Source organism: Electrona antarctica (assembly GCF_951216825.1).
Source record: "Electrona antarctica genome assembly, chromosome: 6".
Lineage (NCBI taxonomy): Eukaryota > Metazoa > Chordata > Actinopteri > Myctophiformes > Myctophidae > Electrona > Electrona antarctica.
The window spans coordinates 56,906,938-57,013,721 of NC_136811.1; the positions used below are offsets into that span (position 1 = coordinate 56,906,938).

At 46.7% G+C, this 106,784-nt stretch overlaps 4 protein-coding genes across 5 annotated transcripts; 1 reads left to right on the forward strand and 3 right to left on the reverse strand.

The window, feature by feature from the left end:
* Window positions 1–16,848: 16,848 nt before the first annotated feature.
* Window positions 16,849–23,883, forward strand: prss1 (serine protease 1; the record flags this gene model as incomplete). Its single annotated transcript, XM_079502586.1, is given in 6 exon segments — window positions 16,849–16,888; window positions 19,088–19,170; window positions 19,172–19,251; window positions 19,630–19,883; window positions 20,561–20,697; window positions 23,652–23,883. Coding segments are annotated over 6 exon segments (744 nt in total). The 3' UTR covers window positions 23,802–23,883.
* A 5,000-nt stretch (window positions 23,884–28,883) lies between these two features.
* LOC306925185 (uncharacterized protein) lies at window positions 28,884–45,604 on the reverse strand (the record flags this gene model as incomplete). The annotated part of the gene is made up of 4 exons (XM_079503875.1): window positions 45,426–45,604; window positions 38,313–38,714; window positions 35,891–36,191; window positions 28,884–34,747 (listed from the first exon to the last, which is right to left on the reverse strand). Exons 1-4 carry the CDS (start codon window positions 45,453–45,455, stop codon window positions 28,884–28,886), a joined length of 6,597 nt encoding a protein of 2,198 aa, XP_079360001.1. The 5' UTR covers window positions 45,456–45,604.
* A 6,946-nt stretch (window positions 45,605–52,550) lies between these two features.
* Window positions 52,551–66,499, reverse strand: LOC306924184 (uncharacterized protein). The gene is made up of 4 exons (XM_079502585.1): window positions 66,159–66,499; window positions 61,378–61,522; window positions 60,098–60,517; window positions 52,551–56,965 (listed from the first exon to the last, which is right to left on the reverse strand). Exons 2-4 carry the CDS (start codon window positions 61,447–61,449, stop codon window positions 55,127–55,129), a joined length of 2,331 nt encoding a protein of 776 aa, XP_079358711.1. The 5' UTR covers window positions 61,450–61,522; window positions 66,159–66,499; the 3' UTR covers window positions 52,551–55,126.
* Window positions 66,500–74,775: 8,276 nt separating this feature from the next.
* LOC306924182 (uncharacterized protein) lies at window positions 74,776–96,907 on the reverse strand. Of its 2 annotated transcripts, XM_079502582.1 has the most exons (6): window positions 96,706–96,907; window positions 93,080–93,127; window positions 85,010–85,129; window positions 81,221–84,403; window positions 80,990–81,181; window positions 74,776–77,595 (listed from the first exon to the last, which is right to left on the reverse strand). In XM_079502582.1, exons 4-6 carry the CDS (start codon window positions 84,344–84,346, stop codon window positions 76,819–76,821), a joined length of 4,095 nt encoding a protein of 1,364 aa, XP_079358708.1. In that variant the 5' UTR covers window positions 84,347–84,403; window positions 85,010–85,129; window positions 93,080–93,127; window positions 96,706–96,907; the 3' UTR covers window positions 74,776–76,818. The 2 variants fall into 2 exon arrangements, with proteins under 2 accessions (XP_079358708.1, XP_079358707.1); XM_079502581.1 differs by having other exon boundaries at window positions 80,990–84,403.
* Between the last annotated feature and the right edge of the window lie 9,877 nt (window positions 96,908–106,784).

Sequence of the window (106,784 nt, forward strand, 5' to 3'; positions counted from 1 at the left end):
TTGTCTTCTCTATAGCATACTGGCATCACATATTGTCTTCTCTATAGCAGACTGGCATCACATATTGTCTCTATAGCAGACTGGCATCACATATTGTCTCTATAGCAGACTGGCATCACATATTGTCTCTATAGCAGACTGGCATCACATAGTGTCTCTATAGCAGACTGGCATCACATATTGTCTCTATAGCAGACTGGCATCACATAGTGTCTCTATAGCAGACTGGCATGACATATTGTCTCTATAGCAGACTGGCATCACATAGTGTCTCTATAGCAGACTGGCATCACATATTGTCTCTATAGCAGACTGGCATCACATATTGTCTCTATAGCAGACTGGCATCACATATTGTCTTCTCTATAGCAGACTGGCATCACATATTGTCTTCTCTATAGCAGACTGGCATCACATATTGTCTTCTCTATAGCAGACTGGCATCACATATTGTCTTCTCCATAGCAGACTGGCATCACATATTGTCTCTATAGCAGACTGGCATCACATATTGTCTTCTCTATAGCAGACTGGCATCACATATTGTCTTCTCTATAGCAGACTGGCATCACATATTGTCTTCTCTATAGCAGACTGGCATCACAACACATATTTCCAGATGGGGGACAGGGGGGGGGGGGTCCTCCCTCCACACACACTACTGCCCAAAATAATACACTATATCAATTCAAGGGGAACTTGGAATTAAAATGCTACGATAACAACAGCTCTGTCAATGAATGTGCAAAGTGTAAACAAGCCTGCACACACACACACACACACACGCACGCACGCGCGCACACACACGCGCAGCAGCTAGGTAAACAACTGTTCCCAGAACTGTCGCATCGCTGCGCATTTCTCAGCTCCCACCACTGCACCACATCCGCAATGGATGCGCATTCCGCATATATTATGATCCCTGCTGATGTAGCATGTTAGCTGAGTGGAGGCTAAGCTAAGGCACTGCAGGGTGCTCAGTGTGTGTGTGCGTGTGTGTATGCATGTATGGGTGGTGTGTGTGTGTGCGTGCGTGTGTTTCTGGGTGCGGGTCTTACCTGTAAGGACATGGGCGCGTGGGCACGCCACACACACATGAATGTAAACACAACAACAACACTAATCTACTGCTGTTGATCTGCTGTGCTGCCTGAAGACACGCGTCGCTTCTAATTGACGTCACGGGTCGGCCCGTGTTGCCAGGTTTTGCGGGAGAGACAAGCCACCTGTGGTTTTGATTGATTGATTGATTTAAATAATGTATTAACAGTTTGCAGAATTACAGTACATTTCAAACACAACTCAATACATAAAATACTGTTAACTGTGAGTGGACGACCCAATAAAGCATTACACTTGTTTACAAGAGGGTCCACCTTGTTCAATTCATCAATTCCTATGAATTGGAAATCAATAAAGCCCAAAAGAAGCGATAGCCCATCCTTGGCCAGTCATTCACCTTTGGCTATATCATGCCCCCCCCCCCCCCAGTAATTTACCCAGTCAATCATTTTGATCCACGCTACGCGCCTGGGTGAAAATGACAAAATGTGTGAATATGAAAAAGCTACACCTGTGGAAGGGTTATCATATATTACTTTACTTATATTGATCTTATAAACAATTTAATATAGGTATGGTTTTGCCCACTCAATTCATAATTAACACACAATTTTGGAGGTCTGGCTCATGAACTAAAAACTGGTTCTGAACTGAACCGGTTCATAACCGGTGGAAAAGGTGCCATCTTGTATCATGGGGTGTAGTCTTGAAAATTAAACACTGGTTGGTTTGCAACATTTCGAATGGAAATTCCTAAAAAGAAAATGGGGTCGTATTATAATACGGGGACTAGACAATAGAGGGTATGCGCGTGACATCATCATCAAACCAGGAAGTTATGCGGGAATGCCTACTGAGTGCCAAAAAACTACTTTCTGGCCTTGACAGCCCATACATCCAAATAGAAAAGTCCAATATGATTGCATTAAACGACGTTAAACGACGCTAAACTCACTTTGCCACTCACTTTGCCACTCGATTTGCCATTGACTTTATGCATGCGCATACACTCTATTATAAGACCGTCTTATAATCAGAGTCGTCTTATATTCGTTACAGGCAACTTTACAGGAAAACCAAACCCGAAGTCGCTTACAATAAGCGGACATGGCAACACTGGTCTCGGATGGGTTTATATGGTTCACCTGGCGTTCGTCCGTGATGGCGGAACTTCACCCTGTTTTACTCACTGTCTCCATTTACAACGTTATAACGTCCACATGAACGGCCATGTTTCAAATATAAAGTGCTCACCCCGGAGCTATGGATGTTACATAAGTCTTCGGGTGGGTTTATGTACCCGTATCTTCCGTATTGTTCAATAAAAGGCATTTTAATCCGATCGGTGGCAATCTTTCCTAATAGTTATTATGTAATCAGCGTGCAATACACCTCCTAACCGACAGGGTCGCGTAGTTTAAACTATATGAAAAACGATGAGAAATGGCCACCGATCTGATTACAATGATTTTTATTGAACAATAAGGAAGATACGGTATACTTCCCCATCCGAGGAGAATTGTAACATCCGTGGCTCTGGGGTGAGCACTTTATATTTGAAATCTGAAAGTGTATGTAGACGTTAACGTTGTGAATGGAGAAAGTGCGTTAAAACAGGGCAAAGTTGTGTCATGACAGTCATGTTTCAGGGCTATGGATTTTTAATGTAGGCCTAGAATATTAATTTGAAAGACATCTCTTTCCTGTCCATCTTCACTTGATGCTATCAATAAAGGAAGAAAAGCCAAAAAAAGATATGCTACTGTTTCAACGTTAAAAAAAATGTAAAAAACATACCTTGCAAATAAATAATGCTTGATTACTAGGTTACTACTCTGAAGCCGATCAGACTGCTTTGCTTGGCCCAGGGAATATGGGACATGTATTTAGATTAAAACAAATAATTAAGAAAGAAAAAAAGAAAGATTCTCAGGTCAAATATTGATATGTGATTAAAATGTTATTAATTTTCATAAAAGTAGTATCAATACTACAATGTAGAAATACTCTGTTTAATAGTATCAATACTACAATGCAGAAATATTCTGTTTAATAGTTACAAAGTCCAGATTTCAAAGTTTACTAAGTACAAAAGGATTAGCATGAAAATGTACTTAAAGTGCAAGTAGCAAAGGGGGCACGGTGGCACAGTTGGTATTGCTGTCGCCTCACAGCTAGGGGTTGGCGAAAGGGCCTTGCATGTACTTCCTGTGTCCACTAGGGTAGGTACCATAGAGTATATAGGTAGGTACCATAGGTAGGTACCCTCACAAAAAATATGCAGTAATCCTGGTCTCTAAACTACCTCCCCCTGGCCAGCCGGGGCGCCTGATGGAGGGGAAAGGAACTGGTCGGAATAACGTGTTCCTTCCATGCGCTACGTCCGGCCCGGGGAAACTCTCCCCTGTCAAGTGAAAAGAAGCAGCTTGGACTCCTCATGCATTGAAGGAAGCATGAGATCAGACCACTGCCCTACCCAGGTTGGCAGAGGAAGTGTAGCGCCCAGGATTACATTAGATAATTGACACTGGGTGAAAAAAATGGGTTGCAAAATCGTGGGATAAAAATTATATATATATTTAAAAAAAAGACAAGTAGCAAAAGCACTCATTATACAGAATGTCCCATGCATTGCATAGGTTTTCAAATCAAAAAGCTTGTAGATCTGCTATTTTTGAAAAATCGTGAAAATGTGGCACAAATCTTTGAATATATATTCTTTCAGAAGACTTTTTATTTATTTTGACGTCAGGCCTAAATGGGTTAAGTAAATGTATTCAGTTATGTAAAATAGCTCGAACCAGTGCTGATTATTTCGTTAGGACCCACTACAGTGGTGTTCGATACGAACTTAACCGGGATGTGGAAACCTCTACTTCAATGCTCTACAAGTTGCTTAGCCATTAGCCAGTTATTCTGTCTCATCTAGAAGACTCGTACCCAAGGTAATACAAGCCATTCAAGGTATATGGGTTGTAAAGCCAGATACCTTGATTCGTATATGTTGACCTGTTGGAGATACCGCGTGCGTTGCCTGGAATCTCAGGTTTAGAAGCCATGGGAGCCGCCTTTTATGCTGTGCAAGTCTAGTGTTACGAGGATGTCACCACTGTGTATATCCATCTTTGGAGTTTCTACATTAATCTGATGTCAGCGCTGGATAGCGCTGTTGTCTCCATATATGGGACTATGGGTTATCCCATATATGGAACTCTAAGTGAAAGCCTTCGCAACAAGTTACTTTCCACCACTGCCTTTAATAATGCCTATATAGGCTGGAATGGTTATCGGTTAAACATGATGTAATGCTTAAACATGATGTAATGCTTAAACATGATGTAATGGTTAAACATGATGTAATGGTTAAACATGATGTAATGCTTAAACATGATGTAATGGTTAAACATGATGTAATGCTTAAACATGATGTAATGGTTAAACATGATGTAATGCTTAAACATGATGTAATGCTTAAACATGATGTAATGCTTAAACATGATGTAATGGTTAAACATGATGTAATGCTTAAACATGATGTAATGCTTAAACATGATGTAATGGTTAAACATGATGTAATGCTTAAACATGATGTAATGGTTAAACATGATGTAATGCTTAAACATGATGTAATGGTTAAACATGATGTAATGCTTAAACATGATGTAATGGTTAAACATGATGTAATGCTTAAACATGATGTAATGCTTAAACATGATGTAATGCTTAAACATGATGTAATGGTTAAACATGATGTAATGGTTAAACATGATGTAATGCTTAAACATGATGTAATGGTTAAACATGATGTAATGCTTAAACATGATGTAATGGTTAAACATGATGTAATGCTGGGGCGGCAGTGGCTCAGGGGTAGAGTGGCTGGATGGTAACCGCAGGGTTCAAACCCTGTGGGCTCCCCCAGAGTCAGTGTTGAAATGTCCTTGAGCAAGACTCTGTGCTGGTTGGTGCCTTGCATGGTTTCCGCTGCCATCGGTGTATGTATGTATGAATGAATGTGTGTGTGAATGGGTGAATGTAATGCACAATCTCTGTAAAGCGCCTTGGAGAAAGGCGCTATATAAATGCACCATTTACCAATGCTTAAACATGATGTACAGTACTATATGATGATGTCTTCAGCTTCAGCAGTACAGTACAGCAGTATGTGTGGCAGCTGTGCATGCAAAGCAAACATACTCTAATCAACTAACCTTTTTTGCAGTGGCAGTAAGGTCTCTGGACTTAAACTCATGTAAGGTCTCTGGACTTAAACTCATGTAAGGTCTCTGGACTTAAACTCATGTAAGGTCTCTGGACTTAAACTCATGGAAGGTCTCTGGACTTAAACTCATGTAAGGTCTCTGGACTTAAACTCATGGAAGGTCTCTGGACTTAAACTCATGTAAGGTCTCTGGACTTAAACTCATGTAAGGTCTCTGGACTTAAACTCATGTAAGGTCTCTGGACTTAAACTCATGTAAGGTCTCTGGACTTAAACTCATGTAAGGTCTCTGGACTTAAACTCATGTAAGGTCTCTGGACTTAAACTCATGTAAGGTCTCTGGACTTAAACTCATGTAAGGTCTCTGGACTTAAACTCATGGAAGGTCTCTGGACTTAAACTCATGTAAGGTCTCTGGACTTAAACTCATGGAAGGTCTCTGGACTTAAACTCATGTAAGGTCTCTGGACTTAAACTCATGTAAGGTCTCTGGACTTAAACTCATGTAAGGTCTCTGGACTTAAACTCATGTAAGGTCTCTGGACTTAAACTCATGTAAGGTCTCTGGACTTAAACTCATGTAAGGTCTCTGGACTTAAACTCATGTAAGGTCTCTGGACTTAAACTCATGTAAGGTCTCTGGACTTAAACTCATGTAAGGTCTCTGGACTTAAACTCATGTAAGGTCTCTGGACTTAAACTCATGTAAGGTCTCTGGACTTAAACTCATGTAAGGTCTCTGGACTTAAACTCGTGTAAGGTCTCTGGACTTAAACTCATGGAAGGTCTCTGGACTTAAACTCATGTAAGGTCTCTGGACTTAAACTCATGGAAGGTCTCTGGACTTAAACTCGTGTAAGGTCTCTGGACTTAAACTCATGTAAGGTCTCTGGACTTAAACTCATGGAAGGTCTCTGGACTTAAACTCATGTAAGGTCTCTGGACTTAAACTCATGTAAGGTCTCTGGACTTAAACTCATGGAAGGTCTCTGGACTTAAACTCATGTAAGGTCTCTGGACTTAAACTCATGTAAGGTCTCTGGACTTAAACTCATGTAAGGTCTCTGGACTTAAACTCATGTAAGGTCTCTGGACTTAAACTCATGTAAGGTCTCTGGACTTAAACTCATGGAAGGTCTCTGGACTTAAACTCATGTAAGGTCTCTGGACTTAAACTCATGTAAGGTCTCTGGACTTAAACTCATGGAAGGTCTCTGGACTTAAACTCATGTAAGGTCTCTGGACTTAAACTCATGGAAGGTCTCTGGACTTAAACTCATGTAAGGTCTCTGGACTTAAACTCATGTAAGGTCTCTGGACTTAAACTCATGTAAGGTCTCTGGACTTAAACTCATGTAAGGTCTCTGGACTTAAACTCATGTAAGGTCTCTGGACTTAAACTCATGTAAGGTCTCTGGACTTAAACTCATGTAAGGTCTCTGGACTTAAACTCATGGAAGGTCTCTGGACTTAAACTCATGTAAGGTCTCTGGACTTAAACTCATGGAAGGTCTCTGGACTTAAACTCATGTAAGGTCTCTGGACTTAAACTCATGTAAGGTCTCTGGACTTAAACTCATGTAAGGTCTCTGGACTTAAACTCATGTAAGGTCTCTGGACTTAAACTCATGTAAGGTCTCTGGACTTAAACTCATGGAAGGTCTCTGGACTTAAACTCATGTAAGGTCTCTGGACTTAAACTCATGGAAGGTCTCTGGACTTAAACTCATGTAAGGTCTCTGGACTTAAACTCATGTAAGGTCTCTGGACTTAAACTCATGGAAGGTCTCTGGACTTAAACTCATGGAAGGTCTCTGGACTTAAACTCATGGAAGGTCTCTGGACTTAAACTCATGTAAGGTCTCTGGACTTAAACTCATGTAAGGTCTCTGGACTTAAACTCATGGAAGGTCTCTGGACTTAAACTCATGTAAGGTCTCTGGACTTAAACTCATGGAAGGTCTCTGGACTTAAACTCATGTAAGGTCTCTGGACTTAAACTCATGTAAGGTCTCTGGACTTAAACTCATGTAAGGTCTCTGGACTTAAACTCATGTAAGGTCTCTGGACTTAAACTCATGGAAGGTCTCTGGACTTAAACTCATGGAAGGTCTCTGGACTTAAACTCATGGAAGGTCTCTGGACTTAAACTCATGTAAGGTCTCTGGACTTAAACTCATGGAAGGTCTCTGGACTTAAACTCATGTAAGGTCTCTGGACTTAAACTCATGGAAGGTCTCTGGACTTAAACTCATGTAAGGTCTCTGGACTTAAACTCATGTAAGGTCTCTGGACTTAAACTCATGTAAGGTCTCTGGACTTAAACTCATGGAAGGTCTCTGGACTTAAACTCATGGAAGGTCTCTGGACTTAAACTCATGGAAGGTCTCTGGACTTAAACTCATGTAAGGTCTCTGGACTTAAACTCATGTAAGGTCTCTGGACTTAAACTCATGGAAGGTCTCTGGACTTAAACTCATGTAAGGTCTCTGGACTTAAACTCATGTAAGGTCTCTGGACTTAAACTCATGTAAGGTCTCTGGACTTAAACTCATGTAAGGTCTCTGGACTTAAACTCATGTAAGGTCTCTGGACTTAAACTCATGTAAGGTCTCTGGACTTAAACTCATGGAAGGTCTCTGGACTTAAACTCATGGAAGGTCTCTGGACTTAAACTCATGTAAGGTCTCTGGACTTAAACTCATGTAAGGTCTCTGGACTTAAACTCATGGAAGGTCTCTGGACTTAAACTCATGTAAGGTCTCTGGACTTAAACTCATGGAAGGTCTCTGGACTTAAACTCATGTAAGGTCTCTGGACTTAAACTCATGTAAGGTCTCTGGACTTAAACTCATGTAAGGTCTCTGGACTTAAACTCATGTAAGGTCTCTGGACTTAAACTCATGTAAGGTCTCTGGACTTAAACTCATGGAAGGTCTCTGGACTTAAACTCATGTAAGGTCTCTGGACTTAAACTCATGTAAGGTCTCTGGACTTAAACTCATGTAAGGTCTCTGGACTTAAACTCATGGAAGGTCTCTGGACTTAAACTCATGTAAGGTCTCTGGACTTAAACTCATGTAAGGTCTCTGGACTTAAACTCATGGAAGGTCTCTGGACTTAAACTCATGTAAGGTCTCTGGACTTAAACTCATGTAAGGTCTCTGGACTTAAACTCATGGAAGGTCTCTGGACTTAAACTCATGTAAGGTCTCTGGACTTAAACTCATGGAAGGTCTCTGGACTTAAACTCATGTAAGGTCTCTGGACTTAAACTCATGTAAGGTCTCTGGACTTAAACTCATGGAAGGTCTCTGGACTTAAACTCATGGAAGGTCTCTGGACTTAAACTCATGGAAGGTCTCTGGACTTAAACTCATGTAAGGTCTCTGGACTTAAACTCATGTAAGGTCTCTGGACTTAAACTCATGGAAGGTCTCTGGACTTAAACTCATGTAAGGTCTCTGGACTTAAACTCATGGAAGGTCTCTGGACTTAAACTCATGTAAGGTCTCTGGACTTAAACTCATGTAAGGTCTCTGGACTTAAACTCATGTAAGGTCTCTGGACTTAAACTCATGTAAGGTCTCTGGACTTAAACTCATGGAAGGTCTCTGGACTTAAACTCATGGAAGGTCTCTGGACTTAAACTCATGGAAGGTCTCTGGACTTAAACTCATGTAAGGTCTCTGGACTTAAACTCATGGAAGGTCTCTGGACTTAAACTCATGTAAGGTCTCTGGACTTAAACTCATGGAAGGTCTCTGGACTTAAACTCATGTAAGGTCTCTGGACTTAAACTCATGTAAGGTCTCTGGACTTAAACTCATGTAAGGTCTCTGGACTTAAACTCATGGAAGGTCTCTGGACTTAAACTCATGGAAGGTCTCTGGACTTAAACTCATGGAAGGTCTCTGGACTTAAACTCATGTAAGGTCTCTGGACTTAAACTCATGTAAGGTCTCTGGACTTAAACTCATGGAAGGTCTCTGGACTTAAACTCATGTAAGGTCTCTGGACTTAAACTCATGTAAGGTCTCTGGACTTAAACTCATGTAAGGTCTCTGGACTTAAACTCATGTAAGGTCTCTGGACTTAAACTCATGTAAGGTCTCTGGACTTAAACTCATGTAAGGTCTCTGGACTTAAACTCATGGAAGGTCTCTGGACTTAAACTCATGGAAGGTCTCTGGACTTAAACTCATGTAAGGTCTCTGGACTTAAACTCATGTAAGGTCTCTGGACTTAAACTCATGGAAGGTCTCTGGACTTAAACTCATGTAAGGTCTCTGGACTTAAACTCATGGAAGGTCTCTGGACTTAAACTCATGTAAGGTCTCTGGACTTAAACTCATGTAAGGTCTCTGGACTTAAACTCATGTAAGGTCTCTGGACTTAAACTCATGTAAGGTCTCTGGACTTAAACTCATGTAAGGTCTCTGGACTTAAACTCATGGAAGGTCTCTGGACTTAAACTCATGTAAGGTCTCTGGACTTAAACTCATGTAAGGTCTCTGGACTTAAACTCATGTAAGGTCTCTGGACTTAAACTCATGGAAGGTCTCTGGACTTAAACTCATGTAAGGTCTCTGGACTTAAACTCATGTAAGGTCTCTGGACTTAAACTCATGGAAGGTCTCTGGACTTAAACTCATGGAAGGTCTCTGGACTTAAACTCATGTAAGGTCTCTGGACTTAAACTCATGTAAGGTCTCTGGACTTAAACTCATGGAAGGTCTCTGGACTTAAACTCATGTAAGGTCTCTGGACTTAAACTCATGTAAGGTCTCTGGACTTAAACTCATGTAAGGTCTCTGGACTTAAACTCATGTAAGGTCTCTGGACTTAAACTCATGTAAGGTCTCTGGACTTAAACTCATGTAAGGTCTCTGGACTTAAACTCATGTAAGGTCTCTGGACTTAAACTCATGTAAGGTCTCTGGACTTAAACTCATGTAAGGTCTCTGGACTTAAACTCATGTAAGGTCTCTGGACTTAAACTCATGTAAGGTCTCTGAACTTAAACTCATGTAAGGTCTCTGGACTTAAACTCATGTAAGGTCTCTGGACTTAAACTCATGTAAGGTCTCTGGACTTAAACTCATGTAAGGTCTCTGGACTTAAACTCATGTAAGGTCTCTGGACTTAAACTCATGTAAGGTCTCTGGACTTAAACTCATGTAAGGTCTCTGGACTTAAACTCATGTAAGGTCTCTGGACTTAAACTCATGTAAGGTCTCTGGACTTAAACTCATGTAAGGTCTCTGGACTTAAACTCATGTAAGGTCTCTGGACTTAAACTCATGTAAGGTCTCTGGACTTAAACTCATGTAAGGTCTTTGAACTTAAACTCATGTAAGGTCTCTGGACTTAAACTCATGTAAGGTCTCTGGACTTAAACTCATGTAAGGTCTCTGGACTTAAACTCATGTAAGGTCTCTGGACTTAAACTCATGTAAGGTCTCTGGACTTAAACTCATGTAAGGTCTCTGGACTTAAACTCATGTAAGGTCTCTGGACTTAAACTCGTGTAAGGTCTCTGGACTTAAACTCATGTAAGGTCTCTGGACTTAAACTCGTGTAAGGTCTCTGGACTTAAACTCAGGTAAGGTCTCTGGACTTAAACTCGTGTAAGGTCTCTGGACTTAAACTCATGTATGGTCTCTGGACTTAAACTCGTGTAAGGTCTCTGGACTTAAACTCATGTAAGGTCTCTGGACTTAAACTCGTGTAAGGTCTCTGGACTTAAACTCATGTAAGGTCTCTGGACTTAAACTCATGTATGGTCTCTGGACTTAAACTCATGTAAGGTCTCTGGACTTAAACTCATGTAAGGTCTCTGGACTTAAACTCATGTAAGGTCTCTGGACTTAAACTCATGTAAGGTCTCTGGACTTAAACTCATGTAAGGTCTCTGGACTTAAACTCATGTAAGGTCTCTGGACTTAAACTCATGTAAGGTCTCTGGACTTAAACTCATGTAAGGTCTCTGGACTTAAACTCATGTAAGGTCTCTGGACTTAAACTCCCCGACCTTCCATGATGCCACTTTATGAATTATTATTCATACTTTATTATTCATATATTATTATTCATATTATTATTATTATTAGTAGTAGGCCTAGTAGTAGTAGTAGTAGTAGTAGTACTATTTTAAGATTATTGGGGGGGTGGGGGGATTGCAAGAAAGGGGGGCCTTTAACAATATTTTCTCCAGAAAGGGGAGGGAAGCTTTAACATTATTCTCTCTGACTGACTGTTCAGAACATTAAAGTTGTCAAATTTAGAAACAAATTAACCGTAATGAATGATTGATCGATGATCGACTTGCTAAGTCTAACTGCCACCATGTGACACCTTTCTAGTTTTGGTGACAAGCGTGGTGGTGACAATGGTGCATTGTAGCAGTTTAATCCACAGCATTACTGGCATCGCATTCACACACTAATATACTGTAGCACAGAGGTGCCCACACTTTTTTGACTTGAGAGCAACTTTCAAAATTACCAACGCAACAATATCTACCCACCAAAAAAAATATTATAGCCTACCATTTCTGAAAATAGTTTAAATATGTACATCACCTGGAATGGTAAATAGAACGGGAGAAATGGAATATAGGTTTTTATTTAATTTGTGATGCTATACCAATGTTTTTGTGCACAGTTAAGACTCTTGAAAACAAAATATTGCATTGTGGGTTTGAGCTGACAGGCCTTTTTGATGTCAATCAATCAAGTAACCTTAATTCAAGTGGCAGATGCCAAAAATAGTTTATTTTATATTTAAATTAAATATTCTTTAGGGGCATGTCATGTGATCTACCTGCACAGCCTTTGTGATCTACTGGTAGATCACAATCTACCTTTTGGGCACCCCTGCTGCATCTTTATCCTAAACATTGTACTGGCGTTACATTCACACACTAATATACTGTAGCATCTTTATCCTAAACATTGTACTGGCATTACATTCACACACTAATATACTGTAGCCTCTTTATCCTAAACATTGTACTGGCATTACATTCACACACTAATATACTGTAGCATCTTTATCCTAAACATTGTACTGGCATTACATTCACACACTAATATACTGTAGCATCTTTATCCTAAACATTGTACTGGCATTACATTCACACACTAATATACTGTAGCATCTTTATCCTAAACATTGTACTGGCATTACATTCACACACTAATATACTGTAGCATCTTTATCCTAAACATTGTACTGGCATTACATTCACACACTAATATACTGTAGCATCTTTATCCTAAACATTGTACTGGCATTACATTCACACACTAATATACTGTAGCATCTTTATCCTAAACATTGTACTGGCGTTACATTCACACACTAATATACTGTAGCATCTTTATCCTAAACATTGTACTGGCATTACATTCACACACTAATATACTGTAGCATCTTTATCCTAAACATTGTACTGGCATTACATTCACACACTAATATACTGTAGCATCTTTATCCTAAACATTGTACTGGCATTACATTCACACACTAATATACTGTAGCATCTTTATCCTAAACATTGTACTGGCGTTACATTCACACACTAATATACTGTAGCATCTTTATCCTAAACATTGTACTGGCATTACATTCACACACTAATATACTGTAGAGCATCTTTATCCTAAACATTGTACTGGCATTACATTCACACACTAATATACTGTAGCATCTTTATCCTAAACATTGTACTGGCATTACATTCACACACTAATATACTGTAGCATCTTTATCCTAAACATTGTACTGGCATTACATTCACACACTAATATACTGTAGCATCTTTATCCTAAACATTGTACTGGCATTACATTCACACACTAATATACTGTAGCATCTTTATCCTAAACATTGTACTGGCATTACATTCACACACTAATATACTGTAGCATCTTTATCCTAAACATTGTACTGGCATTACATTCACACACTAATATACTGTAGCATCTTTATCCTAAACATTGTACTGCATTACATTCACACACTAATATACTGTAGCATCTTTATCCTAAACATTGTACTGGCATTACATTCACACACTAATATACTGTAGCATCTTTATCCTAAACATTGTACTGGCATTACATTCACACACTAATATACTGTAGAGCATCTTTATCCTAAACATTGTACTGCATTACATTCACACACTAATATACTGTAGAGCATCTTTATCCTAAACATTGTACTGGCATTACATTCACACACTAATATACTGTAGAGCATCTTTATCCTAAACATTGTACTGGCATTACATTCACACACTAATATACTGTAGCATCTTTATCCTAAACATTGTACTGCATTACATTCACACACTAATATACTGTAGAGCATCTTTATCCTAAACATTGTACTGCATTACATTCACACACTAATATACTGTAGAGCATCTTTATCCTAAACATTGTACTGGCATTACATTCACACACTACTATACTGTAGAGCATCTTTATCCTAAACATTGTACTGGCATTACATTCACACACTAATATACTGTAGCATCTTTATCCTAAACATTGTACTGGCATTACATTCACACACTAATATACTGTAGCATCTTTATCCTAAACATTGTACTGGCATTACATTCACACACTAATATACTGTAGAGCATCTTTATCCTAAACATTGTACTGGCATTACATTCACACAGTAATATACTGTAGCATCTTTATCCTAAACATTGTACTGGCATTACATTCACACACTAATATACTGTAGCATCTTTATCCTAAACATTGTACTGGCATTACATTCACACACTAATATACTGTAGCATCTTTATCCTACACATTGTACTGGCATTACATTCACACACTAATATACTGTAGAGCATCTTTATCCTAAACATTGTACTGGCATTACATTCACACACTAATATACTGTAGCATCTTTATCCTAAACATTGTACTGACATTACATTCACACACTAATATACTGTAGCATCTTTATCCTAAACATTGTACTGGCATTACATTCACACACTAATATACTGTAGAGCATCTTTATCCTAAACATTGTACTGGCATTACATTCACACACTAATATACTGTAGAGCATCTTTATCCTAAACATTTTACTGCATGGCATTACATTCACACACCGACAGCCGTACCGAACATGCTTATCAGGGGTTTGGTGTCTTGCTCAAGGACACTTCGACACAGGAAGGGGGAGCAGGCGGGGATAGGACCAGGAACCTCTCGTACATTTCCTGAGCCACTGCTCATATTATATCAGAATCTAAAGAAATTAAGAATAAAGGTAATAAGAAATATTCAAACACCACACCTTAAATCCCAGCCTGTAAAACGACACCAATAAAATATATAACATGAATAATAATCAATGAACAGCATAAAAACTGCCTTGAGTCTATATATATATACACACATATATATAGGTATATAGTATAACAGTGACCTACTCTAGGCTATATAGGCGACTTATACAGCATTTGAAACAGACTTATAGCATGTCATGTAGACAGCACAATAAGTGCATTGTAGTCATAGCACTTCATAGTATATATGTACAGCATAGTATAGCATATATGTATAGTTTATATGTATAGTGTCATTATATAGATATGTTCTAGTTATAGTTTATATGTATAGTGTCATTATATAGATATGTTATAGTTATAGTGTATATGTATAGTGTCATTATATAGATATGTTATAGTTATAGTTTATATGTATAGTGTCATTATATAGATATGTTCTAGTTATAGTTTATATGTATAGTGTCATTATATAGATAGTTTATATGTATAGTGTCATTATATAGATATGTTCTAGTCACGTACTTAGCTTACGCATGTTTCGCGATAAATGTATTTTTACATATGTGATGTATTCCCATGTTTTTTTGTTCTTGCTTAATGTAAGTCGCTCTGGATTAAGAGCGTCTGCTAAATGCCTAAATTGTAAATTGTAAATTGTACTGTAAGATGTAAATCAGTAGACTACTTTCGTCAGTACCTAACCCCTTACCCCGAAACTTCTTTGCCTTTTTTACCATTAAAAAAATAAATAATAATATTAAAAAATTGTTCAACTAGCCAACCTACATCGACACATTTGTAGATCGGCTGTCCGTGCTGCTCCAGTGTCCATAACCACGTTATCCACAGTGGACACCCATGCTGTTATGTGTTGTGGTACAGTGTATTTTTTTTTTTACATGCTATACATGTTTTATTTTTAAATCTTTTTGACTTGTGCCTCTTGAACTTGACCTCTTGTATGGTTGAGTATCAGGCCAACAGGTGGCCCATTCCCAGCAGGTATGTTATGTACTTTATGTACTGAGTACAGTATCAGGCGGTGTGTGGAACGCTGACTGCAGCATACAGGCAGCACACGATGCTCCTTCACACAGACAAGACAGACCGTACTGTTTGATGTCCCTGTGCTGGTCCCTGCTCCTTCACACAGACAGACAGACAGACAGACAGACCGTACAGTTTGATGTCCCTGTGCTGGTCCCTGCTCCTTCACACAGACAGACAGACCGTACTGTTTGATGTCCCTGTGCTGGTCCCTGCTCCTTCACACACACAGACAGACCGTACTGTTTGATGTCCCTGTGCTGGTCCCTGCTCCTTCACACACACAGACAGACAGACAGACAGACCGTACTGTTTGATGTCCCTGTGCTGGTCCCTGCTCCTTCACACAGACAGACAGACAGACAGACAGACAGAGCGTACTGTTTGATGTCCCTGTGCTGGTCCCTGCTCCTTCACACACACAGACAGACAGACAGACAGACAGATCGTACTGTTTGATGTCCCTGTGCTGGTCCCTGCTCCTTCACACAGACAGACAGACAGACAGACAGACAGACAGACAGACAGAGCGTACAGTTTGATGTCCCTGTGCTGGTCCCTGCTCCTTCACACAGACAGACCGTACTGTTTGATGTCCCTGTGCTGGTCCCTGCTCCTTCACACAGACAGACAGACAGACATACAGACCGTACTGTTTGATGTCCCTGTGCTGGTCGCTGCTCCTTCACACAGACAGACAGACCGTACTGTTTGATGTCCCTGTGCTGGTCCCTGCTCCTTCACACAGACAGACAGACAGACAGACCGTACTGTTTGATGTCCCTGTGCCATGGTCGCTGCACGCTCTCAGCAGATAGTGAAGGGTTTAAACCATTAAGACCGGGAACGCATCTGTTTTGACCACCTTTAAGAGCCTTTTAACCATTATTTTAAACTTTAGCTGTTGAAAAAAACAGCAGATCTACAAGCTCATAGTGCGGCACCGAGTGCCACACTGTTCCTAGAACAACATATTTTCAGATGGGGGTCGGCAGCCAAATACATAATATTTGGGGTCCTTGACATGAAATAGTTTGAGAACCACTGATATAGAAACATTAGGTTGTTGTTTTAACATTTAGAAGACATTTGCAGAATCTCGTCTCGGGTCTCAATGGTTTAAAAGGCTGTGCAGGAGCAGCAGTGCTCTCACAGACCGAGGCAACCCCCCACGGACGACACGACCATGAAGGCTCTCATTCTTCTGGCTCTGTTTGCAGTGGCACGTGAGTATGAGGATATTACACAGAGGCTCAGTTCACAAGGTGTTTCCAATTAAATACTTTGGTGCGTTTCATCACACCAAAGTGGGTGCCGGGGCAAGTCCAGAATACTTTGATAATTCATCAATGTCACTTTCAGTTTAACCACTTATATCTACCTTATATCTACATCAGTGTTTCCCAACCTTTTTTGTCCCAGGGCACACTTTTCATAGCCTAAAAACCTCAGGGCACACCTAGATATACGGTGTATAGGCCTATCTATATACATATACATACATATGTGTATGTATATATAATATATACAGTATGTATATATATATATATATATATATATATATATATATATATTCATCATTCAATATTTTGAACTAAAGTTCATGGTTCCAAAAAATGAACTATTTTAGTTATTTTTCGTTCTTTCTTTTTTTAATTATTATTATTATTATTACCACAGTACCACAGCCCATAGCCATATAGAACCCCAGACTTTATTGAATAAAACCACTTTGGGGGATTTAATAATACAAAATTAATTCCTTTAAAAAAAATACATTTTGGAGAAAAAATAGCTCATATGCAATGTGAAATGCCACCTAATTCTTAATCCTTTTCCTTGTCTTTATTATGGGCCAACTTGTGAAAGCTGCATGCTTTTATTGTGAAGGGTCTCAGTTCTCACAGCCTGCATATTTCCACGTGCTGAAAATAGCTGATCGACAAGCTCACAACGCGTTGCGTCCGCAACGCGTTGTGAGCTTGTAAATCAGCCATTTTCAGCATGGAACACGAGTACGACGAAGAATAAATCAGGCATCACTGCGCTTCTGTGGAGCGAGGGAGATATATTGTGTTGGCCGAACGAGGCGATCATGTATGGACACTTGGACAGCTATTTGCCGTGGCACATTATGTTTAATCACAACAACGTTTACTTTACCTCCTCAGTGTTTGGGTCGGGACATGTAGGACTGTATGTGTCTGCTGTCTACGTGCATATGCGCGAAATGTAGCGTCTTCTGGATGCATCTCTTTTGCATTAACATTTCAATGGCCGAGGGTCGTTAGAGTCTATTGTTCCGTCGTTATCGCACGTCTAATGGTTAGACGTGTGACAACAACAACGACGCAACAATAGGAAGCCTGCAGCCCAGTAGCTATAATATTGCTTTCGGGGGAGGGTTAGTGTTATTTTCGGTCAAATCAGGCGGCACACCTGGACACATCAAACGGCACAGTAAAGTGCCGCGGCACACAGGTTGGGAAACACTGATCTACATCATCAAGATGTGTTTGTATACCGTCACTTTAAAAGCGTAATTGTGTTTCCCCGGGCAGCGCTGGTCAGCAGGTATCAATACACTTTGTGTTTCCCCGGGCAGCGCTGGTCAGCAGGTATCAATACACTTTGTGTTTCCCCGGGCAGCGCTGGGCAGCAGGTATCAATACACTTTGTGTTTCCCCGGGCAGCGCTGGTCAGCAGGTATCAATACACTTTGTGTTTCCCCGGGCAGCGCTGGTCAGTAGGTATCAATACACTTTGTGTTTCCCCGGGCAGCGCTGGTCAGCAGGTATCAATACACTTTGTTTCCCCGGGCAGCGCTGGTCAGCAGGTATCAATACACTTTGTGTTTCCCCGGGCAGCGCTGGTCAGCAGGTATCAATACACTTTTAGACCCACATGTTTGTGCCAGCGTGGGTGAAAAGATCTATTTCTTGATCGCCTCTTGTCTTGATTGTTTAAACATGACGTCATGGGCCGCTATGCTCCATAACAGGCCAAAGCTTTTTGATACCGCGGGTACTCAATAAGCTTGGTTTGTTTTTATCATCCCTCAGTGCAAAACTGTGTAGCAGTGTGGATGCAGTGTAAAAATCGTGAAAATGTGTGCACATCTTTGAATATAATTATATTCTTTCGCAGCAACCGATATGTGCTTCTGGGGGGGGGGGGGGGGTTCCCTGCCGAATACAGGGGGGGGTCGTTGACATGATAGAGTTTGAGCACCACCACCACTGAATTCGAAACTGGCCCCGTAAAATCTGAATCCCCCACCCACCCCTTTTCCCCCTCACTGTATATGTTGTACTGTACTGTAATTCTGCAAACTGTTAATCAATCAATCAATCAATCAAAAACATTTTCTAGAATCTGGTCTCAGGTCTTAATAATAAAACTGTCCTTGTCCCGTCTCCAATCAGACGCCGCTCCCATGGAGGACGAGGAGGACAAGATCGTGGGCGGCTACGAGTGCAGGAAGAACTCTGCACCCTATCAGGTGTCTTCTGAACTCTGGCTACCACTTCTGTGGAGGCTCCCTGATCTCCAGCCAGTGGGTGGTGTCTGCCGCTCACTGCTACAAGTCGTAAGTTACTCTGTCTGTCTGTCTGTCTGTCTGTCTGTCTGTCTGTCTGTCTGTCTGTCTGTCTGTCTGTCTGTCTGTCTGTCGTTACGACGTACATGGGCAACTAGTATTACATTGTTATTGTATTTTCTTTATGCCCCTTCGGGGTTGAGCCCTAAAAATAATAATAATACAAGCATAGTGAGCCTAACATCCTCCTCCCTTCTCCCCTCCCCTCCCTCTCCTCTCCTCCCCTCTCCTCTCCTCTCCTCTCCTCTCCTCTCCTCTCCTCCCCTCCCCTCCCCTCTCCTCTCCTCTCCTCTCCTCTCCTCTCCTCTCCTCTCCTCTCCTCTCCTCCCCTCCCCTCCCCTCCCCTCTCCTCTCCTCTCCTCCTCCCAGTCGTGTCCAGGTGCGTCTGGGCGAGCACAACATCGATGTGCACGAGGGCACCGAGCAGTGGATCAACTCGGCCAAGGTCATCAAGCACCCGCGCTACAGCGGCAGTAACATCGACAACGATATCATGCTCATCAAGCTGATCAAGCCGGCCACGATCAACAGCTACGTGCGGACCGTCGCCCTGCCCTCCGGCTGCGCCAGCTCCGGTAGCCGCTGTCTGATCTCTGGATGGGGCAACTTGAGCGCCTCTGGGAGTAAGTACCAGTCTGTATACCCGCTGTCTCCACTCTGGATGGTAAATGGTGCATTTATATGTAAAGCGCCTTTATCCAAGGCGCTTTACATATATTGTGCATTACATTCACACACACATTCATACACCGATGGTGGAGGAAACCATGCAAGGCACCAACCTGCACATCAGGAGCAATTTGGGGTTCAGACAGAGTCTTGCTCAAGGACACTTGATCAACTTGAACTTGAAGCCCACGGGGATCGAACTGGCAACCTTGCAGTTACCATCCGGCCACTCTACCTCTGAACCACCGCCGCCCCTGGATGGGACAACATGGGTCTGTACCATCTGTCTCATCTCTGGATGGTGTGTGTTCCCCTCAGGGCGGCAGTGGCTCAGAGGTTGGGCGGCTGGAGGGGAACCGAACCGCAAGGTTCCCAGTTCGATCCCTGTGGGCTCCCCCAGAGTTAGTGTCGAAGTGTCCTTGAGCAAGACTCTGAACCCCTAATTGCTCCCCTAATGTGCAGGTTGGTGCCTTGCATGGTTTCCTCCGCCATCGCTGTGTGAATGGGTTTTGGATAAAAGCACTATATAAATGCACCTCTAGACCAGGGGTTCTCAACGGTTTTACCTGCAGGGGACCCACAGAAATGCTTTGGCCATGCCTCGCGTCTGATGTGTGATTATCTCCTCTAGACAACTATCCAGACCGTCTGATGTGTCTGGGCGCTCCCATCCTGAGTGACAGCAGCTGTAGGAACGCCTACCCTGGTCAGATCACCGGAAACATGTTCTGCGCCGGATATATGGAGGGAGGCAAGGACTCCTGTCAGGTAACCATCACATTATAACAGATATATGGAGGGAGGCAAGGACTCCTGTCAGGTAACCATCACATTATAACAGATATAAGGGAGGCAAGGACTCCTGTCAGGTAACCATCACATTATAACAGATATATGGAGGGAGGCAAGGATCCCTGTCAGGTAAGATTATAACATAACCTGGAGGGAGGCAAGGACTCCTGTCAGGTAACCATCACATTATAACATAACCTGGAGGGAGGCAAGGACTCCTGTCAGGTAACCATCACATTATAACATAACCTGGAGGGAGGCAAGGACTCCTGTCAGGTAACCATCACATTATAACATAACCTGGAGGGAGGCAAGGACTCCTGTCAGGTAACCATCACATTATAACATAACCTGGAGGGAGGCAGGGACTCCTGTCAGGTAACCATCACATTATAACATAACCTGGAGGGAGGCAAGGACTCCTGTCAGGTAACCATCACATTATAACATAACCTGGAGGGAGGCAAGGACTCCTGTCAGGTAACCATCACATTATAACATAACCTGGAGGGAGGCAAGGACTCCTGTCAGGTAACCATCACATTATAACATAACCTGGAGGGAGGCAAGGACTCCTGTCAGGTAACCATCACATTATAACAGATATAAGGGAGGCAAGGACTCCTGTCAGGTAACCATCACATTATAACAGATATAAGGGAGGCAAGGACTCCCGTCAGGTAACCATCACATTATAACAGATATATGGAGGGAGGCAAGGACTCCTGTCAGGTAACCATCAGATTATAACAGATATAAGGGAGGCAAGGACTCCTGTCAGGTAACGATCAGATTATATGTAAAGAAAGAAAACGATATGCACATCCCAGTTTCAGAATACGGTGCTGGACCCAAAAAATGACCGAATGAAGAAAAAAGTGGAATGTCCACACACGATATAGTTCTGCTCCCCGTCTTTTTTATTTCAACCTAAATACAACAACGTTTCGCCGCTCCGGGCTTTCTCAAGTCTCAACTTGAGAAAGCCTGGATGGAAGCAAGGACTATCATATCACTATAATCTACAGCTGGCACAGAGCTGAGTATAATAAATTAGGCATTTCAACTCCATCAAGGCCCGCCAAAATACACTAAATCAACTGTAGATTCAGTAAATTAAAATCTTATAATATCTATAGTCAACTAAAACCAGACTGAAACTAAAATGATTCAGATGCCGAAAAATATGACGAATTGTATTCAAAAGACTATGACTAAAATAAAGATTTGCTGTCAAAATCAAGTGACATGCTGGGCAATGTTTCCTTTTCATTGGCCTGAGCAAACCACCCTCAATGTTCCCTTTTCATTGGTCTGAGCAAACCACCCTCAAACCTTCTGAATGCAACTTGCTGAGCAGTTATGATGAGTGTACCGAATTACAGAATAAGTAACAGTTGCATTACTTTTAATAAACCGGCATAGGCTATGAGGTCAGTTAAAAAAGAAGCATATCCATTATAATTCAGTATTATATGTGAACAAAATGCTGTGTACATAAATACAATAGGCCTAAATGAGTCGACAGAACAACAATGACATACTGATTGGTATAGAGCGTCGCAGTCCCACCCCCTACCATGGCCCAGGAAATGATTCTCCGTTCATTTTCCTCATAGACATTTCAGAAAGTATTTATTTAAAGACGTTTACGCCGCGGACAACTCGAGTCGTGACAAATCATGACAACAAACACAATCTTTTGGGCCGAACAAATAATTAGAAAGAAGAAAAAAACGGCAGGTTTACAACACTTTTGTTGTTGTTTTTCTTCTTTGTAATTATTTGTTTGGTCCAAAATATTGTTTGTGTTGTCATGAGTTGTCACGACTCGAGTTGGCTTTGTCCGCGGCGTAACCGTCTTTAAATAAATACTTTTTGAAATGTCTATGAGGAAAATGCATTGGGATTCATTTCCTGGGCCATGCTAGGGGGCGGGACTGCGACGCTCTATTGAGAGATGTCTGAAAAAGGTTAGTCCTGGCAGAGAAGTGACAGACATTATGCTTAATACAAAACAGTAGCCTAATAATGTACATGCATTTAGTCTTATTGTGATGTGAGGATTTGCTAGGCCTACCAACTTTGACGATGGCGAGAGGCACTGTATTTCCACACTCACTCCAGAGGGAGTGCATATTACTGTTGTAGCAAAAATAATTGAAAACCTGAATAATCTTTTGCTATTTTTGAATTGGAATCCTGAAAAGTAACCTTTTTATTGAATTTCAAATGCATTTAGTTTAGGTTAACTTTATGAACATAAAGTTCTACATTGGACACAAAAAGACAATAACATTTTAATACTAGTCATTAAGTACTAGTCATGTAATACTAGTCATTTTAATACTAGCCATGAAGTAATTAAAGCGGGTTTGGAATTGTAACATTGAAATCAATACTATATCAGTATTCTGATATTAACTAACCCCCCAGACCAATGTTAATGCACCTAGGAGGACCAGCCATTTTCAAAATGTCCAGTTGTCGCGACTGTAGAAAATATTTGTTGAACTTGAAGGTCTGACTAACGAGGCTAGTGCACGTGCTATAAGGGCTATAAGATGGAGTCTGAAGAGGTGAGTTTTCAGACTGCAGACGCAGAGGGTGGAATGCTGATGTTGTTCCTCAGGGTGACTCCGGAGGTCCCCTGGTGTGTGGCGGTAATGTGTTTATCATGTTTGTTCCTCAGGGTGACTCCGGAGGTCCTCTGGTGTGTGGCGGTAATGTGTTTGTCATGTTTGTTCCTCAGGGTGACTCCGGAGGTCCTCTGGTGTGTGGCAGTAATGTGTTTGTCATGTTGTTCCTCAGGGTGACTCCGGAGGTCCTCTGGTGTGTGGCGGTAATGTGTTTGTCATGTTTGTTCCTCAGGGTGACTCCGGAGGTCCTCTGGTGTGTGGCGGTAATGTGTTTGTCATGTTGTTCCTCAGGGTGACTCCGGAGGTCCCTTGGTGTGTGGCGGTAAGCTGCAGGGTGTGGTCTCCTGGGGCTACGGCTGTGCTCAGAGGAACAAGCCCGGGGTGTACGCCAAGGTGTGCAACTACAACTCCTGGATCTCCCAGACCATGATGAACAACTAAAACTACAACTCCCAGACCATGATGAACTACTAAAACTACAAGTCCCAGATCTCCCAGACCATGAACAACAACTAAAACTACAACTCCCCAGATCTCACAGGCCACGATGAACTAAAACTACAACTCCCCGAATCTCACAGACCACAATGAACAACTGAACTACAAATACCCAACATTCCTCACTGCCAACCAGGAAGTCAACATGTTGCAACAAGAGAATAAAGATTGTTTCACCTCTAAGGATAATGTCAGTGTCCGTCTGTCCATCGACCGGATCACAATATTGTGATCACAAAGTATAAGCATGGTGTCTTTGACATTATAGGCTACATTTTAAATTAGATTTCATATTTCTAGAGGGTGCCATACTTTGTCATTATGTTCCATGTCAACATAGGCCTACATTTGAATGACACCACATCAAACAGAGTTCAGTGTTTTAATGAATGGAGAATTACAGTATGTGCAGGTAGTAATTTAAATGTGAGGGACATCATGTATTTGACTTGGGGATGGGAGATTAATCTGCAAACACATCGGTATCGGATATTGGGCTTAAACCAATTAATCAGTAATCGGTATCGGTAACATAATATATTGGATTTAGCAGATATTTAATTTTATTATAATTATGTTGAAAAATGATAAATAAACCCTGAAAAAGCCTTTTGTGAAGGTTATGATGAAGGCTGCAAATTACATCAGTGTTTTCTGGGGAAGCTTTGGAAAGAGTCAATAGTTGGAACATTTAAAAAAAGATACTACATTCAAGCTGTTTATGTTGGGATATGAGCCAACATTTCAATAAGGGTTTTGGAATAAAGAGGCATTGCTTCAAATTCAGCCTTTTTTCAGAATGGCCAAAATTATATATATTTTTTAATTTAATACAGAATGAATATCAGATATCGATATCGGCCAAATTGTCTCATTGGTACATCCCTAATTTGACTACATCTTTTTTACAAGTCTCTTACCACCGCGGCTCAGTGACGTCATGTTGTAGTTTTAGTAAAAACAGAGAGATGTGTTTGGGTGAGAGGTGAGTCTCTTACCACCGCGGCTCAGTGACGTCATGTTGTAGTTTTAGTAAAAACAGAGAGATGTGTTTGGGTGAGCGGTGAGTCTCTTACCACCGCGGCTCAGTGACGTCATGTTGTAGTTTTAGTAACAACAGAGAGATGTGTTTGGGGTGAGCGGTGAGTCTCTTACCACCGCGGCTCAGTGACGTCATGTTGTAGTTTTAGGAAAAACAGAGAGATGTGGTTGGGGTGAGCGGTGAGTCTCTTACCACCGCGGCTCAGTGACGTCATGTTGTAGTTTTATTAAAAACAGAGAGATGTGTTTGGGGTGAGCGGTGAGTCTCTTACCACCGCGGCTCAGTGACGTCATGTTGTAGTTTTAGTAACAACAGAGAAATGTGTTTGGGTGAGCGGTGAGTCTCTTACCACCGCGGCTCAGTGACATCATGTTGTAGTTTTAGTAACAACAGAGAGATGTGTTTGGGGTGAGCGGTGAGTCTCTTACCACCGCGGCTCAGTGACGTCATGTTGTAGTTTTAGTAAAAACAGAGGGATGTGTTTGGGGTGAGCAGTGAGTCTCTTACCACCGCGGCTCAGTGACGTCATGTTGTAGTTTTAGTAAAAACAGAGGGATGTGTTTGGGGTGAGCGGCACCCTGGGCAAGACCTACGCTGAAAAGACTATCAGCGGAAGTTGCGGGATTTTAGCGGAAGTATTGCCCAAGGAAATGACGTTGATGCTTTACAAATCAGTTTACATTCTCCGCGAATGAAACAAGTGTTGTGATTGGTCGGGAAAATATCGTATCCGGGGGAAATACATCTGACTGATGTTCCGGAGGATACATCCGCCCGATAGCTTCTCTGCCTTACGTTGTGACCAGGCTCTTCTTTTCGCAGAAAAGTAAGCCTGGGACCGAGGCTAGGTGAGCGGTGAGTCTCTTACCACCGCGGCTCAGTGACGTCATGTTGTAGTTTTAGTAAAAACAGAGGGATGTGTTTGGGGTGAGCGGTGAGTCTCTTACCAGTGACATCATGTTGTAGTTTTAGTAAAAACAGAGGGATGTGTTTGGGGTGAGCGGTGAGTCTCTTACCAGTGACATCATGTTGTAGTTTTAGTAAAAACAGAGGGATGTGTTTGGGGTGAGCGGTGAGTCTCTTACCAGTGACATCATGTTGTAGTTTTAGTAAAAACAGAGATGTGTTTGGGGTGAGCGGTGAGTCTCTTACCAGTGACATCATGTTGTAGTTTTAGTAAAAACAGAGGGATGTGTTTGGGGTGAGCGGTGAGTCTCTTACCAGTGACATCATGTTGTAGTTTTAGTAAAAACAGAGAGATGTGTTTGGGTGATCGGTGAGTCTCTTACCACCGCGGCTCAGTGACGTCATGTTGTAGTTTTAGTAAAAACAGAGAGATGTGTTTGGGTGAGCGGTGGTCAACTTTACATCATCAGGTTACTTATCACCTGGGTTATCAAAACAAAATCTGGCTTTTGTCACTTTATTAGCAAGAAGGATTCTATTGGAGTGGAAATCAGGACTTGCACCTAAAGCATCTATATGGCTTAAAGACCTCATGATGTATCTAAACTTGGAGAAAATTTAATTTAACTTGAGGGGAACACCAGGAAAATTTGACCAGGTATGGGGCCCTATGATTAAACATATAACTGAACTAAAGACTCTACAGGAGACAACCATCAGATCCACAGGTTGACAAGCTCTAAAAAAAGAAATAATAAAAATATGTATATGTATACCATATGTGCCATGAGGAAGTGCCAGGAGGGATAGTGAGATACATCATAACTACAAGTAAGACGCGCGAACGCGGGAAGCGAACGCAGCTCGTAAATTGCAAAAACAACAATTAGAATAAATTACGTAATTTTGTAAGGTTTTTTTTAAGTTCTCTTTTTTGTGTTTACGTTTTTTTTAAGTTAAGTTTTTTTTAAAGTTTTTCTTTCCTTTTAAAGTTTTTCCTTTTTAAGTTTTTTTTTTAAGTTTCTTTCCTTTTAAAGTTTTTCCTTTTAAAGTTTTTTTTTTAAGTTAAGTTTTTTTTTAAGTTAAGTTTTTTTTTATGTTTTTCTTTCCTTTTAAAGTTTTTCATTTGTACGTTATTTTTTTAAGTTAAGTTTTTTTTTAAGTTAAGTTTTTTTAAGTTAAGTTTTTTTAAGTTAAGTTTTGTGTGTGTGTGTGTGTGTGTGTGTGCGTGCGTGTGTGTGTGTGTGTGTGCGTGCATGTGTGTGTGTGTGTTTTTGTGTGTGATACAGCTGCACCCTCTGGTGGTGGGCGGGTGGTGTTACAGCGGGACAGACACACAGACACACACACAGACATGATCTGCTGGGTCTCATAGTAAATGCTCACTGCGTTCGCAATTATTTGTTTTGTTTTTTTTGTCTTTTTGTTTGTAATTGTATGGTTTGTTTGTTTTTTATCGTATGTTGCACGGAGTATGTTGGAGTGTAAGAGCACAAAGGGAAAAAAAAAAAAACTTTTGACATGAATTGGATTATACTGTACCTGTTTGTACCTAATTTTGTCAAAAGCAATAAATAAAAGGTTAAAAAAAGAAGTGTCCTTTAGACAGTTTTATTTCTCACAACATACATATTACTGTACTTAGTGTGGAATGTGTAACGCCTGCAAACAACCCAACAACCAATTATAAACGTATGAACGTATGAACCCATTAACAGTGTTTCTCAAACTTCTTCATTTCAAGGACCCCCAAATTGATACTCATTAGAACCCCGTTTGAACATGTATAGGCCTACCAGAGACCTCCATAAGAGAACATGTTTACGGCCCTAGCAGCGACTCAACCATTTTAATTTCAAGGACCCCCAGTTTGACATACATTATTATTATCAGAGTTACAGACCTGTAAGTATGAACACAACAGGCCTTCAGAGTTACAGACCTGTAAGTATGAACACAACAGGCCTTCAGAGTTACAGACCTGTAAGTATGAACACAACAGGCCTTCAGAGTTACAGACCTGTAAGTATGAACACAACAGGCCTTCAGAGTTACAGACCTGTAAGTATGAACACAACAGGCCTTCGGAGTTACAGACCTGTAAGTATGAACACAACAGGCCTTCAGAGTTACAGACCTGTCAGGGGAAAACGATCCACTGACAAACATGACGTGACTGTTGCTGCAGGTTTACATTCACAGGAACAAAGTGCTAATTAACCCATTTAGACCTGTTTCTACTTAATGTCTTCTAAATCATGACATTTTTCTGAGAAACCCCTGTTTTCTATGTCAGTGGTGCTCAACCTTTTTAATGTCAAGGACCCCCAGATTTATCTGTATTTGGCCACGGACTCCCATCTGAAAACATGTTGTTCCGTAGTACATCTGCATGTTAGCTAAAGCATAACATAATGCTTGAAACACATAATAATTTCTTTATGCATATATTGTAGAGGCAAGGTTACATCCTATTTGACGAATGGCGGTGGGGGGTATATCTGAATCATAATGGCGGTGGGGGGTATATCTGAATCATAATACTGAAATTATTCATCTTTTCGTGAGTAAAATAGTCAGTTAAAACAAATAAACATCCCCTCTCACGTAAGGCAAAATGTAACACAACTGTTGACTCTTAATGTAACACAACTGTTGACTCTTAATGTAACACAACTGTTGACTCTTCGGTCATTCCGTAGAAAAGTCAAATAAAAAAATAAATCAAATATAAATTCAACAAGATTTACAAGAAGATTCTTCAGTGTCTCTAATCAAACCGTTCCTTTACGTTGAACTGGTTGACTCAAAAATCTAAACGTCATCACAGATCGTAGTTTGGCTTAGGCACATTATCAGGTCCTTCAAAAACTAAAACTGCTCTCAAATACACGCACGCACGCACGCTTAATTCCACAGAAAACATAACTGACCATAACAGTTGTTTTTGTACCCAATTATTATGGCCACGTGAAAACAACTGTACTGTAGCTTAGTGTCCAGTCCAGGGCAGCTGGTTATGCCAGGGGGCAGCTGGTTATGCCAGGGGGCAGCTGGTCATGCCAGGGGGCAGCTGGTCACAGCTGCCCCCTGGCATGGAGCAGGTAGTGCTGATACAGACGCGCGACGTCCGTGAAGGGGCGGCCGCACACGGCGCACTTGATGCCGTCGGCGGTCACCTCGTGCTGCCTGTGGCTCACACACTGTCTGGACCCGTTAGGTTCAACTACCGGGTTCACAAACAGCCTGGAACCGCTGGGTTCAACCACCGGGCTCACAAACAGCCTGGAACCGTTGGGTTCAACCACCGGGTTCACAAACAGCCTGGAACCGTTGGGTTCAACCACCGGGTTCACAAACAGCCTGGAACCGCTGGGTTCAACCACCGGGTTCACACACTGTCTGGACCCGCTAGGTTCAACCACCGGGCTCACAAACAGTCTGGAACCGCTGGGTTCAACCACCGGGCTCACAAACAGTCTGGACCCGTTGGGTTCAACCACCGGGCTCACAAACAGTCTGGACCCGCTGGGTTCAACCACCGGGCTCACAAACAGTCTGGAACTGCTAGGTTCACCCGCCGACAGAAGGGAAGACGAGGAGGAGGCCACGTGATGATTTAGAGTCCAGTTCCCTCCTCCTCTCTCGGGGAACGGCGGCGTCCCTCTGGGCTGTGGGACAGTCCGGTACTGGTCGGGGAACGCCGGCGTCCCTCTGGGCTGTGGGACAGTCCGGTACTGGTCGGGGAACGCCGGCGTCCCTCTGGGCTGCGGGACAGTCCGGTACTGGTCGGGGAACGCCGGCGTCCCTCTGGGCTGTGGGACAGTCCGGTACTGGTCGGGGAACGCCGGCGTCCCTCTGGGCTGTGGGACAGTCCGGTACTGGTCGGGGAACGCCGGCGTCCCTCTGGGCTGCGGGACAGTCCGGTACTGGTCTGGCTGGAGGTGGTGTTGTGAGGGGAACGGTTGGGGGTGTGGCTGTGGGACAGTCCGGTACTGGTCTGGCTGGAGGTGGTGTTGTGAGGGGAACGGTTGGGGGAGTGGCTGTGGGTGTTGTGAATAATGATAATAATAATAGTACGGATTATAATGAGGGCCACCGCTGAGCGAGGGAGGAGGAGGAAGAGGAGGAGGCTGGAAGCCAGGATGGTGCTGGCGGTGAGGTTCCGCGTTGCAGAAGGCCGAGCTATAACCGTTCACGTGAGGAGGGTTCGGCGTCTTGGAGGCGGGGTTTGCGGCGGCGGTGCCGTCGTGATGATTCTGATGATGATGCTCGACGGACAGGCGGTAGTCGGAGTCGTCGTGCGCGCTCGCCGACGGCGAGTGACACCGCTGGTGGCCGAACAGCTCGTCCAGAGTCTTGAAGCCGCAGCCGCACTCCTCGCACTGGTAGGGCCGCGGCGGGGCCCGGCTGGGCCGCGCGCCCACCCAGCGGAAGTCCGGGTGCTGCTCGGCCACGTGCCGCCTGTAGGCGGCAGCGAAGCGGAAGCGGCGGGCGCAGCGCGGACACGCGAAGCGGCCCCTCCGGTGGCGGTGGAGCCTCTGGTGGCGCCACAGCCCCGCCCAGCTCGCCAGCGTCTTGCCGCAGTGCTCGCAGTCGAAGCTCTGGCCGCGGCCGTGCGTGAGCATGTGGGCGCGCAGGCGGCCCATGTGGCGGAACAGGCGGCCGCAGCTCGGGCAGAAGTACTTCCTGGGGTCGGAGCGCTCGTCCAGGTCGTTCAGCTTGGACGCCAGGAGCGACGGGGGCTGCGACGCCGCGGCCGTCGACAGGAACGGCCCGTCCGTCCTCCTGACCACGCCCCTCTCGTCGTCGTCGGACCGCCTCTTTCCGCCGGTCTCGTCCGCGGCGAGGAAGGAGGGTGACGCGGTGTGGCGCGAGCTGCGCATGGGTTCGGGCAGCAGGTACTCCTGCGATATCTTGGCCTCTTCGTGGTCGGCCGCGCGGCTCAGAGAGCCGCCGCCGCCCCTCCCCGACGCGCTGCAGCGGGCGCGGTGCTGCTGGAACTCCGACAGCGCGCCGAACAGCTTGTCGCAGAGCAAGCATCGGTAGAGCTTGGCGCCGGTGTGGGAGCGCATGTGTCCGTTGAACGACTCCACCGTGGGGCAGGTCTCCTTGCAGACGTGACATGTGTAGGACAGGGTGGACAGGAGGCGCCGGCCCCGCCGCTCCGTCAGGCACACGTGCTTCTTGGCGCTGCTGATGTGCGTGAACGCCTTCAGACACAGCGTGCAGTTGTAGCGCTTCACCGACCAGTGCGAGAGCTCGTGCACGCGCAGGAAGTAGGCCTGGCCGAAGCCCTTGCCACAGATGTCGCACTTGAAGGGCCGCTCGCCCGTGTGCACGCGGACGTGCCTCTCCAGGGCCGAGGGGTAGGGGAACCGCTTGCCGCAGTACTTGCACGTGATCTCGGCGTCGAACTCGCCGCACGGATCCCTCCTCCGCCGTCTCCGCCTGGCGAACGTCCTCCTCTCGTTGAACCTCTTCCTCTCGTAGTCCGTCGTCGTCGTGGCCGCCTCCACCCCGTGCTTGTCCAGGTGGGCGGAGAAGTCGGAGCAGGATATGTTGATCTGGCAGACGGGGCATCGTTGGTACGTCCTGCTCCGCTGCTTGTGTCTGTGCGTCCTCAGGTGGAGCGTCAGGTTGGAGTTCCTGTTGAAGCCTCTGCCGCACTCGTGGCAGTGGTAGGGCTTCTCCCCGCTGTGGATGCGAGAGTGGATGATGTACTCGGAGAGGAACCTGCAGGTCACACCGCAGTCTGGACATTTGTACTGCTGGCCTTCTCTCCCGGAGGCCATGACGTCGTTCAGGTGGTTGTCCAACCCCGGCGGCACGTCGATGCCGTCCGGCTCCCGTTTCAACCTCGCCTCCAGAACGCTCGTAAGCGGATTCATGCTCCGCTGCTTCCTGCGTCCCCATCTGGCTTTTCGTTTTCTCTGCCGGGCAGCGGGAGCGATTGGGACCGTCTCGCCATTGTAACAGCTGCTGGGACGCTCCGCCTTGACCCTGGCGTCGGCCTTGCTCCTTAGGCACCCAGTGCGCGGCGGAAGCCGCGGGAGGGGATTGAAATAGTCCAGCTCCGTCTCCACGTCCTCGGACTTGACGCGGGAGAGCATCTCGGCGGTCCTGAACGGCTCCGAGCTGCCGGTGGAAAGACACGGGGAGGGCGAGGGCGCCGTGTCAGTGGCGCTGGGCGACCTGGACTCGCGGTCGGTGTCGTCATCGGGCTGCTGCCCAGTCCGAGCCGTCCTCTGACCGGGCCTCTCCGCCCTCTGCCCGGGCCTCTTCGGCCTCTGATCGGGCCTCGCCGCCCTCTGCCCAGTACGAACCGCCCTCTGCCCCATCCAGACCGCCCTCTGCCCAGTCCAGGCCGCCCTCTGCCCGAGCCTCTCTGGCTTTGGACGTTTCCTACCCCACATGACCCTCCGCCGCCGCTTCTTTCTGGCCCGGCGCTGAACGGGCGCGCCCTGCTCTTCATCGCCAACGGGCGCTCCCTCCTCTTCATCGCCAACGGGCGCTCCCTCCTCTTCATCCCGGGGCTGAAGGGGCGCTCCCTCCTCCTCGACAAAACCCATGTCGCCGATCGACCCCGGCGCCTCGCCGACGCCACCGCCCGCCGGGTCTTCGGGGATGATCTCCTGAACGGGCGGTTTGCACCTCCTCCGCCTTTTGGCGGCGACAGGCTTATCCTCGCTCTGCGGAATGTGCGGAACGAAACATCCGTCGGCTCCTCTCCTCGTCCTCAGTGTTCTCAGAGAATGCCCGCCGTCGTCGACAGGATCCCTGACCCGATGGACGACGACATCCTCGGCTGCGACCGCAGCGCCGTGTTCCGGCCTTAAGGCAAGCGGAAGTTTCCTCGGCCTCCCCGGCCGCCTCTTTTCCGGAGGCGTTGCCCCGACACCTTCTACAGCAGTGTTGGGGGCTGGCAGGGGGTCTGGGGTGCTCTCTAAAACAGTGTTGGGGGCTGGCAGGGGGTCTGGGGTGCTCTCTAAAACAGTGTTGGGGGCTGGCAGGGGGTCTGGGGTGCTCTCTAAAACAGTGTTGGGGGGCAGGAGAGGGGCGCGTTCTACAACGGCGTTGGGGGCTGCACCAGTGTCTTGCAGGGGACCAGGGTTACTCTGTGGCGAACCGTCTCCCGCACCTGACCTGAAACAAGCATCAGCTACACGTGGAGCGGTGGTCTCAGATTGCGTCTTTGTCCTCCTAGGTGGTTTGTGGTCCGCGGTGCTCTCCGGGAAAGGATCCGCGGAGTTAGGAACTGCACTCAAACAAGCGTCGACCTCATCTCTAACGGCCTTGGCCTGTCTCACTTTTCTACGCTGTGCTTTCTGGACTGCTTGCGTCACTGGCAAGGCATCCATCCCGCTCGCTGAGAGAGGTTCTGCACTAGCTGCACTCGAACAGACGTCACGTTGATCTGCAGCGGTCTGTGGCAGTCTCTTTTTCCGTCTAGGTGCTTTCTGGACCACATGTGTCATCGGTAAGGCATCTGTCAGAGGGTCTGTACTAGCTGCACTCAAACAAGCCTTATGTTGATCTGTAAAAGTCTCGGGCTGTCTCTTTTTTCGTCTCTGTGCTTTCTGGACTTCCTCGGCTGGTGGTAAGGCCTCTATCCTACTCTCTGACAAAGCGGCTATAATACCCGTACTGAAACAAACACTGCCTGGATCTGTCACGACCTCTGCCCGTCTCTTTCTCCTTTTAGACATGCTGTGGTGCGCGTCGTCATCGGTCCCTGGCCTTTTAGACATGCTGTGGTGCGCGTCGTCATCGGTCCCTGGCAACATGTCCGTTTTAGCTGCACTCAAACAAGCGTCGAGTGGATCCTGAACGGCCCCCGTCTGTCTCTTTTTCCTTCTGCCAAACGGTCGGCGTTGGTCGCGTCTCCTGCGAGCCTTCCCACACCGCGCATACGTCGTCCCGTCTGTCGGAAAGGCTTCAGCGATCTGCTCCGACGTCTCTCCGGACTTCGTGTCCGCCGTGTCGTCCTCCGCCGCCGTGCGGACACTGTCCGTTTCAGGTTGAACCAAGCCCTGCGCTTCCAGATGTCCCGCCGCTACGTCCGCGTCGGCTAACGCTCGGGACGGCTGCTTCTGCTTTCTTTTAAACGGGCGACCGGGTTTCCTACGAGGCTTCCCACAGCTCGCAGGGACGTCCGTCGAGAAGGCTCCAACGATCTGCTCCGAAGTCGCTCCACACTCGCCCGCCGTCTCCTCCTCCTTCGCTGCTGCTGCTGTCGTTTCACGTTGAATTAGGCCACGTGCTTCCAGATGTCCCGCCGGTGCGTCCGCGTCAGCCAACGGTCGGACGCATTTTCTTTTAAACGGGCGACCGGGTTTTCTACGAGGCTTCCCGGACTGCACTGCTGTAGCGTCTGTCGGAGAGGCTTGAACGCCTCCTCCGGTAGCGTTTGCCACCACGTCCATCGCAGGGAGAGCGTGGTGCAAGGCGACGCGGTCAGGCTCAGACTGAACCAGCCCGCATGGATCTTTAACAGGGTCATTCTTCCTCCTCCTCTTCCTTTCCGAGGGTTTTTGATCTGGAGCCGCCGCGGCCGTACTCTCCGTCGTTCCGTCGACGGCGAAACGAGCGTCCGCCGGAGCTGCAGCGGCGGCGGTGCCGCTGGTCTGACCCCGCCTTCTCTTAAACGGCCGGCCGCGTTTCCTGCGAACCTTCCCAGACTGCAACGGGGCGGGGGCGGCGGCGTCCGGAGAAAAGCCTTGAGCGTTGTTGTTGTTATTGTTGAAATGCGACGTCTCTCCGGAAATGTCTCTCGTGTCCTCCGCTGCCTGTGTCCTCGCGTGGGCGCCGTGTTGGACGTTAGCACCGTCTGTGTCGGGTGTAAACGAGACCCACGGGGGTCCCGGGGGGCCTGGGGAGAAGGGTGTGTCCGCTGGGGGCCGGGGCGTCTCTGGGACGCCTCCCTGTGTAGAGGATGGAGCTTCATGTCTGCTGCGGTCCACTCTGTGGAGCTTCTCTCCAGAGGGACCTTCATGTCTGCTGTGGTCCACTCTGTGCAGCTTCTCTCCAGAGGATGGAGCTTCATGTCTGCTGTGGTCCACTCTGTGCAGCATCTCTCCAGAGGATGGTCCTTCATGTCTGCTGTGGTCCACTCTGTGCAGCTTCTCTCCAGAGGATGGAGCTTCATGTCTGCTGTGGTCCACTCTGTGCAGCTTCTCTCCAGAGGATGGACCTTCATGTCTGCTGTGGTCCACTCTGTGGAGCTTCTCTCCAGAGGATGGACCTTCATGTCTGCTGTGGTCCACTCTGTGCAGCTTCTCTCCAGAGGATGGAGCTTCATGTCTGCTGTGGTCCACTCTGTGCAGCTTCTCTCCAGAGGATGGACCTTCATGTCTGCTGTGGTCCACTCTGTGGAGCTTCTCTCCAGAGGATGGAGCTTCATGTCTGCTGTGGTCCACTCTGTGGAGCTTCTCTCCAGAGGGACCTTCATGTCTGCTGTGGTCCACTCTGTGCAGCTTCTCTCCAGAGGGACCTTCATGTCTGCTGTGGTCCACTCTGTGCAGCTTCTCTCCAGAGGGACCTTCATGTCTGCTGTGGTCCACTCTGTGCAGCTTCTCTCCAGAGGGACCTTCATGTCTGCTGTGGTCCGCTCTGTGCAGCTTCTCTCCAGAGGGACCTTCATGTCTGCTGTGGTCCACTCTGTGCAGCTTCTCTCCAGAGGGAGCTTCATGTCTGCTGTGGTCCACTCTGTGCAGCATCTCTCCAGAGGGAGCTTCATGTCTGCTGTGGTCCACTCTGTGCAGCTTCTCTCCAGAGGATGGAGCTTCATGTCTGCTGTGGTCCACTCTGTGCAGCTTCTCTCCAGAGGGACCTTCATGCCTGCTGTGGTCCACTCTGTGCAGCATCTCTCCAGAGGATGGAGCTTCATGTCTGCTGTGGTCCACTCTGTGCAGCTTCTCTCCAGAGGGACCTTCATGTCTGCTGTGGTCCACTCTGTGCAGCTTTTCTCCAGAGGATGGACCTTCATGTCTGCTGTGGTCCACTCTGTGCAGCTTCTCTCCAGAGGATGGACCTTCATGTCTGCTGTGGTCCACTCTGTGCAGCTTCTCTCCAGAGGATGGACCTTCATGTCTGCTGTGGTCCACTCTGTGCAGCTTCTCTCCAGAGGATGGTCCTTCATGTCTGCTGTGGTCCACTCTGTGCAGCTTCTCTCCAGAGGATGGTCCTTCATGTCTGCTGTGGTCCACTCTGTGGAGCTTCTCTCCAGAGGATGGTCCTTCATGCCTGCTGTGGTCCACTCTGTGGAGCTTCTCTCCAGAGGATGGAGCTTCATGTCTGCTGTGGTCCACTCTGTGCAGCTTCTCTCCAGAGGATGGTCCTTCATGTCTGCTGTGGTCCACTCTGTGCAGCTTCTCTCCAGCCGTCTGTTGAAACAAAAAAACATTTTTTCACCAACAAGTAAAGAAGAAGAGTATTTTATGAAGCTTCATGGCTACCTGCATGATGTTATGAAGCTTCATGGCTACCTGCATGATGTTATGAAGCTTCATGGCTACCTGCATGGTGATATATGAAGCTTCATGGCTACCTGCATGGTGATATATGAAGCTTCATGGCTACCTGCATGATGATATATGAAGCTTCATGGCTACCTGCATGGTGATATATGAAGCTTCATGGCTACCTGCATGGTGATATATGAAGCTTCATGGCTACCTGCATGATATATGAAGCTTCATGGCTACCTGCATGGTGATATATGAAGCGTCATGGCTACCTGCATGGTGATATATGAAGCTTCATGGCTACCTGCATGGTGATATATGAAGCTTCATGGCTACCTGCATGGTGATATATGAAGCTTCATGGCTACCTGCATGGTGATATATGAAGCTTCATGGCTACCTGCATGATATATGAAGCTTCATGGCTACCTGCATGATGTTATGAAGCTTCATGGCTACCTGCATGATGTTATGAAGCTTCATGGCTACCTGCATGGTGATATATGAAGCTTCATGGCTACCTGCATGGTGATATATGAAGCTTCATGGCTACCTGCATGGTGATATATGAAGCTTCATGGCTACCTGCATGATATATGAAGCTTCATGGCTACCTGCATGGTGATATATGAAGCTTCATGGCTACCTGCATGGTGATATATGAAGCTTCATGGCTACCTGCATGATATATGAAGCGTCATGGCTACCTGCATGATATATGAAGCTTCATGGCTACCTGCATGATGTTATGAAGCTTCATGGCTACCTGCATGGTGATATATGAAGCTTCATGGCTACCTGCATGGTGATATATGAAGCTTCATGGCTACCTGCATGGTGATATATGAAGCTTCATGGCTACCTGCATGATGTTATGAAGCTTCATGGCTACCTGCATGGTGATATATGAAGCTTCATGGCTACCTGCATGATATATGAAGCTTCATGGCTACCTGCATGATATATGAAGCTTCATGGCTACCTGCATGATATATGAAGCTTCATGGCTACCTGCATGGTGATATATGAAGCTTCATGGCTACCTGCATGGTGATATATGAAGCGTCATGGCTACCTGCATGATATATGAAGCGTCATGGCTACCTGCATGATATATGAAGCTTCATGGCTACCTGCATGGTGATATATGAAGCTTCATGGCTACCTGCATGGTGATATATGAAGCTTCATGGCTACCTGCATGATGTTATGAAGCTTCATGGCTACCTGCATGATGTTATGAAGCTGCATGGCTACCTGCATGATATATGAAGCTTCATGGCTACCTGCATGATATATGAAGCTTCATGGCTACCTGCATGGTGATATATGAAGCTTCATGGCTACCTGCATGATATATGAAGCTTCATGGCTACCTGCATGATGTTATGAAGCTGCATGGCTACCTGCATGATATATGAAGCTTCATGGCTACCTGCATGATATATGAAGCTTCATGGCTACCTGCATGATGTTATGAAGCTGCATGGCTACCTGCATGATATATGAAGCTTCATGGCTACCTGCATGATATATGAAGCTTCATGGCTACCTGCATGGTGATATATGAAGCTTCATGGCTACCTGCATGATATATGAAGCTTCATGGCTACCTGCATGGTGATATATGAAGCTTCATGGCTACCTGCATGATATATGAAGCTTCATGGCTACCTGCATGGTGTTATGAAGCTTCATGGCTACCTGCATGGTGATATATGAAGCTTCATGGCTACCTGCATGATGTTATGAAGCTGCATGGCTACCTGCATGATATATGAAGCTTCATGGCTACCTGCATGGTGATATATGAAGCTTCATGGCTACCTGCATGATATATGAAGCTTCATGGCTACCTGCATGATGTTATGAAGCTTCATGGCTACCTGCATGATGTTATGAAGCTTCATGGCTACCTGCATGGTGATATATGAAGCGTCATGGCTACCTGCATGATGTTATGAAGCTTCATGGCTACCTGCATGATGTTATGAAGCTTCATGGCTACCTGCATGGTGATATATGAAGCGTCATGGCTACCTGCACGATGCAGCTCATGGACGAATGGCGTGGAGAGACCGGACTGCACACTGGAACAGACGTCACTTCAGAGGATGGGACGCTATGCTGCTGGACACATCGACCACCGGGCGTCCTTTCAGGGGATGGGACGTTATGCTGCTGGACACATCGACCACCGGGCGTCCTTTCAGGGTATGGGGCGGGATGCTGCTGGACACATCGGCCACCGGGCGTCCTTTCAGGGGATGGGATGCTATGCTGCTGGACACATCGGCCACCAGGCGTCCTTTCAGGGGATGGGGCGGTATGCTGCTGGACACATCGACCACCGGGCGTCCTTTCAGGGGATGGGACGCTATGCTGCTGGACACATCGACCACCTCTGTGTTGTAAGGAGACTTTATTCTCCATGTCAGAACTCTGTGGATTACAAATAAACTGAGTTTCAGTGATTTCTTTGTTTCTTGGAAAAATAACACGATTGGGAACTATGCACAAAATAAAATTCACCCACTGCTATAAATCGCTGGGCGCTATGATTTAATGGATTAAATAACCCTGAGCGTTCGGGGTGTTAAATATGTGGCCGAAACACCACTAGGTTGAACTCTGCTAATAAACAAACTGATTCACGTTCGGATGCTGACTTTATGTGATGTCTAGTTGTCTACACGATGGTCACATATTATTTCAGCAGGTCACCAATTTCACCGTAACACCACCATGCTGGAGTGACCGAGTGTCAGTGGTTCTCAAAGTGGGGTCCAGGGACCCCCATGGGGTCCTTTGGGGGGTTCCAGGGGGTCCCCAGCCAAAGTAGTTAACACAGCATCACAACCATCCACTTATATGTTGGTTATTGAATAGTTGGTTATTCAATAGTGCTGCGATCTGCTATTTAGTTTTTTATGTTTGCAAAAATATTGAACATTTTTAATGTTTATTTAATTTTGAAATGTTAAGTTTTTAACCCATTTAGACCCGAGGCCAATTATTAAAACTGATTAGCACATCAGTGAGCTGGATGCAATCCTACCTGGAGGGGAGAGAACAGATGGTGGAAGTGAACGGAACACTGTCCCCCCCCCTCCCAGTGAGCTGTGGCGTTCCACAAGGAAGCATACTAGGGCCTCTACTGTTCCTAATATATGTAAACGACATGACTTCAGCCTGTGACTGCAACTTGTTCCTGTTCGCAGATGACTCAGCACTGCTAGTCTCGGACAGGAACAAACTGCAGGTTGAAAAGGCCCTCAGCTCTGAACTCGGTAGAATCTGCACCTGGCTCGCTGATAACAAACTATCTTTACACCTGGGAAAAACTGAATCCATTCTCTTTGGCTCTATTAGTAATCTCAGCAAGGCAAATGGCTTCTTGGTTAGAGTGGGTGACAATGTTATCACACGTAAAGATGAAATTACCTACCTAGGTTCCATCCTGGAGGCTAATCTTTCCGGTGATAAAATGGCCACCAACGTAATCAAAAAAGTCAACCATAGAACAAGATTCCTCTACAGGATCTCCTCACTGGTCAACAAAAACACCTTGAAGACCTTAACAGGAGCCCTTGTACAGGGTTTCTTTGACTATGCATGCACCTCCTGGTACCACAGCACCTCAAAGGCCCTTAAAACCAGGCTCCAGACTTCCCAAAACAAACTGGTCAGGCTCCTACTTGATCTAGCCCCCCGAACCCACCTCACCCCTGCCCACTTCGACAGGCTGGAATGGCTTAGGGTCGACGACAGAGTACAGCATCTTGCAATGGGTCTGGTCCACAAGATTCGATACACCACCAAGATACCCATGTACCTGTCTAGATACTTCCTTAATGTTAACGAAGTCCACACCCACAACACCAGAGGGAGTGCAACGAACCATGTACAACCCAGATTCGGCACAAACAAGGGACTAAATTCTTTTCGCTCCTATGCCACCAAAATGTGGAACGCCCTACCAACTGTCATTAAGACATGCGAATCCCTTGACTCCTTCAAAACCGCTCTCAAAGGGCACCTACGGATGGCTGCAATTCGAAACTGGCCCCCGTAAAATCTGAATCCCCCCCCCCCCCGCCCCCCCCTTTTTTCCCCTCACTGTATATATTTCTTTTCCCTTTTTACCTCCTTTATGATGAATTCCTGTTCTGTCTATAGAAGTGTCTATTTGTACGTCTCTAAATGTTTTGATGATTTGAACATGGTGGACCCTATTGGAAACAAGTGTAATGCTTAAAGGAGAATTCCATGCTAGAAGGCTTTCTTACCTTTCTTTGTAGTTACGTCCCCACCAAAGAGGTCCAGGTGTTTTTTTGTGCAAAAACTCCTTATTGGCTATTTCTCCTACCATAAGCCCTCAATGAATTGCATTGAATTGGAATTGAATGGGGCTATGGGGTGTTGTGCTAATTCGCTTATTTGCATCAAAATAAGTAGTAAAGTGTGCCGCTTGGGATATTATTCACATTATGAAGAGAGGATATATACAAAAAAATTATAATTTTGAGCGATGGAAATGAGCGAATTAGCACAACACCCCATAGCCCCATTCAATTCAATGCAATTCATTTAGGGCTTATGGTAGGGGAAATAGCCAATAAGGAGCTTTTGCACAAAATAACACCTGGACCTCTTTGGTGGGGACGTAACAACTACAAAGAAAGGTAAGAAAGCCTTCTAGCATGGAATTCTCCTTTAATTGGGTCGTCCACTCACAGTTAACAGCCTTTGTATTGAGTTTGTGCTTGAAATGTACTGTAATTCTGCAAACTGTTAATAAATTCTTCAATCAATCAATCAATCAAAAAAAAATCACACCCGTGTGAACTGAGTGGTGTAAGGTCTTATATAGACTGATCAGCTGTGGTCTGACGTAATGAAATCACACCCGGGTGAACTGGGTGACCGTAGCAACCATGCTCATTTTTTGAGCACAGACAGACAGACAGACAGACTAACAAAGCCAGTCATAGGAGTGGTTTACACCACTCAAAAAAGGCTTCTAAATCTTTTTCATGTCAAGGACCCCCAGAATATCTGTATTTGGCTGCGGACCCTCATCTGAAAATATGTTGTTCCAGGGACCCCCCCCCCCCCCCCCCCAGAAGCAAAGATTTGAGTTAAAAACGTTCACTCTGAAAGAATATATATTAAAAGATTTGCGCCACATTTTCACAATATTTCAAAAATAGCAGATCTGAGCCGCGCTATGAGCTTGTAGATCTGCTATTTTTCAACAGCTAAAATATAACATAATGCTTCCACTACAATTATGGTGGAGAAGGTCATACCGTATGACCTTGACCTGAGTCAAAGGTCATACCGTATGACCTTGACCTGAGAAGGTCATACCGTATGACCTTGACCTGCGTCAAGGTCATACCGTATGACCTTGACCTGAGAAGGTCATACCGTATGACCTTGACCTGAGAAGGTCATACCGTATGACCTTGACCTGAGTCAAGGTCATACCGTATGACCTTGACCTGAGTCAAAGTTTTGTATTTTCCTGAGATGTACTGGTGGAGTGATTGATTGAGTGATTGATTGAAAGTTGCATTAACAGTTTGCAGAATGGGTGAAGTTCAATGAACGTATAGTAGGCTACAGTTCAATACAAGGTCTGCCCCAGAAAAGCACTAAGACTTGTTTACATCGGTGTCCTCCATGTTCAATTCATCAGAACCTTTATAAGTAAAACTACTGAAAATAACGGAAATACAGCCAATAAAGTAACTTTAAAAAAAAAATATATATATATATGGCCTGGGCCATGGCTCAGTGGTCCAGTCACCTTGGCTGGTAATCCAGTCTGGCAGTGTGCCGCGGGTTCGACTCCCGATCCCGACGGCCTTTACTGCATGTCTCCCCCCCCATCTCTCTCCCCATTTCCTGTCAGCCTACTGTCTGTCCCTCCATAAAAAAATAAAAATAAAATAAAGGCGAAAGCCGCAAAATAAAAAACATTAAAAACATATATATATATATATAATTTTTATCCCACGATTTTGTAACCCATTTTTCACCCCTGTGTCAATTATCTAATGTGATCCTGGGCTCTACACACCCTCCGCCAACCTGGGGAGAGCAACGGACTTGAACTCATGCTTCCTTCATGCCGGAGTGTCCAAGTTGCTCCTTTACACCTGACAGGGGGGGAGTTTCCCTGGTTGGACGTAGCACGTGGAAGGAACACGTTATTCCAACCAGTTCCTTTCCCCTCCATCAGGCGCCCCGGCTGGTCAGGGGGAGGCAGTTTAGAGACCAGTTCCTTTCCCCTCCATCAGTCACCCCGCCTGGCCAGGGGGAGGCAGTATAGAGACCAGGATTACTAATAACTTCAACAGTGTGCCAATCAAAGGTCTCAGAATGGATTAACAGCAGCTGCCAGAGACACAGAAACCAAAAGAGTACAAAAAACCAAAACAGAGCAAAACAAAAACAGTGACAGTCAAACCAGTGCTTCTCAAATCATATTTCATATCAACGACCACCACATTATTTTGGCTGCGGAACCCCATCTGAAAGGATTGTGGCAGGGAGCAGGGAGCAGGGAGCAGGGACCCCCCCCCATACAGTTCTACAAGCCTTTTCAAAAACGTTTTGTTTTAACCAAAAAAATATCAAAGGGCACCTACGGACGGCCACAATTCGAAACTGGCCCCCGTAAAATCTGAATGCCCCCCCCCACCCCCTTTTCCCCTCACTGTATATGTTTCTTTTCCCGTTTTACCTCCTTTATGATGAATTCCCGTTCTGCTCTTTGGCTAGAAGTGTCTATTTGTACGTCTCTAAATGTTTTGATGAATTGAACATGGTGGACCCTGATTTTGGGTCGTCCACTCAAAGTTAACAGTCTTTGTATTGAGTTTGTGCTTGAAATGTACTGTAATTCTGCAAACTGTTAATAAATATTTCAATCAATCAATCAATCAATCACTTCACCTAACTTTAAATACCTTGTATAACAGTGTGGTTCCCAAACTGTTCCACGTCAAGGACCCCCAAATTGACACTAATCAGCCCCGCGGACCCCCATTTGAAGAGATATGCCAGGGACCCCCATAAGAGAAGATTGTTACGGCTCTAGCATAGCCGCAATTTGCAACTCTAGATGTTTTTACAATGGGATGAATCTAGAGTTGCAATACCCTCCATTGACTCCCCACTCATCGAATTTGGTTTGCGATCTGATTGTCTTAAACGACGTTAAACTCACCAACATTGCAGCTGTAGTCCAAGCTTGAATTATCCTCTTTCAATCTGCCGAGCTTGTTTTTCATAAAAATCCCCCGTAGACATGTTATGAGCTACTTTCTGTCAAGAAGAAGAAATGTTGGAGTTTGGAAGCGCTCGTTTTGTATTAAGGGGTCGCGCTGCTGCCTCCTGCATTATGTGCAAATGCGAAACAGATGCATGCAGGGACGTTCAGTGACTTACGACGAGCAATTCCAAACTCCAGCACTTAGAAAAATAATCACTTGCACAGAATTTCTTGACAGAAAGTAGCTCACAACATGTCTACGGGGGATTTTTATGAAAAACAAGCTCGGCAGATTGAAAGAGGATAATTCAAGCTTGGACTACAGCTGCAATGTTGGTGAGTTTAATGTTGTTTAAAACAAGCAGATCGCAAACGCAAATGGATGAGTGGGGAGTCAATGGAGGGTATTGCAACTCTAGATTCATCCCATTGTAAAAACATCTAGAGTTGCAAATTGCGGCTATTAGTAAGGGCATTTTATCAGGTATTTGACAAATCTGGGAACTAAATCGTTACCAAGAAATGTCTTCACCAATGTGTTTCTAAAGGTGTCTAATAACATGTACTAAAAGTTTGAAATTCAACTCCCGTGGGAAATTGAGTTATTAGCATAATATGCATAATATGCCCATAACATCCTATATAAGGCAAAAAAGTCCAAATTTCATCATTCTTTAAGTAGCATGTGACATATGAAACTAGGGTGATTGCATGATTCTGAATCCATTCCAAGCATTAGTTTTGCACAAAAAACACTACTTGGGCTAAATTAGGCTAATATCCAGTTGACCAAATGTGCTGACCTCATCACGTTTGTGTGGCCGTTTTCCTCCCAAGGAGTGTTTTTTGTGCAAAACTAATGCTTGGAATGGATTCAGAATCATGCAAACACCCTAGTTTCATATGTCACATGTTACTTAAAGAATGATGAAATTTGGACTTTTTTGCCTTATATAGGATGTTATGGGCATATTATGCATATTATGCTAATAACTCAATTTCCCACGGGAGTTGAATTTCAAACTTTTAGTACATGTTATTAGACACCTTTAGAAACACATTGGTGAAGACATTTCTTGGTAACGATTTAGTTCCCAGATTTGCATAGATTTCTCTTACTATATGCTCTAGCAGTGATTCTCAACCCGTTTAATTTCAAGGACCCCCCAGTTTGACATACATTGCGGTACAGACCCCTCATTTAATGGCATTTCTACCTCTGGGGACCCCCGATTTATATTGTAAAATCAATGCACAGACCCATAAGGGTCCATTTGGTTCCAAACTATCATTTAGCTGCGGGGACCCACCTGGAACAGGCTGCAACATGTGTACATTTAGGTATACATTGTATACCTAAATGTACACGTTACAATTAACATCTGGAATATCTCCAGTATAGTGTACAATGTAGCTGACTGTGAATGTAGTCAACAACACAACATCAAACAGGCTACAATGTAACCATGTGTGTCTTCAGTGCAACACTGTTGCATCCATCCATCCATCACTGCATGATCATAGACTGATATGATGATCATAGACTGATATGATGATTATTGTGATTTCTGTAATGAATGGATGCTGCATGATCGTGCACGTCGCTGCCTGCAGCAGCCAGCATGCACGCACGCATCGGAAAGCCGTGCACGTGTATCTAACACAAAATCACGTTTTAAGATGCAAACAGACGCTAAAAAACCGTTTAGACCTGTGTTGAATAACATGAACATGTTGTCTTAATTAACTGAACCACAACAATGCATGCAGCAGTTCAGCACTAGGCCACATCAGTCTCCTCTGCACCTTCTAGACAAACAGCGACAGATTGTGGCTGTTTTGTTTAACCCACAGCGGGACTGACTCACCGCAGGGCTCTCTGGCTCCATAGAGTCCATGGTGGTGGAGGTGCTGGTGGTGTAGTGGTGGTTGTTGTTGTTGTTGTTGTTATTGTTGTTGTTGTTGTTGTGGGGAGAGGAGAAAGTGTTGCTGGTTTTCACTAGGTTAGCCCAGTACTAGTAGCATGCTGCTGCTAAAGGCAATGCAATGCTGCATGTCTGGAGTAGCAGAGCCGCCCACCACCACCACACCGCACCTCACACCGAGGCCCCGAACCGAGCTGCGCCGCTACAGCGTGCAGTGGGGGGGCCAGGGGGGGGCGGGGGACCTTTTCACCCCCCCCCCCCCCCCCCAAATATATATAGGCCTATAGGCTACTATTAATTTGGCTGCGGAGCCCCATCGATTTATTTTGTATACAGACAGTGCTCCAGGATCTCCTCCATAAGAGAATAGCCTACTTTAGTTTAAAATAATAATAATAATAATAATAATAATAATAATAATAATAATATCAATTATATTATTCAAAGATTTTAACTTTTTCAAAATGTTGACCAAAAAAAATCAGATCTACATAAGCTCACAACAACACAAGGTGTCGTGATCTCTTTTTTTATTTTTTATTATTATTATTAGCCAAACTATAAACCGCCATAAAAGAAAAGAGCACCTTCAGACTGAGCGGTCCTAGAGACCCCCTGCATGCTTTCTTTGAATCTACTTTTACTGGTTTGATTTGATGTCCTTAAATGTCTCGATGAATTGAATACACATGACAGTCGACCACAATGGACACAATTGTCACAAGCCCTTGTGGCTTTTTGGGTAAATATGTTTTACAGATAAGTGTTAAAAAGTATTCAATCAATGATTTGCCCAGTGGCAGTGGTCCTTGAGGGGGTTCCAGGTGCCACTGCCACTGGGGGACCACCTGGAACCCCCTCAAGGACCACTGCCACTGGGGGACCACCTGGAACCTCCTCAAGGACCACTGCCACTGGGGGACCACCTGGAACCCCCTCAAGGACCACTGGGGGTCCAGCTAAATGATGGAGAAAACAGTCATTGTATTGAGTTGTGCTTGAAATGTACTGTAATTCTGCAAACTGTTAATAAATATTTCAATCAATCAATCAATGACCCATGATCCGGGATCCCATCCATAATAGGCCAGTCAATCTAAGCTAAAAAGGGGCGTGACCCAAAATAAATTGCAATAGTATTCATTCAAGGTTTTTTATGATCCATATAGATTCATCCAAATAACATGTAAAAAATTGTGAATTATATAACTATGTGACAACCAGGTAGGCTATAGTCTGGTGACCACCGGAGAGACGGGTGACAGCCGCAATATAGACGGCACCCGGGTGAGCAGTATGGGTTAGCACCCCAGCCTGTGTCCTCCAGGGTGAGCAGTATGGGTTAACGCCCCAGACTGTGTCCTCCATGAGGAGGTGAGCAGTATGGGTTAGCACCCCAGCCTGAGTCCTCCGTGAGGAGGTGAGCAGTGTGGGTTAGCGCCCCAGCCTGTGCCCTCCAGGGTGAGCAGTGTGGGTGAGCGCCCCAGCCTGTGTCCTCCGTGAGGAGGTGAGCAGTATGGGTTAACGCCCCAGCCTGTGTCCTCCATGAGGAGGTGAGCAGTATGGGTTAACGCCCCAGCATGTGTCCTCCGTGAGGAGGTGAGCAGTATGGGTTAGCGCCCCAGCATGTGTCCTCCGTGAGGAGGGGAGCAGTATGGGTTAACGCCCCAGCATGTGTCCTCCATGAGGAGGGGAGCAGTATGGGTTAACGCCCCAGCCTGTGTCCTCCATGAGGAGGTGAGCAGTGTGGGTTAGCGCCCCAGCATGTGTCCTCCGTGAGGAGGGGAGCAGTATGGGTTAGCGCCCCAGCCTGTGTCCTCCGTGAGGAGGTGAGCAGTGTGGGTTAGCGCCCCAGCATGTGTCCTCCGTGAGGAGGGGAGCAGTATGGGTTAGCGCCCCAGCCTGTGTCCTCCATGAGGAGGTGAGCAGTATGGGTTAGCGCCCCAGCCTGTGTCCTCCATGAGGAGGTGAGCAGTGTGGGTTAGCGCCCCAGCCTGTGTCCTCCGTGAGGAGGGGAGCAGTGTGGGTTAGCGCCCCAGCCTGTGTCCTCCGTGAGGAGGTGAGCAGTATGGGTTAACGCCCCATGCAGCCTGTGTCCTCCATGAGGAGGTGAGCAGTATGGGTTAACGCCCCAGCCTGTGTCCTCCGTGAGGAGGTGAGCAGTATGGGTTAACGCCCCAGCCTGTGTCCTCCGTGAGGAGGTGAGCAGTATGGGTTAGCGCCCCAGCCTGTGTCCTCCGTGAGGAGGTGAGCAGTATGGGTTAACACCCCATGCAGCCTGTGTCCTCCATGAGGAGGTGAGCAGTATGGGTGAGCGCCCCAGCCTGTGTCCTCCATGAGGAGGTGAGCAGTATGGGTTAGCGCCCCAGCCTGTGTCCTCCATGAGGAGGGGAGCAGTATGGGTTAACGCCCCAGCATGTGTCCTCCGTGAGGAGGTGAGCAGTATGGGTTAACGCCCCAGCATGTGTCCTCCATGAGGAGGTGAGCAGTATGGGTTAACGCCCCAGCATGTGTCCTCCATGAGGAGGTGAGCAGTATGGGTTAACGCCCCAGCATGTGTCCTCCATGAGGAGGTGAGCAGTATGGGTTAACGCCCCAGCATGTGTCCTCCATGAGGAGGTGAGCAGTATGGGTTAACGCCCCAGCCTGTGTCCTCCGTGAGGAGGGGAGCAGTATGGGTTAGCGCCCCAGCATGTGTCCTCCATGAGGAGGTGAGCAGTATGGGTTAGCGCCCCATGCAGCCTGTGTCCTCCATGAGGAGGGGAGCAGTATGGGTTAGCGCCCCAGCATGTGTCCTCCATGAGGAGGTGAGCAGTGTGGGTTAACGCCCCAGCCTGTGTCCTCCATGAGGAGGTGAGCAGTATGGGTTAGCGCCCCATGCAGCCTGTGTCCTCCGTGAGGAGGTGAGCAGTATGGGTTAGCGCCCCATGCAGCCTGTGTCCTCCATGAGGAGGGGAGCAGTGTGGGTTAACGCCCCAGCCTGTGTCCTCCATGAGGAGGGGAGCAGTGTGGGTTAACGCCCCATGCAGCCTGTGTCCTCCATGAGGAGGTGAGCAGTATGGGTTAGCGCCCCAGCCTGTGTCCTCCGTGAGGAGGTGAGCAGTATGGGTTAACGCCCCAGCCTGTGTCCTCCAGGGGGAGCAGTATGGGTTAGCGCCCCAGCCTGTGTCCTCCGTGAGGAGGGGAGCAGTATGGGTTAGCGCCCCAGCCTGTGTCCTCCATGAGGAGGGGAGCAGTATGGGTTAACGCCCCAGCCTGTGTCCTCCGTGAGGAGGGGAGCAGTATGGGTTAGCGCCCCAGCCTGTGTCCTCCATGAGGAGGGGAGCAGTATGGGTTAGCGCCCCAGCCTGTGTCCTCCATGAGGAGGTGAGCAGTATGGGTTAACGCCCCATGCAGCCTGTGTCCTCCGTGAGGAGGAAGCCCAACAACCCTCGGTGAGGCTTTTGGGAGGGCCATGCAAGTAGCAAGCGGAACCGCAGCACCATGTCCCTGAGGAACCATTGCCCACCACTCCTGAATGAACTGTCTGGAGCTGGGACTCTGGTGCAACGCACAGGTCCTGGGCCTGGTGAGAGCAGGAGTGGACCTGGTGAGACGTAGGAGGAGCCCGGACAGGAGACAACCCACAGAGCCTAGTCCTTCCATGCGCCAGAAGTGTACCTCCCAGCCCTGGCAGAGTAGCTCTGGAGTAGTTCCAACGGATTGTGTGGCCCTGGTTTTGCCCTAGTGGGACTGATTGAGGGTAGCTATACTGGGACGTAAGTCGGGACTTGATCACCCCGGCTGGGTGAAGGGTATGATGTTGGAAGACCCGAAACCCCGATGACCTCACGATACATCACTGAAGAGACGTCCCAGGTGCATCCATGACCTCAGGATACATCACTGAAGAGACGTCCCAGGTGCATCCATGACCTCACGATACATCACTGAAGAGACGTCCCAGGTGCATCCATGACCTCACGATACATCACTGAAGAGACGTCCCAGGTGCATCCATGACCTCACGATACATCACTGAAGAGACGTCCCAGGTGCATCCATGACCTCACGATACATCACTGAAGAGACGTCCCAGGTGCATCCATGACCTCACGATACATCACTGAAGAGACGTCCCAGGTGCATCCATGACCTCACGATACATCACTGAAGAGACGTCCCAGGTGCATCCATGACCTCACGATACATCACTGAAGAGACGTCCCAGGTGCATCCATGCCATGTATTTTTAGTTATGGATCATGGTAAATTCAGGGGTTGAAAGTTGGGTACCACACATGGGCTAAAAACGACCATAGCCACTTGGCACTTGCCCATAATGTGCCCAAAATGTGATGACCTCATCACATTTGTGATGACGGCTAGGGCCGTTTTTAGCCCAATGAGTGTTTTTCACAAATGCTTGCAATGGAATCATGAATAACCCCTAGTTTGACACATGCAACTTAAAGCATTATTACAATTAGACATTTGTGCCTTATATAGGATGTTAATGGTACCCAACTGTCAAACCCTGAACCCCATAAACATCCTTGAATGATTAGGCTACTATAGCAATTTATTTTGGGACAAATCTTAGATTGACTGCATGGCCTATCCATACCATTCTGCCTCGTCATTAGAGTGGACACTAGCATGTTGCTGTGCTACATCAGTGACCTCTGCTGGGCATGTGGGGGTAGTGTGGCTGCAACGAGAGATCAGATCAGCCATCATATTATACAGTAATATACTCAGTGATTTTCAACCCGTTTCATCAAGGTCTATAATTATGTATTCACCATCTGAGCCACGGTCGGACCACCATCTGAGCCACGGTCGGACCACCATCTGAGCCACGGTCGGACCACCATCTGAGTCACGGTCGGACCACCATCTGAGCCACGGTCGGACCACCATCTGAGCCACGGTCGGACCACCATCTGAGCCACGGTCGGACCACCATCTGAGCCACGGTCGGACCACCATCTGAGCCACGGTCGGACCACCATCTGAGCCACGGTCGGACCACCATCTGAGCCACGGTCGGACCACCATCTGAGCCACGGTCGGACCACCATCTGAGCCACGGTCGGACCACCATCTGAGTCACGGTCGGACCACCATCTGAGCCACGGTCGGACCACCATCTGAGCCACGGTCGGACCATCATCTGAGCCACGGTCGGACCACCATCTGAGCCACGGTCGGACCACCATCTGATGACATTTAGCCTCCCAGACCCAAGACTAAAGAATATGTTGTTGTCATTGGATAATATGTTGTCCACAATTCCATGATGTATTGATGCGATACCATTAGGAGAGATTTACAGGCAAGCGTTGATCAAAATAACAAGTCTTCTAATATTGTATAATTGTGTAGACTTTAGTTGTGAAGTTTTAAGTAATGCAGTAATGCACCGCCCACTGACTCCCCCCCCCCCCCTTTTTTTCCCCTCACTGTATATGTCTCTTTTCCCTTTTTACCTCCCTTATGATGAATTCCTGTTCTGTTCTTTGACTATATAGAAGTGTCTATTTGTATGTCTCTAAATGTTTTGATGAATTGAACATGGTGGACCCTCTTGTAAACAAGTGTAATGCTTAATTGGGTCGTCCACTCACAGTTAACAGCCTTTGTATTGAGTTTGTGCTTGAAATGTACTGTAATTCTGCAAACTGTTAATAAATATTTCAATCAATCAATCAATCAATCAGATGTTTAACAATAATTTAACTCGAGTGTAACTGAACCCAAATAGAACCGTAAATGTCCACTTCAATAACTAAAGATTTAAAAGAGTTAAAGATCTAAGAAGTAAAATTTGGTTGCCAGTTTGAACCCTGTGGGCTCCGGCCAGAGTTAGTGTCGAAGTGTCCTTGAGCAAGACTCTGAACTCCTAATTGCTCCTGATGTGCAGGTTGGTGCCTTGCATGGTTTCCTCCGCCATCGGTGTGTGTGAATGGGTGAATAGATGCACAATCTATGTACAGCGCCTTGGATAAAGGCGCTATATAAACTCATCATTTAGCTGTAGATCTGAGCAGTGGTTTGAAAACATGCTTAAAACCATAAGGGTTTATTAAATAAGTAATGATCATATCAGTGAGTTTTCAAAATGAAGTGTGAAGAATGGAGACAAGATTCAGGACAAACAAGATAAACTGCTGAAGTGTTGTTGAAGACACAATGAAATGAGCAAACAGAAACACAACTGGAACATAAATAGAATTTAACCTGAGAAATGAGAGACCGATTGGCTGAAATTGGCATCCCACCTGAAAATGCATGTTCTATAAACCCATTTAGGACTGAGGCCGATTCTAAAAAAAATGCCTTCTAAATCCTGACCTAAGTTTTCTAAAAAATGTCAAATATTAAAAAAATAAAAACTGTTATGCTGCTATATACTGTAGTGTACATAGCAACAAGACCCCCACAAATGGGTTCACATCCTAAATGGTTTATTAACGCACTATAGCAATGATTATCAGAATATTGGCCCTTTAACAAAAACAAAACTAGTTATGTTTTAAGTTATAACCTTGCCCTACCGTATATAGAGCGTCACAGTCCCTCCCCCTTTCATGACGACGCCAGGCCCAGTCCCGCCCCCTTTCATGACGACGCCAGGCCCAGTCCCTCCCCCTTTCATGACGACGCCAGGCCCAGGAAATGAATCCCAATGCATTTTTCCTCAGAGATTTCAAAAAGTATTTATTTAAAAACCTTTTAAGCGTCGTACGAAGCCAACTCGAGTTGTGACAAGTGTTGTTTTTCTTCTAATTATTTGTTCGGCCCAAAACATTGTTGTCATGATTTGTCACAACAAGAGTTGGCTTTGTCCGTGGCGTAAATGTCTTTAAATAAGTACTTTTTGAAAAGACTGTGACGCTCTATAGTAGAGCTTCGCAGTCTTTTCAAAAAGTACTTACTTGTTACTTGTTACTTTACATCATTCTACACCTTCACACACAGTCATCCTTTACATCATTCTACACCTTCACACACAGTCATCCTTTACATCATTCTACACCTTCACACACAGTCATCCTTTACATCATTCTACACCTTCACACACAGTCATCCTGAAAATATAGCTTTATTTTCTCACTGTAAATCCTGACAAAGCTGTGGTAAGAACTCACAAGGCATTGTGGTCAACCTCTCACCATACATAAAAAAAAAGCACGTTTACAAAAAAAAAAACAGAAAGAAAAGAAAAAAGAATCCCTACAATATGTATCTATGCAAACCTAGTGTGTTGTTTTTAAACTTATGTACATATAGATGTTTGACTTGTGCACCGACTGTACAAATACAAGAAGAATAAATGCTTATCAAACAACTTGTTGGGGGCAATTTGCCACGTGGCTTTTACACTTAGAACAAGGTCTGCTGGGTGGGCAAACCGGCAGATGTAGCCTGTGGTTCTCAAACATTGTTAAATTTAAGGTCTTCCCCCCAGAACCTTTGAGTTAGGGGGGGGGGGGGGGGGGGTGTTCAGACCGGCAGGCCCCGAATTCAGATTTCCTTCCGGTCCAGATTGGGAGTCGCGTTGGTTTTTAATAATGCAGTCTGAAGGACAGGCCTGATAGGAAAGCAGATTCACACGAATATCGTCTCGTCGCGTGGATATTGTTTAGATCTGCAAGCTCACAAGACGCACAGTCGTGACGCGCTGCGAGCTTGTAGATCTGCCGGTTCACGGCACGAGACGCCTGCGTGCAGCCAAGTATGAGTCAGGCTGTGACACAGGAACCCGTCAACGGATCCTTTCAGGGTCCTTCGGAGAACCTCAATCTTGGATCAATTCAGATCTTAGCTGGAGAACGTTTTACATACGATACGAGTCTTATTATTCCATCTAAATAAAGCAAAAACCTCCCAATATATACATATACAGACACACAGTAGGGCTGCACAATTAATATATAATAATAATTATTTTGTTCTTAGTTCAATTCAGTCCAAACATCTTATTTGGTCAGCTGTTGGAACCATGTCTTGGTCAGCTGTTGGAACCATGTCTTGGTCGGGGAGCCGCGCATTAGACCGACCTCCCACTAGTCCCGCTGCAATGTGGCTGGTTAAGACTCACGCCGCGGTGTCCGCGGTGCGGTCAGGACTCAACGTGGCCGGTTAAGACTCACGCCGCGGTGTCGCGGTGCGGTCAGGACTCAACGTGGCCGGTTAAGACTCACCCCGCGGTGTCCGCGGTGCGGTCAGGACTCAACGTGGCTGGTTAAGACTCACCCCGCGGTGTCCGCGGTGCGGTCAGGACTCAACGTGGCTGGTTAAGACTCACCCCGCGGTGTCCGCGGTGCAGTCAGGACTCAACGTGGCCGGTTAAGACTCACCCCGCGGTGTCTGCGTGCGGTCAGGGCTCAACGTGGCTGGTTAAGACTCACGCCGTGTTGTCTGCGTGCGGTCAGGGCTCAACGTGGCTGGTTAAGACTCACCCCGCGGTGTCCGCGGTGCGGTCAGGACTCAACGTGGCCGGTTAAGACTCACCCCGCGTGCGGTCAGGACTCGGACTAATGAGCGCTCAGACCAGTGCAGCGCTACCGCCTTGGTCACCCCAGTCTCGCAGAAGAAGACTGCCATGACCCTAATAGAGGGTATGCACGTGACATCACCGTCATCATACCTGGAAGCTACGCGGGACCGCCTACTGAGTGGCAAAAAAACTACTTTCTGGCCTCGACAGTGTCCACACATCCACACAGAAAAGTCCTATTTGATTGACAGTCCATACATCCACACAGAAAAGTCCTTATCTGTTTTGACAGCCCAAACATCCAAATCTATCAGATTGCATTAAACAACGTTAAACGCACTTTGCCACTCACTCTATGCCCCCTATAGGTTGAACCACCATCTTCACAGCCATCAGGCTCAGTCAACTCACTCTATGCCCCCTATAGGTTGAACCACCATCTTCAAAGCCATCAGGCTCAGTCAACTCACTCTATGCCCCCTATAGGTTGAACCACCATCTTCACAGCCATCAGGCTCAGTCAACTCACTCTATGCCCCCTATAGGTTGAACCACCATCTTCAAAGCCATCAGGCTCAGTCAACTCAATCTATGCCCCCTATAGGTTGAACCACCATCTTCACAGCCATCAGGCTCAGTCAACTCAATCTATGCCCCCTATAGGTTGAACCACCATCTTCACAGCCATCAGGCTGTCAAATCAGAGGCCGTCAAATATAAATAATATGGTAGCACAACGGCTTATGATTCCCAGAAGCACAACGAGAAACAAAAGACATTAACAAAACGAAAAAAAAACTACACAAATAACTCATTGTTACCAATAACGGTGATTAATAATCATGGTTACATTAAGCAGAGATGATCACTTTAGCCATAATAGTGCAGCCCTAACATACAAGTATATATTTTATTGAGTTTTGCCGTTACAACAAGCCTTCATACTGCATGAAGTAGCCAAATGTTGGTTATTTTTTTAGGAGAATGCTTGTTAAGCATTTGTACCCATTTATTTATTTATAGACCAAAACTGTTCAAATGAAGACACGTCTTTTTACGTCAACTTTATGCACTTTTCTGAGGTTGAGTGGTGGTGGTGGGGGGGGGGTTGGGTGGTGTTGGGGGGGGGGAGGGGGTGTGGGTGGTGGTGGGGGCTTGTTTACATCTGAACAATATGGAGGGATGAGTTCAAGCTCTGGAACATCTGGACAGGTGTGGGCGACGGCGCGTTCAAGCTCTGGAACTTTTGGACGATGGGTGTGGCGGGCGCCACTGGGGCTACCGCACTGCTTAAATTCTGAACGTCAGGTGCCGTTACCACTGGGCTGCTTAAATTGGGAACGTCAGGCTCTGACGATACTGGGCTGCTTAAATTGGGAACGTCAGGCTCTGACGATACTGGGCTGCTTAAATTCGGAACGTCAGGCTCTGACGATACTGGGCTGCTTAAATTCGGAACGTCAGGCTCTGACGATACTGGGCTGCTTAAATTCGGAACGTCAGGCTCCGACGACACTGGACTGCTTAAATTTGGAACGTCAGGCTCTGACGACACTGGGCTGCTTAAATTCGGAACGTCAGGCTCTGACGACACTGGACTGCTTAAATTTGGATCGTCAGGTGCCGATACTGGGCTGCTAATCTTCTCGACGATGGGCGCGCTGTCCATCGGGCTGGTTATCTTCTCGACGATGGGCGCGCTGTCCATCGGGCTGGTTATCTTCTCGACGATGGGCGCGCTGTCCATCGGGCTGGTTATCTTCTCGACGATGGGCGCGCTGTCCATCGGGCTGGTTATCTTCTCGACGATGGGCGCACTGTCCACCGGACTGCTTATCTTCTCAGCGACAGGTGCGGCCACCACCGGAGCGACCAGGCTGCTCAACTTCTGAACCTCAGCTGCCACTGGGCTGCTTAACTTTTGGACGGCGGGCGCGATGACCACCGCCGGGCTGCTTTCCACGATGAAACATTCGTCGTCGTCGTCGTCCACCGCCCCTGTTGTCGTCGGCGCCGCCGCGAGCGCTTTGCGTCCGTCGGCCGCGGGCCGGGCGAAGGCGGCCTTCATGCTCCCGGGGGCCGCCAAGCCGTGTTTACTGTTGCCGTTCCTGTTCAGATGCAGCACGGGGTACACGGGGACCTTCCCCGCCGGCGCCAGCGAGGGCGAGGGGGAGGAGGGCGAGGGCTGGGTGAGCTTCCTGAAGCGGTTGGGCAGCTTGCCCAGCTGCAGCTGCTGCTCCACGAACTCGCGCGCCTTGGCGCACTTGTGCCTCTGCAGCATCTGCAGCGCGTCGAAGTCTATGTGGCAGATCTGACACGTGAAGCCGCCGTTCTTGTTTTTGGCGCCGGCGCCGATCATGGTCGGGGCCTTGTTGGCCAGGTTGGCAAGCATGAACTCCGTCTGCATGCGCGCGCTGGCCTGCAGCGGCCTAGTGGGCACGGCGGCTGCGGCCCGTCGCGGCGGCTGCTGCTGCGCGGCTCTCCGGTAGGAGGAGGCGGCGCTGTGGGCCCGGGTCAGGTCGATCCTGCCGTTGTTGGCCTTGACGCCGCCGCTGTTGGCCAGGCTCATCTTGCTGGGCGGCTTGCGCTCGGCGAACGGCCGTGCCGTGATCAGCCTCATCTTGAGCGAGGACGAGGAGCCGATGGAGGTGTGGCACTGGTGGTAGCGAGGCACCGACTTCTTGCTGGACAGCAGCGTGCCGCAGCCGATGCAGCCGAACACCTTGTCCGTGATGTGCGTGCCGTTGTGGTGCGTGGTGAGCTCGCGCCGAGTCTTGAAGCGCATGTCGCATTTGGCGCAGATGAAGCGCGCGTCCCGGTTGAAGCGGACGTCCGCCTTCTTCAGCACGACCACCGGCTGGTAGAGCGTCCACAGGTCCGCCGTGGGAGAGCCCGTGGCGGCCGGAGGCGCCTGCAGGGGGCGCTGTGGCTGCTGCGACCCGGACGGGAGCATCATGGCGTTCACCTTGGACGCCAGCGCCGGCAGCCTGGCGTTGACCTTTCATGGAAAGAAAAAAAACATGGAATAGTTGTTGACAATGTGACCAAAAAGTGTGAAATTCAATCTATACATTAAAGAAAATGCTTCAGGTTTATTATAAACCTAAAATGTATTATCTCCATGTGATTCGACTAAATAAATGTCTTCCTTTGTTTAGCCTGTTGTATCAAAGTGTTGTTATTGTTTGTTTTGTTATTACTTGTATTAGTACAATACAAGATAAAAAGAGCAGGCACTATAAGCTACCTTTTCGCTCCAAATATTCTCTGTAAGGTTTGTTGAAATGAACCCTGTACAAAGTGTACATCCATGGTTTTCAACTCTTTTCATAGCAAGGCTCATTTATTCTGAATTTGAGCCACGGACCACCGTTTGATGACATTTAGCGGGGTGCATACTTAGTTTAGACTAGTCATTGGTTAGACATGGGTTAAGGTTAGGTTTAGGTGTGCTGCCCCGTGGGAGGTTAGGTTTAGGTGTGCTGCCCCGTGGGAGGTTAGGTTTAGGTGTGCTGCCCCGTGGGAGGTTAGGTTTAGGTGTGCTGCCCCGTGGGAGGTTAGGTTTAGGTGTGCTGCCCCGTGGGAGGTTAGGTTTAGGTGTGCTGCCCCGTGGGAGGTTAGGTTTAGGTGTGCTGCCCCGTGGGAGGTTAGGTTTAGGTGTGCTGCCCCGTGGGAGGTTAGGTTTAGGGTGAGGGTTTGAGATAGGTTGTAGTTGTAGGACTAATGACTGGTCTAACCAAAAACTGTCTAAACTGTCTAGTACTGCACCCCATTTAGCGTCTCAAGACCCAAAACTGAAGAATATTTTGTTTGGATCCGATTTAGTCCGCAATTGATGATATGCAGACGGCGGCCATCTTGCCAGCAAGGTGCTACCTAGATGCTACTTCCCATAGGCAGCCCATTCATCCAATCAGAAAAGTCCTATCTGATTGTATTAGATAACGTCAAACTCACCAACATTGCAGCTGTGCGGAAAGCTTGAATTATCCTCTTTCTATCTGCAATGTGTTTGTTTAATAAAAGTCCACTGTAGACATGTTATGAGCTACTCCCTATGTCTATGCCTATGTCTTGCAGATGATTTTGGAAGTGCTGGAGTTTGGAAGTGCTCGTTGACTATCACTCAACAGTCACGTGACGTGACGACCTAGATAAAAGGGAGGTTGTCACATACTAACAATTATCACCTGATGAAGGCCGCCTGCGGTCGAAACATTGTGTCTTATATTATGGTGTTTCAATAAAAAGAAAACACCATTGGAGCAATCCTGTGTGCGGACTCTCTTCTTTTCACTCTCTCTCTCAACAGCCCAGCGTAGCACCCGTTTAGAACATCACACATAATGCAGGAGGCAGCAGGAGGTTGCTTTACTGATAACGAGCGCTTCCAAACTCTGACACTTCATCTGCAAGGAATGTCTTGACAGACAGTAGCTCATAACATGTCTACGGTGGAGTTTTATGAAACAAACACTCTGCAGATAGTAAGACGATAATTCAAGCTTTCCGTACAGCTGCAATGTTGGTGAGTTTGACGTTATGTAATACAATTAAATAGGACTTTTCTGTTTGGATGAATGGGCTGTCTATGGGAAGTTGCACCTAGGTAGCACCTTGCTGGCAAGATGGCCGCAGTGTGCTGCTTTGATGTTGGTACCATTAGGAGAGATAACAGGCAAACGCTGATCAAAATAGCTATTATTCTACATTCTCTAATTGTGTAAACTTCTTGTAAATTAATGAATGCAGATGTTTAACAATAATTTAACTCTTGAGAGCGTAACATGAAACCAAATGGACCCGTAGATCTGTAAGGGCACTTTAGCAGCATGGGGACCACCTGGAACCCCCTCAAGGAGGACTACTGGTGGTCCCCGGACCACACGGGGACCACCTGGAACCCCCTCAAGGAGGACCACTGGTGGTCCCCGGACCACACGGGGACCACCTGGAACCCCCTCAAGGAGGACCACTGGTGGTCCCCGGACCACACGGGGACCACCTGGAACCCCCTCAAGGAGGACTACTGGTGGTCCCCGGACCACACGGGGACCACCTGGAACCCCCTCAAGGACCACTGGTGGTCCCCGGACCACACGGGGACCACCTGGAACCCCCTCAAGGAGGACCACTGGTGGTCCCCGGACCACACGGGGACCACCTGGAACCCCCTCAAGGAGGACCACTGGTGGTCCCCGGACCACACGGGGACCACCTGGAACTCCCTCAAGGACCACTGGTGGTCCCCGGACCACACGGGGACCACCTGGAACCCCCTCAAGGAGGACCACTGGTGGTCCCCGGACCACATGGGGACCACCTGGAACCCCCTCAAGGAGGACCACTGGTGGTCCCCGGACCACACAGGGACCACCTGGAACCCCCTCAAGGAGGACCACTGGTGGTCCCCGGACCACACGGGGAACACCTGGAACCCCCTCAAGGAGGACCACTGGTGGTCCCCGGACCACTGGTTGAGAACCACTGCTCTGGTTGAATGAAAACCACTGCCTGTACATTATTTAAAGCACAACTTTAACCAACCAATGTTTTAGGTTATTATTATTAGGTTGTTATTATTATTATTTAGGTTAGGTTGTTATTAGACAAAGTAAAAGATGATTGTGAATTTGTTTTCATTTGCTGCTTTCTTTAGTTTTAGGGATTTTAGCTGTTTTTGACAGGGGGGCATTCGAGCATGGGGCTAAATATGTATTTTTTTACAAAATGTTATAGCGATATCTATTTGTATTATTATCACAGGATCTACTGAATGTGAAGGTGGCCTACTGGGGCGAAGCCACACTGTGTCATAGGCTCAATATGCCAGTTTGGCACATTCAGTAGATCCCGTGATCTTTTGTGGTCAAATATAATTTCTTGGGGTCTAGTAGGACTATAGTAAATAATAAAAAAATAAATTACATATTTAGCCCCATGTTTGAATGCCCCCGCCCCCATGTCAAAAACAGCTAAAATCCCTAAAACGAAAGAAAGCAGGAAATGAAAAAAAATGAACCTTGCTTTTACTTTCTCTAATAACCTAAAACATGAAGCTTGGTTGAAAAGAACTAAAGTTGTCCTTTAAGACCTAAATAAACTATAAACCATTCATTAATTCGTTCACCTTTCCGCCCACGGAAGACGAGGAGGAAGCGCTCAACATGTACGGCGAACCTCGCATCAAGGCGGCGGCCGACTGCGCCGCCCCTCCGGCCCCGTGGGGCGGCGCCAGCGTCCAGGCGCTCTGCATGCTCTGCTGCGAGGGGTGGTGAGACTGACCGGCGGGCCCGACGGCCAGCCGCCGCAGCTGCTCCTGGTCGTGGCGCATGTGCGCCGAGCGGCGCATGACGATGGTCTTGTGGTCGAGCACCTTGTGGCCCGGCTCGTGCGTGTTGCTGTGCGTCAGCATGTCGCCGTAGTCGGAGAACTCCGTGCCGCAGGAGCAGATGAAGGCGGCGGCCGGGCAGCAGTGGTCCTCCAGCCGCGCGCGGCTCGGGAACAGCTGCTCACAGCTGAAGCACAGCTGGGGCTGGTCCTTCATCACCTGGAGGGGGGGGGGGGGGGGGGGGGGTCGTTATTATCGTTTATCATCGCAGTGGTTTTCAACCCTTTTCATATCAATCACCTGCCCTTTTCCCTCTGGACAACAATGTGCCCTTGTGTGTTTTTTTTGTACAGTGTACAGTATGTGGACCATGGTTGGTGTACAGTGTACAGTATGTGGACCATGGTTGGTGTACAGTGTACAGTATGTGGACCATGGTTGGTGTACAGTGTACAGTATGTGGACCATGGTTGGTGTACAGTATACAGTATGTGGACCATGGTTGGTGTACAGTATACAGTATGTGGACCATGGTTGGTGACATTGATCAATTCTTGATAAAAAGCTTTTAATGTATTATTTAGGCCCCACGTTGAGAGCTCGGAACAGGGATGCTGGTGGGGGGGGGGGGGGGGGACTGTTTGAGTGGGACTGTTTGAACTTTGCAGAAAAGGTAGAAGCAATGACAATTCTTGACTAATAGAAATAGCCTGATGTCAAAATCGACCTTGAGACTTGAGTCAAAGTTAAGAATCGATAGTGTGTGTGTGAGTGTGTGAGTGAGTGAGTGAGTGAGTGTGTTCTACCCGGGGAAGTATGGGAAAGATTAGTTCGCTGCTGGGGGTTAAACAAAAGCGGGCATTTTTAAGTTTTGATTATCACGATAATATCGTCATCATCTTTTGCCACAATAATAATCATTTTTCTCCTTGACATGAAATATTGAGCACCACTGACATAGAAACATAGGTATTTCAGAAAACTGTCAGGATTTAGAAGACATTTCTTTTAAATGTCGACGTCAGGCCTAAATGGTTTAAGCCTAGTGTCGGTATGGTCCTCGCCCCCATCGTGGTCACCTTCATGGTGAGGCCCACCCGGGGTCTCTGCGACGACTTGGGTCTCCCTCCCACGCTGAACTGACTGAACATGGCGGCGAGTCCACGAACCACTGGGTCTTCTTCACTGCTGTCCAAGAGACCTCCGGTTCAGCGAGTCTGAGTTCTACGGATGGGGGAAAACAAGTTAACACCTTTTGCACAACAATTCCGGCCGATTCATACTCCCTTTTTAGAGCCGAATAAAAGTCGGTTGAGCCTACAATGTGACGTCATTTGAGGTTCGGGGGGGGGGGGGGGGCGGGTACCGTCCTAAAGTCGGCTCTTCGGTGCTACTGAAAGTTCTGACGAGCCGAAATCATTTGGGCACTACAGCGCCTAAACAGCTGTAAAATAGGAGTATGAATCGGCCCTTATACCCCTACGCCAACCCTCGATGCCGAGTGCCGAGCAGGGAGGCAGCACTGGGTCCTATTGTTATAGGCCAGGGGTGGGCAAGTGGCGGCCCGGGGGCCACATGCGGCTCCCACCTACACTTAATGCGGCCCGCATGTTAATATCAGAATACTGATATTATAGTATTGATTTCAGCTGTTACAATTCCAAACCCGCTTTGATTACTTCATGACTAGTATTAAAATGACTAGTACTTACTTAATGTTATTGTCTTTTTGAGTCCAATGTAGTTATGTTAGCAGTTCATAAAGTTAACATAACTATAACTAAATGCAAAAGGATTCCAATTTAAAAAATAGCAAAAAAATTGTCAGGGTTTCAATTCAAATATAGCAAAAATAGCTGATCTACAAGGTCAAAACGTGTCTCATTGCAACACGTTTTGACCTTGTAGATCAGCTATTTTTGCTACGACAGTAATATGCACCGTGTCCCCCTGGAGTGAGTGTGGAAATATATTGGCCCTCTGGAGTGAGTGTGGAAATATATTGGCCCTCTGGAGTGAGAGTGGAAATATATTGGCCCTCGCCATCGTCAAAGTTGCCCAGCCCTGTCATAGACTGTGGTTATTAGCATATCCTGACCCGGCCCGGGTCAGGCTTGAACCCTGACCTCCCAATCCCAGGGGCGTAGTGGCAGACACTAAATAATTGATCTGGTTGAAATCATTCCATTTCCGAGAGTGTACATATTAATGGAACCAAATGGACCCCTAACGGGTCCATTTGGTTCCATTATGTGCGCTCTCAGAGTTTACAGAGTGTTTTTGAGAGCATGTTATGTAGACAGATCTGCCGACAGTCATCTGCAGACCTGCCATCCTATAGCGTGTATAAGTTTCTATATACAGATTATTTGATATTCTACTGTTAGAACGATGGTAGGTTCTTGGTTAACTTGAACGAATGATTTAATGGAAGTTAAGTTAATGATCCGAAATCAGTGGTTTTCAACCAGTGGTCCGGGGACCACCAGTGGTCCGGGGACCACCAGTGGTCCTTCAGAGATTAAAATAGGGTGCATTTTGCATCGCAAAACACAGTTTATAGTTAAGGGACGCAATAAAACAACGACCTCTGCATCCACAGGATGCACTACTGTACTACTGTACTGTTTATTTATTCTAGTTTATTTTGCTAGCTTTAGCTACAATAATCATTTCTTCTTCTGTTTTCTACATGAATATAACCATATAAAATGAAATGGGAGTTAAATGCATAGAGTATATAAAAGGATAGAGACTGAACTGGCGCGAAGCTCCGCCCCCCCAGCTATTCATGTCAGTGGAAGTTGCTCAGTGGCGTTTTGAAGCACCCGGAAGACTGCCGGAAGTCCCTCCTCCGGACCTCAACTTTGAGGTCCGGGGTGACGTATGCAACCGAGCGCTCAATGTTAAAGCCCAGCTGCACGGGGTTTCCCGGTCATGAATCCACGGGTCCGCCTGTAGTCCCTCCTCCTACCACTAGGACCCAGACCTTCAACGCTGAATAGCCTCACTGGCCCCTTGGTTAAATGCTGCAATTTGTAAAAATGGCAAAATATGACTCCTAACGTTGTTGAAGTGGGACTCATAAAATGTCCCTGGGACTCATTTCTAAAAGACCATCCCTGCAGCCCGGGACTCATTACATTGAAGACCTATTTACATGACTGGTCCTTGAGGGGGTTCCAGGTGGTCCCCAGCTAAATGATGGAAAGTTGGTAACCAAATGGACCCTTATTAGATCTTTAACTCTTGAGAGCGTAAAATGAAACCAAATGGGGGTCCATTTGGTTTCATTTTACGCTCTCAAGAGTTAAGTTATTGTTAAACATCTTGCTTTATTAACTTATACAAGAAGTCTACAAGAGTTAATGTAGAAGAATTGTCTTGGTCAACGTTTGCCCAGTGCCGTCTCCAGGCACTAATCAGCAGGGGCCATACTTTTTTTCCAAAGGGGGCACTTCATTTTTCAAACGCCCCCCCCCCCCCCCCCCCCCCCCCCCCCCCCCTCCCTATGTATAACAAATTGTCGCCTATTAACAAAGTGATGCTTGAAAAAGGCTACAAGTAGGCTACAATAAGCAGCACCAACAACAAACAAAGAAATACAAATATGTTTATGCATTATAATGTCTTCTGCATGCATATAGTACCTTGTATTTCTATTAACTATTCAATTAATTTGAACATGTATATATTTACAATAATCATGGAGAACATGTAGATTTAACATTTGTAAAACATTAAAATATTGGTAGGGTATAGGGTACTACTGGCCAATCTGGACTGGAGGGGCACAAAATTAAATCTAGGGGGGGACGGCACTGCGTTTGCCTGTTCTCTCTCCTAATGGTGCCAACATCAATACAGCATGGAATTGTTTACAAAATATTATCTAATAAGAAAATATTCTACGTTTTGGGTCTGAGAGGCTAAATGTCATCAAATGGTGGTCCGTGGCTCAAATGGGTCTGAGAGGCTAAATGTCATCAAACGGTGGTCCGTGGCTCAAATGGGTCTGAGAGGCTAAATGTCATCAAATGGTGGTCCATGACTCAAATGGGTCTGAGAGGCTAAATGTCATCAAACGGTGGTCTGTGGCTCTAATGGGTCAGAGAGGCTAAATGTCATCAAATGGTGGTCCGTGGCTCTAATGGGTCTGAGAGGCTAAATGTCATCAAATGGTGGTCCGTGGCTCAAATGGGTCTGAGAGGCTAAATGTCATCAAATGGTGGTCCGTGGCTCTAATGGGTCAGAGAGGCTAAATGTCATCAAATGGTGGTCCGTGGCTCTAATGGGTCAGAGAGGCTAAATGTCATCAAATGGTGGTCCGTGGCTCAAATGCCTAATAAATTGATTGATTGATTGATTGAAGAATTTATTAACAGTTTGCAGAATTACAGTACATTTCAAGCACAAACTCAATACAAAGGCTGTTAACTGTGAGTGGACGACCCAATTAAGCATTACACTTGTTTCCAATAGGGTCCACCATGTTCAAATCATCAAAACATTTAGAGACGTACAAATAGACACTTCTATAGACAGAACAGGAATTCATCATAAAGGAGGTAAAAAGGGAAAAGAAATATATACAGTGAGGGGAAAAAAGGGGGGGGCGGGGGGGGGGGGGATTCAGATTTTACGGGGGCCAGTTTCGAATTGCAGCCATCCGTAGGTGCCCTTTGAGAGTGGTTTTGAAGGAGTCAAGGGATTCGCATGTCTTAATGACAGTTGGTAGGGCGTTCCACATTTTGGTGGCATAGGAGCGAAAAGAATTTAGTCCCTTGTTTGTGCCGAATCTGGGTTGTACATGGTTCGTTGCACTCCCTCTGGTGTTGTGGGTGTGGACTTCGTTAACATTAAGGAAGTATCTAGACAGGTACATGGGTATCTTGGTGGTGTATCGAATCTTGTGGACCAGACCCATTGCAAGATGCTGTACTTTGTCGTCGACCATAAGCCATTCCAGCCTGTCGAAGTGGGCAGGGGTGAGGTGGGTTCGGGGGGCTAAATAATTGGCCTTGATATGAAAAGTTAGACTGTATATGATAGATGACTATTTCTGTGTTTATATATTTACTGTTAGACTGATGACAGCTTCTTAGGTTTATGTATGATCCTAGAGGACTATTTCTATGTTAACCCGTGTTAACCTTGCTTACTGTAAGTCGCTGAATGTCTACATTGTGCAGACAGACCTGTAACGGTCCGTTCAAGCCAAGGGACCCCACTATTTCAGAACTTTCCATTTCTTGTAATTGGACACACTTTCAGTGCTGGATGGAAATTGTGTTAGCTTGTTATGAAAAACATATATGTATGAATTATCAGCCAGCTATTAAAGCCGTTATGTGACATAGATAAAGCCCAGAATGTCATTCTAATACATAGAAAATGACAGCTAAAGTAGCTAAACGTGCTAGTTATTTGGCACCACTTAACTCGCACCGGCTTATAACACCAGTTACACATCCATACATAAGACACACTGGCTATTACAGTGTTATTGGTGTCATTAAAAGAGCCACGGATTATTAGTTGATATGCTGAAATTATGGCTTTTAACAGCTTTAGCTGATCGTCTTAGCAAAACCACTCTCTCTCTCTCTAGAGAAAAAGATCATTTGTTTTGACATAATAGTCTATTTATTTATTTTCGTCGGGAAACCTCACCTCATCAACACGACACGAAGCCCAAACTGTCGTCGTTTAGAGAACGAATATAACGAAATTATTATTATTATTATTTTTAGAAGTCCGACACATTTCACTCACACACACACACACACACACACACACACACACAATGTGCTACAGTAGAGCTGCTGCTAGCATTAGCATTAGCATCAGCATCATTTACCTGACGAGCCGCGGCGTCCCGTCTGACCATAACAGTCAGTCCCCACACGGAGCGGCACCAGGCGACGTGTGGCTATAACGACAACAACGACGTTATAAACGGTTGTTTTTGTGACGTTAATAGCGGCGCTGCGGTCCCGTTTTGGCGTGGCCGGCTAACTGGGGATGCTAACGGGCTTAGCTAGCAGTCAGTCAGTCAGTGAGGGAAGAGGCTAGCAGGCAGCAGTGCAGGGAGGATGCTAACGTGCTAAAGCTAAGCTAAGTGGCTAGGCTAGCTGCAGTCAGGGCAGAGAGCAGCTAACAACCACAGAGTTAGGATGGAGCTGCTTCTTCTTCTTCTGCAGATTTTTGGCGCGTTTTCACCTCAAGGCCGTCGGCCGGGGCTGCCACCTTGTGCTGCCACCTGTCGGGCGGGAGGACCGGCTGCCGAGGAGGAGAGATTGATTTGATTGATTTATTGATTGATTGATTGATTGGAGAATTACAGTTTGCAGAATTACAGTACATTTCAAGCACAACTTAATGCAAAACTGTTAACTGTGGACGACACCATAAAGCATTACACTTGTTTACAATAGGGTCCAGTGGTCCACCATGTTCAATTCATCATACAATTTAGAGTCTTATTGTGAGGGGGGAAAGGGGTGGGTGGTGGGGGGATTCAGATTTTACGGGGGCCAGTTTCGAATTGCAGCCGTCCGTAGGTGCCCTTTGAGAGTGGTTTTGAAGGAGTCAAGGGATGTGCATGTCTTAATGACTGTTGGTAGGGCGTTCCACATTTTTTGATGATGATTAAATGATGGATTGGTGCAATTCGTTTCAAAAAGCTTTATACCCTGACGATTTATAACAGCTTTATAACATGACGATTTGATTGATTGATTGATTGATTGATTGATTGATTGATTGATTGCATGAAAGCATGAAGTTAATACAAGAGGGTCCACCATTTTCAATTCATCATAACAATTAAAGACGTACAAATATACACTTCTATGAAAAAACAGGACATCATCATGTAAAGAAAGTAAAAAAGGGAAAATAATTGTGTGTGTGTGTGTGTGTGTGTGTGTGTGTGGGGGGGGGGGGGTCAGTTTCAATTTGCAGCCATGCCTCCAATGATCCATGGGTCGGCGGTTCGAATTCCGGCTCCTCCTGGCTACATGTCGAAGTGTCCTTGGGCAAGACACTGAACCCCAAATTGCTCTCGATGTGCTGGTTGGTACCTTGCATGGCTTCCGCCGCAATCGGTGTATGAATGTGTGTGTGAATGGGTGAATGTAATGCACAATCTATGTAAAGCGCCTTGGATAAAGGCGCTATATAAATGCACCATTTACCATTTACCATTTACCTATAGAGGGTATGCGCGTGACATCATCATCATACCCGGAAGTTATGCAGCAACGCCTACTGAGTGGCAAAAAAACTGCTTTTCTGGCCTTGACAGCCCATATACATCCACACAGAAAAGTCAAACTGATTGCATTAAATTATGTTAAACGACATTAAATTAACTTTGCCACTCGATTTCCCATTCACTTTATGCATGCGCATACCCTCTATATGAGCCCAATCATACCCTCTATATGAGCCCAATCACACCCTCTACATGAGCCCAATCATACCCTCTATATGAGCCCAATCACACCCTCTATATGAGCCCAATCACACCCTCTATATGAGCCCAATCATACCCTCTATATGAGCCCAATCACACCCTCTATATGAGCCCAATCATACCCTCTATATGAGCCCAATCATACCCTCTATATGAGCCCAATCACACCCTCTATATGAGCCCAATCATACCCTCTATATGAGCCCAATCATACCCTCTATATGAGCCCAATCATACCCTCTATATGAGCCCAATCATACCCTCTAACAGAGCCCAATCATACCCTCTAACAGAGCCCAATCATACCCTCTATATGAGCCCAATCATACCCTCTAACAGAGCCCAATCATACCCTCTATATGAGCCCAATCATACCCTCTAACAGAGCCCAATCATACCCTCTATATGAGCCCAATCTGGGTGGCACAAGATGTTGAACTCCCTAAGGCAGGGACACGTTTTGATCGCCATGTTGGTTGGTCTTTGAATCCCCCACCCACCCCTTTTCCCCCTCACTGTATATGTTTCTTTTCCCTTTTTACCTCCTCTATGATGATTTCCTGTTTTGACTTATATAGTTGTGTATATTTGTACGTCTCTAAATGTTTTGATGAATTGAACAAGGTGGACCCTCTTGTAAACAAGTGTAATGCTTTATGGTGTCGTCCACTCACAGTTAACAGTTTTTTTTTATTGTGTTGTACTTGAAATGTACTGTAATTCTGCAAACTGTTAATCAATCAATCAATCAATCAATCAATCAATCAATCAAAGTATTTGTTTTGCCACGGACATACAAAATGAGCTCAGTAAATGACCATTACAGGTCTGTAACTCTGAGTCTGAGAGTGTAACAAATGGAACCAAATAGACCCTTACGGGTCTGTAACTCTGAGAGTGTAACACATGGATGGAACCAAATGGACCCTTACAGGTCTGTAACTCTGAGAGTGTAACACATGGATGGAACCAAATGGACCCTTACAGGTCTGTAACTCTGAGAGTGTAACACATGGATGGAACCAAATGGACCCTTACGGGTCTGTAACTCTGAGAGTGTAACACATGGATGGAACCAAATAGACCCTTACGGGTCTGTAACTCTGAGAGTGTAACACATGGATGGAACCAAATGGACCCTTACAGGTCTGTAACTCTGAGAGTGTAACACATGGATGGAACCAAATGGACCCTTACAGGTCTGTAACTCTGAGAGTGTAACACATGGATGGAACCAAATGGACCCTTACAGGTCTGTAACTCTGAGAGTGTAACACATGGATGGAACCAAATGGACCCTTACAGGTCTGTAACTCTGAGAGTGCTATATGGTCTTGTTGATCCATACATACAGTACATAATAATAATAATAATAATAATAATAATAATAATAATAATAATAATAATAATAATAATAATAATAATAATAATAATACAGTACATACAGCTGACAGATCTTACATTCAAATGAAAAAGATCTATTTCAGAGACTGTAAAATAAATAAAAATCCATTACATGTGTTGAGTTGAGTTTAGCTTAGCATTGAGTCTACTGCCATCTACTGGACAGAAGTTTATGTTTTACATCAGTGGTTTTTGTTTTCAACCCTTTTCATGTCAAGGTCCACAATTTATTGGACATTTGAGCCACCGAAATGAAATTAAATGAAATTAAATCTATATTTACCCAGGGTATCTGGGCTAAGCTCAAGAACTTGTTTCCAGCCAGGCCCTGCTCATAGAACACATTTCATCGTAGTGGTTCAATGCCTTGTTCAAGGGCACTTCGGCGGTGGTAATTTTAACGTGTCGGACGGCTGATTCGAACTGGGAACCTTCCGGTATCAAGACCGCGCCGCTATCCGTTCGGCCACCGCTGCCGACGGACCAGCGACCACCATCTGTTGACATTTAGCCTCTCAGACACAAAACTAATATAAAGAGTATTTTGTTGTCGTTGCCTGGATAATAAGAATATGTCCACAATTCCACGCCTGTATTGATGTTGGTACCATTAGGAGAGATAACAGGCTGTATTGATGTTGGTACCATTAGGAGAGATAACAGGCTGTATTGATGTTGGTACCATTAGGAGAGACAACAGGCTGTATTGATGTTGGTACCATTAGGAGAGATAACAGGCTGTATTGATGTTGGTACCATTAGGAGAGATAACAGGTTGTATTGATGTTGGTACCATTAGGAGAGATAACAGGCTGTATTGATGTTGGTACCATTAGGAGAGATAACAGGCTGTATTGATGTTGGTTACCATTAGGAGAGATAACAGGCTGTATTGATGTTGGTACCATTAGGAGAGATAACATGCTGTATTGATGTTGGTACCATTAGGAGAGATAACAGGCTGTATTGATGTTGGTACCATTAGGAGAGATAACAGGCTGTATTGATGTTGGTTACCATTAGGAGAGATAACAGGCTGTATTGATGTTGGTACCATTAGGACAGACAACAGGCTGTATTGATGTTGGTACCATTAGGAGAGATAACAGGCTGTATTGATGTTGGTACTATTAGGAGAGACAACAGGCTGTATTGATGTTGGTACCATTAGGAGAGATAACAGGCTGTATTGATGTTGGTACCATTAGGAGAGACAACAGGCTGTATTGATGTTGGTACCATTAGGAGAGATAACAGGCTGTATTGATGTTGGTACCATTAGGAGAGATAACAGGCTGTATTGATGTTGGTTACCATTAGGAGAGATAACAGGCTGTATTGATGTTGGTACCATTAGGAGAGATAACAGGCTGTATTGATGTTGGTACCATTAGGAGAGACAACAGGCTGTATTGATGTTGGTACCATTAGGAGAGATAACAGGCTGTATTGATGTTGGTACCATTAGGAGAGATAACAGGCTGTATTGATGTTGTTACCATTAGGAGAGATAACAGGCTGTATTGATGTTGGTACCATTAGGAGAGACAACAGGCTGTATTGATGTTGGTACTATTAGGAGAGATAACAGGCTGTATTGATGTTGGTACCATTTGGAGAGATAACAGGCTGTATTGATGTTGTTACCATTAGGAGAGATAACAGGCTGTATTGATGTTGGTACCATTTGGAGAGATAACAGGCTGTATTGATGTTGTTACCATTAGGAGAGATAACAGGCTGTATTGATGTTGGTACCATTAGGAGAGACAACAGGCTGTATTGATGTTGGTACCATTAGAGATAACAGGCAAACAAATAACAATTCTTACGTTCTCTAAGTGTGCAGACGTCTCGTAAATTAAGTAATGCAGATGTTTAACAATAATTTGATTAAGATCTACAGCATAAGGGTCCATTTGGTTGCCAACTTTTCATAATTTAGAAAGTACCACTGGTTGAAAACCATTGTTTTACATCAACGCAAACGCACTGGCAATATATTCAGAGTATTTATTTTCTTGAAAATAATCATCATCATAGTAGTGTACAGATGGTGTCTACTATTCATTACACAGAGCAGACCCAGAAAGGATTATTCATTTCCACAAAGTAGGAAACTCATCACAGTCCATAAAATGGCAAATTAAGAACAAGAGTTTACCGTCACAGCATGTTACATTTACGTTACCGGTGCATGTTACGTTTTAACATTTTGACCTGGGAACGATTCTACAAATGTCTTCTAAATCATGAGTTTTCTGAAAAACCCAAAGACTTGTGCCACATTTTCACGATTTCTCAAAAATAGCAGACGAGTGGCGCGCTACGAGCTTGCCAAGCTCTGCCCTAAAGATCTGCTATGAGCAAGGTGCTAAAACCTGACAGGGACAATTATCTATCAACATGAATTTAAAAAAAGGACAAGTCAAAGTCAAAGTCGTACGATTAGTCACAGACGTTACCGCAGTGAAATTTGTTCTCCGCATTTGACCCATCTCTTGGAGCGGTGAGCCGCAGCGTGCGCCGCGCTCGGGAATCATTCGTTGAAGTGGTGATGGAGTATAAACAATTGAATCATTAGTTGAAGTGGTGATGGAGTATAAACAATTGAATCATTCGTTGAAGTGGTGATGGAGTATAAACAATTGAATCATTAGTTGAAGTGGTGATGGAGTATAAACAATTGAATCATTAGTTGAAGTGGTGATGGAGTATAAACAATTGAATCATTAGTTGAAGTGGTGATGGAGTATAAACAATTGAATCATTAGTTGAAGTGGTGATGGAGTACGCCGCGCTCGGGAATCATTAGTTGAAGTGGTGATGGAGTATAAACAATTGAATCATTCGTTGAAGTGGTGATGGAGTATAAACAGAATCATTAGTTGAAGTGGTGATGGAGTATAAACAATTGAATCATTAGTTGAAGTGGTGATGGAGTATAAACAATTGAACCATTAGTTGAAGTGGTGATGGAGTATAAACAATTGAATCATTAGTTGAAGTGGTGATGGAGTATAAACAATTGAATCATTCGTTGAAGTGGTGATGGAGTATAAACAATTTAATCATTAGTTGAAGTGGTGATGGAGTATAAACAATTGAATCATTCGTTGAAGTGGTGATGGAGTATAAACAATTGAATCATTAGTTGAAGTGGTGATGGAGTATAAACAATTGAATCATTAGTTGAAGTGGTGATGGAGTATAAACAATTGAATCATTAGTTGAAGTGGTGATGGAGTATAAACAATTGAATCATTAGTTGAAGTGGTGATGGAGTACGCCGCGCTCGGGAATCATTAGTTGAAGTGGTGATGGAGTATAAACAATTGAATCATTCGTTGAAGTGGTGATGGAGTATAAACAGAATCATTAGTTGAAGTGGTGATGGAGTATAAACAATTGAATCATTAGTTGAAGTGGTGATGGAGTATAAACAATTGAACCATTAGTTGAAGTGGTGATGGAGTATAAACAGAATCATTAGTTGAAGTGGTGATGGAGTATAAACAGAATCATTAGTTGAAGTGGTGATGGAGTATAAACAATTGAACCATTAGTTGAAGTGGTGATGGAGTATAAACAATTGAACCATTAGTTGAAGTGGTGATGGAGTATAAACAATTGAACCATTAGTTGAAGTGGTGATGGAGTATAAACATCATTAGTTGAAGTGGTGATGGAGTATAAACAGAATCATTAGTTGAAGTGGTGATGGAGTATAAACAATTGAATCATTAGTTGAAGTGGTGATGGAGTATAAACAATTGAACCATTAGTTGAAGTGGTGATGGAGTATAAACAGAATCATTAGTTGAAGTGGTGATGGAGTATAAACAGAATCATTAGTTGAAGTGGTGATGGAGTATAAACAGAATCATTAGTTGAAGTGGTGATGGAGTATAAACAGAACCATTAGTTGAAGTGGTGATGGAGTATAAACAGAATCATTAGTTGAAGTGGTGATGGAGTATAAACAATTGAACCATTAGTTGAAGTGGTGATGGAGTATAAACAGAATCATTAGTTGAAGTGGTGATGGAGTATAAACAATTGAATCATTAGTTGAAGTGGTGATGGAGTATAAACAATTGAATCATTAGTTGAAGTGGTGATGGAGTATAAACAGAATCATTCGTTGAAGTGGTGATGGAGTATAAACAGAATCATTCGTTGAAGTGGTGATGGAGTATAAACAGAATCATTAGTTGAAGTGGTGATGGAGTATAAACAGGTGAATCATTCGTTGAAGTGGTGATGGAGTATAAACATCATTAGTTGAAGTGGTGATGGAGTATAAACATCATTAGTTGAAGTGGTGATGGAGTATAAACATCATTAGTTGAAGTGGTGATGGAGTATAAACAATTGCCTCAAGATTTGTTGTGCTTTTCTGTTCCCAGTGGTTCCCAAACCGTGTTCATGTCAATTAGATTAATTCATTATTAATTAAGCAAGTGTCCCCGAGCAAGACTCTGTCTGAAGTCTGAACCCCTAATTGCTTCCGGTGTGCATGTTGGTGCCTTGCATGGTGTTATGAATGTGTGTAAATGCTTTGGATCATAAAAATGCACCATTCTTTTTCAAGTTGAGCATATTTCACATAAGCAACATTGTTAAAGTGGCTGATCATTGTTTCCCCTCTGAGCCAAAATGCCTCGGTCTGTATTATTTAATATATCTGAATTGTACTCCTGTTGTCACCCGAAGGTGAAATAACTGATAAAACTGCTAAAGCTTTTCCATTTCCATCTCTACAGCAAGAAGCACATGCAACCATCCTGTGAAAATTCACTAGTTATACAAAAATAGTACAAAATAGATCCACTGAATCCCTTTTCATCTGGTGAGATATCATGTAAAGATAAATTGCTACTTTATGTAGATATTCAAAGTGAAAAAGGTTAACACCGGTAGGTCCAAAGTATTAATTAAGTAGAATATCTACGTGCAAAGAAAACAACGTTGCTCGTCCGTCACCTGTGGGGCGTTGACCCCAAAGGACCGGTTTACACTAAGATATTTAACCCATTTAGACCCGACTTCGACATTTTGGAAATGTCTTCTAAATGTGTCTGTCAGTTGTTCTCAAACATTTTCACGTCAAGGACCCCCAGAAATATCTGTAATTGGCCGCCGACCCCCATCTGAAAATATGTAGTTCCAGGGACCACCCCCACCCAGAAGCAAAGATTTGAGTTAAAAACGTTTGCTCTGAAAGAATATATATTCAAAAGATTTGCGCCGCATTTTCACGATTTTCCAAAAATAGCAGACCTACAAGCTCGTAACGAGCTTGTAGATCTGCTATTTTTCAATAGCTAAAGTATGACATAATGCTATAAACACTATATAGGGCTGTATTTTGTGTCTTAAGTACCAGGTCTTATTACTTAACTTAAGACCTGGAGGCGTGATCAATGCCATTTGGCTATTCTGAGTGGCCAAAGAGCATTGACCACGCCTCCAGGTCTTAAGTTAAGTAATAAGACCTGGTACTTAAGACATGCAAAATACAGCCCCAAGAGGCGTTCCCGCCCAAAATGGGTTAAAACCAGCGCCACGTGAAATGAAAGGAGACACAATGGACAAATCTGCATATTTATTAACTTGTTAACGAGCAAACACAAGCTAGGCTACTAGCCGCTAGGCTACTAGCCTAGCAAACACAAGCTAGGCTACTAGCCTAGCAAACACAAGCTAGGCTACTAGCCTAGCAAACACAAGCTAGGCTACTAGCCGCTAGGCTACTAGCCTAGCAAACACAAGCTAGGCTACTAGCCTAGCAAACACAAGCTAGGCTACTAGCCTAGCAAACACAAGCTAGGCTACTAGCCGCTAGGCTACTAGCCTAGCAAACACAAGCTAGGCTACTAGCCGACTACTTCTATCATAAAGTCTGCTTTAGCCATTTTGATGGACCCGGTTGGTATAGTGAGAAATATTTACATGTTTTTTTTAAAGGTATGTTTTAACCTGGGGCCAAAAATCTAAACAAGTTAATATTTTTTTTACAGTGGCAACAAAAACCTAAACAAGGTAACGGTATCTCTTTTTACAAGTGGCAACAGTTATAATAGTTGAAGATGGACCAAGATCACATTATGGCACAAAAACTATAGAAAACAGAAATAAACTGACATTACTGTATATAATATCAAAATGATTGTGGACACTTCAAATCTCACCATGTGCTCTGCCTAAATAAAGTCTAAATGCCTACAAATTCATATTTTTGGACTTAAAGCTGGAAGGAAATACTTGCCATTAATATATTGGTTGCAAAGGTATTAAGTTTATTAACCCATTTAGAACTGAGGACGATTCTACGAATGTCTTCTAAATCCTGACAGTTTTCCCAAAAAAAAACATGTTTCTATGTCAGTCGTTCTCAAACATTTTCATGTCAAGGACCCCCAAAAATATATGTATTTGGCCGCTGACCCCCATCTGATAAAATGTTGTTCCAGGGACCCCCCCTCTCAGAAGCAAAGATTTGAGTTAAAAACGTTGACCCCTCTGTCACATGATGGGACTAGTTTTTTGTGACCAGTATCACTACGCCAGCAGCAGCACAAAAACAAACGTCTTATTAATCAATGAATACCTTTTCAACCACTACAATAATGGCAAGTATTTCCTACACCCACAGCTTTAAGTCCTAAAGATCCAAACTGGACCTTTAAACATGGCTGCCCGGCCACGTCGTGCTCCTAAAGATCCAAACTGGACCTTTAAACATGGCTGCCCGGCCACGTCGTGCTCCTAAAGATCCAAACTGGACCTTTAAACATGGCTGCCCGGCCACGTGGTGCTCCTAAAGATCCATAATGGACCTTTAAACATGGCTGCCCGGCCACGTCGTGCTGCTAAAGATCCATAATGAACCTTTAAACATGGCTGCCCGGCCACGTCGTGCTCCTAAAGATCCATAATGAACCTTTAAACATGGCTGCCCGGCCACGCCGTGCTCCTAAAGATCCATAATGAACCTTTAAACATGGCTGCCCGGCCACGTCGTGCTCCTAAAGATCCATAATGAACCTTTAAACATGGCTGCCCGGCCACGTCGTGCTCCTAAAGATCCATAATGAACCTTTAAACATGGCTGCCCGGCCACGTCGTGCTCCTAAAGATCCATAATGGACCTTTAAACATGGCTGCCCGGCCACGTCGTGCTCCTAAAGATCCATAATGAACCTTTAAACATGGCTGCCCGGCCACGTCGTGCTCCTAAAGATCCAAACTGGACCTTTAAACATGGCTGCTCGGCCACGCCGTGCATAATGCGAGCGTGAGGATGTGGGAGGGTTCAAATCCGACTCCCATCTTGTCTCACATGAAAACGCTCTCCGTATAGAGTACACTTATTTTAATCTAAAACAAAGCATAGAAAATGCACACCAAAAAACATGTCTTACACATAATTATAAAAGAAGCCCATTTGTAAAAAAGAAAACCTAAATCATAATCCAGTCAGCCGCCCGAGTCAGGGGGGGGGGGGGGGGGGGGGGGGGGGAGCGGTGATTCGACGACGAGGGTCCTAAAAAAAAAGGAAAGTTTTCAGTCATTTTAAACACTTCCGAGGCAAATAGTCAAGCTTGTTCGCTGCTGCTCCCGGGGCGTCTTCCTAAACGCTCTCCGCCACCAGGAGGCGCTCTAGTTTGGGCCTGGCCGCTGCCATCACGTCCCCGGCCATGATGCGGTGCACCCTCCGTCGGTGGTTCTTCAGCGACTTCAGGTTGGGGTAGCTTCCGTCACAGACGTCGCAGCGGTACGGCAGCGGCCCCCCACCCCCCCCACCCCCCTGGGTCTGGCGGTGGTGGTTGCTGTGCGACAGCATGTGTCTCTGCAGCCCCTCGGGCGAGCCGAACCAGCGGGCGCACACGTGGCAGCGCATGGGTTTGTTGCCGCCCCCGGAGGGCGGCTTGCAGCACGCGCCGCTCCGCTGGTGGAACACCAGCGCGATGGTGCTGGGGAAGTGGGCGTTGCAGCGGGTGCAGTGGTTGGTCTTGGGCTGCTGGTGGTGCTGGTGGTTGGTGGCGAGGCGCGCCGAGCCTTTGCAGCGGTTCAGGGAGACGTGCCGGCGCAGCGAGCAGCGCGACGAGAAGGTGTTGTTGCAGCGCGTGCACGTGAAGCGCTGCTTGCTCTTGTTGTTGGCGCTCTGATGCTGCACGGCGGCGGGGCGGGGCATGGCGGGGCTTTTCATCAGCGGAGGGAGAGGAGGACGGTGGTGTTGTTGTTTGGGCGGAGCAGCAGCAGCAGGAGGAGGAGGAGGGTGGGGTCTCGGCGAGGACGACGAGGACGGCTGCTGCTGGAAGCGAAGCAGCAGCGGCTGGGAGCGGCGGGGCTGCAGGCCCCCAGGGTACAGCTGGTGGTGAGGGTGCATGTGGATCTGCAGGTGGACCTGCAGGTGGAACAACAACATAAGGGAGATGTATTAAACAATTTAGACCTGAGGCCGATTCTAAAAACAATGTCTTCTAAATCAAAAATGTTTTCACCTATGACACTGACATATAAACCTATGTTTCTATGTCAGTGGTTCTCAAACATTTTCATGTCAAGGCCTCCCAAGATTATATGTATTTGGCTGCCGACCCCCATCTGAAAATATATTGTTCCAGAGACCTCCTCCCCAGAAGCAAAGATTTGAGTTAAAAACGTTCGCTCTGAAAGGATATATTCCAACATTTGGGCCACATTTTCACGATTTAAAAAAAAGAGCAGACCTAAATATAATTTATTGGGGTCTAGTAGGACTATAGTAAATAATTAAAAAAAAGATATTGCTATAACATTTTGTAAAAAAGAAATACATATTTGGCCCCATGTTCGAATGCCCCCGCCCCCTGTCAAAAACAGCAAAAATCCCTAAAACGAAAGAAAGCAGCAAATGAAAAATAATCAACACTCATATTTTACTTTCTATAATAACAACCTAAAACATGAACCTTGGTTGGAAAAAAACCTAAAGTTGTCCTTTAACCCATTCTGGGCGGGAACCCCTTTTGGTGTTTTAAACATTATGTTATAATTTAGCTATTGAAAAATAGCAGATCTACAAGCTCATAGTGCGGCACCGAGTGCCGCGCTACGAGCTTGTAGGTCTGCTATTTTTGAAATATATATTGTTACAGAGCGAGTTTTTAACTCAAATCTTTGCTACTGGGAGGGTCCCTGGAACTACATATTTTCAGATGGGGGTCAGCGGCCAATGTCATATATATTTGGGGTTCCTTGACATGAATATGTTTGAGAACTACTGACATAGAAACATGGAAACATAGAAACAGGATTTAGAAGACTTTCAGTTGGTTGCCTGGACAACCAACTGAAAAAGTCTAGCTCAATAAATACATACCGAGCGGTCCAGGCACCTAGGCTGGTAATCCAGCCTGACAGCGTGTCGCGGGTTCGAGTCCCGATCCCAACGACCTTCGCTGCGTGTCTTCCCCCCCCCCCCCCCCCCCCCCCACCCACCGCCATCTCTCTCCCCCTTTCCTGTCTAACTACAGTAAAACAAGTAAGACGCGCAAACGCGGGAAGCGAACGCAGCTCGTAAATTGCAATAACAATTAGAATAAATTACGTACTTTTTAAGGGTTTTTTTAAGTTAAGTTTTTTTAAATTAAATGTTTTTTCAAGTAATTTTTTTAGTGTGTGTATGTGTGCGTGCGTGCGTGTTTCTTTTTTAGGTTTTTTTTTAAAAGTTTTTTCTTCAAGTTTTTTTTTAAGTTAAGTTTTTTTTAAGTTAAGTTTTTTGTGTGTGTGCGTTTTTCCTTTTGAAGTTTTTTTTTTAAGTTAAGTCTTTTAAGTTAAATTTTTTTTTAAGTTAAGTTTTTTGTGTGTGCGTTTTTCCCTTTTAAGTTTTTTTTTTAAGTTAAGTTTTTTTTTAAGTTAAGTTTTTTTTTAAGTTAAGTTTTTTGTGTGTGCGTTTTTCCTTTAAGTTTTTTTTTAAGTTAAGTTTTTTTTAAGTTAAGTTTTTTGTGTGTGTGTGCGTGCGTGCGTGCGTGCGTGCGTGCGTGCGTGTGTTTTTGTGTGTGATACAGCTGCGCCCTCTGATGGTGGGCGGGTGGTGTTACAGCGTGACACACAGACACACACACACAGACGTGATCTGCTGGGTCTCATAGTAAATGCTCACTGCGTTCGCAATCAATAAAGGCAAAAAGCCCAAAAATAATGTATAAATAATAGATAAGGATAGAAGATTAATATAAAGGAGTACAATATCAATTCATTATATCTTATGAAGTACATATATTTATTATGAAAAGTAATGCTATAACCGTATCATATATATTTTTCTTCTCCCAGGCAATTCTGAATTCTGAGTGATCAAATGTGTCTTATTTATCTTTTTCTTCTGTTGTGTCTTTTTCTCTTTTCTTATCTTTTCTTCTGTCCCCCCCCCCCGCCCCCCCACACCCAGTTTGTAGTTTTTTCTTCTCTTTTTCTTTCTTCATGTTTGCTTTGATGTTAAAGGGTAAGACCACTTTTGTAGAGGTTTGGGTTGTGTAGGTACCTTGCCATGACAATTTAGAGCATCACCAAAACCCATGTGGTTTTATTTTTTCATAAAAATGTTAACTTCCTGTTGATTTGTCCATTTAATTAGGAAGAAAACCCGGACTGGATCCATGGATCCGGATCAGATCTTCAAATAGTAAAATCAACAGGAAGTTAAAAGTTTTATGAAGAAATAAATAAAACTACATGAGTTTTGGTGATGCTCTATATTGTCTGAATCAACTTTGTTTGTATTTGTTTACGTACTAAAAGAGTGACTTTGAGAGTCGTTTTAGCGTACAATGTAAGTCAATGAGGAGCATATTTTGAATTATCAATTTCTAATCACTGGGGGAAAAAAAATAATTTCTTGTCCACATTTGGAGTTACATCTTGGCAAGGTAACTACACAACCCAAACCTAAAAAAAGTGGCCTTACACTTTAAAATGATAGGCAAAATCATCATTATTTCATGCAAAAAAACCCCCACACAATTCAAATCGTTAATCGCAATAATTTGTGTGATGATTAGTGGTCAGTTTAACTGTGCAACGGCACCAGCCCTCCCTCCCTGCTATACCTCGTAGTCGGCCCAGGAGCCCACGGTCTCCCCACACGTGGGACAGGTGTAGTTCTTACCTCGTAGTCGGCCCAGGAGCCCACGGTCTCCCCACACGTGGGACAGGTGTAGTTCTTACCTCGTAGTCGGCCCAGGAGCCCACGGTCTCCCCACACGTGGGACAGGTGTAGTTCTTACCTCGTAGTCGGCCCAGGAGCCCACGGTCTCCCCACACGTGGGACAGGTGTAGTTCTTACCTCGTAGTCGGCCCAGGAGCCCACGGTCTCCCCACACGTGGGACAGGTGTAGTTCTTACCTCGTAGTCGGCCCAGGAGCCCACGGTCTCCCCACACGTGGGACAGGTGTAGTTCTTACCTCGTAGTCGGCCCAGGAGCCCACGGTCTCCCCACACGTGGGACAGGTGTAGTTCTTACCTCGTAGTCGGCCCAGGAGCCCACGGTCTCCCCACACGTGGGACAGGTGTAGTTCTTACCTCGTAGTCGGCCCAGGAGCCCACGGTCTCCCCACACGTGGGACAGGTGTAGTTCTTACCTCGTAGTCGGCCCAGGAGCCCACGGTCTCCCCGCACGTGGGACAGGTGTAGTTCTTACCTCGTAGTCGGCCCAGGAGCCCACGGTCTCCCCGCACGTGGGACAGGTGTAGTTCTTACCTCGTAGTCGGCCCAGGAGCCCACGGTCTCCCCACACGTGGGACAGGTGTAGTTCTTACCTCGTAGTCGGCCCAGGAGCCCACGGTCTCCCCACACGTGGGACAGGTGTAGTTCTCCTGCGCGTGCTTCTGCAGGTGTTCCAGGAGCAGCCGCGGCGACGTGAAGCCCATGCCGCACTCGCAGGTGACGCGGCGCGGCAGCACGGAGGGCAGCGACATGATGCCCCAGTTGTTCCCGTCGCCGCCGTCCTCCTTCTGGCCGCCGCCGCCGCTCCCCTCTCGGCCCGTCACGGTCCCGCCGCCGCTCCCCTCTCGGCCGCCGCCGCTCCCCTCTCGGCCCGTCACGGTCCGGTTCCCGCCGCCGCTCCCCTCTCGGCCCGTCACGGTCCGGTTCAGCTCACACTTGTTCCTGTGAACTAGCATGTTGTCTTTGCGGTTAAAACTCTTGCCGCAGACGTAGCAGTCAAACATAGGCTTGACCTTATTGACCTTATTTGGCGCCACGGTGCCAAACATATGTTGTTGTTGTTGTTGTTGTTGTTGGGCCTTGCTGGCGTCGTGCCGTGGCGGGACGGCTCCGAAGAAGTGCTGGACGGGGACGGGTCCGAGGCCGGGGGCCGCCGCGGGGAGCCCGAGGCCGGCCTGCCTGGTCCCGCACAGCATCAGGTGGCGCCTCAGCGTGGACTGGCGGCTGTAGGTCTTCTGACAGCGGCCGCACGGGTAGCGCTTCACGCCGTTGCTGACGAAGAAAGGCAGCGGCGCGTTGGCCGGGGAGTTCTCCAGGCCGCCGCCGCCGCCGTCGTCCTCGTCGTCGTCGTCGTCGTCCGCGGCCAGCTCCTCCACGTCGTCCTCCATCTCGGCCAGGTCGCTCTCGCTCAGCGCCTCCAGCTCCTCGTCCAGCGGGACGGTCCACTGTCCCCCTCCGTCCTGTCCGTCCCACGGCAGCTTGTCTGCGTCCGGGAGCAGCGAGCCGGCGGACTGAGACGGGTCGGCGTCCGCGGCGGCGGCGGGGGGGTTTCCCGCCTGGGGGAAGAACGGCGGGAAACCTTTCGCCGTGCCGCCGGACCACAGCGAATCAGAGAACTCGGAGCTTGGCGGCTCCACCTTCACTCGGCCGCCGCCCATCTCCGTGCCCACGCTCTTAGAAATGCCCAATATGGGCATCTCGGCGACGCCCGGGACCCTGTTGTTGACCCTGTTGTTGCCGTTCTGGATGGACGTCAGCCGCGTCTGTTTCTGGTGAGCGGCGGCGGGGGGCGTACCCCCGCGATGGGGGGGAGCAGCCGAGACCCGGCACTTGTGCATTTTGAGGTTGTACCTCCGCGCGTAGCTGTGCTTGCACGTCGGACAGAAGAAGACCCTCTTCTGGTTCTGCAGCCTGAGGTGGGCGAAGGCGGTCTTGGCGTGCGGCGCGAGCAGCGTCTTCGGGTAGCTCGGCTGCTTCCCCGACAGCTGGGGGCAGACGTGGTTGTCGGGGAAGGGCATCTTCCCGATGATCAGCTTCTTGCAGTGACGGCAGCATTTGATCCTCTCCTTGCGGTGCATGGAGTGGTGCTCCGTCAGGGCGTCCACGTCCCTGAAGACACGGCGGCAGCGACAGCACTGGTACGCCCCGCCGCCGGGCGCCACCCCGCCGCCGTGGCCCGTGGGGTCCACCAGGGTCTGCCGCGTCTCCAGCAGCACCACGGGGGAGAAGCTCTTGGTCAGGGACACGATGCTCTTGGTGCTGGAGTCCAGGATGCGGCCCACGCCGGGCGACTTGGTCTTCGTCCCCTTCGGCTTCTTGAGCAGCTGTCTCAGCTGCGACACGGAGGAGGGGTCGTCCGCGTTGAGCGGCGGCGGCGGCGCCGTCGCCGCCGCCTCCGCCGCCTCGGACGCAGCCTCTTCTTGCGTGATTTCGACCGGGACGAGTTCGGCTTTGGGAACGAGGGGCTTTTTGTCGGGCACCGCTTCGGGCGGGGGTACGCGGGGAAAGCGCCTCATGTAGGCGGTCGCAAGCAGCTTCATGAAGTTATTGTTTTTGGGCAAATGGTCACCCTTTGAAACCGAACTGCTGCTGGGGACGGAATCCGTTCGGTCGTTGCAGGATGGAACGTCTTCTTGCATAGCCTCGGACATCTCTTGTACAGGTTTAGGCCTGTCTTGTATAGCCTCGGACATCTCTTGTACAGGATCAGGCCTGTCTTGTATAGCCTCGGACATCTGTTGCACAGGTTTAGGCCTGTCTTGTATAGCCTCGGGCATCTCTTGTACAGGATCAGGCCTGTCCTGTATAGCCTCGGACATCTCTTGTACAGGATCAGGCCTGTCCTGTATAGCCTCGGACATCTCTTGTACAGGTTTAGGCCTGTCTTGTATAGCCTCGGACATCTCTTGTACAGGTTTAGGCCTGTCTTGTATAGCCTCGGACATCTCCTGTATGGCGTCGGACATGTGTTGTATAGCCTCTGAGATGTCCGGTACAGGTTCGAGCATGTCTTGTATAGCTTCCGGCGTTGGCTCTTGCACTGCGGACGAGTTGTTTGATTCCTCGTGCGGTGGCCGTCGAGGGGATTGGCTTCGTTCTCGAGGTGCAGCGGCATCCTCCTCGGCACCGGCGTCAAGCACGGTTCTGGTGTCTGACGATGATACACTCTGAAGATCAGCGGCCGCTAAAGCATGGCGTTGGGGAGCCGGGGGCGCTGGGGCCGACACCGGCCGGGGGTCACCTGACCGGTGGGTAGCAGGGGGCGTTGGGGCAGACACCGGCCGGGGGTCACCTGACCGGTGGGTAGCAGGGGGCGTTGGGGCAGACACCGGCCGGGGGTCACCTGACCGGTGGGTAGCAGGGGGCGTTGGGGCAGACACCGGCCGGGGGTCACCTGACCGTTGGGGAGCAGGGGGCGTTGGGGCCGACACCGGCCGGGGGTCACCTGACCGGTGGGGAGCAGGGGGCGTTGGGGCCGACACCGGCCGGGCGCCACCTGACCCGGGTGGCTCTCGTAGGGGAGGAGCCGCTGGGTCGCCCATTCCTCCCGCGGCGCGGACATCGTTGGTGGCGCGAGGTTGGAGCAGGTGCGGGTTGGAAAGGTGCACCCTCTTGTGCTCCAGCATGAGATTGAAGTCCTTGAACTCGTCGCCACAGTCGCATATGTAGAGCGAGTCGGAAGGGCTCTCGAACAGGACGATGGCCGAGCTGGGGAGTGGCTGATGGTGATGCTGCGACGACTCCCTGTGGGCGAGCAGCGGGTCCTGGTGGTGGAGGTGGTGGTGCTGGGGGGGCTTGGCGGGCAGGGCGGGGGGCAGCGGAGCGGAGGAGATGGCCGCGGCGTGCGTGGCTTGGTGCACCAGCAGCGAGGCCAGGCCGGTGAAGGTGGAGGAGCACGCCATGCATCGGTACACCTTGGAGGAGGACGAGGTTCCCTGGAGGCCCAGCATGGTGGGAACCTGACGGCGTCTAGAATCACTCACGATCGTCTCTCTCTCCCAGGCTTCCTGTGAAAACAACAACACCACACACAGCTGTCAGTCTGAGGTGAACAACGCCTCCACAACCAATACAAGGGATATTTTTCAGGTTAAAAACAAAAAGCATTTTGTTAAATAAGTTAACACAACGCAAAACTGCCCAAAAACCACTTTCACCTAGAAAATCCATTCACATTTTTTATAATTCAGCTGACTGTGGAGACACATGCTGGAACTTTTTACTTTGAAATGTTTTATAGTTTGAGTTATTTAATTTAAACGCCAAATGCATTCTGAATGGCGAAAACACGTCCACAGACGTCTTGGGCTCTGCCCGTGCGGTAATACCAAAGACGTCCACAGACACAAAATGTGTTAAAGCAGATCTTTAAATCCCGCAAATGTGGCGCAAATCTTTGAATATATATATTCTTTCAGAGCCAAAGTTTTTAACTCAAATCTTTGCTTCTGGGGGGGGGGGGGGGGGGGGTCCCTCACTGGAACAACATATTTTCAGATGGGGGTCGACGGCCAAATACTATATAATCTTGCGGGTCCTTGACATGAAAATGTTTGAGAACGACTGATACAGAAACATGGGGTTTTTCAGAAAACTTTAAATAATAATAATACCTAAAGTGGGGTGCAGGACGCTCCACAAGCGCCGGAGGTCTCGTCTAACTGAGCCGTTGAGTCACCAGGTGGTGTGAATGGTTCCATCAGCAGAGAAACTGGAACAGATCTACAAAACATCTGGAACACAGGCAAGACGACATTAATAATAATACATCTTTATTTGTATAGCACCTTTCATGACATGAAATGCAGCTCAAAGTGCTTTACAGAGCAATGGAGAAAAAAAAGAAAAGCAAGGCATAAAACATATAAAACAAGAGCAGTAATGCAATACAATGAGGACATGAATAACAAGAAAAAATAAAAGATCAATTAAAAGCAAGAGTGTAGAAGTGTGTCTTGAGCTGTGCTTTAAAAATGTCTACAGAGGATGCCTGTCGAAGGTACAGTGGGAGTTTGTTCCACGCCGTCGGCCCGTAGAAGCAAAACGCTGCTTCCCCATATTTTTTAGTTGCCATTTTTTAGGCAAAGCAAGCAGGCCAGCAGTGGAAGACCTTAGGGGGCGGTTTGGGACATATTTAGGCAGGCAGTCATGTATGTAGGAAGGTGCGAGACCATTGAGAGCTTTATAAACAAGTAAAATAATTTTAAAATCAATCCTAAAAACAACCGGGAGCCAGTGCAGTAGATTAGATCTACAAAACATCTGGAACACAGGACAAGATGACATTAGATCTACAAAACATCTGGAACACAGGACAAGATGACATTAGATCTACAAAGCATCTGGAACACAGGACAAGACGACATTAGATCTACAAAGCATCTGGAACACAGGACAAGACGACATTAGATCTACAAAGCATCTGGAACACAGGACAAGACGACATTAGATCTACAAAGCATCTGGAACACAGGACAAGATGACATTAGATCTACAAAGCATCTGGAACACAGGACAAGACGACATTAGATCTACAAAGCATCTGGAACACAGGACAAGACGACATTAGATCTACAAAGCATCTGGAACACAGGACAAGACGACATTAGATCTACAAAGCATCTGGAACACAGGACAAGACGACATTAGATCTACAAAGCATCTGGAACACAGGACAAGACGACATTAGATCTACAAAGCATCTGGAACACAGGACAAGATGACATTAGATCTACAAAGCATCTGGAACACAGGACAAGATGACATTAGATAAAGACTACGCACCGAAACCCGAATACCGAATATAGTTGCTGTCATGGCTGTGCCTGTGTTGTAGATCTACTCAGGGATGCAACGAATATTTGGCCACCGAAACTATTTGGCTGAATAGTGGCAAAAATGCATATTTGGGGGGGGTCACTGGCCTCGCGGTCCAGGCGCATCATGCAACATATAGGCTCTGGCCTGACAGCGCGTCGCGTGTTCGAGTCCTGTTCATGACGACCTTTGCTGCGTGTCTCTCCCCTTCTCTCTCTCTCTCTCTCCCTCCTTCCTGTCCATCTTCACTTGATACTATCAATAAAAGGCAAAAAAAAAGCCGAAAACAAATCTTTAAATAAAACATAATAATAATGCATATTCGGTATTCTGTTTGGTTGATTTTAGAGCCGAAACTGAACCGGGGTTACCTTTTGTAAACTACTGTTTTGTTGTGATGACCGTGATCAAAATGCAGAGATTAAAATAGGGTGCATTTTGCATCCCAAAACGCAGTTTATAGTTAATTTATACGATATATGATCCAAAAAGCGTTCATATTTTGAGGCAGATGAAATGAAGCGCTAGTATATCCATCAGATCAAAACCACGGAGAGCGCCCTGGATTAGGAGAGACGAGGCATTCTTTCTGCCGCGCTAACAGCACAGAATATTCTCCCCTCGCCTGATATCATTGAGGATGCGCTAGGACGTGTACACGTGTGGCCAATTCCTACGGACGGAAGCGGTTAAGGGACGCAATAAAACAACGACCTCTGCATCCACAGGATGCACTACTGTACTGTTTTTTTTATTCTAGTTTATTTTGCTAGCTTTAGTTACAATAATCATCATTTCTTCTTCTGTTTTCGACATGAATATAACCACATTATAACCATATAAAATGAAATGGGAGTTAAATGCTGCAATTTGTAAAAATGGCAAAATATGACTCCTAACGTCGTTGAAGTGGGACTCATCAAATGTCCCTGGGACTCATTTCTAAAAGACCATCCCTGCATCCTGAGACTCATTATAAACCTGTTTACATCACTGAAAATGTCATCATGTCCTTGACATGAAAATGTTTTGAGCGCACTGATATAGCAACATACGTTTTTGTTTTGTCTTTTCTTCCTAGAAGACATTTGTAGAATAGGCCTCTCAGGTCTTCATGGGTTAATGTGTGAACTAGAGAGTGACAGGACATCTGGTAATCACAGATCACCTCCCCCACCCTACCAACCGGTACGCACGCAGAAGTGTCCTTGAGCAAGACACTGAACCGCACAGATCACCTCCCCCACCCTACCAACCGGTACGCACGCAGAAGTGTCCTTGAGCAAGACACTGAACCGCACAGATCACCTCCCCCACCTACCAACCGGTACGCACGCAGAAGTGTCCTTGAGCAAGACACTGAACCGCACAGATCACCTCCCCCACCCTACCGACCGGTACGCACGCAGACGTGTCCTTGAGCAAGACACTGAACCGCACAGATCACCTCCCCCACCCTACCAACCGGTACGCACGCAGACGTGTCCTTGAGCAAGACACTGAACCACACAGATCACCTCCCCCACCCTACCAACCGGTACGCACGCAGAAGTGTCCTTGAGCAAGACACTGAACCGCACAGATCACCTCCCCCACCCTACCAACCGGTACGCACGCAGACGTGTCCTTGAGCAAGACACTGAACCACACAGATCACCTCCCCCACCCTACCAACCGGTACGCACGCAGACGTGTCCTTGAGCAAGACACTGAACCACACAGATCACCTCCCCCACCCTACCAACCGGTACGCACACAGAAGTGTCCTTGAGCAAGACACTGAACCGCACAGATCACCTCCCCCACCCTACCAACCGGTACGCACGCAGAAGTGTCCTTGAGCAAGACACTGAACCGCACAGATCACCTCCCCCACCCTACCAACCGGTACGCACACAGAAGTGTCCTTGAGCAAGACACTGAACCACACAGATCACCTCCCCCACCTACCAACCGGTACGCACGCAGAAGTGTCCTTGAGCAAGACACTGAACCACACAGATCACCTCCCCCACCTACCAACCGGTACGCACGCAGAAGTGTCCTTGAGCAAGACACTGAACCACACAGATCACCTCCCCCACCTACCAACCGGTACGCACGCAGAAGTGTCCTTGAGCAAGACACTGAACCACACAGATCACCTCCCCCACCCTACCAACAGGTACGCACGCAGAAGTGTCCTTGAGCAAGACACTGAACCGCACAGATCACCTCCCCCACCCTACCAACCGGTACGCACGCAGAAGTGTCCTTGAGCAAGACACTGAACCACACAGATCACCTCCCCCACCCTACCAACCGGTACGCACGCAGAAGTGTCCTTGAGCAAGACACTGAACCACACAGATCACCTCCCCCACCTACCAACCGGTACGCACGCAGAAGTGTCCTTGAGCAAGACACTGAACCACACAGATCACCTCCCCCACCCTACCAACCGGTACGCACGCAGACGTGTCCTTGAGCAAGACACTGAACCACACAGATCACCTCCCCCACCTACCAACCGGTACGCACACAGAAGTGTCCTTGAGCAAGACACTGAACCACACAGATCACCTCCCCCACCTACCAACCGGTACGCACACAGAAGTGTCCTTGAGCAAGACACTGAACCACACAGATCACCTCCCCCACCTACCAACCGGTACGCACACAGAAGTGTCCTTGAGCAAGACACTGAACCACACAGATCACCTCCCCCACCCTACCAACCGGTACGCACGCAGAAGTGTCCTTGAGCAAGACACTGAACCACACAGATCACCTCCCCCACCTACCAACCGGTACGCACGCAGAAGTGTCCTTGAGCAAGACACTGAACCACACAGATCACCTCCCCCACCTACCAACCGGTACGCACGCAGAAGTGTCCTTGAGCAAGACACTGAACCACACAGATCACCTCCCCCACCCTACCAACCGGTACGCACGCAGAAGTGTCCTTGAGCAAGACACTGAACCACACAGATCACCTCCCCCACCCTACCAACCGGTACGCACGCAGACGTGTCCTTGAGCAAGACACTGAACCACACAGATCACCTCCCCCACCCTACCAACCGGTACGCACACAGAAGTGTCCTTGAGCAAGACACTGAACCGCACAGATCACCTCCCCCACCCTACCAACCGGTACGCACGCAGAAGTGTCCTTGAGCAAGACACTGAACCGCACAGATCACCTCCCCCACCCTACCAACAGGTACGCACGCAGAAGTGTCCTTGAGCAAGACACTGAACCGCACAGATCACCTCCCCCACCCTACCAACCGGTACGCACGCAGAAGTGTCCTTGAGCAAGACACTGAACCACACAGATCACCTCCCCCACCCTACCAACCGGTACGCACGCAGAAGTGTCCTTGAGCAAGACACTGAACCACACAGATCACCTCCCCCACCTACCAACCGGTACGCACGCAGAAGTGTCCTTGAGCAAGACACTGAACCACACAGATCACCTCCCCCACCCTACCAACCGGTACGCACGCAGACGTGTCCTTGAGCAAGACACTGAACCACACAGATCACCTCCCCCACCTACCAACCGGTACGCACACAGAAGTGTCCTTGAGCAAGACACTGAACCACACAGATCACCTCCCCCACCTACCAACCGGTACGCACACAGAAGTGTCCTTGAGCAAGACACTGAACCACACAGATCACCTCCCCCACCTACCAACCGGTACGCACACAGAAGTGTCCTTGAGCAAGACACTGAACCACACAGATCACCTCCCCCACCCTACCAACCGGTACGCACGCAGAAGTGTCCTTGAGCAAGACACTGAACCACACAGATCACCTCCCCCACCCTACCAACAGGTACGCACGCAGAAGTGTCCTTGAGCAAGACACTGAACCGCACAGATCACCTCCCCCACCCTACCAACCGGTACGCACGCAGAAGTGTCCTTGAGCAAGACACTGAACCACACAGATCACCTCCCCCACCCTACCAACCGGTACGCACGCAGAAGTGTCCTTGAGCAAGACACTGAACCACACAGATCACCTCCCCCACCTACCAACCGGTACGCACGCAGAAGTGTCCTTGAGCAAGACACTGAACCACACAGATCACCTCCCCCACCTACCAACCGGTACGCACGCAGAAGTGTCCTTGAGCAAGACACTGAACCACACAGATCACCTCCCCCACCCTACCAACCGGTACGCACGCAGAAGTGTCCTTGAGCAAGACACTGAACCACACAGATCACCTCCCCCACCCTACCAACCGGTACGCACGCAGACGTGTCCTTGAGCAAGACACTGAACCACACAGATCACCTCCCCCACCCTACCAACCGGTACGCACGCAGAAGTGTCCTTGAGCAAGACACTGAACCACACAGATCACCTCCCCCACCCTACCAACCGGTACGCACGCAGACGTGTCCTTGAGCAAGACACTGAACCACACAGATCACCTCCCCCACCCTACCAACCGGTACGCACACAGACGTGTCCTTGAGCAAGACACTGAACCACACAGATCACCTCCCCCACCCTACCAACCGGTACGCACACAGACGTGTCCTTGAGCAAGACACTGAACCGCACAGATCACCTCCCCCACCCTACCAACCGGTACGCACACAGACGTGTCCTTGAGCAAGACACTGAACCACACAGATCACCTCCCCCACCCTACCAACCGGTACGCACACAGACGTGTCCTTGAGCAAGACACTGAACCACAGACCATGTAGGACGTTACAGTCAGGGCTCTCAAAAGTGTTGTTTTTGGCAGCACATTTTGCTCTTAAACCTAAACCTACAGTTGATTTAGTCGACTAAAATGTTTTTTTTTGGTGGGCCTTGATGCCGCCGTAATGATGATTTTCTATTTTCAGCATGCAACCAAGTGTAAAATGACTTATACAGGATCTCGTCCACTAGTCCCTTCCTAACATTTTAGTCTAGTTTTTATTTGTCGACGAAATTGTCAGTATATTTAGTCTTGGTTTTACTCATTGTAGCTTAGTTTTCATTTAGTTTTCGTCAGTGAAAAAACGTAGTCGGCGAACATGTTTCGTCTTCGTTTCAGTCGACGAGATCAACACTGGTTCTCACACATTTTTACCAATGGATTTCCAAAACGTTTCCAGAATATTTTAACCCAATTTCCAGGCCTTTATAACAATCATTCAGCGCAATAATTATTCTCTTAGTCTTATATGTGCAACAATGCCCAAAGACAGGCAGTGTAGCAACAATAAAGCATAGATTAAGATAGAATTCGTCATGACCTGACGAAGATGTAACTGAAACATATTCGAAACGTTGTCGCTTTTTTACTTATACCCTGATAAATACAATAAGGACTTAAAACCGTCTGACCAGTGCCTCCTCTCCTCATAGAATATAGAATGTTATAATTCCATTCCAAATGTTGTACCAAATGTTTTTGCTACACCACCTAGAAACACGAGAATCGGTTGGATGGCACTTAGACCCGCCTTTTAATGAGAGCGCAAAATCTGTCTTGGAAGAGTATAATTGATTAAACAAAATCGATTAGCTCAGTTAACTGTTGCACCCGTTCCCAAATGCAGAGCGTGATCAGCTTATGGACCAAAAGACAGTTTTTTTTTATTTTATCCCACGGTTTTATAACCCATTTTTCACCCCTGTGTCAATTATCTAATGTGATCCTGGGCTCTACACACCCTACGCCAACCTAGGGAGAGCAACGGACTTGAACTCATGCTTCCTTCATGCCTGAGTGTCCAAGTCGCTCCTTTACACCTGACAGGGGGGAGTTTCCCTGGTTGGACGTAGCGCGTGGAAGGAACACGTTATTCCAACCAGTTCCTTTCCCCTCCATCAGGCGCCCCGGCTGGCCAGGGGGAGGCAGTTTAGAGACCAGTTCCTTTCCCCTCCATCAGGCGCCCCGGCTGGCCAGGGGGAGGCAGTATAGAGACCAGTTCCTTTCCCCTCCATCAGGCGCCCCGGCTGGCCAGGGGGAGGCACTTTAGAGACCAGTTCCTTTCCCCTCCATCCAGTTCCTTTCCCCTCCATCAGGCGCCCCGGCTGGCCAGGGGGAGGCAGTATAGAGACCAGTTCCTTTCCCCTCCATCAGGCGCCCCGGCTGGCCAGGGGGAGGCAGTATAGAGACCAGTTCCTTTCCCCTCCATCAGGCGCCCCGGCTGGCCAGGGGGAGGCAGTATAGAGACCAGTTCCTTTCCCCTCCATCAGGCGCCCCGGCTGGCCAGGGGGAGGCAGTATAGAGACCAGTTCCTTTCCCCTCCATCAGGCGCCCCGGCTGGCCAGGGGGAGGCAGTATAGAGACCAGGATTACTGCATGTTTTTGTGCGGGTTCCTCACCCACCCAAAAGACGGTTCTGTGAACAGCTTGGTGTTGCTGCACTAGACGTCATCAACAGATGTGAGGATCTGATTTCAGGCCAACTTTCTGCAGCACTGATTCAGTTATTTATTGAACGGTCCAGTAATCCCTGCATGGTTAATATTTATGTATTAACATAACCGCTGCATTACAAACTCTGTCTAATAAACTATTCAATCAATCAATATTCAGTCAATCAAACCTAATGATGGAACTCACTGCAGCTCAGGGCCCTGTGTGCGCCAGACTATTTTAAATAGATACAGCTGTTGCTTCTGTCGACACCGTAGGACGACACCCATTTGACAACATTTCGTGGCAGGGACGCCCATAAGAGAATACTTTTTTTTAAAACAGTTGGTTGACAAAGCCACGTCATGTCACATTTAGCTGGGGACCCTCTGAATCCTGGAATCCCCTCAGGGACCCCTTGGGGGTCCCGGGCCGGGTCCACCTGCTGGTTTTAACATTCAGTGAAAGGCCTAAACATCTGGAAACTCACCAACAACGCCTCGCGGCACAGCAAGCCGTCTGCAGCCTCCGAGTGAACCTACGGGACGTAAACACAGCCTTATGAGTCACATGCACACACACACCTGATACAATTATTAAACAATCTATCCATAATCAACCCATTAAGACCTTGAACACATTTTAAAAATAATGGTTGAAGTGGTTAAACGTTAAGGGGACACAGTCAGACAAGCTTTTAACCACCTTCCTTAACCATTGTTTTAAACTTTAGCTGTTGGAAAAATAGCAGATATACAAGCTCACAATCTTGTAGATCTGCTATTTTTGAAAATACGTGTACACAGGGGTTGACATTTGACACCAAGGTCCGTCGGGTTAAGTACAGGTCATGCCCACTTGCCCAAAGTTAATTAAATGATAGGTACATTTTACTTTCTGGGGCTGTGCGATAAAGAATGTTACCTATTTTTTGGATGCCGAATACATATAGCTAGCTATGAATATGACTATGGGTTCACACTTGTTATTTCGGGGTGCATACTTAGTTTAGACTAGTCATTGGTTAGACATGGGTTAAGGTTAGGTTTAGGTGTGCTGCCCCGTGGGAGGTTAGGTTTAGGTGTGCTGCCCCGTGGGAGGTTAGGTTTAGGTGTGCTGCCCCGTGGGAGGTTAGGTTTAGGTGTGCTGCCCCGTGGGAGGTTAGGTTTAGGGTGAGGGTTTGAGATAGGTTGTAGTTGTAGGACTAATGACTGGTCTAACCAATGACTAGTCTAAACCAAAAACTGTGTAGCAACAGTAAAAACAGCACATTCTAGGTAAACAGTGCTCTTGTTTTACATTCCACAGACCAGAAGACAGAGCGCTCTGGCCACGCTCAGGTGTTTAGAGACAGATATCGTGTTGTGTTTATAGACGGTTTTGCGTCCGCTCTCAAACGAACACTTGCCCGGTCGGGAAACCTGAAAGCAAACTCCACCTGCCCGAAGGTTTTATTTGGCGTTCACAAGCCACGGGCAAATATAACAAACAACAGTCTGCAAATCCTTGAATATAATATTCTTTCACAGCGAACATTTTAATCTCATATCTTCGCTTCTGGGGGGGTCGGCGGCCAATTACAATTACATATCATTTGTGGGGTCATTGTCATGAAAAGAGTTGGAGAACCACTGACACTGACATAGAAACATATGGTTTTTATGGATATGGATATGGATTGTTATAGGATTTAGAAGACATTTGTAGAATCTGGTCTCAGGTGATTGAAATATTGATTTGTTTGTTTGTTTGTTTGTTTGCCATGTTTATTTCGAATATGCCAATACAATAAATAAAACAGTTCTTTGCATTTCCTAATTACAAGGAAAAACAATTAAAATAAATAGCTTAAAATATAAGAAAACAAAACAAAGAAAAGGACAAAAAGAGACTAAGCATATCCGAAAAGGAGTGAGAAGAAGTAAAAACTATTAACAGTTTGCAGAATTACAGTATAAATTTCAAGCACAACTCAATACAAAAAGACTGTTAACTGTGAGTGGACAACACCAATAAAGCATTACACTTGTTTACAAGAGAGTCCACCTTGTTCAATTCATCAAAACATCAAGGTCTTAAATTTGGGTTAAATACTAATGCAAAGAGCACATGTCCCACAGTGTCATATGTAAACAAGGGGGGGGGGGGTCACTGTCACCTCTTCATCACAGAGGGAAATGATGTAACCAAGTCTTAGTGCTGTGCTGTATCGTATCGACCGGTACGTCCCTTGAACTGTAGCCAGTCTACACATTTCAATCAATCAATCAATCAAATGGCAAACACTCCATCCATCCATCGCACACAAAGGCGTCGCTTGCCAACAAATGACAGCTCTCCAAGCCTCCTGTCCTGTCCTATAGTGTCTCCCCATGGTGGAGGGCTTGTAGATCTGTCCTATAGTGTCTCCCCATGGTGGAGGGCTTGTAGATCTGTCCTGTCCTATAGTGTCTCCCCATGGTGGAGGGCTTGTAGATCTGTCCTGTCCTATAGTGTCTCCCCATGGTGGAGGGCTTGTAGATCTGTCCTGTCCTATAGTGTCTCCCCATGGTGGAGGGCTTGTAGATCTGTCCTATAGTGTCTCCCCATGGTGGAGGGCTTGTAGATCTGTCCTGTCCTAGTGTCTCCCCATGGTGGAGGGCTTGTAGATCTGTCCTAGTGTCTCCCCATGGTGGAGGGCTTGTAGATCTGTCCTATAGTGTCTCCCCATGGTGGTGGCTTGTAGATCTGTCCTATAGTGTCTCCCCATGGTGGAGGGCTTGTAGATCTGTCCTTTAGTGTCTCCCCATGGTGGAGGGCTTGTAGATCTGTCCTATAGTGTCTCCCCATGGTGGAGGGCTTGTAGATCTGTCCTATAGTGTCTCCCCATGGTGGAGGGCTTGTAGATCTGTCCTATAGTGTCTCCCCATGGTGGAGGGCTTGTAGATCTGTCCTGTCCTATAGTGTCTCCCCATGGTGGAGGGCTTGTAGATCTGTCCTATAGTGTCTCCCCATGGTGGAGGGCTTGTAGATCTGTCCTATAGTGTCTCCCCATGGTGGAGGGCTTGTAGATCTGTCCTATAGTGTCTCCCCATGGTGGAGGGCTTGTAGATCTGTCCTGTCCTATAGTGTCTCCCCATGGTGGAGGGCTTGTAGATCTGTCCTGTCCTATAGTGTCTCCCCATGGTGGAGGGCTTGTAGATCTGTCCTATAGTGTCTCCCCATGGTGGAGGGCTTGTAGATCTGTCCTATAGTGTCTCCCCATGGTGGAGGGCTTGTAGATCTGTCCTGTCCTATAGTGTCTCCCCATGGTGGAGGGCTTGTAGATCTGTCCTATAGTGTCTCCCCATGGTAGAGGGCTTGTAGATCTGTCCTGTCCTATAGTGTCTCCCCATGGTAGAGGGCTTGTAGATCTGTCCTGTCCTATAGTGTCTCCCCATGGTGGAGGGCTTGTAGATCTGTCCTGTCCTATAGTGTCTCCCCATGGCTTGTAGATCTGTTTTTTTAGGACAAGCGATGTGTATACAACATCAAGGCTTCCCATGGTTACATAATAGACAACTTTAAAATGACGTTAAAGTGACACTCAGTGACGATAATAATAACTTGGAGGTTAATAAACATCTGGCTTGATTTGACTAGCAGCAGCTGCAGAGGCTGCACGTCCACCTAGCTAGCATCATGCTAACTAGCACTAGCTATACGGTTAGCAGACACTAGTGCACATACTTTGCTATTGTGTGTGTGTGTGTGTGTGTGTGTGCGCGCGCGCTTGTGTGTGTGCGAGTGTGCGCGTGTGTGTGTGTGTGTGCGCCTGTGTGTGCGCCTGTGTGTGAGAGTGTGTGTGTGTGTGTGTGTGTGTGTGTGTGTGCGTGCGTGCCATAGACGTCCAGTGGCCATGACGCCTTAACTCAGAATCACCAATAAAACTCACTAAGCCAAAAGGGTTTTAATTAATTACAACAAACACGCATTCAATAATTAATGAGGACTTTTTGCAGTGCATTGATGCTAACAGAGCTAGCCGTCATGCTACAGCGCTGCTCTCTCTGCTCTCTCCCCAGGAGGAGAGCACAGAGAGCGGCACAGGAAGGTTTTATAACAACAATAACACCGATAAATAAAAGCCTCTCTTACCGTCTGTCCTCTTCCATTAGAGCCACGTGGCACGGTGCTTTATCCAAGGATGAATGAGTGATGTTTTAATGCTCTGTGAAAGGCGTTAAAAACGGATGAATATTGTGACAAATGGAGATATTATTCTGTCTCTCTCTCTCTCTCTCTCTCTCTCCACGCCGCTCGAGCTCTCTGTGGGGTGGGCGGGGCGTCCTGCTCTCCACACGGTGTGTTGCCAGATTGAGAGAGAAGCAAGCAAGCGACTATAGGACTTTTGATTGATTGATTGATTGATTGATCGATCGATCGATCGATCGATCATACCCCTCACTCGGGTGACCCAGCCGGGGTGATCAAGTCCCGACTTACGTCCCAGTAGCTACCCTCGATCAGTACCATTAGGGAAAAACCATGGGACACACAATCCGCTGCTCCAGAACTACTCTGCCGGTACTGGGCGGGCCATCCGGTACTGGGCGGGTACTGGGCGGGTCATCTGGCGCGTGGAGGGACTAGACACTGTGGGTTGACTCCTGGCCGGGCACCTCACCAGGTCCTCTCCTGCTCTCACCAGGTGCAGCCAGGACCTGTGCGTTGCACCAGATTCCTGCTCTCACCAGGTGCAGCCAGGACCTGTGTGTTGCACTAGATTCCTGCCCTCACCAGGTGCAGCCAGGACCTGTGCGTTGCACCAGATTCCTGCCCTCACCAGGTGCAGCCAGGACCTGTGCGTTGCACTAGATTCCTGCCCTCACCAGGTGCAGCCAGGACCTGTGCGTTGCACCAGATTCCTGCCCTCACCAGGTGCAGCCAGGACCTGTGCGTTGCACCAGATTCCTGCCCTCACCAGGTGCAGCCAGGACCTGTGCGTTGCACCAGATTCCTGCCCTCACCAGGTGCAGCCAGGACCTGTGCGTTGCACTAGATTCCTGCCCTCACCAGGTGCAGCCAGGACCTGTGCGTTGCACCAGATTCCTGCCCTCACCAGGGTGCGCCCAGTACCTGTGCGTTGCACCAGATTCCTGCCCTCACCAGGGTGCGCCCAGTACCTGTGCGTTGCACCAGATTCCTGCTCTCACCAGGTGCAGCCAGGACCTGTGCGTTGCACCAGATTCCTGCCCTCACCAGGGTGCGCCCAGTACCTGTGCGTTGCACCAGATTCCTGCCCTCACCAGGGTGCGCCCAGTACCTGTGCGTTGCACCAGATTCCTGCCCTCACCAGGTGCAGCCAGGTCCTTAGCGTTGCACCAGATTCCTGCCCTCACCAGGTGCAGCCAGGTCCTTAGCGTTGCACCAGATTCCTGCCCTCACCAGGTGCAGCCAGGTCCTTAGCGTTGCACCAGATTCCTGCCCTCACCAGGTGCAGCCAGGACCTGTGCGTTGCACCAGATTCCTGCCCTCACCAGGTGCAGCCAGGACCTGTGCGTTGCACCAGATTCCTGCCCTCACCAGGGTGCGCCCAGTACCTGTGCGTTGCACCAGATTCCTGCCCTCACCAGGTGCAGCCAGGTCCTTAGCGTTGCACCAGATTCCCAGCACCAGACACTTCATTCGGGAGTGGTGGATTCCTCAGGCTCCACCGGCAGGGAAGCGGTGGTACCGCAGGCTCCACTTGCGGCTTGAATGGCCCTCCTGAAGGCCTCACGTGGGTTTTTTGGGCTTCCTCCTCACGGCGGACACAGCCTGGGGCGCTATACTAACCCAGTCTACATTCAGGTGGTCACCAACAAAAAGTAAAGGTGGTTGCACACTGGACGCGGTTTTCGGAAAACCGACGGAGAAACGCCGCAAGAAATCCTAAAAACGCTCTCTGTGTGCAGGGACCTTTACTCCCATGTTTGCTTGGGCGAAGTACAACAATGTGCAAGATTCGTGAGCTGCTGTGATGTAAGGATATCAAATGGAACACAACCACCCTAATAAGGACTATACTAATCATTGTGTGTATTCCTGCAGACCTGATCTGCATCGAGTGATCTCGCCTCTCGGTTCATAGGAATTGATTTATTTATGTATACACATTTTGTTTTGATCGTATAGTTTCACTTTTTGCTTTGGCAATGTAAACGCATGCCAATAATGCTTTGAAATTGACTTTATCAATACTTTATTACGATGGTTATCATACATGTTTTTTGCGACCAAAGGTCGCAGTTAGCTATGAAACCTTACGTTTTTGTCGTCAAAGCGTGACGTCACGTCAAAACTAGAGTTCTCAACAGGCCAGAAAATTAAAGCCCGGCCCTCATCAAACCCTGTACACTCAAGACACTGCCACCGCTGCCACCCTTAGATCTCCATATGGAGCTGATCTGTTCTGACATTCCATATGTTGATCTGACCTCATCAAACCCTGTACACTCAAGACACGCTCCATATATGGCCAGTTTGCATGGACAAGCACAGGGAAGTACAATACAGTAAAAGGATAAATGCAATAAAGCCTATTATTGGCTTGTTTCCATTGGGGTCAGAGGTCCTCATGTAGTCAATTCATCGAAAAATAATTTAACCCATTCTGGGCGGGAACCCCTTTTGGTGTTTTAAGGATTATGTTCTACTTTCCGAGTGCCGCGCTACGAGCTTGTAGATCCGCTATTTTTGAAAAATCGTGAAAATGTGACGCAGATCTTGAATATAAATTATTTCAAAAAGATTTACTCAAATCTTCGCTTCTGGGGGGGTCCCTGGAACAACACATTTTCAGATGGGGGTCGGCGGCCAATTACATATAATTCTGGGGCTCCTTCGAGTTTGAGAACAACTGAAACATTTTCAGAAAACGGTCAGTATTTAGAAGGCATTTGTAGAATCGTCCTCGGGTCTAAATAATTGAATTATTCCGCTGACGTGGACCCCCATTTGACATGACGTGGACCCCCATGACGTGGACCCCCATTTGACCTGACGTGGACCCCCATGACGTGGACCCCCATGACGTGGACCCCCATGACGTGGACCCCCATTTGACCTGACGTGGACCCCCATGACGTGGACCCCCATGACGTGGACCCCCATGACGTGGACCCCCATTTGAAAAGATGCACCATGCAGGGACCCTAAAGAGACTTACAGGAGAAACAAATTGGGAACCTATTTGATTAAAAAAAAAATCACACCCGTGTGAACTGAGTGTTGCAAGGTCTTATATAGCCTGATCAGCTGTGGTCTGACGTAATGTCAGTGACCATAGTAACCATGCTCATTTTTTTGGGTCCCATGTACAGGTACACACACGTACAGGTACACACATACATAGACACATAGATACAGACAAAGCTGGTTGTTGGAGTGGTTTGCACCACTCAAAAATTAAAAATCACACCCGTGTGGACTGAGTGGTGTAAGGTCTTCTTATATAGCCTGTCTGACGTAATTAAATCATGTCTGACGTAATGAAATCACACCCGGGTGAACAAGGTGAACATAGCAACCATGCTCATTTTTTCTGCACAGACTAACAAAGCCAGTTGTAGGAGTGGTTTACGCCACTCAAAAATCATGTCTGACGTAATGAAATCACACCCGGGTGAACAGGGTGAACATAGCAACCATGCTCATTTTTTCTGCACTAACAAAGCCAGTTGTAGGAGTGGTTTACACCACTCAAAAATTAAAAAAATGTAGAAAAGGGAACTGGGTTTGGCTCCTCCCCTTTCTTAGTCTACTTCCCCCCGGGTGCTTCTGTGTTTATTCCTACTAACAACAACACTACATGTTTAAGGCAGTGGTCTCGAGAGATTACAGAAAAAACAAGCCCAATGTCTGCTTATAATAAGCAGACTTGGCAACACTGCGACTCGGCTGGCGCGCGCTACTCGGCTAAATGGGCGTGATGCGCACGCGCAGGGGGACCTGGCCGGCGGCACACTTGAGGGCGTCATTTCCTTTCCCGTTGCAGGTTGCAGATCCGGTCAAGAGGCGGATACGGAAACGGTCTGTGTGCCCTCAACGTATGTGTGCGTGGAGATTTGCCCGGATGCAGTAGGCGGGGCTCTAGACGGGATCCGTGAGCTCTGAAACCTAGATTTATACAGAATACACACCTAGACCTGCTGTCCAGAGAAATATACCAAGAAAAAAAACGTTTCACGTGTGGGAAATAGCAGATCTTCTTCAATTGTAATAACAATAATTAATAATAATTATTATAATAATTATAAATGTATATAATAATTTATAATAATACATTAAAATAAATAAATAATTAATAATAGTTTCTATCGTGTTTTGTATTGCATTGTTGTTTCGATGAATTGAGCATTAAGGACCTTATTGGGTTTATAATCCTGTTAGCATACCTTGTATTGAACTCTACTTTTAGTATTCAAACAATCAATCAATCAATCACAGTGGCTTGTGAGTGGCTAATTAAATGTGCCCACTGAAAATGAAGCACTGGGGGCACAGTGGCACAGTCGGTGGTGCTGTCGCCTCACAGCTAGAAGGTCCTGGGTTCGATTCCCGCTTGGGACGCTGTGGGCACTGGCGGCGTGCTTCCTCCCCTGCATCATCAGTGCCCATACCCGAGGCAGAGTTGGCGAAAGGGTATTCCTGTGTGGAGTTTGCATGTTCTCCCCGTGTCCCCTAGGGTAGGTACCTCACAAAAAACATTCAGTAATCCTGGTCTCTAAACTGCCTCCCCCTGGCCAGCCGGGGCACCTGATGGAGGGGAAAGGAACTGGTTGGAATAACGTGTTCCTTCCACGCGCTACGTCCAACCAGGGAAACTCCCCCCTGTCAGGTGTAAAGGAGCGACTTGGACACTCAGGCATGAAGGAAGCATGAGTTCAAGTCCGTTGCTCTCCCCATGGTTGGCGGAGGGTGTGTAGAGCCCAGGATCACATTAGATAATTGACACAGGGGTGAAAAATGGGTTACAAAATCGTGGTATAAAAAAAATAATACGAAAATGAACCACTTATTGCTCTCTCACCCGTCATTATATTGTAAAGACTCAAGAAGTGCAGATCTACAAAAAAAGCAGAGCTTGTAAAGTGGTTAAAGGTATATTCAGTGATTTGACTTAATTCAAATATCACTTGTTTTTTCTTTTTTTCTGGATAATCCTCCCTACTATAGAGTGTGCTGACCATATAAGGAGTTCCTCCCTGTCCCCAGTGAGCCCCTGGGGTCAAAAAACCCTAGTTTCAGTTTTGGTGGCGGGTGGCAAAGCCTTCATCCAATCAGGATGAGAGGGGCCTTCCTCCAATCATGATCGAGTGGGGGCGGCCTTGGTGCACATGCTGTTGGCCTGTTGCACTTCCCCCCACTGTAGAGCGTGCATGTGCACATTTTGTTTGGGGCGGACTGGGTGGTTTTCCAAATCACCCAAATCACTGAATGCTCCTTTAAGGCATGCAATAGTGCAGTGGTTTTCAATCAGTGGTCCTTGAGGAGGTTCCAGGTGGTCCCCAGCGAAATGATGGAGAGTTGGCAACCAAATGGGGCGGCTGTGGCTCAGGAGGTAGAGCAGGTCGTCCAATGATCCATGGGTCGGCGGTTCAAATCCCGGCTCCTCCTGTCTACATGTCGAAGTGTCCTTGGGCAAGACACTGAACCCCAAATTGCTCCCGATGTGCTGGTTGGTACCTTGCATGGCTTCCGCTGCAATCGGTGTGTGAATGTGTGTGTGAATGGGTGAATGTAATGCACAATCTATGTAAAGCGCCTTGGATAAAGGCGCTATATAAATGCACCATTTACCATTTTACCATTTACCAAATGGACCCTTGTTAGATCTTTAACTGTTGGGAGTGTAAAATGAAACCAAATGGACCCATAAGGGTCACACTCTCAAGAGTTACATTATTGTTGTTAAACATCTGCAAGAAGACACAATTACAAAATGTAGAAGAATTGTTATTTTGATCTATGTTTGCCTGTTATGTCCCCTAATGGTATACCAACATCAATACAGCATGGATAGTGGACAAAATATTATCGTTTAGGGTCTGAGAGGCTAAATGTCATCAGATGGTGGTCCGTGGCTCAAATGGGCCTGAGAGGCTAAATGTCATCAGATGGTGGTTCCGTGGCTCAGATGGGTCTGAGAGGCTAAATGTCATCAGATGGTGGTCCGTGGCTCAGATGGGTCTGAGAGGCTAAATGTCATCAGATGGTGGTCCGTGGCTCAGATGGGTCTGAGAGGGTAAATGTCATCAGATGGTGGTCCGTGGCTCAAATGGGCCTGAGAGGCTAAATGTCATCAGATGGTGGTCTGTGGCTCAAATGGGCCTGAGAGGCTAAATGTCATCAGATGGTGGTCCGTGGCTCAAATGGGCCTGAGAGGCTAAATGTCATCAGATGGTGTGTGTGTGTGTGTGTGTGTGTGTGTGTGTGTGTGTGTGTGTGTGTGTGTGTGTGTGTGTGTGAATATTCAGAGAAGCTAGTTCTTCACTCTGAAATGACATTCATGAATAAAGTGTGTGCATAAAAGATCAATCAAATAAAACCTCAGTTGAGTTTGATGACATTGTATTCTCTTTCACTGTCAACCCTGTTTGTCCATGTAGGGCAGGCCTGTTTTATTTAACTGACTGTATGGATGGGAAGCTACAGGCCAGAGTACATTAAACATCAACACATACTACTACTACTACTAGTACTAGTACTACTACTACTACTACTACTAGTAGTACTACTACTACTACTACTACTAGTAGTACTAGTACTACTACTACTACTAGTACTACTACTAGTAGTACTAGTACTAGTACTAGTACTACTACTACTACTACTACTAGTACTAGTACTACTACTACTACTACTACTAGTACTAGTACTAGTACTACTACTACTACTACTACTAGTACTACTACTACTAGTACCGAATCAGCCGTTGGCAAAAAAAAGTTGCCTACCAGCGGATTACGGTCTGGCGAGGCTCAGTAGCACGCCTCTTTCCTACAACCGAGAACAGGTCGGACCAATCGGGACACGGTATGCAATATGGGCGGGCTTTGGTACAGTGACGTTCAATGCTTGAGACTTTTGACTGACAGTAGCTCTGACCAATTGCGTCAAAGAGAAAATGTTCCCCGGGAAATGAAATCCAAGTGGAGCCAGCCCAGACTGATATACCGCGACAGTGTTGTGTGATATTAGTCTGGCTTATTAGCCAGGCTACAACTCCCACCCCTTGTATTAAACAGCCATAAGTGCATCATATACATGTTCTCTTTAACCTCTAAGGTTTCATATGAAAACCATGCTCTGTTGCACTGGTTTTCAACCTTTTTCATATCAAGGCCCATTAATTATTCATCATTTGAGCCACGGGACCACCATCTGATGACATTTAGCCTCTCAGACCCATCTGAGCCACGGGACCACCATCTGATGACATTTACCCTCTCAGACCCATCTGAGCCACGGACCACCATTTGATGACATTTAGCCTCTCAGACCCATCTGAGCCACGGACCACCATCTGATGACATTTAGCCTCTCAGACCCATCTGAGACACGGACCACCATTTGATGTATAGTTTCCTGCAGGCTTTAGCCTAATAGAAGACTTATTTTATACTTTCAAAACATAACAAAAAATAAGCTAAAATACAAGTTGCACGTTGTGAGCTTTTAGACTGGCTATTTTCACACATTTCGAAAATGTATAGGGGTGGGGAAAAAATGTGATATTGTCACAATAAAACATTAGTCACAATATGGTATGTTGTGACTATAAGGTATGTTGTCCACAATGCCCCCAACCCCAATTCCTCAGGTGACAAGACCCTCTGTTGACCCTGCTGCTAGGTTAGCATGGTGCTGTTGGTTAGCATGGTGCTGTTGGTTAGCATGGTGCTGTTGACCCTGCTGCTAGGTTAGCATGGTGCTGTTGACCCTGCTGCTAGGTTAGCATGGTGCTGCAACCACAAAGACCCTCTGTTGACCCTGCTGCTAGGTTAGCATGGTGCTGCAACCACAGACCCTCTGTTGACCCTGCTGCTAGGTTAGCATGGTGCTGCAACCACAAAGACCCTCTGTTGACCCTGCTGCTAGGTTAGCATGGTGCTGCAACCACAAAGACCCTCTGTTGACCCTGCTGCTAGGTTAGCATGGTGCTGTTGGTTAGCATGGTGCTGTTGACCCTGCTGCTAGGTTAGCATGGTGCTGCAACCACAGACCCTCTGTTGACCCTGCTGCTAGGTTAGCATGGTGCTGCAACCACAGACCCTCTGTTGACCCTGCTGCTAGGTTAGCATGGTGCTGCAACCACAGACCCTCTGTTGACCCTGCTGCTAGGTTAGCATGGTGCTGCAACCACAAAGACCCTCTGTTGACCCTGCTGCTAGGTTAGCATGGTGCTGCAACCACAGACCCTCTGTTGACCCTGCTGCTAGGTTAGCATGGTGCTGCAACCACAAAGACACTCTGTTGACCCTGCTGCTAGGTTAGCATGGTGCTGCAACCACAAAGACCCTCTGTTGACCCTGCTGCTAGGTTAGCATGGTGCTGCAACCACAAAGACCCTCTGTTGACCCTGCTGCTAGGTTAGCATGGTGCTGCAACCACAAAGACCCTCTGTTGACCCTGCTGCTAGGTTAGCATGGTGCTGCAACCACAAAGACCCTCTGTTGACCCTGCTGCTAGGTTAGCATGGTGCTGCAACCACAAAGACCCTCTGTTGACCCTGCTGCTAGGTTAGCATGGTGCTGCAACCACAAAGACCCTCTGTTGACCCTGCTGCTAGGTTAGCATGGTGCTGCAACCACAAAGACCCTCTGTTGACCCTGCTGCTAGGTTAGCATGGTGCTGCAACCACAAAGACCCTCTGTTGACCCTGCTGCTAGGTTAGCATGGTGCTGCAACCACAAAGACACTCTGTTGACCCTGCTGCTAGGTTAGCATGGTGCTGCAACCACAAAGACCCTCTGTTGACCCTGCTGCTAGGTTAGCATGGTGCTGCAACCACAAAGACCCTCTGTTGACCCTGCTGCTAGGTTAGCATGGTGCTGCAACCACAAAGACCACTACTGAATGCACACAATGCACATGGGCAGAGTGGGCGCACGCTCTCCCCCCCCCCCCCCCCCCCCAGTCTGCCCAATGCCCGTTGGCTGAGGTGGCAGATGGCCTGTAGAGGAGAGAGGAGGGCAATCTAATCTGACGACTGCAATTTCAGAGTTCCTTAACGGTATAGCTAAAGTGAATTTTTCTTTTTTTTTGTGTGTGGTGAAAATACGTTTTTGGTTCAAATAATTAAAGCTCTTTGGTTTGTTCAGTAACACACAGTTTGGTAGTCATAATTGTTAGTGATGCTCGATCATATAACTGGTAGCATATTGAAATCTGCCATAACAAATGCGGATTCGGTATCGGATCGGTCTCAAAACAATCCAGATCATTTTCACAGATATTGATGACGCAATATTAATAATGTGACCGTCAACGGCTCTGTCACTTTGGTTTTGTGTATTTGTAATGTTTGACGGCAGCATAATCTGTATAATATCGGAACCGGTCAGAATCGGTATCGGCAAATAATCAGAGATCGGTCATAATTTCATAATCGTGCACCCCATATAATTGAATTTCATACTTTCAATTCAGATCTAATGATATCTTTGCCAAGCGCGTAAACCTGTAGCCTCTTGTAGCAGATCTACAAGCCCGCGACGCGTTGTGAGCTTGTAGAACTGCTTTTAGATCTGCCATTTTTGAAAGATCATGAAAATGTGTGCAATTGAATATTGAATATATATTGTGGGGGGGGGGGGGGGTCCATGGAACAACATATTTTCAGATGGGCCAAATACAGATCATTCTGGGGGCCCTTGACATGAAAACGTTTGAACACCACTTATAAAACTAAGGATTTTAGAAGACCTTTTGTAGAATCGGGTCTGTTTAATGTGTTAACCCATTCTGGGCAGGAACCCCTTTTGGTGTTTTAAGCAGTTATGTTATACTTTTAGCTATTTTTGAAAAATCGTGAAAATGTGGCACAAATCTTTGATTATACATTCTTTCAGATCGAACATTTTTAACTCAAATCTTTGCTTCTGGGGGGTCCCTGGAACAACATCATTTCAGATGGAGGTTGCTGGCCTCTGGGGGGTCCCTGGAACAACATCATTTCAGATGGAGGTTGC

Coding starts and splice junctions, on each gene's coding strand:
- LOC306924184 (XM_079502585.1), bottom strand. CDS start 61,449: ATGTTCAGTCAGTTCAGCGTGGGAGGGAGACCCAAGTCGTCGCAGAGA. Junction 60,518..61,377: donor GGGTGGGCCTCACCATGAAG/GTGACCACGATG, acceptor CCCCCCCTCCAG/GTGATGAAGGACCAGCCCCA. Junction 56,966..60,097: donor CGTCTTCCGTGGGCGGAAAG/GTGAACGAATTA, acceptor TTTCCATGAAAG/GTCAACGCCAGGCTGCCGGC.
- LOC306924182 (XM_079502581.1), bottom strand. CDS start 84,346: ATGCTGGGCCTCCAGGGAACCTCGTCCTCCTCCAAGGTGTACCGATGC. Junction 77,596..80,989: donor GCTCCTGGGCCGACTACGAG/GTAAGAACTACA, acceptor TTCCACCTGCAG/GTCCACCTGCAGATCCACAT.